Here is a 142,071-nt window from a genome sequence, read left to right on the forward strand (position 1 = left end):
CCATGTTGAGCAGATCAAAAGTTTTATTTACATTACCCAGCCAGTTCCCTGCCATGGAAAGATCTGGTCTGTACCTGTGCCTGCATCTAAAAAAGCCTGTGGCATTCACCCTGGAGAGCTCTCAGCTTCCTCTCCAGGAAGGGAACATCACAAACCATGCAGAGATGAGGAGGGAGGCATAGCCCAAACCAGGTATTTGGCACACACCTGAACAACCTCCCTTAGCGAGGTGGGTCCTCAAAACAACCATCACTGGCTTATCTCATTAAAGCAGCCTTTGAAGCAGGTGGAAAAGCTGACCCCTGAATCACTGGTGATTTGATGTCCAGGTTCCTCACCCAAGGGACAATTTGAAGATAAATGGTTTAACACTGTCCCTTGTATTTGACCCAGGCAGAGTGAGCTACTTCCCAGGTTTCACCTGCCTAGAAACACCCACAAGTTTGCTGTTTTCAGTAGCCAAGCTTTCCCACTGCTGCTTTTTACTTTGCAAATGGAGATCAGAAAAAAAAGGGCTTCACAGCCTGTGTATCTCAGAGCACAGCTCATGAATGTGTTATTCTGCTGTCTTCAGCCATCTACTGTAATCACACTGAAATATTTTAACAAGTACAGCTCGGTGTTGGTTATTTCCCCCTACACTTGTTTGAAAACCAACAAAATGGATGTCCAACCCTTCCACAAGGTGCTGGTCTATGAGCAAGACTTACCAGGGACACCAAGGGTGCCACCAACCTTCACTCCCCATATGCACAGGGACTCTGTTATTGCAAGGTGTGTAGCACGACCAGGAATCAGCAGAGGTTGGCTTTCTCCAAGCTTCTGTGTCCAAAGGTATCCCAGAAAGTGCTGCTGTGATCCCAGTAAGGGGATGGTGGCCATGAGCAGCATCAGCAATTCAAACCCTGCCTGAAACCCTCTGCTTCCCCCACATCCCAGCGTGGGATTCCCAGTTGGTCCCACCCACCAGGTTAAGCCACCCCAGCTGCTCAGCAGCACTTGCAGGCTGTTACTGCCAAATATATGGAAAGTCAGAGCAGCTCTGAGGAAGATGGGAAGTTTGCTTGGCAAGGTGGGATGTGAGAAAAGGATGTGGGTTTGAGAGGTGTGTGTGCAGGGGTACAGTCAGGATGATTGAGGGCTGGGATCGGGGTTTGAGAGAGGGTGATACTGGTGGAGACAAGAATGGGAATCATGGTCTCTCTTGACTTAGGCTTTTGAGAACAGTTGTACTCTTCCAGAAGGTTTATTTTGCTTTATTTCCAAATAAGCAGGAAATGAAGCTCTTAATTGTGCTTAGGGTTCAGCATTGCAAAAGGCCAGTCTTGGATATTACTGCAGTGGGGGTGTGAAGGAAAAACACATTTATGGGACTAGGGGGATGGGACATTAAATGGGCTCATTTCCAAAATCAACATGTTGGGCCCACGCACTCATCTTGTAAGTAATAACAATTCTGGTGGTCAATCTTTATCCTCCAGGATGCTTTGTATGGTCTGCACTCCCTTCCTCAGAGACACAGGGAACTCTAAGGCAGATAAAACTTGGAGTTCCTGTTGAATTTGAACTCCTGGCTGCAAACTGCACCTGCTAAAGCAAATATACTCCATTTGATCAAAACCAATATATGTTCTTTTAAGACATACAGTTCCTCATTGAGGAAAAATGTTCCCATCTAGCTGCAGGTGACATTTGAAACCCAACCTCGTATTTTAACATGTGGATATAAAGCTTAAATGAAAATAAGGGTATTTGAGACTTGTCACAAGAATTAACTAGCTCAGAGCCATACCAATGTTTCTACCAACTCCTTATGTGCATCTGGGTTTTACATTTAGATACAAACAGAACTGCAGCCTGGCCTTGGACAGGTGTCACTGTGGCCATGTGGAACTGAGACAAAGGTGAATTAATGAGTGAGTCTAAGGAAAGACTTCAAATTTAACAAGTTGGGATAAGTGTTTAAAAATCTAGTTCTTTGTATAAAAATATTTTCTTCATAAAACCTTTGGGATTGAAAAAGAGAAAACCAGCAATTTGGCTGAAGATATTTTGATGTTCACATTTTTATAAAAAAAAAAAATAAAATTCCACAGGTGTGTTCCACAAATGGGCAAATCAAGCATTTAACCAATTGTTTGTTTTGAAGCACTTTGAATAATGTACAACAGCTGTTTCTCTCCTCTGATGGTTCAATTTTTAAAAACCTTCACCTTTGAACCAGAGTAAATGCTTGTTTCAGCTCCCAGCCTCTGGATTTGCTACTGATTCTGCTTAAAGCAGGTTTTAGAGAACAGCTTTGGGTAAGAGAGCAGTTGGTGACAAGGAAACTGAAAAGCCCTTTGTGCTGTGCTGACGCCTCCATACTGTGCTGCTCATGGTTTGCACAGTGAGCAAGTGGAGGAAGAGACCTTTGTTCATGTACCTGATATTTGCTACACCACCAACAAAAATAAACAAACTGTGCGCAGAGATCTTCCTTTTATTCCAAGGAAGATCATCAAGATGTAAAAATACTAGATGAGACACTTACTCTTAGTTAGGTACTATTCCTTGGACTGCACCATGATGAAAGGGCAAAGTGTGTGCTGATGTCCAGAGAAGAGAGAAAGAGGGAAAATGCTCCTTTTTGCACAGTGTGTGTCCAGTTCCCAAATGTCAAGGTAATCCCAGTGGTGACAAGAAAGAGAACTTTTTACATTTAGTAACATTTATTTCTGCATTCGGTATCAAGTACATAAGTGCAAATATTCAGAGTCCATAATTAAGTCCATTAGGAACTACAGAGAATGTAATACAAATCGTAATAAATTGAACATGCTGGAACTTTCCAGTTACCATACATGTAAATCAGCCTGTCAATCCTTTACGACAAAAGTACTGGGTTTTGTTTTCTATTTTTCTTTTTTTTTTTTTTTTGAGTTATACAAAACTGATTACCATAAGTACTGCTTACTGTTTATTTCATTTGTGCTGGAAAACACTAAAACATCAGTCTACGATTCTATATAGTTAATAAAGATGAATCCAACCAGCAACCCAGTGACGTAGAAGCAATTTTAACTATTGCATCAAGTGCGCTAAGCAGGAAAGCCCCTAGCCACATGTAACATTAAAAGTTATAGAAGCAATGCCAATAGAAGAAGGAAAAACACTAAAAAAAAAAAATTAAATAAAGAGGTCAATATTATTTAGGCTCTCACCATCATGCACTTTATAAGCAACACAAAAAACCACATCTAGTACACTTTTCTCTTTACTATACTTTAGTGCTTGACACAAGTGATTGCAAATATTCTAAGTGCAGAAGCAGCAGGGGAAAAGCACTGCTTCTGAGTTGTATGTTTCTAAGATTATGGTGTTGAGAAAAAAAAAAAAGAATGATAAATTTGCAGTAAAGTGTAAGAACAGAGCTGTTTTCACTCCAGATTTCCCCATTATGCACTACTGTAGTCAATGAATTCTTGATGTCTGCTTTACTCTGCCTTTCTCTTAGCACCTGGGATTTTAGCTTGAATCCTAAAAAGTAAAGAAGAAAAAGAAAAAGGATTATATGACGAGGCAGTTATTCCATTCCAGTGGTTCCCTACTTGGACTCTTATGCAGGGATGATCTCTAGTCCACGCTCAGTGTGTTGTCTCAACAGGTGAATTAAAGTGCCATGAGAAACAGAAGTGATGCCCATCTAGGTGTTCTTACAGGCCTGGTTTTTGGTGGTTCATATAATCTAGGGATATGTTCAGTGATATTCTCCCCCCAGCATTATTTCTCCATGGTCTATTGTCTATAGAAAGCCAGGAATAGAGTCTAAAAATAGAATTTTGAGAATAAAATTTCAAAACTACACCCAGATCTTCTGGGGATTTGAAACTCTGAAGATCACGGTGCTTCCAGGTATTTGCTTTCTGTGACAGGGTGGTGTCCTAATTCCCACTTTGGACATTAATGCTATCAACTCATGCAAGAAAACAGCCTTGGAGTGGTCAGTGGGGAAGAGAATTAACTCATTCCTTCCTGTTTGTCCTGGCCAGGTGCCATTGTGGACACCAGTCCATGACTGGGCTGCTCTGTCCACAGTTCCCCCAAACAGCAGAGGAGGGGACAGAAGGACGGAGTGCCTTAGTCTGCACTCAGCTGGGAGGGTTTCTCCAAGGATCTGCCTGCCCTCAACCCCTCACATTCCAGGATCTGGGAGGACACCACTGATAGGACACAGTGTCCCCAGGACCACCCAGGTCCCAGCCAGCCCCAGGGGCACCACAACCTCACACAGCTGGCTGCTGAACTCACTTTGCCACGACCGTGTTTATGTGGGTCCGCACCAGCCCCAAGTATTGATCAATCTGTGCCTGCAAAGAGCAAGAGGAGACCAAGTCAACGAGGCAACAACCAGGCAGGGCCACCCAGCCACTCCAAATGCACTGTGCAGACAGACCTACCTGGTACTTGTCATATACAACGGGGAGAGTAAACATAGACACCACAGCTGAGGAGAAAAAGAGCACAGTGTTTTATGTTCCTGCAGATCAGATTCCCCCAGAGGAGAGACCTACTTCGGTGGCAAACATGTTATCGTGCCACTTGGTCAGCTGATCCACCAGGGAGCTTTGTATTAAAAATGCACTTTGCTCAAGCCTCCCAAATATGAAATTCCCCATTGCTGTGGGACTGGGAGCTGCACAAAACCATAAACTGCAAAGTAGCTCTAGCAGGAGGGACAGCATAACAGAACAATGAATATTTACTGGGAAGGGAAATAAATGTTGGTGGTTTAACTGAGGGGAAGGCATGCCCGGCATAGGGTGTTTTGTCTAAGTTGAAATCTGGAGGCAGTTCAAGTTAAAAATAGATTTTTACAAGAAATGTTGGTTTTTACCCATTATCAGAAGAGTCAGGCCATTGAAGAGGGCTCCCACGTAAGTCAGCAGCCACATTAGTACTGCAAACTGAATTAAAGATGGATCATTACATCACCTCCAGTGCCAGCATAAGAAGAAAGTGGTTTGCTTAACTAGCTAATATAACGGCACATTAGCCTTTTTTAATGTGGAAGAGAGTGGTTAAGGCACATTAGGAACTAGGTAGTTTTTCTAGGTGTATAAACCCCATTCTCTGTTCTGCTTCTCGCCCTCTTTGCTCAGCTTTCATGTCTATTTAGGGCTTAAATTGCATCCATGTAGAATTCTGCATTGAGAATGGCATAGGCAGATTTCTGCATCCAATTTTTATGATGGCAGGGGTCACCCCAAACAGGTTAAACAGAGCCCTGAAGTGGTAATCCCAGGGACTGATAACACTTGAGGCTGAAAGATGGGTACATATTCCTAAAATTCTTTACTAATTTAGGAGCCTAACCTATGTCTGCTCTCATAATGGTCTTCCTTTTGCTCTAAAGGACACCTGCTTGAGTATAAGGCTAAAAACCAATAGTTATTTCAGCAGAGAGTGACAGATCTTCTTCCACAGCAGGAAATGGCACCAGATGAAATCCAGATTAACAGAAGGGACCATTATTTTATAGCAAAGTAATAGAAAGCATAATGCTGGGATGCTTCTAGAACTGAGGTGGAGCTAAGCTGGCTCTGCAAAGTTTTACATCCTGTATTACCTATCAATACGTTCAAATGCCAAGCCTCTAAAGTGCTGGAAACAGTTTTTAAATCAAAAAGCAGAGCAACTTTCATGTTTGGAGCTACACAAAACTAGGTTTCATGACAACCCTGTCTACATGGGAGACAGCTGTTTGAAATGTAGATTGATCCTCTAGAGAGGGGTTAAAAATATTTAAAGCAATCCTACTTTTAAAGAATCCACGAGGTCCTGAACAAGAAAGAGTCTCCTCAGCTCTTTGACTGTGCTGTTGACGTATAGCTGGAGACAATCTGTGTATTTCTGGATCTGGTCCTGTGAAAGATTCATCTCCATCTCCAAGTAGGCTCTGCCAGAAACACAGGTCCCGTTACAAACCCGAGAAGTTTCCCCTGCTGTTCACGCTCATACCCATCCACCCCATCATTCCCTCCTTCCCAGACCTCATTTCTTTGTGCTGGAGCAACGAGCTCCACTCCCTGCAGGCCCAGGACCACGAGCACACCCTCTTCACCCTGCCTGACCCATCTCTCTGGGTGATGCTGAGCTGGGGCTGTTCATCTCCAGCCTCGCCCTCTTCCCACACAGAGCCTGGTCTTGATGGGATTTCTCTCTTTTTCTCACCCAAAGGGGGATACAAATCTGACCTGGGAGATTTCCCCACAAGTTTCTGTGCTGTTCTCTGAGCTACACCCCACCATCCTGAGTCGCTGCTCAGAACTGGCCCAAGTGAAGCAGGAGGAGCAGCACCCCAACAAGATTCTTTTTTAGTGTGTGTGTGTGTTTGTAAACCACACCAGTTCCATGACCTGGTTTACCAACTGGTTGGCACAGCAGAGGAGAAAGGATCGCTGTTCTTGTGGAGCAATCCACCCTGTGGAGAGCAGGGAGTGCATTGGCACTGCCACCATCACTTAGATATTGGGTTGTTGAAGAAAAGATATAGATAGTTGCCTTCTATGCCCAATAGATTGTGCCCAGAAACAATGCTCTTTTCTCTTGCAGGTAATGCTGTATTATCAATAGTTCAAAAGAAACTCCTTTTCTCTGTTTGCTTAAAATTTCCCGTATCTTTTTGAGATAAAAATCCCATGTCCCAGACGATTTTTGTGGTGTGCTGTTTTTCTTTCTCTCTCCAGGATCTAAGCTGACAGAACCTTACAATTTTTGACAAACTGTGAAAATATCATTGTTCCCCGCTTTATGAGCAAGAAGGGAATTCCTTCTGGCACAAAAGCAGCGCTTGGGCGTCACCACAAAGCCACTCACTTGAAGGGGTGGCCCTCGTCCGTCTTCTGCACGGCCTGTAGGACAGATTTGTAGATTCTGAAGCTGATGGTGGCCGAGAGGCCGGCCAGGGCCAGGTAGGCCACGACACTGACGACGCTGAACTGGGTCAGAGAGAAGAGCAGCAACAGGAGGCTGCCGAACACGATCCCCGTCTGCTTGATGTCACGCCAGTACAACAGGTCGATAGCTGGGGGGAGAAGAACAAATTGTTAAAGGCAGGAGCTGCAAAGGCATCGGCGGTGGCCACGAAGGGCCCTGTGTGACCCTCGGGGAGCAGCGACGTCTCTGCTCACGGCAGCACCAACAGGAGCTCCTCAGCAGGAGCAGCCAAGGGGCTTGAGCGACGGGCTGAGGAAATTACAACCGATGACCTACTCGAAATCCTTGTTTTGCTTGTGCCTGTGCCTGGGTTAGATAAGATGGACGAATATCTCCAACCGCAGCACGGTGGGTGGGTCTCTTGCAGCAGCAAGGCAAGTGCAAGCTGGGGTTTGTGTCGTTGCTAGGGCTGTATGGAAGATTTCAACCTACCTTGCATTTACTCAGTCTGAAAATTACAATTTTTTATTTGTTGGGTTTGGTTTTTTTTTTTCGCAAGTTCAAACACCAAATGCTTGATCAAAGCGCTTTCCAGTTTTGGTTGTTGATAAATGAATGAGAAAGTTTGGGGCTAGCCACAATAAACCACTTTCCCATTCAAAGTTTTGACAATTTAACTTTGTTTTTTCATAAGTTTTGAGAAAGGAAAAAACTCCTGGTTTCACCACTGCTTAATGGTTCCATGAGTAGAAAATAATTTTTCAGATAAGGCCTTCAAATACAGAATAATCTCTCTTGCTACTCAATCTAACCTCAGAATCAGAAATAAAAAAGAAAAAAAAAAAAAAAAACGCTTTCTGCTTGTTATATAACTTCCCCTGTCCATGGAAGGTGCTGGTTAGAACAAAACAAGTGCATAACACCATTCTCAACTAGTGCATTTTTACATTTTTAAAGCAGTTAACTTTTACAATGTTTTTCACCCACTTTGCATATTTTATTTCAACCTCTCCAGCAAAAAATTTTAGCATTAGAGACAGCCCCTAAAATAGCAAAATTTTATGAGAGGACTGTGGAATATCCAGTCCACAAAGGTGAATTTAATCTGTTTACACCCACAACCTGTTTCTGAGAGGACTCTTCGTCCAGCCAGAGAATGTGCTCATGACAACCTAAACAAAACAGCTTTAATTTCACACACTGCAGAAGTCCTCAAGAACAGCTTGAACACACCATCAGCCAAACAGATTTGAGAGATGCTACTTGTCAAATCACTCTGAACAAAGAGTAAATTCAGGAAAACTGCAATCTGTCAGAAAAAAAAATAAAAGTCACTGATACTGAAGGAAACAAAATTAATCCAGCCTCTTAGTCCCTATCATCAAATCTCTAAAAATTGTGAGTCATCACAGCATGTTTGCCTTGAGTCAATGAGTTATATTACTCATTACTATTACACATATTAGCCTTGCTTTACAGTGATGGGCTTGAATGCAAAAATTGCTGTTGTATTACTGAGCTCTCCTCTCTTCATGCACCATTCACATCCCATTATATTCTCCATCAATATACACTATATATGAACCTTTTGCTATTTTTAAGTGTTCAGCACCAGACCTGTGATCATGAGCACACATGACTGGATCCTGTGGGCTGTATGGAAGCCACAGGACAAGGGACCTTGGTGCCTGTTTTGGGGTCCTGGGTGCTGACTCCACAAAACAGGGACCAGTCTTTTACAGGTATGTGCCCATGCCTGCTTCCTGCAGAAAACCTGGGGCAGGGAGTATGGAATGCTCCAAAACGCAGTTCCAGCATTGCCAGAGCACCTGGATGAAGAGGTTTAGCAGCAGACACAGCTGTATTGCAGGACACAGCTGGAGCTCCACAGATTGCTCACAGTGATGATGTGATGGAGCATGCACCTCCATCCTTGCAAACCATCCTTACAAAATGGCATCCAGAGCACAAGACTGCATGTTTGGCCACTTTTCATATTCTTTTTCAGTAAAGGTACTTCAAAATCCTGCAGCACAACAACTGGGTGCGTCACCAGTGAGCATATGGACTGGAGGTGTTATATTTTCTGTGAGGGTGCTGAGGCCCTGCCACGGGGTGCCCACAGAAGCTGTGGCTGCCCCATCCCTGGAAGTGTTCAAGACCAGGCTGGATGGGGCTTGGAACAAGTGGAAGGTGTCCCTGCCCATGGCAGGAGGCGTGGGATGAGGTGATTTTTAAGGTTCCTTCCAACCCAACCCATTCTAAGATTGTGTGATTATTCACAACCTGGTATTTTTTGTGCTCAAAAATTACTCTGTCAGAGTACTGGAAATTTATGCAAATGTGACTTTGAGATATTTAAGTTGTCTATCACACAAAACCTCAACATTAAATTAAATAGGCACAGGTGTGCTGGTGTGTGTGGTACATCATCTGCTGATGGCAGAAAAAGGACATGTGTCAGGGGAAAACATTCCCTGGGACACAGGCAGTAGAGAGGCAAACAAATGAGAACTGAGCCAAAAAAATACAAAATGAACTCCAATAGAGTTCTCTGAGTCAACCCCAATTAATTTTAAGATCCAAAATGACCAACTAAGCCTTTTCCTTCCGATGATCTTCAAACTCATACTCCTCCAGACTGGCAGTGGGCTGCAGTCTCATGTAGAGAGATGCCAAACTGCATTTTCTCATTCTCCTCAAAAGGGAAGATGTTGAGTTACTCAAGACAGACCTGACCAGGTATGTGTATATCCGGAAAGTCATCTGTTCCTGCCATGGAATGACTGGGATATTTACTCAGCTGTATCAGGTAAGGAAAGGATCAGAGCGAGATGGACAGAGGCCAAGTGACACAGATCTGGGAGGGAGGAGATGAAAAAGCATCTGGCCTCTTTTCCCAGCCAAAGGAGACCTGGGAGAGATGGATCCTGTGTCTTTTAGACCTGAGGCAAATATTCCCATGTGCATGGGAAAAAAAAAAAAAAAGTGCCAACTGCTAGTTGGAAAATCTCAGCACAGAAAAGGGAGATACGAGTTCAATGAGTTCAATGATTTTTCATGGCTCTCCCAGTGCCCAGGTCCATCCTGGGAGCACATTCCCCTCACCCACAGCCTGCCAGGTCTGTCAGGATTCTCAAGGACAGCAACAACATCTGCCTTCTCCTCATCTCCCTCGAAGGGATGGAGCTGCAGCACTGCTGCCCTATCCAGCTGTTTGGGTGGGATTTGATGTTCCTGTAGCCATTCCTCCTCCTCTCCCTTATGGAGAAGGGGCTGAGCCAAACCTTTTTGCCAAAGGTGACACAGGAGGGAGGTGAACCTCAAAGATTCTTGGGCAGGGAAGGGGAAGAAGGAGAATCCAGAACTAGAAATCAGTGGAGACTTGGGACGACTTTGGCTGGACAGGCCCCAGGGATCTGAGCTGTGTCATTTCCCCTGGAATTTAGATGCTGCTAAAAACACCTGAGCTACACTTGTCAGAGCCATGTTTTCTCTTTCAGTTGCAGCTTCAGTCACTTCAAAGGCCTTTTAAAATATTGGAATGGAAAGAATAGAATAGAATAGAATAGAATAGAATAGAATAGAATAGAGCAGAACAGAACTGACTATTTCAGTTGGGAGGCACCTACAACCATCACCTACTCTAACAGCCTGACCAATTCAGCGCTGACCAAAAGCTAAAGCATGTTTTTGAGGGTATTTTCCAAATGCCTCTGAAACACTGACAGGTTTGGGGCACAGACCATCTCTCTAGAAGCCACTTCCAGATTTTGACCACCCTCTTGGTAAAGAAATGCTTCCTTGCTGAGACTAGATAAACACATTTTTCTCCTACATTTCCTTACTTAAACAAATCTCCCTTAAAAGCAGGGGGAGGTCCTCTGGGTGCAGAATACCCCAGCTGGGATCCTTTGCCTGGCTTCTTTAGAGTGCCATTTTCTCCTGTAATCATTTACACCAGAGCCAAAGTACCTGTCACATCGGTGTCTGGTGCTGTAAATAGAGACCAAGGGGCAAATGAATGAGAAATTTTCTCATTGACCATCAGGTGAACCCAGACTTGCATCAACCTTCCTCACATACTTTCTTTTTTATTCTAAACAGGAATAAAATTAAAGATGAGGTTGCCCACTGTTGGAATCTGAAATTCAGGGAACTCTCAGAACTTTGGGCCTGTTAAGCCAAAGCTTAGAATTAAACACAGGATTTGATGTGAGACCTTGGAAGAGGCTTCCAAACTTAGGTGCTAGAATAGACAATGTGGGTTTATAGTTTAAAGCAGAGACATGTTAAGCTAAGTAGAGGAAAATTTAGAGTTTTAAAGTACAGTACTCTAGGTTTGTGTGTCATAACATGATTGGTTAAGAAAGCTTACACTGTGCATGAGTCCATAATACAAAATATTTAAGGATCGGGTCAAAACCATAAATATCCTTGTTGGCTGTGTTTTATTGGTTAATAAATCCTTAAAACATCTTGTAACTAGGAGTCTTGTGACCTTCTGAACCATGCAGTGAAGATGTGAGCCAAGCTCACCTTTCCTGCCTATGTAGAAGATAAGAAAAATAAATTACATAATCAAAAGCAATTCAGAGTCCTGTCTCTAACCCATTCGAAATTCCTTCACAAATCCCTGCAGTCCACCACACTTATATGTCTGCTTTGAGTTTTATCTCACCCTATATTCATGTAAACCTGATTAAGATACCAAAAAACTCCTCCCAAACACTCTCTGACCCCATGGGTTTAGTGTCTTTCAACAGGTCACTAAGTATAACCAGTGCCTGAGCCTTTGCTGAAGGGCATCTGCCTGTTCCTGCCTGTACCCCTTCCTTGGCACACCGAAGAAACCAGCCAGGCTCACAGCAGCCTCCCCAGCACATGGGGACGCAGTGGGAACGAGGATGACAGGGCCAGGAGTGGAGCTGGAACTGCAGCTTTCGCACACACACACACACTCCTCTTCACAGCCACTCGCCAGCGCGTGCCAGCCCCATGCTCGGCCAGGCTGAGACAGCTTCCAGCCCAGCTCTAAGGCGGGTATAGCATCCCCCAGACAAATTAAAGGACAGAGGATACCTTACAGCACGAATTAACCACGTAATAATTGAGTGCTTTGGTCAATCAGAAGGGAAAGAATAAAAGGTCCTAGTGTGGTGCAGGGTTTTGCAAGCGCCGCGTGTTTTACCGGGAAGGGGTGCATGTGTGCACGATGCTGCCCAGACCCCACCACAATGGCACAATTCTGAGCAATGCACGCTGAATATTCATGAGGCTGGAGGCTGGTGCCACGTGGGGCTGTCGATGTGTGATGTGCATGCAATTGGACAGGGGCTCAGTCTGTTTGGCTAAGCAAGATCCACTCCCGAGAGCCAAAACGCCAACTTCAAACCAGCCAGTTTGCAGCGAGGATTTGCAGAAGGGGTTTGGACACTGAAATCAGCCTTGGCTTCACTTGAGGGTCAGGCTCCTTCTGTTTTGAAAATCACTGCTGTACAATCCTGCCCATGTCCATTAACATGCAGAAGCTGCTCTGCTGTAGCTTTCCATGATCTCCCTTTAGCCTTCTGGAAGGGGGGAAGCAATATCACTCACTTTGCACTCTTAACAGTACAACTCACCAGAAGTCTGAGTCATTTGTGAAGGTATAAAAGGACTCTGAGTTTTGCCAGAACTGCCTCAGACTCAAAACTATTTGCATTTATTAAGGAAGGCTTACCAGCCATCTTTAAGACAGCAGCGCTGCAGGTCACTGCCACTGCCTTTGAAGAATTTTTCTGGAGAAGCGTGTCTGATGAGCTCTTTTATCTGCAAGCATCGCCTGCTTGTGCTTTTTAACTCACAGCAGGACTTGCAAAATGTTACTCAAGTGGTCTTCCAGTTGCAAGATTTTTTCAAGGGTGCCAAAACACTGCTTTAAAGCCATACTTTCTGGCAGAACCTCATCTGGCTAAACTGATGTGATCCTGCACTGGGGGCCAAGTCACAGACTAGCAAAGGTGAACTCTGTGGTACAAGAAACCACCTGTTAATATGAACAGCTGCTAAATACCCATGTTTGTGGGGCAAGCTGCAATTAACCTCACAAATATAAGAAACAGCAGCAACAGGCAGTGCTTGTGCCTGCAAGGAATGGCTCCCTAGTGCCCAAAAGCTCTCACAGCTCTTACCATGGCTTGCAGCAGAAAATGTTTCTGCTCTTCTTGGTATCAAAAAAGGCAGAAGACGGATGTGGGGGATGGAAAGGGCACTGCCAAGGTAGACTGACTAAAACTGTTCCTGAATCCACTCTTGTTAGGATCTGGAAACATGAGGGCTGGGCTTTGGGGGTTTTTGTGGTCCCCAGAAGCCTCATGGTGTGGGGCAGCTGCAGACCCAGCCTCCTGAGCAGAGATCCCAGAGGGAGAACAGAGGATCCAAACCAACTTGTAGCTAAAATGTCCTCCTGCATGGTTACGTTTTCCAAAAATACTTTTGTAGGAAAAATGGGAATATTTGCATTCCATGTCTCAAAGAAAGCATTTTAGAATGAAAATTAGTGATCAACCAAGCAGAGACTGGACAATTCAAATCTTCTACAGCTTCTCCTCTGAAAATGTCTGTTCTGATTTGCAAGTTTTTCCTCTACTGCAACAACTGTGTGAAAAATGATCATGCAAAAAGCAGCATTTCCATGAAAGTTATCACAAAAAGTGCGAGCAAACCCCTGGTACCCAGCCTTCAAATGAAGCCCAAGGGCCTTGATGATTATATAAAAGGTTGTATGCTCTGTAGTACACTACGATCACCTTTGGAAGTGATCAAGCTGCCCTTTCCACCATGGAGGTTACCACCAGGCCTGCTTAGGAGGTAAAATCAATTGGTTGCACTGCTTCACACCCTATCTAATAATAGTTTTTAAGAGAAGTGAGAAAAACCTCTTTGCACACAGCATTTACTTCCGTACACAGTGTAATATTACAACTTCATAAATATAAATGACTTCATAAGGCATTTATCAGACCTTCTGGGAGTGAAAAAACCAAGGAACACAATTTAAGAAGAGCAACCTTGTTTATAGTGCTGTCAAAAAGTATATGACAACAAGTGAGACAATGCTGTAGGGTTTGAGTAGAAATAAATACTGCTTGCACTCAAAGCAAGCCCATTTTGCAGGTTTAACCACAAGCTGCAGGACCAGCCTTTCCCTCTCCTCTGCAATGAAGGATCCAGTGTGGACATTGCTCCCCTCCCCACAACAGATTTGATTCTAATGCAATACAGATGGATACACAGTCTAATGAGCAGTCTGCTGCCTTCAGGAGACTGCTGTGATGAACAGCAAAGCCAAGAGAGGGTATCTGTGCTCTTTCATGAGGCATATCTCCTGATCCTTCATCTCCAGCCTTGAGGAATCTCTCCATGCCTCTACCTCTTGTACACACTCTGACCATTAACTTCCTGTCCTCAATTCAGCTTTATAACTTTATCATCCACCTGTTTCAAGGTTTAACTTGAAAGTTCAGACCTTCTTAGTCCCCAGAGTCTGATGAGAGGAGACCTGGAACAAGAATAAGATCAGAGAAAAGGAAAACCTTAATGCCTTCCATGTTATTTCCTACAACATCTGCAAGATCCAGATGTGTGCAAAAAAGTATGGATGGATTGCCTTATGTGAGGCACCAGAGTAGGCTTGGGTAGACAGGAGAGGACTGGCAGTAAAAGGGGATTGTCAGTAAGAAATCAACCCTACAACCGCTCCACACACGAGTCCACTGTAGCATTTATTATCATTAATTATTAATTATTATGTGATTGTTGCTGCTACTAACACTTCTGCTGTGAGAAATGCTTTAAGAGCAGGATTGAGCACAGCAGCAGGAGAAACACACAACTCCTGCTCATCAAACTGTATCACTGCCTGCCTTGGGCAGTTTCTGTGGAGGATGTTATGGCTCTCACGTTATTTGGGCAGAAACCAAGGAGCCTCTGAATGCAGGCTCTGTGTGCACTAATGCTGTGGAAATGTGAAGATTTTCCTGAGATGCTCCTGGACCAAAGGAATAGACCTGGGCTCTCTCTTAGATTCTATTCAAACATTCGAAAATCTGCAGATTTTCAAAATAAGTGGTTCAGACCTATGTTATTTATAATTAAATATGATGTGGAGAAAGTACCCTTTCTGATATCATAAAAGCCTCACCAGAACTCACTTCCCAGGGACCTAATGAAAACAAAAGCAGCCCTTCAATATTGGCCTTCAGCTACTGCCCCCTCATTACTCCCTTGATGGAGTTTAAATTAATCCTCAGGGAACACCTCAATATACTCTTACTTTGGAGGAATTTTCACCTTGTTCTGGCAATGAAAGAATATTGTCCATCAGTGCTTAAAAGACATGGCTCTGAGCAATGTGGTCTGGTGGAAGATGTCCCTGGCCATGGAAGGGAGGTTGGAACTGGGTGGTCTTTAAGGTCCCTTCTATCCCAAACCATTCTGTGATTCTGTGCTGGCACAGCAGGTGTGCAGAGCACATTTTCTCACCGATTTCTTTTGCCATCAACAGGAACGTACTGGAAGAAGAACTGATACAATTTCTGCATCAGTGATCAAAAAAAAAAAAAGCGTAAATCTGAAAGTGGTAAACAGTCTTGACACATTTCCTTCCAACTTCACAGGAAATCATCTGTGAAATTAGGAAATAAACTCCCCACAAGTTGGTATAGTTTTATGAAACTGTGAGCTAAATGGGTTACAGCAGGTGTTGAGTTGGTACCAGGGTTTTAGCCCTACCAAGATCCAACATAAGAAACAAACACTGGGGCAGATCTTTATCAAGTGGGTCCCAGCTAGAGATCAGCCCACAGTATTTTCAGTAAAGCACTGAAGGTACCAACTGGCTGAAGTTTTATTCTCATTAGATAGCTGTAATTAGGCAGACTTCACAACTGTCAATAAGATTACAGATTAACTGCATGCAACTGTATTATTGTCATCGAAATTCTTTATCAGTCTTAAAGTGAGGAACATTGCCATGAGCAGTTGCTGCAGCTTCCCATCACCCTTTGGAAACCAGTGGATATATCAATCAAGTAAGGAAGCTGCCAGGAAATGTTGATCAATAACTGCAGTCCCAGCAGAGTTATGTCAACTAGATGGATTTGATGAAGTCTGCAGTCCTTTTCCACATTAAGTTATAATAATAATAATGTGGGTGATATTTAGGACCATTCCTATGAACACTTCACAGGCCCATGTCTCTGGATCTTTACATTTTTCTCTTTTAAAAAGTCTTGCAGAAGGTTGAAGCTGCAGGAGCAAGCCTGACACTTATGACCAGCCAAGAGCTGGCATGTAGAAGGAAGAGTGGAAAAGGGAATATTCACGAGGACCAGTGTACTGACACCAAACAACTCCTCCAAGCTGGGGCGCAAACTTGGGCACTGATCTCCTGAACTCTTCTCTGTAGTGCCCAGCGACAGGACCTGAGGGAATGGCTGGAGCTGTGTCAGGGGAGGTTTGTGTTGGATATCAAGAAAAGGTTCTTACCCCAGAGGGTTTTGGGCACTGAAAAGCTCCCTAGGACAGTGGTCACAGCACCAAACCTTACGGAGTTCAAGGAGTGTTTGGACAATGCCCTCAGGCACAGGGTGGGATTGCTGGGGAGTCCTGTGCAGGACCAGAAGATGGATTTTGACAAACCTTATGAGTCCCTCCCAACTCAGAATGTTCTATGGTTTTATGTCCTTCCCAATCCAGAGAACGTCTCTGGCAGGGTGTGAACCTGCAATTCCCCAAAGCCACCTGTGTCCTGCTGAGCTGAGCTGAGCTCCTGGGGAATGCAAGGGGACCTCCCTTCACCTGCAGCTGGAGGCTGCCCTCGCCCAGCAGCTCCCGGTGGGAAGCTGCACACTCTGTCACGCTCTTGTGTCACACACACGGCTGGCACCGGCTATAGGCTGTTCCTCCAAGGCCCACAGCCACCAGCACGCCCAGGCAGGGACATTTCTCCTCACACTCATGCATTATGCATGGCTCCATCCCAGCCTGCTTCAAATGCATCACCTTCCAGTGCGGAGATGACTTGGGCGTGGAAGTCACTGCAATTCCCCAGAGCCACCCATGTTAATATTTTGAATGAAGCAGATGCCCAGCAGGGGTGAATTCCTGTCCTGCTCACCCAAGGGCTGGATCATGATCTACCTTTGCTCTAATCCTGCTGTACCGGCAGCATAGGCAGGTAAAAACCAGTATTTCTAAATGTGTGCAGCAGCAGCAGTCGATTCACTGCAGGGGAAATAGCAATACCTCAACAGAGCGGGGCAAAGTCAAAGCCTCACCAAGAATCTTTGCAGCTTCTCACAATCCCCACCCGATTTTACACCAGTTTTAAGTACTATAGGATCAATTCAATGATACATCTAGTTGCAGGCTTGGTTGTTGAGTAATCAAAACTCGTGTTAACCTCATTGTTGAATCTCCATAATTTCCATAAAAATATGCTCTGTATTTACTGAGGTTTCTCTCTGCATCTGTTACACTCACAGACACATTCCAGACTTTTCAGGGAGGAACCATAATTCCATTGACAATCAAGCTGGCAAAATTATACAACTCCAGATTTGCACAAAACTGATATTCCAGGTTGAGACAGAGACAACATGAATAATAGATATTAAAGGAATCAATGAATCGTCTTTAGTCTTCATTCTCCTGAATTTTAAATTTCCTCTATTTTATCTGGAACTGATCAAAGAATTTTGATGACAGAAATAATATTCTATGGCTATTTCATGTTTTCTGCAGAATCATTTTAGAATCATAAAGCACCACCCAAGGAAAAGAAAAAAAAAATGCAAATGCTGTGGAAGTGAGGCAAGTGATTTATTTTAACTGCGTTGATTTTTCAGACCTGGGGTTTTTTTTCAAATCAGCATGGGACACATTGTGTCATTCCATTTTCATCAAATCTATCCCACTTTCAAAAAGGAAAGCACTGAAGAAGAGAAACCCCACTATTATTATTAATTATTAGTTAAACAAGAGCAGCATACCCTTCGTAATTCCCCTTTTTTAATTTATGATTTTTTTTTTTCTCATGAGAAGGAAAATATTCAGTTTGGTTCTAAAAACAGGTGGTTCAGCAATCTGACTCAGCAAGTCAATGTTTTTATAAGAATCAGTGAAATACTGAGCATTTTTGAAGAAAAACCTATACCCAAACCCCACCCTACGAGGAAGTTCATCTTCAAAGCTCAGATGAAAAGACCCTAAAGTTTGGTTGTGACTCTCTCATTTGAGCTTAATGAATCCCACAAACACAAGGAAAACCCTTGCCTTTCATTTCGGTGTGGAAAACCGGAGCTGCTGAGAGCCTGGCATTTAACAGGTGCATCTGTTTACTTTCCAGCTACTCATCTTCCTTAAAAAAACCCCAGTCCCTAAATACAATTAGATGCTGAATTGAGATTGCAAAAATATCAAGCTCCCTAGAGACAGGCATCTAAAAAGTCTCTCCATCCCCACCCCTCCCCAAAAGACACTTAAGGAAGGTTTTTCAGCTTCTGTTGCATCGAGCTGCGTTTATGAAACTATGCCTGCAAGCATCCTGGACCCTTTAATCAGATGATGCTATGGAGTAATCTCTCTCCCAGGCACCCTGCTGTGAGCAACAGCACCATGAACTGACTATTCAGCGTAAACATGAACCTTAAAATTACAAAAATACATCCAAACAAAGCCTGCCCGAAGCAGCCCCAGCCTGCCCGGCAGCATCAGCCGCTAGCTTTTCTCCCTCTAATCTGCCCACCGAGCAGCGTCACAGAGACTGTCTTTTATCAAAACAAAGGCTGGATGCTGGCTGGGAAGTGTGAAGCCGACTAAAAATGGCTGAAAAGCTGGCCAAGGCACCCGGGAAGGTGGCCAGCCCCACCCAGCGCAGTCACCGACCCGCTCAAAACACGCTGAAAACCAGCCGAAAGGGAGATGCCATTGTTCCCTTCGCCTACGCGGCAGCGACACAACATCACCGCAATGTTTCACCCCCCGAAACGAGCTCTCGGGAGCATAATGAAAGCATTAATGTGTTAAAAAAAAACAAAAACAAAAAAAAAAAAACCAAAAACAATCCTAGAGCGAAGTAGGAAGCGGGGGGCCGTCCCGCGGTGCCCAGGCTCTGTCGCCCTCCTTGCCGGAGCTGCGTTTTCTTTGTGTGACACAAGGCTAAGCCCGGCTCTGGGTGTGTCCGTGGGCAGGAGGCACCCAGGAGCCCAACGCCACCGCCTCCCACCCTCGCCAGCCCCAGCGGGCACCAGTGCACTGTCACCCGGCTTCCCTGAAGGCCGAAAGGTGGGAAATCATGCCAGCGATATCCCGACGGAGAGAGTCGAGGATGAGGAATGACGCCGCTAACGGCAAGGGCGGATGCTTTGGGAATGAGCTGCAAGGTGGGAAGAAGGGAGGACCTGTATCCTGGATGCTTTCAGGGCGAGACACCTGCGGATGGGAGAAATGCATTCCGAGAACAGAAACAGGGGCTTTTAATCTTCCTTCATTTCTTAAAATTACCCCCAAAGAAAAGCTTCGCGGGGAGGGAGAGGAAACAGCATGCAAAGGCCCACAGGTGAACAATGCAAAAATGGATGGATCCTGCCTTTGCCTCCTCTGCCATGCAGTCCTAGCATGCAACCCTAGAACAGATATAATACCCTGACATTTCCAGTTGCTCCAAAGACAGTCCATCTTGGTGGAATCGGCACTGGCTTGCATCTCGGAGAGCTGGGGGCTTGCCGGTCCTGTTGGTCGGAGGCACTGCGTTAGCAGTCAGGCATTCCCGAGCATGGGTGGGTTCCTGGGTACCGCTGCCGTCTCCCCGCTCGGCTCCGGACTGATGCTGTAAGCAGCACAGGCGGAGGGGGAGGGCATATTGTACGCGCTGCGGTCTCCACTGCAGCAAATCAGCAGTGTGATGTGGTTGCCCTAGGGAGCAGGCTCCTTTGAAAAGGGGATGCAGTCCCTTTTCAAATCAAAAGCTTGCGCTCGGGCGGCTTAGCCTCCTAAGCCATGGAAATGGTTAAAGGCAACCTGATGGCAAAGAAATAAAAACAAATTGGGTGTGGGTAAAGGGGGGGGAGAGAGGGCGCTGGGGGGTGAGCAGTGTTTCCTGTGTGGCGGTACGGTTGTGACTGTTCGTGTTCCAGAAATTTCTTGACAGTGATGGAATCTGGTATTTTCTTCAGTTTTTTTTTTCTTTTTTCTTTTTTTTTTCTTTTTCTTTCTTTTTTTTTTTTTTTTTTTTTTTTTTTTTTTGTGAAGGCCAAATTCCACACAACCCCCTCCAGATTCTCCTGCCTCCCTCTCCACTGCCCAGCTGGGTGGGGTCGGGGAGCAGGCAGGAAAATAAACAAGGTCAGGATCCAAGACCTGCAGAGCAACCCCTATTTTGCTATTTTTTTTTGAAAACCCTGCAGGCATGGGGTGACCCGTGTGCCCCCCCATGCCAAGCCCTGCCACACCAGGATGCTGAGGACTCCCAGATGCACCAGGTTTGGGTGTGCTGCCTCCTCTCCTTGCCCAAAATGCTGCATAAAGCAGGATTTGAGGTGTAAGAGTGCATGAATACAGGACAATTTGTGAAAAGCCCACTAATAGCTGAATTTTAACGTTCAGTTTAACAGTGGTGGGTTCCACCACTCCTTCCCTAGCAGGATACAGCCTCTGCCTCAGTTTCCCCACCAATAAACTGATGAATAGCCTTGCAGAGACATCATAACCATGCAATGGTCATACTTGGCAAGCACTGCGAAAGAAAATCCTTTCACTCAACCTGTTTGCATTTCCAGATTTTGGAGTGCCTAGGAATATTAAGAAACTCCCCAAAAAGTCACCCCATTTCACTGAAGAGTGACCACTGTATCAGACTCTGTCATTTTCGGCAGAATGACTCCAGCTGGGCACCTCTCAGCTCTAAGGCTGGATTTAAACCTTTAGATCATCACAGTTCATGAAATAATTTCACTTTAGCTGCATTTTACTGAATTTTGCTTTTTTTATGTGGAAACAGACACCAGCACAGACACAGTGGGTCACATACTCACCAGCGTGGGGAATAGAGTTTGAACCCCTCTGCTCTTTTGGCTCCAAAAATAAAAGGTCTTTAATACCTGAGTTAACAGATATCTCCTCCAACTGGCAGTAGCAGGTCACTTTTCCTTCCCTCAGGTAACTCGTCTTATAGAAGAAAGTAAAAATTTAAGGAAATTCACCACACCTAGGAAACTCTGCTGGGATTACAGAGACCAACAGCTATTGTTCATGTTTATAAACCATCCTTGAGATCCCCAAAAACACTTGCTTAGGCTTGAACACAGCATCTTCATTCCCCTAACAGGGAAATCCTTAACTAATTGGGGCAGAACTGGCTTCAGCTGTCATTGCATACAGTAAGATTCAACCATCTATTATGTTACAAATCTGGATTTTGTGTTCTTTATGGCTTTGTTAAAAAAAAAAAAAGGAAGAAAGAAGTTGGCAAGGGATGATTTCTAAGCATGGATTGATTGGTTTAGACCCTTTACAAGAGCTGAAAATTTTCCTATTGATACATTTTGCCCTGCAAACTCTTTGCAAAAAAGCTCTACAGTGAGGTTCCCAGTGCCAAGACATAATATGAAGTATTTACAAGCAGTGTGTATAAAACAGAGACATAATTCACATAAAACTTCTGCATCCTTGTCCCTGGAATAGCCGTAGACACCCCAAACATAGTGCATAGGTAAAATTTGTGGCTACTGGGGGTGTACCACCAGCAACACAGCAGAGAAAAGGCAAAAGATCTGTTTGGTCTCACAGTAACCCAAATTTCTCAGTCAAGTATGAAGGACAAATTCCCTTTGAACAGAAAAGTGGTCCACATACATTTAACATCCCACTAATAATTTCTCCTTGCCTTCATTGTTTGTAGAAATTTTTCTCACCTCAGACTTGATGTCTCCATTCCATCTTCCAGGCTGCCAAAACGAACCACACCATCAGGCTTCCTGTTTAAATTCTTACTCCCCTTTGGAAAAGTGTCTCTTCAGACCTGGCCCATGTGATTGGACTCTCCCACACTACTTCCAGAACTATTTTAATCCACAGGCACCAGAACCCATCGCTTTACCAGCAGGAACAAGAACACTGCATTTGTGTCAGAAACAGAACTGAACTGGAACATGAGATGAAGATACTGAGAAAATGCACACGGGCTAAGAAAGGCTTCCAGTGTGCACTCACTTGTCCCAGGACCTGAGGCAGGTGGGGGCCAGAAGCAACTCTGTGTGTGACTACAGAAGTTGCACGAAAACCCAATCAGCACTGGGTGGATCCAGCACTAAAATGGCATTGATAAAAAAATGCATTCCCACAATGAAATTTTGAATTATGCATTCAGTAAGTAGTGAGACAGAATTAGGACTAAGCACTTGGCCATCAGTCCTGAGGTTAAGAGCTGCTTCTTTGCCACAGAACTAAAGCAGGTGCAGGCTGCAAGGCCCAAATAAACATTGCACTGCCTGGATCTTAAAAGGGTGAGACATGCACAGAGATCTTGACATCAGCTGCAGGAAAGTAGAGTGTTGGAGAGAGCTTTCCTGTGATCATGAATAGCAGCAGGATGAAAAGTAGTAAGTGGAGTTCGCTTCCCTTCAGAGCACTGTCCATTGGGAGCCTCCTTCTGCTACGGATGTTACTGAAATTGTTACAGGTCTTTAGATGTGTTAGTGAGGTCACATGAAGCTCAGTGTTGATGGCACAGCCACAAGCCAAGAGGGCTCATCAACACTTGCCTGTTATGTGGCTCTGCTGGAGAGAATGATCTGTGTCTGCAGGATGTGTGGGGTAAGCACTCAGTAAAATAAAGTTACCCATGGGATCATTGCAGGAAGCCACTGGCCAAGTGAGCACGTGTGTAGGGTATTGCTGTCCGCCTCATTTCTTTCCATCCCTCCAACTCCAACAGAGATCACAGAATCATAGAATCATTGAATGATTTGGGCTGGAAGGAACCTTATAGCTCATCCAGTTCCAAACCCTTTGGTTTGGAATCCCATGGGCAGGGATGCCATACACTAGACAAGCTTTCTCAAAGCCCCATCCAATCTGGCCTTTAACAATTCCAGGCATGGGGCACCCAGGTCTGGATGGCCAAATGAGGTACAGACTGTAGCTCTGCAGGGGAGAGGGGCACCCTGCCATGGTGTGTGGCCACCAGGGTTGTGCTCCTTCCAGGGAGACAGGAAATCCTGCAGCAGGACTGGCACTTCAGCCCTACCTTGTTTCCCTCCAAAGGTCCTTCCACAGTGACCCAACCCACTTGTGCACCATTGATGAGCTCTGATGAGGTCAGAGTTAGCAACATTTAAGGCTTTTTTAGGTAAATATACTTGAATGGACCATAACAGTCCATAAGAGCTCAGAAGCACCCACTGTTCTACCACAGGAACTAAACTTAGGGGCTGTCCCTTAACAACCCCGCTGGAGGGCAGGGGTGGAAGTCAGCTGGTTTCACTTGGTTTCCAAGATGATTTAATGATTAAAAATCCACCGACAGAGATTAAACCACTTTTTGGAGTGCAGTGACTTTGAAGGCACTTTGGACTGACTGCGTTTTCCTGCATCACTCCACGTCAAGGCTCCGTGGGACACATTGAGGGCAGCGCCAGATCTGCAACGTGGTGCTGAAAGATCCTGACACTTAGCACTTTAGGAGAACAATAGCATTAAGGGAGATCATTGGGTTATTTTTCTAAGCTAATTTGTTCTTAGCATTAGCAACAAAAATAGAGAGGATGCTATTTTAAAAGTTGCATTAATATGTCTCGAGGCTCTAAAGAGCAACGGGGAATTTTTGCCTGAGCACTCCAAGTAAGGGCAGCCAGCAATTACATTTTCTTGAGGAGGCTGTCAATAGCAGAAGGATGAGCCAAATCCTGGCTCTGCTCTCATCCTTTTCACTGTCTTGTGCTCATTCTTGCACATTTGCTGGTCTGCAGAGCTGCTCAGAGGCAGCTCAAATGGCAAGGCCATGAGCTGGGAGATGCTGATGGCTATTTCAGGTCCATCACTTCTCACAGTACAGGAAGCACATAGACAGCTCTGTCCTTGCTGTATTTTGCCCCAGGTCTTTGCCACTCTCTTAGAAGATGTAATGCAGTGATGAATTACCTTTTTTCTCAGGTCTTCAGACCACAAAAGGAATCAATAAGCTGGTAAAAAAAGACAATATGGTCTTAAACTGGCAGAATTAAAGTCTGAAGCTGAACAATCACAACAAAAGAAGCCCCATGTCCTGGCATGTCACGTAATGTTCCAGCCTCCCTACAATTTCTTTTTAAGTCTTAAAATGTCTGGATTTATAGGTTTTTTTTTTTTTAAATCATCAGTCAAAATATTTGGATTGTTCACAAGGACAAGAAGTGTGATTTTGGGACGTGCTAAGCTTCTGCTCTGCTGCCTCTGTTTCACTTTCTGCTCAGCAAAACTGTTCTTCATACCCATCTTTGCTCAAAGGCTGAGATTATAGATGCATATATTTAGATATAGATATCTGTAGATGTATCTATTCGTAGAAGTGTAAATTGGAAGGGACCTTAAAGATGAGCCAGTTCACAACCCCTGCCATGGGCAGGAGCACCTTCTACTATCCCAGCTTGTTCAGAGCCCCATCCAACCTGGCCTTGAACACTTCAGGGATGGGGCAGCCACAGCTTTCCTGGGCAGCCCGTGCCAGGGCCTCACCACCCGCACAGGGAAGAAATTCTTCTTAATATCTGATCTAAACCTGCCTTCTGTCAGATGAAGCCACTCCCCTTTCTCCTATCACTCCATGCCCTTGTCCAAAATCCCTCTCCAGCTCTCTTGTCAGCCCCCTTTAGGCACTGGAAGGTGCTCTGAGGTCTCCCCTTCTCCAAGTTCAAGAGCCCCAGCTGTATAAGAGGATTATATAATAACTACATGTAACTATAAAATAACCATATATAACTGTATAATAAATGTATATAACTGTATTACAAGACCTTATTATCATAAGGTTTTCAGCAGCAAGCCCGTGGCATGAGCCAGATGAGTTGGTGAAAGACCCAGGTGAGACAAGCTTCATGCTTGCTCCCTTCCCTGGGAACAAGGTGGCCTTTCTTTGAATCCTGGTAAATGAGCCCTTTGCGGGGAACTCCTTAGATTTGACATTGTAAGAGACAATTTTGGGTTTTGAGCCACTGATGTGCCTCAGTGAACGTGGTACAGACCTTCTTCAGCAGCCATCCCAGAGATGGCCAGGACTCCCATGGCCATTTGAGCTCCCTGATTACTGCAGGCAGCAGCACAAGTAACACATAACAATCAGTTTTGATTTACTCCTGGTTCTTCAGAGGTGGATAATTTCTCTTGGTTCTTTAATGTTATTTTTGAACTGTGAGGTTCATAGAAATAAAGGCTCTATTCCTGCCATTGACCTAGAAAAGTCTTTTGATTCTTTCCAGTGGGACTACTTTTTTCATTGCTGGGAACCTTAAAATCATGAGTTTCTCTCCTCTTGGGGAGGTAGTTGCTACATCTTCATTCCTCCTTTAAGATTTGATCAGTAAAGCTGAAGAGACCCTAAAACTCTCTCTGACCTCCTGCACTCCCCCGTTACAAAGGAAGTGCTTGCAGCTTATTACCATTTTCAAGCCTTCTGTTTTTAAGCCTGTGCTGTGAATTTTTTCTCTCCTACAGCATTGCTGGTGCTGCAGCTGGCATTATTAATTCCATTTCATTAACAGATCTTCTTAATGTACTGGAAGACAAAAGAGAAGACAGAACTGAGACCACAGCGTGGCTGAGCCTCAGGAGATCTCTGTTCAGTCCCCATGTCTGCCACAGGCTTCCTACGTGACCTTGGGAATCATCTCTCTGAGGTCTCTGGGTCTGCTTGGTCTATTTAAATTTGGGGCATCGTCTGCTTTTTGAGCTTTGTTTCTGCAGCACCCAGCACAACATCTGCACTCCAACAAAGCAGCCCCACTCATTTTTGCAGCACAGCTTGCAGGGCTGGTGTTACTGCCTCCATTCTTGGACCAGGGGAGATGACGCGAGGTTGTAAAGATGAATTTGGATTGCACTGCTCCTGGAAATGGTGAAATCCTGCCCGGTGTTGTGTAAGGGGCACAGAGGACTCTTCTCTTTGGCCAGGCATGCCCTGAAGAGATGATGATGATGCATGTTCAGCAAATTCTTGAAGCAAGGTCTGGTGTCCAGTGCCCGAGCTGGGGAAGTGAGGCTGTGCCACAGGGCAGTGCCACAAGCCACCAGGGAGAGGTCCTGTCCTGCCCTTTGCTCCTCTGCACATCCAAGTCCTGAGCTCAGGCAGCTCTGGTGTGCCCCCAGGAATATTCCCACATAAATGCCAAAGCTTTGTTTCCAGCTTGCAGGGCCACCCTTTTCTCCGGCTCTGCTGGGATCAGACCCAAGTTCTGAAGCTCCAGGTGCTGATTCAGAGGCTGGGATGCTCTGCCCAAGTGCAAAATGCAGTTAACAATTTTGCAAATGAGACTGCAAACTAAACCAACAGCTTGCAGGCAGAGGCTCAGGAGACTGAGGCTACATTTGCAGCAGTGCCACAAGCCCTTAATTGAGTTTGGGATGCTCATAAGCAGCCAGGGGTGCTTGAGAATGAGCTGTGACTTGCAGCATTTCTGCTGGCTCCTCTGCTCCAGTACCTGGCATTTCTGCTGCCAGCCCAATTCAGGCCAGGGGAGAAGGTGCAGAACAACTTAATGTAGATCAAGCCCCTTTCCCCAGCTTCAGATGTGCCCAGAAAGTAATATTCCTTGGGGAAGGGTGCTCCCCAGAAGGGCCTGAGCTTCTCACCATGCTGGAGAGCTGCTTCAAGCATCTCACCAAGGGCATCTTTCCATCCCCCACCCCGCCCTGCAGGGAGGGCAAAGCTCGTTGGTGGTGGAGGAGTGTGGACACTGCAGCCATGCACCGGCTCGGCCGGCACACAATTGTCATGGCAACCCCAGCTTTCCCTGGAAAACAGAAGCAAATCACTGACACACTGCTGGATTCAACAGCCTGCTCCACAGATGGGAGACACCTGGGTACCAAGATGCTCTCTGCAAAGGGGCAGCTCCAATCACACCCAGCCTGGGAAGCTGGCTGTTAACATGGGAAAATCCTGGCTGAGGTGGCAGAGAAACTGGGGACAGGTTGGACAGGGGGAGGTGAAGAAGCAGCTGCTCCTGTCCTGAGCAAACAAAGCCTACAGTGCTGGCAAAAGCAATGGAGGAGGCAGTGTGGCTGCTTATCACAGCAATGCCAGCGGTGCTGCGTGGCACAAAGTGGGGGAAAAGAACCCAAAAGGAGCAATGAAGGACATAAAATAGTGATGTGTAAGGCAGAAGTGCCAGTGCAAGGCTGTGAGAAGGGGAGAACTGAGCAGAGTTCTGCTGAGAGTCTGTGTGGGCACTGGCTGGAGGAATGCTTTGGAGGACGAAGCAGCTCTCTGAGTTTTAAATGTTATTATGGGCCTCTAGGGCAATTGGAAGAATTAGATCAGGAAATGATGTGCCAGAAGCGTTGGCTGAAAAGTGGTCAGAGTTGTGTTTGTTGGGGAAACAAACAGGGAAAATGGTTTTGTGTGGCATTTTAGGACATCTGTTGGAAGTGAAACAACACAGGAAAGCAGAAATGGTTTGAGTAGTGGGGGGCTGGCCCTGCCCCAGCACATCCCCTCACATGGGGCAGAGAGAAGAGGACAGATCACATGTATATATCTTATGGAAGATACCATAAGCAAGGGCAAGCAAGCTTCCAGCAACCCGTTAGCAGAATATGCCATGAAAATCCACACCCTGAAGCCAGCTCATTAGAAACTTAGGATCAGTCATTCCTAAAACTAGTTATCTTATGCAAACAGACGCAAAAGGAGGAAAAAGAGAAGAAAAAAAAATGCAGAACCCTGTTGAACCCACTGAATTTGTGGAAATGGGTTTCTCTCCAAAGAACAGATCCTATCTCTGAGCACTTGGCTATCATATAACCTCGCTCCCTCTCTGCACACAATGAAAAAATCCTGATTTGGAAGCTGACACCAAGTATCTGAGAAAAGACAATTTAATTTCCCATTCTCAGGGCTAAAGGATTAAAGACAGATCTAGCAAAACTATTTCACATTTAGGAAACCAAATGAAAAAGCCTGAGGAATTCAGATTTCCCTGACAATATTGCTTAACACCACAAACCACATTTTCCTGATTGCTTCTGCAGGAGGACTGATAGCTCTCTATCCTGGGATGAGTGTGAACAAAATAGAAGGTCTAGGGTGGATTTGAATATCTACATGAAAAACAGAATTATTTTTCCATATTTATCAATTAATAAGTAGCTTGAAAGTCCACCGGACAAAACTAAACAAGGGAAGGTGTTTTCCTTATTGGAAGCACATTTAACCACAGCATGCGGATATGGTAGAAGCATCAGGAATTTCAGGATAGCTGCAGATTTGCAGAGATCCAGAAATAGCTGTATCCCAGAGCACTGCACACGAGCAGTCTGAGGTGGAAGGAAGCATAATACATATTCTGCATTAATAGTGAATTCCCTTGCAACAGGCTTGGCTTTTGCAGAAATGGGGGATTTCCAAAGAGAACAGTTAAATAGGTCTGGGCAAGATTCACCAAAGGTCTGCTGGGATTTCAGAACTGCTTTCCTTAAGTGTTTCTCTCCTTGCAAACATTTAAGTAAATGGGGCTTTGATGAAACTCCCTGACTGAGACAGGTACCACCAAATACCTCATTGTATTATATCAGTTAGTCCATTCTTAATAAATCCACCCAGGGATCTAAAGCACAATATCCCTTGTGAGGTTATTGAATTTCAAATGCCAGGTACTTAAAATTAATGTCTTGCAGATTAATCAGAGATAAACCACAATGGCATGACATTAATTTCAAATTATTATAAATTCAAGAAAACCACAATCTTATTTTGGTTTGCAAACAAACAAAAACAAAAAATAACAACAACAAAAAACAAACAAAACAAAACCAAAAAAAACCACCCCAAAAAACCCCAAATCCCAAGCTCAATTGTCGTATTTTGTTTTGGATGAACCTCCTCTTTCACAGTAGATGTGATCAGCTCCTGCTGAATTCTGGGCAGGACTCTGAGTCCAGCTGGTCCTCAGCACCTGTGGGGCTGGGCTTTGGAAAGCTCAGCCTCTGAGCACCCCCAGCCTGATGCTGAGACACACTAGCCCTCAAGATGAGGATGATTAATACTGGGGGCCAGAAGAGGAGGACTTTGTTTTGGAAGCAGCAGCAGCTCTTACCTTTTCCAAAACACCTTCTTTTTAGCTGTGCTTTCCCCCTCCACCTCATTCTTTTCCCAGTCTGCCTGACATTTAAAGTGATCAAAGTTCCCTGTGAACCACAGCTTCTAAATTTCAGATAAATATAACCACACTGCTCTGCATTTGTTTGTTTTTCTCAGGTTGCAAACCTGCAGTGGAGACCTACTTATTCTGGAGCAGGGGAGCTGCTGGTTTGTCACCACGTGTTCAGCAGCCAGGAGGGAGCAGAGCCCTCCGAGCAGGATGTGGCTCTGCCCTGCTCCCAGCAGAGGGTCCAATCCTGCTCCGGCAACTCGGAACAAACCCACCAGCAGCCCCCTTGCTGGCTGGAGGAGCCAGAGCAGCCCTGGAGTGGGCAGAAGGCACGTGGAGACATGATGCAGGGAGACAGGCTGCATGGAGGGGAGGATGGAGATGGCGTGGTGACATGTTCAGCTCACGCTGACACACAGGGGGACAGCCCTGAGCCCTTTGAGACATTGGGAAGCTCTGTGGGCCCTGGGGTATGGATGGAATCACATGCAAGGGCAGGAAGGTCCTGCCCCTGCCCGCACACACACAACCACTCAGCCTGGTACAATTTATTTTGGCCTCCCCATTAGCTGGGAAGTAAACGTGGCAATTACTTTGTACATCCCAAGTGTCAGAACCCTTTGGCACATTTCCCTGAAGCTAAATAATTAATGAAGGGCTCTGATTAGTGTGAATCTTGTGGAATCATCAGACAGCATAGAGTGACATTTACTTTTGCTTCTTGATGCCTGAGACAGGGCTTTGTGATGAGGCTTCCATCCTCTCCTGCAGCTGAAAGGGCGCGGCCTGGGGTTTGTTCTGTAAAAAAGGTTTCTGCCCTGCTTTGTGCTTAGGCTGCCAGAGACACGAGCAGCCTTCAAAATATGAATGCTTTGCAGGTGATGGAAGATAAAATACATTACTTTTCCGTGCAGGAAAGACATCCTGCAAATGTAGCACTCAGCAACTCGTTTCCCTCAGTGCCTCATCACAGTCACCACATCTAAAAGGGTTTTTTCCCCTCTTACTGACAAATAGGAGTCAACTAGAAGATACCAGGTGTGCATTTGCCAAGGGTGAGGCTCAGATCCTGCAAACTCAGCCACCACAGCAGGTTCTGCCCCACCAAAGTAGAATCTGGCTCCCGTGGCAGTGGGATTCCAGCTTGGCACTGGGTGGCAGAGCAAGCTGTGTCCCTGCAGGGTGAGAGCCCTTCTAACAGGAGACTGCTGCATGTGAGGAAAAGGAAGAGCTGGTGGCTGTCACTTGAGGTCCATTTTCTCCTACAATTTCTTTCTGAATGACCTCCCCACACAGAACATACCAGAGAGTTGTACTGAGCTATGACACACAGCTCTGTGTGAACTGCTGCCCTTTTCCCAGCCCTCCCTCATTTTATCATCAAACTGCAAATAATCTGGTTTTCACTCTGAGGGAGAGAGGTTTGTACTAGCGAGAAGACAGGATGCCCAGAGAACACATGGAGCTATTACATGTGCAAATTGGGTATCTTTGGGGTCTTGAAGTGCAGAAGAAGGTACAATCTTCACCTCCCCAGGGAGGAGATGAAAGCAAAGCAAAGAGTTAACATAAAAGCTGAACTCTTCTGATCCCAAATGTCACAGCCAGAGTGACACCAGCTCCAAAACTCACTGTCCCTGCTCTGTCTCATGCATTTCACCTCTGAGCAGCATGTTCACATGCTCAGGGATTATACTTTCAAACCTGTGCATCAACACCAGTCAGATGCCTCCAAAAGCTGACTCTCCCTAGAGAGATTTCCCCTTCACTCAGAGTTTTGTAAAAACAGGAGGTAAAGGACTCCTTGCAAGGAAAAGCAAATAGTTTGGAAATCATGTACTTTAAGTCTGTTCTGCCTGGTTCTGCCTGATCCAACATGTGTTTCCATGGAAGCAGAGGAGGTAACAGGCAGCCTGTGGCTGCAAATCACAGCAATCTCACTGCCTGCTCACGAGCCTGAAAAGACAAATGGATCATTAAAAATAAAAAACACCTGAATTTTTTAACATCCCTTTTGATAGTAGATAGCTGGTATTTAGTGCTGCAACATTCTCTTCAGGGACAGGGGTTCGAGAGCATCACAGCTGAACTAAGCCAAACTTGGGCTCATTCTCAGAGGAAACAGAGTATACACCAAATAAAATGATTTTTGCTCTTTTGTTGGTCACACTGGTGTAATGATTATGTGAGCACAGAGAATGGCAGTGCAGCACACAAAGGCAGTTATAAAAATGGAATAAAACATGTTTTCAGCATGGTTTGGAGGAGTGAGAGAAACCAAACCACGGATGGTTTAGGAAATACAGATCATTTAGGAAAAGGAAAGGTTTATCTGTTGATAAAACCTGACTCTGATCTCGGAAGCGAGCCTCCTGAAGTCAACCTGTCAGTCAGTCACTTGTCTTATCAACATGTCCTTTGAGCACAAAGCTGTTTCTGACCATAACCATGAAGTTGTCCTGGCCTTAAACGAGCATCTTGAGGCATCAGCGCATCCACAGGAAGCACACAGCTCCCAGCAGTTCTCCAGCCAGCTGCAAAGAGATCTTGCTGCTGAGCCAGCCACGTGTCACTGGGAGTAATTACCCTTTAACCCCAGGTAAGAGCTGCCTCTTGGCCAAAATGTGCCCCTGGGTGACTTTATTGTAGCTGCTCTTGTCTGATTAAGCTGGATCTACCTGGTGGCCTCGTGCCAGCTCCCAGCAAGGCACCAGGGCTGACCTGTGTGCAGCCATTACAGGATCAAATGCAAAATGTCTTTCCTGCACTTGCCCCCCTCAGAAAAGCATATATCTCTTTTACAGCAGCCTGCCTTATCCCAAAAGGCTGCAGAATCTCTCACCAGTAGGTCTGGGTTTCTTTTCTTTCTTGACTATTGGGCAAGAAAAATTAGGCACACTTACAAAAACTGCCAGTTAGAAAACAGAGTTGCAGAGTCCAGTGAGTTAAAAATCTTGAAGTTTTTAGTGTTTGGGAGATTTTGTCCCCCCAGCTCTGTGTGCAATGGATTTGGAGCTGTTCTCTGTAACTGCCTGAATGCTGAATTTCTGAATACTGTGGTCAATACTGTATTGAATAACAATACCTATGATCTAATGACAGCTCTCTGTGCATCTAGGACTTAAGTTTAGTAGATTGTTTTCAGACAGAGAACAGCAAAATTTGAAAGAATTGGCCAAATCCATTTGAGTTTCTTAGAAACTACATCCAAACAGGGAAATATGAGAGATGAAAAGAAATCTACTGGGAAAAATGAAGAGACTGAGCTTGTACCAGGACTGACTCTATTTCCAGAGCCTGCAAAGGTCCCAGAGAACTCAATACCAGCACATCCCAGTGAGCAGATGGGAGTACTACAGAAGTTATCCATTTTCCTTTAGAAGCCTACGAACACATGGCATAAAGGGAGGGTGCCCTGGATTGGTATTCATCTCTGGCTAGTGCTTAATATGCTTCATCTCACAGTGGAAATCATCTGGTAGTACTGGCTGGTGCCATGAACTGTGATAATCTGGGATTTTTCCTTTTTTTCAAAAATATGCATGTCAAATCATAATAATGGTTTGTGCATTATTATGCTTTGATTGAACTATAATAGTGATTTGTGGGTTGTTTCTACCTATGCTATTGATAAGTGAGTGTCCACTGGGCCCAAAGGCCTGAAGGTGAAAGGCTCCTGTATCGTATTCCCAACTCCAAGCCCACCAGGACACATCTGGGAGTGTTCAAGTCCAAGCTGAATGGGGTTTTGAGCAACCTGGTCTAGTGGAAGGTGTCCGTGGCCATGGCAGGGGGCTGGAACTGAGAGATCTTTAAGGTCCCTTCCAAACCTAATTATTCTGTGATTCTAGGATTCTATGAAAAGGCTCTGCAAGTTTTGAAAACATGTCAGGAAAGAAAGAACACTGCAAATAAATTCTTGGACCAAGTAGGAAGGAACTGAAAGGTGAGCAGAAAACTGGTGTGGATGAGCCTGCACTAGGAGGGTATCAGAAAAAGCATTTGCTTGTAGACAGCCAGAGATATTGATCTGCAGTCACACAGCAGCACAGGCTGGACAGGAAGCATCATCAGAAATTGGCTGAGGGAAAGGGAGAAACATGTCAATAAAATCCAGCCGTGTGTCAAAGGGAGGAGGAGGAAGGAGGAGGCCAGCAGGGCAGCCTGTGCTGGAGCCATGGGTGTTTACCTCATGCTGATGCTGTGTATCAGTGACCTTGAGGGTGAGGCCATTATCTAATGATGCCAAATTGCAGGAGGAACAGAACAAATTAATTACAAATGGGAGATTAGGCTTACGGTCTGATAAGCAGCACATGGAGTTCAACGGAGAGAAGTTTTAATGAGATTAAGTGACAAAGCCATCACTTAGAAGGAAGCATTAATCAGACTACAGGCAAGGAGAAAGAAGTGGGGGCGAAGGCAGAGAACTATTAAAACCATCTGTGTTATTAAAAGAGGAGTAAACAAGGCCTGTGCCTCTCAGGGAGGAATGGGGATGATAGTAAGGCGTGCTGGCACTGCTGGTGGGAGCTGCTCCCGTGAATGTATTGTATGAAGCATCTGAGTCAGACTCAGGGGAAAATTGATGGGAATCCCAGCACAAACTTGGGATTAACACCAGCAGCAAAGCACTGCCTGGCTTGGTATGAATAAGTGCAAGCAAGAGCCTGGAGAGGAGGTCCAGAAGGCATGGATGTGTGGGATATGGCAAAGGGTTGAATGGAGAAGAGCTCTGCTTTGGCCCAAGAGCAAAAAGAGCAGGGCACTGCATGGTAGCAATCAAGGAAAGAAACTGGCCAGCAGTTAATATGTCAGGCTCTTAAACAAAAATAGCTGCTGCTAACAATGAATAATTAAAGCAGAGCACTTGGTCCTCAGGCTCTTGCGTAGTTCTGTTCCTCTAATGCCCGGCAGAAGCATCATTTATAGTATGTGGCAGGAGGAATCTTGTCATCCCAGGGGCTGGCTCTGCTTCATCTCCCACCAAACCCACTGCATCCTTCTCTGTGAGCTGTACTTAAAGCTGAGTTCAAACAAAATGGGAATGGGAGCAGCTTCAAATCAGACTGATCAGAGACCTGGGGTGTGGGGATTGGCAATAATGTCCTGTGTTTATGTTACCTGCAGGCAATGGGCCACAACAGCTCCTGAAAAGGAGGAGAGACACACTTCTCTGTTCAACATCAGTGGGCACACTTCTGTATGGCTGTGTTAGGCACGTTTCCCCATCCTTCCTCTCTGTGATGGGGCAGATGCTCTTGGTGTACACGGGGCTGACTGGCATTGTCAGGCAGGTAGTGACTCACTGACACATGAGTGTACCAATTCTCACCTTTTAGATGCATCTAAGAGGGAAAAGGTTTGAGAAGAAAACAGAGCAGACCCCTCATTTTTCTCCCCTCTGCCTCACCTTTCCACCCACCACTTCACCCAAAGGGTAACACCGTTGTGAGGGGACTGAAAAAAGGAGCAGGCAGCAGGCAAAGCAGAGCTGACCCCCAGACAACACAAAAAGGTGGCAATTCTGGCATTTAATAATCCTCCTCACAGTGAAATTCACCCTGCATGCTCTCCAAGGAAAGGACCTTACTGCTTGCTCTTATCTTGCCTAACAAAAGAGCCTGATCTTGACTGGGTCTCCAGGCACTACATCTAAAATAAGATCTAAAAACAATAATCAGCCCAGAGCTTTTCTTTTTCCTGAGAAATCAGGGAGCAATTTGTGCATGTTAAGAAACACATCCAGCACTGCAGCCTTTCAAAGTCATCTGCTATTCCCTTGACTTCCCTTGCAATGCAGATTATCCAAATGCAGATCCCTGGGTGCTCTCTGACACACAGTTCCAGTAAATATTTACATCCCCTCTCTTCCTATTTTGGGTCGAAATATGCTAAAAGGATGCATAGGGTATGCCTCAGCATTTTACAGTATCTTCACTTTGGTCAGCAAAAGTGAGATCCTGTGGGGGTGACAGCTGAAAGTGTGCTGCAATCTCACCTTTCTAGAAAGATTCAACCTCCTACAGTTAACCCTGATTTTTAAAAATTGCAGGTAGGGGGTTATACATACAGGTATGATATGGGTCTATGCCTGACTCAAATCCACAAATAGGGTCTGCAGCTCTGAACTCCAGCCTTGCCCACAGGGCAAAAGCAAAGCTCTCATCTGAATAAATCCTGAAAATCTCATCGGCCAGCATCTCCAAACCAGTGCAACAGCAACAGGAGCTGAAGTCAAGTGGTCTATCTCTTGCAGAATACCCAGGGGAGCATAGCTATATGCAACAGAGATATTTACACAGTGTTTGAGGCAACATTTCTACTCTTAGCAGACACAGAGGTGCCAGGAAATGATTCGACTCCCCAGGCAGGATTCAAACCACAGCACAGGCAGGCCACGATTATCACATTGATCTTTTTAAACCCCCTCTACGTAGCACCAAGCATGAGCTAAGTGACCACTGCTCATCCAGACACTGCTCTCAGCTGCTGCTGTGGGTTGTAGTGAAAGGCACAACAACAAAAAAGGCTGCTCAGGCTGTCCCCATGAAGTGCCAGACCCCAGCCATGCTAAGGAACAGGCTCCAGTTCCCTCCCTTCCTTCACATGTAGGGGTGTAATGCAGACAGTTTGATGAGCCATTGTGGCTCTCTTTCTGTGGGATTTGAGGTGAAGAGGGGGAATAGCTGCAGACAGCTGCCCAGATTGGTCAGGGAAAGGGCTTCTCACCTGGAGAAGAATCACTGAGGGAAGGCACTGACACAGCTGAACAAGGGGTGCAGGAACAGAAGGAGGCAAGACTCCTTTCCAAGGGGTAAGAGGTGGCATGTTCCCCAGCCAGGTGTGCCTGACAAAGATTGATCTTTCAGCCTGCATGGCTCTACATGCTCCATGAGTTGCCCCATCAGCCCCTGTGACCCTATGCAGTGACCTGCTGGCCATTGCCAGCTCTTTGCAATGCCTCCCCTCAAAGGGAAGGTCTCACATCCCAAACTGAGCCGATCTGGGCCCACAGAGATCACTAAAGTCACTGCTGTGTGCACAGCCAAAACATCCACTCCCTCCTTTGCAAAAGGCTTGCACCTGACAGCCACTGGCACTTCAGGGTGGGGTCACTGCCCCATTCCCTGTGAGCTCTGTGACCCTGGGGACGTTTGGCTAACACATCCTTTAGCATTTTTCCTCCAGCACCCTCATTTATTTCCTTTTGCAATGTCGATTTGCCCAGCCAGCTCAATGAATAATTCAGCAACATTAAACATGTGCCAAAGCTGTTTCAGCTCTTAGGATCAGCTCTTTGGTCATTTTCTCCATTTAAACTTCATTCCAATATTATCTCCCCTTCATTGCTGCTGGGGGAGCAAGATCTACAAGTAAAAAGCACACTGCCATCGTTATATGGAAATATAACAATATATATGGAAATTCCCTCTTTGATAGGAATGGTGTGCTGCTAATCATTCTGCTGGATGCCTTGCTGCTTCTGCTCACTGCTTCTGTTAATGATGGAAAAAACAGCTTTTTTTTTTTTTTTTACAGACATCTATTGGATATAAAGTTCAATAACCACGCAATAAGGATGATCTCACAAACCAGAATTCAGAAAAAAAACAAGGTCATTTCCCGGTTTTGTTGTGTGTTCCTGGTGTTACAGCAGTGAAAGCAATTCTTCACACCCAACAAATCAATTACTCACACAATAAATTAGCCAGTATCGGTCCTTTTTCAGCAGCTTTTCTAGACAAAAGACATGTGCACGCGAAGTGGAGTCAGTGTGTGACAGCCAGCTGCAATAATTGTGCACATGAAGGGGAAGGTGAGTGCTCATTTCAGAAGGCACATTGCTACTATGGCTTTTATTAAATCCCACTCATTTTATCACTCCCTGGTTGGAGCAATAAGCCTTTCACTTTCAGCTAAGGGTGAAACATGGCCCTGTTTCTGCAGCAGCAAAGCTCCAGAGCAGGAATCCCAGACAAACAGGGAAGTCAGCCCATTCTCCCTCTTTGGGAAGTAACTTCCAATTCTTTGGAACAACCCTTACACTTAACCTAAGCAGGTAAGCACAGCTGTTTGTGTTCCAGTGTTTCAATGCTACATTGGCTGACCAAGTAACCTTCAGAAATCCTGGCTATTAACCTCTGCTGGCTTTTCTTCAGGCTCCCCTACCTTGTGGGTTGCTCAGATACAGACCTTGCCTTGCTGATGCTATCAGCATTTCATGAGGATGTATGCAAGGACCCCCTCACACACTCTTCTGTAAGGAACTGTCTGTATCCCTAAAAGAGATCAGAAAAACTTGTCTGTGCAATGCCTGCCTCTGCCAACAGCACACACTGAATGAGCACAGATCCTGGGCTGCTTTTATGGGAGTTGCTCAGAAAACAGTGTCTCTGGCATTGTCCAAGGCTGGATTTTGATCTTACACCACTGTGGATCCCAAGTAGCACCAAGCAAGGCAGATGCTTGTACCAGCCAGGCCATGGTGGTACCAAACCCTGGAAATCTGAATTTGTTTTATCTCTTGTATTTTGCAGTCTTGTTGCATCTTCTATTCAAAAGATAAGAAGCTATTAATAAAAATTAAACTTTGCTCATTTGTATGAAATGTGTTGCTCTCATCCCAGCTGGATGATGTAACAACATCAAAAGCTGTTTCCCTGGCAAATTATCCTTTAGGATCCAGTTTGAAAGAGGACAGTCTTTACTGAGATTCCTACATTACCTGGCAGTCTGGATAGTCTAATGACAAATCCCTAAGGCAAGGCAAATTTGCTGCCTTGGAAGCCTTATATCTCCCTTTCTAAGACATGGCTTTTTTGCCAAGGTAATACTGATTATCTGTGTCCTTTTTAGTGCCTCTCAAGTTACCCCTGCTCAGAGTTCTCCTGAGGTCACCTCTCACTGTAGCTTGCACTCTCATGAACTGAGCTGTTAATTATTTTGATATGAACTGGGAGAAATCTTGAACATCTTTTCCAGCGATGTTGGAAAGTTGCAGGAAAGTATTGGAGGACTTATTCCATATAAAATCTCCTGGCACCAGCTGGGAAAGGGTTTCTCTGAGCAAGTGATATCAAAGGGCTTTCAGTGCATAGACTCAAAGAGTGAGTCAAGCAGAAACTGCAAGGAACCAAAAAGAGAGGTTCTGGTACCAAACCCAACTGGCAGGGTTTTTCCCCCCAAAAATTCACTGCTGTGTAAGGTAGCTGCAAATCTATCACGTTTTGTGTCTTCTGAGCCATGAACATGCAAGGAAACAATCACTCAACCATCTTGAGTGGAAAAACACCAATTTCAGAAGCACAAGTAGCTTTGTATGCCAAATTTTCAGAAACAAGACTCAGCTGGACCCTCCCAGACCCAGAGCACTTGTGAAATTGATCATCACCGCTGAAAAGACAAAGCTTCACCTTCAATTCTACAGCTGATTTAAGCAACCCTGACATCCCCAGATATCCCCACCACAGGCAGGCTTGCATCTGGCAGACCTGTGGTGGGGGCAGGAGATTACTGGAAATAAAACCAACCTGTGTGCATTAGGGGTTTTTTCCACAGTTGTTGGTATTTCTCACACACAAATGAAACACAGCAGAACCAGAACACCAGAATGACCTCTCACCACAACAGTTCTCATGAAACCACTGAGCTGCTCTCAGAGCCAGAAGGGAAAGAGGGTATTTGTGATATCTCTCTGGAAAAAAAAAAATAGCAGACTAAATTGCCCAAGTTGTGTAAAGGTCAGGAGAGTTAGAAAAAAATATACTGCAGAGGAATAAAACAAAGGAACGTGGTAACCAAGGTAAGATGAAGAGCTAAAGTGACAAGGACATGAGACACTTCCTTCAGGGGGGCATTTGGATTGAATGTTGGATCATTGTATGTCCCTTAATTTCTATATTGTTCTGAACTGACATGAACTCATCAGCTCCCCAAGGAAAACAAAAAAATAAATCCCCTTTTCAGTCAATATAGTTATTATGTCCCAATCAGCAGTGTACCCTTGGAAGCTGAGGAAAACACCAGGAAAATCAATACCCACCTCCAGGTTTTATTCCCAGTGGAAATATATCACTGCCCACCCTTCACTACAGTCAAATACATTAATTTTAACTTCATGGTATCTACCAGACACAAATAGCAATACCCAAGGAAGTCCTTATTCTGCTGAACATCTGAGGAATTAGAGCAAACAGGTTCAGGAATTTGTATTCCACCTCTCATTGAGACCTAAAAATATATATTTTGTATCATGGGTGCTTAAATTTAAATCTGACCTGAAATTATTCCAAACCCTTAAATGAAACTGGTAAAAAACCCATAATTCCCAGCTCACAGAGCATTGCAGAGGTTAAGAAGCAGTGTTCCTAGATCAGAAAAAACCCATTCCAGGAGTTCCCTGCAAAACACTAAATTTATGAGAAAACTGCATTAATAAGAAAAAATATTCTGTGTTAAAGAAAAAGAAATATGTTTTGATTTTTCCTTCACTTAATCTGTATTCCACTGTATAAACTTCCTAAGCACCTTCTCAGCTAAAACCTTGAATTGGTATGGATGCCTCATCCCTGGAAATGTTCAAGGCCAGCTGCTCTAGTGGAAGGTGTCCCTGTCATGGCAGGGGTTTGGAACAAGAGGATCTTTAAGATCCCTTCCAACCCAAACCATTCAGTGATTCTAATCCAGATCTTTTAATATAATAATAAGGTACATATATAGAATATACTATAATATATATTATATAACTATAATATATAATAATATGTAATTTTAATCTATAATAATAGTAATATATAATATATACAAATACATATAAGTGTCTTCAAATATATAAAAATTAGTTAATTTTTAACACATTAATTATAATTATATATATTATATATTAATGTAGTTAATATATAATAATTTACAGAAGACCTTACAGGTTGTATAACTTTCACCCCTTCATTATTTATGAGTTAGTGTTTGGGTTTTTTCCTGTTTCTGTGTGCCTGGAGTAAACCTTATCTCTGACTATATATTGTGTCAGCCACAGAAAAGCTATCATTGCTATCTCATAGGTGCTAGATGTTTCTCTGTCCATGACATCTCTCAGATCTGCTGGAATATCCATCCCTACATCCAGGCATCTGCAAAATCTGTCCACCATCAGATTGTCAGTGTCACAGCCTTGTCTGAAAGCTGAGTCATTGATCCCTGACACAAAGAGACACTAAAAGGGAATCTGTGTCAAGATTTTGGCTTTTTTTTTTTAAACTATGAGTGATGCTGCACTTGAGGTGTGCCTGAATTAACAGAAAAATCACTCATGAAAAGAGCAGTTGTCTCCTTGCAGCCTTTCCCAGCAGCAGAACTGAGCCAACTTTGGGTGCTCAGCTTGGTGTGGCATGGACATAGACATGGATGGAGGAAGCTGTGGACTCACAGAGACAAGTCTTTGCACAAAACACATCTTTTCTCTCCATTCCTCTTGTTAGCAGGTTCTTGTTTGTCTACAGACACCTCCCAGCTCTCTGTGCTTGGCCTGGACTTTGCTGCTCATGGCCTTGACACTTAAACATTTGACACAACCATCAGCTCCCTGCATGGAGTTAAACAAGTGGCTTTCTGGTGTTTGTTTGTTTTTCTACTGGTCACTCTGTAATCTTGACCTGGCAGGAGGATTTTATAAACACCATCTTGTGTCATATCTGTCAGAAAGGTACTCTTCTGTCTGAGTGCTGCAACTGATGACAGCTCTTCAGAGGTTGTCCCTTGCTCTGGAAGGGAAGATATATAAAAGCGGAAGGATAAAGCCTATAATTTTTTATAGCTCAGTACTTAACACTCACAGGCAGTGGAGTAGACAGCAGTCCCAGGAGAAGACATGTGATCCTCCCACTTTAGAGCTATACCCAATTTTAATAGCCCCTCTGAGCATCCAGTCACTGTGTTTAAGATGCTTTGACACGCGTGCATTAAAAGTTTGACCTTACCCAGCAGATAGGGAGTAATTTTCACCAACAGAGACAAAGATCAGGGAAGGAAAGAGATGCTAGAAGTGAAGCAGGTCAAATACTCAGGCTATAGATAACACAGGTTGTGGCATGAAGGGGTGAGATTTACTGAGACATTTCTGAAGGTCATAAAAAGGTCATGCCCTGGTATGTACGTGGTGTTCACTGTGAGAGGGATTATTGCAGTAATCACCACTGATCCCAGCCACTGCCCAAGCAAACCGTTATCTAGGGAGAAAATCCCCCGTTCTTTGCTTTGTTCTGATCCTTTCCACCGTGCAGGCATCTCCTCTGAGTGACCCCTCCTCACTTAGCAGACCCTGCTATGCTCCCATCAAACCAGGACTCCAGGAAGAACTCCAAAGTCAGCACCTGACTATTTCTCAGCTCTCCGTGTCCCCTCTGCAGATGGGACAGGTGACACTGCAATCACTCCTGAGGCCAGAAGGGGCCGAACTCCCTCCTTGCTTCCTGAAAAAGGAGTGAAGGACAAACCCTGGACAACACAGACCCGCTGGCGTGCACGCTGCTCATTTCCACCACTATGGCCCGCACATCTTCAGCTCAGCTCTGGCTGAGTCATCACAGCTTGATGGGTGACAAGCTGTCAGGTGGCAGCTGAACTGCATGAAGTGGCCAGAAATGTGTGTCTGGGAAGTTCTCTCTCCTCCTCCAAAGGCAGAGGAAGAGTCAGTGCCGGTATGGGGAAACTCCTCCAGTCACAGTGGCTGCAGTTGATGTCTGGGGCCCAATGGTAGGAAAGAACAGAGGGGACAAGACAGTTCAGGAAGCTTAAAAACATAACCACAGAGGGAAAAAAAAAAAAAAAAACCACCAGGATTTCTTAGCCTAAAGTAAAGAAGGATGGAAGACTGTTAACAGTTTTTGAGAGACACCTGGAACTAGCGGAGGATCTGCCAACAGAAGCCTTTCAAATGAGTCACAAGCATCTGTCAAGAGTGTTCTACCAGGAATCGTGGCAGTGGGCCAGGAGATGGGCTCTTGGGACCTCGTGGAGCTCCTGCCAGCCCTCTGTGTCTGAGCTGCATTGAGTGGCACCTCTCCTTTGCCCTGCTCTGCCCGCAGGCAACGGTGTCGAGGTGTCAGCACAGAACTGACCCAGCCTTGCAGGCTCCAACTCCCAGCTCCCCCAAAGGCTCTGCCTCGGCTGAGAGGATGGACAGAGGTGCAGAGGAGGCCCTGAGCCACCTGACTAAACTGCTTGGAGAGCAAGGGTTGGACCAGCGGCCTCCACAGGCCCCTTCCCACCTGAATGGTTCCATGTGGGAGGAACCACAGAGGTTCACCAAGCTATTCCAAGATTTCATGGCAAGACCAGGACTAGGTTCCCATGTTTACTTCTCTGGACAGGTTTTTATCCCACTCCTCCTACAGCATCACAAGGTGTGGACACTCCACCCCCAGGCAGGACATCCCTCTCCCCTACACCTTTTCCAAGCAGGGGCTTTCCAAAGGATGCAAAGCTACCAAGAGCCCCATAAAAAGCAAACTGAAGCGCAGAAAACAGATGGGCCAGAGTGTGGAGGCACTTACAGCAGATGGCACTAAAATATTAAACTAACATTACCGTATGCTTAAGCCTTGGCCTGGCTTGCTGCTGATTGCAGAGCCAGGCTGGTTAGAGCATGCAGATGAGAAACAAGCCTCAGATTGCTAAAGCACCCAACCAAACATCCCCCTCCCATGGAAAAATGCCTCGCTAGCAGCTCCTCCAACAGCAGGGATGTGCTAACTCAATGCAGACAATGTTTAGCTGAACAAAAAAGCATTCCCAACAAATTCAGGTCTTTCCCAGATCTCTGCTGGAAAACCATTTCCTTGAGAAACTCTGTAAAATCAGTTTGTCTGTGACACCAAATGGAGGAAAAGCCCACACTGCTTAGTGTTTGTCCACTCTGGGATAGCCCTGGACACCATGGGACAGCACGAGAGGCACCAGGAAGGAGGGAAAACACCTTCTTCAACCCAGGGCATTTGCCACTGTCACTCCAAACCCGGAGGTGATCCTGACTGCAGCTTGTGACACTCCCTAAGAGTCACCAGGATACCCCACGGTGATGGGTGGCCCTGAACCTTGGAGTCCCTCATGGGTGCTTAGAGCCACAGCAGCCACCAAAGGTGTGTGGTAAGGACAAACATTTGTAGGGGAATGACTGGAGCAGTGCTGTGAAAGCCTTTCATAAGGCATCAAAATCAAGATGCTTCGTGTCAGGTTGGCACAGGACTGTGCTGCAGAATAATGCACTTGAAATGATTAATTTTATTTGACTGTGTGTCCAGCAGGATCCTGCCTGAAGCCTGGGTCCTGCCCATTGTGTCTTCTAACCTGTGAGTGACAGCCCACAGCCCCAGGCCTGGGCTTTCCCTTTCTTAAGTGAAATTCTGCCATAAAGGAAAAACAAAAAACCAAATTAAAATAACCATTACTTTGAATGTCCACATCCCTTAATTTTTTATATCTTTAGATCAGGCATCTGATCTGAGAGGTAACAAGCTGCTGCATATTTCATGAAATGGATCAGGAAGGAGGATCCTTCTAATACTCTCACAGAAGGAGCAGCTGGGGAGAGATGTGATCCTCCAGCATAAGGGAGATCTCCTCCCAGGACCTGGTCCTCAGGCTGTGGGACACCAGCACAAGGTAAGCCAGGCCATCCTGGCAGAGAGTGGCCAAAAGGCACCACAAAGGACTCAGGAAAGTGCTCATCCAAAGAAAGGACTCAGGAAAGGAGAGGACTCAGGAAAGGACTCAGCCGAAGAGCTCCTTCTTAGCTTGCCTTGATCCAGGCCTCTTTTGGGCTTCTTGCAAAATGCCCTGGGCCAAAGGATTGATGTTTCCAGGACAGCAGGTCTTTTCTGAAATTCCCTGTATGCCCAAGCCATGTGCAAGCCCAGCACATAATAATTTAAAAAAATAATAGAAAGGAAGAAGAAATTGAGCTGGCTGCCTCCCTTCCTGCAGTGCCACAGCCAGATATGCTCCAGGCCCTGTTGTGTAAGGGCTGTGCCCACCCCTGGGAGGAGATGCCAGGAGTGATGTGAGGGCTGCTTGGCTGCAGCTCTTCCTGCCTCTCTGTGCTCTGCAGGAGGAGTTGGCAGCACTAACACGGGTAACAACTGCACAACTCCAGCCGAAGCCAAGCCCGGGGTGCATCGAGCAAAGCCATCATTCTGACCATGTGGAAAAGCAGGAGAGGCTGCTTGGTGATCAACAGCGTGGGAATAGCTCCACTCCATCGAATCCCACCAGCTCCGGTAAAATGGAGCTGGGAAGTCACTGCCCGTGTTTGTTACTGCCACTGGATGGCAACAGACCTTAGGCAGAGATCACTGCGCAAACCTCACACGCACTTGCTGTGCTCCACTCTGTTATTCAGAGCCACGGCCAGCAGGCACACCACAGAGCTCCAGAGCCCACAGGCTGGCAGCAGCACAACCAGCAAGACTGCTCCTGGGGTCAGGTGGAAGGCTGGGCTTTTCCTTTGCGCAGCCTATGCCTTTCCTGCATTCAAGATCAACTTTTGTCTCCCCAGCTCAGAGCAAACTCTTCTGATGAGCAATGCAAAATACATTATTGCCATGGAGAGGGGGGAAAAATCACCTGGTGGGATTACAGTACCACACCGAAATAGTTAAGGCTTACATTGAAACTGGTTGGTGAGTGGTTTTAAATTCCATGTACCTGGTTATGAGCTGGCCAAGGGCCACGGAAAGATCTACAGCGGGGTTTCAAAAACACAACCAAGTGTGTTGAACAGCTTCATTTGATCTTGTGTAACAAGTAAGTAATAGGAAACGATCAAGGTTTTTCTGATTTCTGTATTTAATAAGGACATAGTTTCATCTTGTTAGGTTTCTCTTAATGATAGCTAACCATGACTAAGAGAATTCTCCAGTTAGTGAATGATGACTGTTCCTGCTTTGGGTGACATCACTCTGCTGCGTGTCACTGCCCCTTCTCCCCCTGTTCTCATCACTTTGGCTGAGTGTGGCCCATGCCAAAAGCCTGCCAGGTGCCTCTGAGTTGGCACAAGGTACAAATGTGATGCTGTGATGTCCAGCTCTGCCAAGACCACAGCTTGATGCCATGAAAGCAGTCCCTGTCCCAGTGGACGTGCTCTGCCGCATCATTTCCCTGCCAGCCAATGTGTCTTGGGAGGACCCGTGGGGATGCTCTGGGTCTGCCAAGCCAGTTAAGACATCCCTCAGCTCACCTGTGATAACTGATAAAGTGCTGGCTTTCATGTGGATTTCTTGTGGATTCTCCAGGTGAGGGACCAGGAGAGAAGGAGAGCCCCATACACCACATTTAACATAACAATTTAAATATTGCCCAAATACAGCAACTCACCCATGACTGGAAGGCATTGTAAACTGAATCCTACTGTCATCCAAACTTTCTCATCTTGAACCCACCTTCCCATATCTAGAAATCAGCTTTTAAAAAAGGTGCACAAGTTTCACCAACAATACCCTCAAGAGGCTCTGTGTTTTTGTTTTCCTTGCCTTAGGCACCAGGGTGTCTTGAGAGCAAAAAAAGCACATACTGAATTAGTCCTCTTTGCACCACCAAGCAGTAATTAGCTGTCTTGTGAGGAAAAGTTCCTGCCTCTACTGTCCTAGGGGAATAAAGATAGGAAACATGGATACAGGGACAAAGTCTGCTCATGCACACAGGGATTTTCTCTGAGCACCATATGAGAAAACCACATTAGCATCACTTTAGGCAATGACAGAAATAAAGAGTTGTGAAACTTAGGCCAAAAAAAGTCTTATTATGATTGAGGGGTACTAAAAATTGTAAGAGATCCTGAAATCTCAAAATTGAGGGACAGAACACTAGCTGTCCCTGTGATAGTCCCCAACTCCTTTCCCAAATCCAAGACCAAATTTTTAGTGTTCTGTCCAGAGCAACACACACACACTGGGATTGCAGAGACCCAAACGCTAGACTGAAGGAGTAGTGTTTAAATTTAATTTAATCAGCCCTACAACTTGTAGGATTTGGGCAGAAGCTTGTCTTGTCCTGTCCTGAAAAATAGGAATTTGTTAAGTGTGAAAGAAATGCTTTGAGCTCAGACTATTTGTGAGGGAGATGAGATGCACAGCATGACATTGGGAGCTCTGAGAGTCTGCCAGGAAAACACACCTACAAGCAACAATCGTGTTTCTTATTCAGACTATTAATGCCATTAGTGCATTACCACTCAGAATCAGTATTAACATATTCTGTTTGTGCTGCAGATCTTGCAGCCCTCAGCACATCCTGCAAGTTCAGGCTGTCTCCTGACCAGACTTGCACGCTTGTGTTCACAGCACACAGGAAATGGGTTTTAAAGTGTGCCACTCACACACGCCTGACACATCTCCAGACCATCATGTGGGACACGCCTGCACAAACGTTGGACAGAGGAAAAAGATCTCTTTAAGCAGGGTCTGGGGGTTTCTTCCTCTCCTCCAATCTCTATCCAGCTGTTTGCAAGGAAGCAGCAGCTCTTCGAGTTCCAAAAACAACACATCTGACAAGAGCAGTCACTGCCCTACAGCCCAGCCAGGGGGGTGGCAAAGCAGGGCAGATGTGGGACACTCCCAGTGTCCCTCCTTCCCACACCAGCCTACAAAGCCAGGGCACACAAAGTGCTACTTAAAGCTGGCATCTTGCAAAGAATGTTTTTTTTTTTCGTGTAGTTTGTGACCCAAGCCCCTTACAGGCTACAGGGACCCTGGCAGTGCCAGCATGCCGTGACCACCTGCTGCCCCTTGGTGCTCAGAGTTCAGCTCAGACTAAAACCTGGAGCTGTCTCTAAGGGTTTGGTGGGTCCTGTTAGACCACAGTGTCTGGACCTGGCTGGTTCTGCACTGGCTTTGACGGGATCCTTTGGGGAGGCAACTTAAGCTCACCTTGAAGTGTCCTGCCCTTCCCCCTCACACCACTGGATTCAGGAGGAGGACCTCAGAGGAACACTCAGGATGTCCCCTAAGTCCTGCAGAGCTGGGATGAGCCACCCACTTCCCTGCACTGGAAGCATCCTCATTGTTAAGGATGGAGGGTATCAGCCACCACGAGAAAGATTTGTTTAAACTGCACCAGCTTCGGTATCACAGATGCACTGGATGGTTTGGGTTGGAAGTGACCTTAAATATTATACAGTTCCAACCCCGCATCCACAGACAGGGACACCTTCCAGTGGACCAGGTTGCTCAAAGCCCCATCCAACCTGGCCTTGAACACTTCCAGAAACACCCAGACTCACCAAACCCAACTCCTCCCCTCCTCCAAGTCTTTCTCTTTTTTTTATAAATGCATCCTCAAAATCTTTATCCTTACATTTTTGAGAGGGGCAGGACCACATCCCTGATTGCAACCCTCCCCTGGGACAAAGCAAGTAGTATTTAAAAGGTAGGATGATCATTTGTTCCTCTTTGTCCTCCTGCTACCTGATGTTCAAATCAGCCTTATGGTTCTGGAGTTGCACCATCCTGTATCTATGATTAAACCTAAAAATTATCGCTGCTGGCATTTGTTTGTTCCCTAAGAGGATGGGCAGGTCAGTGATGCAGTGTGGATTGTCACAGGCATGCCCAGCTTCCACCTGAGGGTATCCTGTGCCAGCAGCTCCCCCTGCTCCACACTTCAAACCTCTCCCCTGCAAGGAACAGGCGCTTCTCCCTCCCCCTCCTCTCAGCAGCACTGCAAAAACCAACATAACATCTGCATTTACCTTTCTGCTTATTTAAAAACGGCAGTAGCAACGAAGCCAACGGACTTTTTTTGCCAAAGTCCTTGGAAGACACTTTACTTTGGTTAACAACAGTTTCTTCAATGGGTTTCTTCAGTTTTACTCTTTCCTTCAGCTCCTCGGTGCTGACGGCAGAGGTCGCGGGCTCAGCGCCTATTTTTGGTGCAACAAAGGAGCTTTTCAGGTAGGACGAGGACTCTGCCAGGTTTTCCCTGTTCATCCTGCTCTCTGTCATCTTGCTGGCCTCGTAGTCTGAGGCGTCAGTGCGCGAGTTGTTCTCTTCCTTGATAATGTCCATGACCTTGGGCTTCATCAGGGGGGAGTCCTGCTCCCTCTTGGGGCTCTCCTCGGAGGCCGACGAGGCATCGCAGGACTCGATGATGAGCTCGCTGTCGAGCTCCGCCTCCCGCTCCTCCCGCAGGATGCTGTACTGGATGGAGGGGGAGGCGGGCGACGGAGGGGGCCCCCCGATGTGGCTGAAGGTCATGTAGTTGGAGTGCAGCACCTCCTCGGCGGCCAGGGGGTCCTCCGAGACCAGCTCGATCTCCGAGTCGCCGGACTCGGCGCTGCTGGCTTCGTGGTCGGCGTGCGGGGAGGCGGGAGGGCGGCCGGGCTTGGCCCGCTGCTCCCTCTTCGCCGCGGGAGGGGCGGGCGAGCGCTGCGCCCCCGCGGGCTCGAAGGAAAAGCTCTTGGCTTCCTTGATGGCACTGATGAGCTCGTCCTCCGACAGGCTGCCTTTGCCCTGCGACTCTGAGCCGGACGGTTCTGCCATACAGGAGGGGAAAAAAAAAAAAAACAAAAAAAACAAAAACAAAAAAACCCCAAAAAAACCCAAAAAAAAAAAAAAAAAACCAAAAAACAAACCAAAAACAAACCAAAAACAAACCAAAAAAAAAAAGGAAAAAAAATTTAATAATCTTATTTTCTAGCGGCTTAGATTTTTTAATCCAATTATATACTATAATTATGCAATACTATGCAATAATGTAATACTATACAATAATGTAATACTATAATTAATACTATAATTAATATTAAATACAAATAAATACTACAATAATACAATAATAAATACTACAATAATAAATACTACAATAATAAATACTACAATAATAAATACCACAATATTAATTTTTAATCTAACTATACAATACTACCCAACTCTTTTTTTTTAAAAAAACCAAACCTCTACCCTAAAAGCTCCATCTTACTTTATATATGTTACTATATTCTAAACTCTTAAACTCCGTATTCTACTATATAATATTACACACTTCTATTCAAACTACACACCTACAATCTTAATTCTATCGTTCAATTTTAAAATCTTTCTCCATAACCTCAAATCAAATGCATTATTCTCTTAAAAGTCAATACCTATCGACATAAAAAAAATCTAAAAGTCTCAATAACCAAAATTCCAACAGATTTCACAGCAGCATGTATCCCTCCAGCAGGGCTGGGAGCACAGGCACAAAGTCTGCCTGTCTGGGATGACTAACAGTAATAACAGCTTGACCTTATACAGCACCTCTCATGCAGGTACTCATTATAAAAGAAGCATCACTTACTGAAGAAAAGGCTGAGGTACAAGCCAATGCTGACCAGTGGCTCAACAACGTGATTTTCACCAGGAAAATCATCAGTCGAGAGGAGCATGGGCTCAGGACACACAGGACAGCATCAGACTGTCACCAACAGTCTGTTCTGGGGACAAATACACACATGGGGCTGGTGGGTTCTGCTCATCCTAACAACCCACGTGTAGTTACCTGTACTTTTGCCAAACTTTAGCTTTCAGGTGTGGAAAATTTAAGATCAGAAACTTTTTTTTTTTTTTTGGTTTGTTGACTAGTTAGGTTTTTTTTATTAATTTGGGGTTTGTTTCTTTTTTCTCAGGGTGTGGGTGGTGAATTCTCTCTGTTTGCTTTTAGCTCAGTTGGGTCCAAGGATGAAACTTACTTTTTTACTGTAATTCTTTATATCATTATGAAGTATATTAACAAAAATAATGACTATCTCATCACCCAAAATTTGAAACAAAACAAAAATATTAATAACCTAGTCTGCGTTTTCTGACTGCAATTCCCCAGTCACATCGACACAGCCATCAAGCACACATGGAAATTTGTCCTCTGGAATCCTGAGTGTTCATTCCCTAATTTAAAGTCATTTTTAATGTGATGGGGTCACTAAGTGGCACTGCAGGTTGTGAGGAGTCAAGAAAGCCACCAGGAAAATAAATCCCCAAGTTTCCTCCAGCAGATGCTGGTGAAGAGGTCCATGGCAGGACAGTGCCTGCAGGTATCCACAGGGCTGGGTCCCACAGTGGAGTGGAGGAAGGTTTGCAGATGACACAAAAATGTCCTTCTGCACCCCAGACTGTGGCCACAGACAGGATTACAGGAGTGTGCTGCTGTTACACCACACTCCTGTCTGGATGCTGGGAATTTTCTGGTGCATTGGGAGCTGCTGCATCCTCCTCTGGCTGCAGGAAGCTGCGCTGCTCTCCTGCATCACCACATGTGAGCGTTTTCTCCCAGAGCCAGCCTGAACCCGGCACGAGTCCAAGCAGGCATGTGACTTCCAGCCCTGGTAGCGCAGCAACGCGCTGTCCCTGGGCTTCACCCCGCTCCTCCCTGCGCTGGCAGGGTGCAGCTCCCAGCCCTGGCATTCACCTTGTGAATAAAACAGTCCTTTGTGGCCAGCAGCGGGGTGTCACATTCACTGCTGGCACTGGGAAGTGGATAAATACCCATGGCCTTTCAGCGCCAGTGCAGCGCAGAGACAGACCATGCCTTCCTTCCCCAGAAAGATGAGGGCCAGAGATTAAAAGCAAAACGTTTCAAAAGTCTTGATCCAAGCAGGGAGTGACTGGCAGCTTTGCCAGAATGCTTGAGGGGTACCTAGGAGCCACGACTTTGCTGGGTCACTGAGTGGGAATAGCAAGGGCAGGTTTTAAATTTCTTCATCACTTATGAATGTGGGATCTGGGCATGGAACATTCCCAGCTGCAGGAAAGGGGGGAAAATCCAGAGGAAACACCCCTTGGGAGCCAGCCTCTAGAAGAAGACGCCTTCTTCTTTCCTTAACATGACGAATAAGCAGTTTTGATGGGATACAGATAGCCAACATCCCCAAGGCAGCCTTGAACATCACCAGGACTGAATAAGTAACAGTGCCTGAAATCCTTAATTATCGTGTAGCAAAAAGTGTAAATCGATGAACAGTAGCACGTCTCAGGAGCAGTATGTGATTTCATTCAGTCAAATAAAAGAAGAAAAATGAAGCTCTAAAGTCTATTCATTAAAGTTTCTGGCTGATGCAGGCAGAATAAATTCACGGCTGTGGTGGACTCTATCTCCTTTCCCTATGTGGAAGTGCACAAATGCTCCCTCACTTTTCTGTAGGAACGAAATATTTCTCCAAGGGGAGGTATTAGTGAGGATGCCAGACTGCCATTTTAAGGAAATTCTAGTTGGTTTTTTTTTAATGCTTCTAAATAAAATTGAATCAATAGAAGTTTCAGCTAGGGGATGTTCTTTGTCAAATGTTCATTGTTAAAGGTTTTTTTCCGGGACACTGAAATTTAATTTTCAGTCTAAAAATTCGGTTTTCTCTCACTGAACTTTAGTCCTTTCTAAAGGACTATGCTACTTTTATATTTTAGAAGTGTATAATAGGGAAAATGAGGAATTATGCACTACTGCAGTAATCACACAGAAGGAAAAACGTGGGGTTTTGGTAACCCCCCAACAGCAATCCTGAGTCTTTTAAAGAGACTGGCCCTTTGTCCCTCCAGTCCCCTTTGTAAATGAGGTGACAGCATTTCCCTCCTCAGCACTTTATAAAATCAGCACTTTGACATGAAAACAGCACTGATTTTTAACAATTTAACCTTATTTTCTGCAGGGGCAAAGAGATGCTAATCCAGCCATTAAAATTTTCATAATATCAACCCAGTCAGTTTTATTGCCCTAATCCCACACACCTCATTTCCCTTGGGGAATCAGGGCAGCCAGGGTGACCAAGAGACCCACAAACCACCAGGATCCAGCTCAAACAATGGCCTAGATGAAGATGCCCACAGGGACACTGCTTCCCCTCGAGGAGAGATCCCCGAGGACTGGGCTCAGCAGACCTGGATCCCTTTCCATACAGCAAGGGCAGCCCATCCTGAGCAGTGTGTCGTGATGGGGAGCACAGTTTGCCTCCCCCTTCCCTTTGGCTACACAAACTGGTGTCAGAGGAGAGCACAAACACCTCCGGCCATGGAGACTTGTCAGTGCCCTCCCACACCCCGTTAAACTCACCCCAAAAATCCATGGTAATTCTCCAGTGTGCAGGGTACAACTGCAACCACTTCTTGAGTAGCAAAACCCTCAGTGCCCTGCACCAACACCAGCATTACCTGTGCCAGAGGAGGGTGGTGTGACAGATCCCGGGCTGTCATCCTCCGGCTCTGACACCGTCACCGTTGGCACCACCTCATGGCTCGGCTTCAGGCCGGTGTCCGGCTGAGTCGGGCTCGGCTCTTTGCTGGCAGCTTCCTTGGTGCTTTCTGTCTCAGTGAGCGTGATCTTGACAGGGGTTGTAGCCACAGAGGGACTGTGCTGACCCCCAGACTTTCTGTCTTCCAGCAGGTCATGTTCCTTGGCTGCCTTTGTGCTCTCCGAAGGCGTCCGTGGAGGTTCAGCGGCGTAGCTGGACCCCGCGGGTGTTCCCCGGTACTTATCACTAAAGCTTGGGCTCTCATCTTCTGAGTCAGAGTCGTGTTTTTCTTGGTACTTTATTTCTTCTGATCTACTCATGTCCATGTATTTGTAAGCTTCTACTTTCATGGGATCTGCTAAGGTTTTGTCGACTTCAGTAGACTCTGCAGGAGTCATCTCTATTCCCGAGTCTGAGCTAAACAAGCCACGGGACTCAAACCCAGTCACATCTTGAACAGGATGGCCCAGAGCATTAAACCCCTCCGTGCTGCCCGAGCAGGGAATGGGGGTGTTTTCCTGCTGATAGATGCCCGTGAAATAGGTGGAGTCCCTCGGGGTGGTGTAGTGGACATCGGAGATCAGGGAGGTGTAGAAGGAGTTGTCCCCTCCGTTGGCAGTGGAGCCGTAGTCGAAGAGATGTGACGAGCCTGTGACACCTGAAGCAAACACACAAAACCACAGAGGCACAGTAAGACACAAGTGCCTGCATGATTTCTGTATCAAGCTTTCTGCAAAGCCTCACTCACCCTGTGCTGATTTTAGATTTGGTTTGTGAACTAGACTTGACTTTGCTTGCAAGCTCTTGGGGACTGTCTCTTTCTGTACCTTTGGGCAATATAATGGCACATCTGTCACACAAGGCTTCCAGCTGCTGTTCCATTTTAAAATAGCTATAAAGATCCTGATAGTAACTAAGCATTCCTGGCCAGTGTTTGCCCAGCCTGTAAATAAAAACTTCCTGTGATTGCAACCTCACAACATCCCTCACAATCCAACCCAGGGGCTCAGCACCCAATATCCTTAAGTAAATCTAATGTCCAATACTAAATCAGTATTTCTTTTTAAATACATAGAACTGGAGGAATTTCATCCTAAGGAAACTTTTCATTATGGAAAAAAAAAAAAAAAAAGTTCTGCTAGACAGAAATTGAGAGGGGAAACTGGCAAGCAGATTTGGATTACATTTTCTCTTAAGAGTAGCCGCCCTAAATTTGTGAAACACCGCGGCAAAGACTCAACATCCTCATTTAGTGATTTCCACGTGTTCGGAAAGCTGTAGCTCATGTGCATCATCTAGAAATCATGCTGGCATGAAGGTGGTTAAACCCATGCATCATTTTCATGCACTGCCTCTAATCCCCTCTGCCAGGCTCTCGGTTCCTGGGGATGCTGCTAATTAAATTAGAAACAGCGGCCACTCTCCCTCTGCAGCATCCATACAAAGCACAGCTCGAGGTCAGGAACAGCGAGATCCACCACGAGGGAGGCGGGAGAGAGGATTCCTAGGGGGGCTGAGGGAATGGGAAGAGGAGGAACAAAGCCAATGTCTGTAGGAGCTGGTGCCTGTGGGAGGGAGCAGCCTGTTAACCCCTCGTGTGCTGAAGCATCACAGGGGCTTGGCTGGTTTTCTCCGACCTCTGCTCATCACCTGCAAGGGATGTGAGCTTCCCGACCTGCTCCACACGTGCCTGGGCTACCACACACAGTGCAGACTTCATCACAATACTAAAGGGACATTGCTGCAGCAAAGCCAGAAGCTGGAAAATGTCCATGCAAAAGCTCCCGAGCTACTTGCATTTGAGTATTTCCTTCCTCCTTGCACGCACAGAGGCTGATACCATCTCTAAATACCGCCACAACTGCTTTTCCCCACAGCCCTCCATGCATCAGGCATGTGCAGCTCATTTAGCGAGCCCTGAAGCAGTATTTTCCACACTGTAACACTACAGAGTTGTAGCTGAAGGCTTTATTTTACTGCACAACCTCACTGGATTTGACACGCACACCCCCCAAGCCCTGCACAAAGGCAGAGTGATCGTTTCCCTCATCTTATTTCTGCATTGTTCAGAGTTATGATGTCTTACAAGCAATTTCTTTTCCCTGGATCGCCTCTAGGCTGGGAACAGCATGCCCCTCCCTTTACAAGGAGAAACCTGGTAGCATAGGGAAAAAAGCAACCCAAAAGTGCCACTCCTCGTTTTTCATCCTGCCTGTGCTACCTGCTCCTGTGTCCCCATCCTCCCTGGCTTTGGGTGCTGCTGTTCCCCACCAGTCCTCCCTGCTAACCTGCTCCTGCACACACGGCGACGCAGGCAGCAGCTCCATCCCCACAGCCAGGGATTTGTAGCAGCCTTTGCCACAGGAGAGCACAGAGCAAGGGGTGCTGCAGCCAGCAGGTGGAAAATCACCCATTCCCAGTCATTCCCAGCCTTCAGCTGGGTGTTCTCCCTGCTGTGTAGCACTGCATAGAACTTTTCATGGAAACATTTTAGCATCAAGGCAAGCTCTTGTCTCAGAGTGGTGAGGGTCACTGTGAGCTTGGGGCTTATTTCCCCCTCTCTATCTATGCACCTTTACATCTACCTACTCCAAATTTCCTCTTCTATTTTTCTGCCAGCTCACTCAGGGCTGCAAGATGCTTTTATAACTTGCTGCAGGCAGCTCACATCCTCACTGCTCCCAATAACTCAGTCCCAACAGCAAAGCTATGTGAGAATGAAGCCGAAGTGGAAAACCAAAGCAGAATAAGGGATAAACTGGGCTGCCCAACACCCAGGTTCTACCTGAGGTCATCCAATGCCTTGCAATGACAGCTCATACCCAGAACACATTCCTAAATGAGCAGTAAGCAAAAAGGGAAAGGTTCTATTCCTTGCCAGTGCTCTTCTTGCTGAACTTGCCTTTCTGAAAATTATCCATGAACAGGCTTGGATTTTCACAAATGTGCTGGTTAGCTGGAATTATCTGATGCATTGTTTACGCCAACATATTCCAGACGGTGAATTGCTGACTACAGACTGTTCATGCCTGTTGCTGCCAGTATCTGCTGTTTGTAATTTACTGTTTGTGCAGGGTGAGTGGCTGTCTAAATCACAGGATTTCAGGGCTGCTCTTTCACTAGATGCTTCCTCAGTGCCTCCTGGAGCTGATCCAAAGCCCACTGAAACCACTAGAAAAGTCCCACTGACCCGGAGTGGCTGTGGAGCAGCTCAAGATGGCTGTGGAATACTTACATGAGGAACACACTGTCACAACACCATCAGAGGGCAAAAATCCATTCCTACAAACATCCCACTATTGCTAGGAGAGAGGGAGCACAAACAGAGTCGAAGGAGATTGAAGCCACTGCCAAAGCAATATTCACAGATGCTGTTCACAGCTTTCATTTGTGCTTTGTCCACAGTACATGGGAGCCAGAAGCACAAGCATTTGCAGCTCTTAGCTATGCTGATCAATAGAGCAGTGAAAAGGGTTTCTAATGCATTCGTGTCAGGTGCTTCATAGCAGGAGTTATAGCCAGAGCAGCTCACAGGAGTGATAAAGTGAGCTCACAGTGATAGAGGGAGGTTGAGAAAATACCATCCTATTCTTTAGGTTATTCCTCAGCAGAAAGAAAAATAACCCTGAAATAGTCATCGACACAAACATCACATTTTCAGGTAGTACAAACCCAGTACTGTAGTAGATGTTAACACAGGAGCTGATTAAGAATGGAATCACTGTCAATCATAAACCCTTTTGGTTTTTTTTTTTTCCTGCAGCAGCTCTGCAAATAAAAATGAAACCAGAAAATGCATTTCCTACTGGGGATGAGGAGGAGAGAGAGTTACAGGGTATGTGAGCAAAGGGAGGGTTCACATTAGCAGGACATATGGGGATCCCAACTCTCAAGGCGACAGCAGAGTCAAAAGCACTGAAGACAGCTGAGATTGCCTAATTAATAGGATTTAATGTAACTCCCTATTTCCACTGGGATTGACTTAAAGCCGTTGCCAAAACTGCCTCCTATTTGGGAAGTTTGAATCTCTCAGCTATTAGACTGGCTACTAGAGACATGGAAACTGATAATAGCTGAGCAGATTTTTGCAAAGAATAGTGTTCTCAGAACCTGGTGATTAAGCAATGCCCTCTCTGACTTTAAGTTTATTTGGTTCAATATCCGTGGGAAGGAAAAGCCTTGAATAGCACCGGTAACAGATGACAGTATCAGGTCTGAATTTACCCTTGTTACAAAGGTTGGAGGTTTTTTTAAATCTGGATTTCACTCAAACCTGCCCAAAATCTTGCCTGCCAATTCAGGTGAAGGAAAGCTATTCAATTCCTGAGAGCAGCAGTTGTGCTTTCTCGTAACACGAGCCCTCGGGAAATAATTTCACTTCCTGCAACCAGCTAAGAAGTAATGGGTCTGATTCAATCACTCCAGCCCAGCTGAGATGCTCAGCAAGCTACATGTGTTTTCATCAACTGCAAATGAAATAAAAAAAAGTTGGAAAATGACTGTTTTGTTTGCTCAGAATAAGTGAATGCTCCAGAAATCCTCTCCTGTGGAACTGGATTTAGAGCTATTTAGCAATTGACACAGGAAATAATTTAGAAATCATCAGTTCCATGCAGAGTAGCTCTTAATTTAAGAAAGGCAGCTGAAGACCAATTTGGATCAAGGCAAGCTGCTCTGCTGCAGCACACTGGAACAGGGAACAAAAAGTTAGCTGAGAATCACAGTCAAAAAAAAGAGCAGATTTAAATAAAAGTGATTCCTTTTTTTTCCCAACTAGAGTATTCTTGGTCTTATTAAAATTGATCACTTCAGAATACTGTGCTCAACTTTCAAGAAAATAACCTTATTTCATATTAACCTGTCAAGCTTCACATGCAGCTCAGGTGATCTTCACTGTCAGACTGACATTTGAGGGAGCTGGTCTAGTGGAAGGTGTCCCTGACCACGGCAGGAGGGTTGGAGCAAGATGAGCTTTAAGGTCCCTTTCAATGCAAACCATTCCATGATTCTGTGATGTGAAATTTCAGTTCCCCAAAACAGCTGGCAACCCCTCAGTGCAAGGTTCTGTATTTATTGCGTGTCACCTATTTGCTCAAAATTAATGATTTTTCAGAAGAAGAGAGGGGAGAACTAATCTTTAATTAGGTGATGCAGCTTTTACAGCCTGGAGCTGTGCAGAGAAGACAAAATCTTTTTGGTTGCAAAGGGAGGAATCAAGGTTTCAGTGACCTTTTCAGACAAAAGCAGAATAGTGGGAACAAGCAGCTTCCAGCAAAGTCCTGTAAGCCTTTTAAATAGTTGGCTCTGACTTTTTACTTTGGCTATTGAGCTTCAGGAGTCATTACTGGCTGCTCCAGTGTTGCAGAGATGAGAGTTCCCAGAAGCAGGGTCCTCCCAGCTCTCTCCCCTGTCCACCCAGGTCCACTCTGTCCCATTTCAACAATCCCTGACCTGTAGTAATTAATCAATTAGAGATATCATTTCATTTTTATCATTCAGCTATGATTATTAGGAAAATGTATCTTCCTGCTTTCTTCCAAATGCACAGCAAAAGTAGGTATTAAACAGTCCTGCCTTTCTTTTCTGTACCAGATTTACAATTTTGTCATCAGCTACTAGTAAAAAGCCTTAGTTTGACCTTGGCTTCTTTTTATTCCTCACACTTGAAAATGAGGGGAAAAAAGGGAAATAATTTTTGCTGGTTTTTACCCTGATACACGATATCTCATTGTGTCCTTTTAGTTCCCCAACTCAGTTACTTTCCTTTTTAAAACTCACAATGTCTTACTGCATTCTCATCTGTACCCATGCACATCGTTATGCAGATGTTCGGTCTTGCATCACTTTTCCACTCCTCTTTACCATACCCAGACAGAGCAGCAGCCCCAAGTCTGTCACCAAATTCAAAGTACACCATTTTCTTGGATCCAGACCAAGCTGTTCTTCCCTCTCTGCTCGATTTCAAATTCAACCCAAACCTCAGGAAACTCCAGATTTCCCAATGTCCTTGGCTGGTACCTTCCTGGCAGTGGCAAGGGCAGCTTGCATGAGTAGCAGAGGCATCTCTCAACCCCAGACCAAATCATACACTACTTCAAAAGAATCTGGCCACCCTCAGGGATATTTGAGTGTACCACTTGGGAGTCATGCCCTGCGTTCTGCAAGACCCTTCTGCGTGAATTTTCTAACCCCAAACATTTCGATATCCAAACAAAACTCAAAAGTACTTTAGCAATTGTGTGCCAACTCGAGTAGAGCTTGACACCCAAGTGGCTGAGAGCTCTCATGCCAAGCAAAGGCATCACTGTGCTGTGGATCAGCTCCCAATGTCCCCTGGATTTGCTTTTCTCAGTGGCTGGAGCTGTCAGCCCTGAGCTATCCCACCTCCAGATGCTCTGGGCTAGACAGAGGGAGCAGCAAGCTGCCTGCAGGAGAACTGCAACGGGGCGTGCATCCCTGGAAGCAGTGCCAGCTATTCCCAGCTGCCAGGAGATGGTGCTCTTTGTTTTAGCTCGGGATTCCCAAACCCACTTTACGGGTTGGCAACTTCCTTTCCTCCAGAACTCTCAGCATCCTGTCTGCCACAAAGATATTTCCCCACAAATGGCATTGGCAGACACGAACGGCCACACCCCGAGAGTCCTTTGGGGATTCATTTGCACAAGAGATGCTGCAGGAAAACCGGATGGATGGGGAAGGTACATGATCCTATCCTGTTATTGCTGCCCGTGGTTCTCTGCACGGTCCCGAATGTGCTGGGGACACACAGAGCAGCGGGAAAGCTGCTCCCCGCTGCCTCCAGCAGCTGACAGCCCGTGCCTCAGCTCCTGGGGACAGCAGTGGTTCAGGGCCACAGCTGCGCAGGTTATTCATCCTTCCCCTGCAGATCCCGCAGCGACCAGAGGAAACATTGCCATGGCAGGTGCTGTCTCCTGCACAGGTAGGAGGGCAAGAGGACAGTGTGGAAAAACCAGACTTAATCCTATTGACACTCTGATTACTCAGGTGATTTCATTGGAGTGGCTTCTGATTCATCCCCTCCTGAGATGGAAGCGAGTCCTAAATTCAAACAAGTTAATGATAAGATTTGGTGCATGTAAAACCTCTCCTCCAGGTTGTTGCATTGCTCTGGGGAATGGTTTTCCCCCCGCCAGAGACCCTGTAGCTGTAACCATGTTAGTTTAACCCTTCCTTCCTTTCTGGACCCAATTGCCTGGGAGCCAATTGTCCTTTCCTGAACAGGAGGGTAGAAAAGGCTATGCTCTTCCATTGTTCGCCCTCTTTCCCTCTTCCTCCTATGGAATAAACATCTTGGACCACATCAAGGGGTTAGAGCCTCTTTTGGAATCTTTTGCCTTAACCCTGTAATATTTTCCCCCAAAGCTCTCTCAGATCTGGGCTAGCCTTGTAACTCCAGAGGGCTGCAGGGGATGTATTAACACCAGGTCATTTTGCAGAGGATATGAGTTACTACAGCCTTCCACAGCTGGAGTTGCATCACTTTCCCACAGCTTTAGCTGTCTATTGTAAACAGACATTACAGCTTCCAGATCCAGGGATACCCAGTCTCAGTCCTCCACATGATAAATATATGGGGGAAAGGGGGTCAGCTGGGATCTCAGCCCCCAAAAACCTTGGCTGCTGAGGATCAGCAACCTTTATCAATTCCAGACCCTCTTGTAAGCACAGAAACTGGAGCAGGGGACAAATCCATTTCAGGATCCAACCCTTAGAAGCCCTAACACTTTTGGGAGCATCAGCTTGTCTGGTGGAGAAACTCCCCTCAGCAGCTGGTGGCAGGTCACCACCATGTTATGGTTCTCCCCAAGGACCTGCCTGGGGGCTTTTCCTGTTGCCCAGCCAGCTTCTGGTTTCTTCCAACAGCTGGGCAGGCATGGATTAGGTCCTGGCTCCCTTACCAGGGTCCACTTTTTGCTGCTGCTGAGGGTGTCATGGTGCACCCCAGACCAAGCCAACAGGGGAGCAGAGCTTCCAGGTCTGGTGATGTTGAAGATCCTCAGCTCCCGTGGGCATCCACGGGACTCCAGGGCTCACAGCACCTGGCAGGGGATGCTGAGCAGGTGCCCCAAAGCCAACCATCAGTGTGCAGAGTGAACCCATCGTAAATGATTCAGCACTTCCCACCCCCACGTGCCCTCGGGGCTTTCTGCTTCAATAAATTGTCTCAGAGAGCTCCAATTTGACCTGGCAGTAAAACCCTGGCATAAGGTCTGTGACAGCCCTCCACAGCACTCTGGACAGCATGAAAAATACTGAGTATTTTAAAAGGAGGCCTGAGAAAGCACAAGAATGGTTTTAAACGCGCACAAATTTGCAAATGCTGCTAGATGTCCAGCATTATGTTAAAATACATATATAAATATCATTTATCTGGTTCTTGCAAAAAGGTTTTCACTCCAGTGATAGTAAGATGGCTGGTTGATAGGTTTCAATGACACCATGATACTACCTAAAATACCTTCAAATGCAATTTCCTGAGGATAATTAAAGCCCACTTATATGATTAATTCTTTCTTATTTCACTGTAGTCACATTTTCCCTGGAATGATAAAACTTCACTGAGCTCCACGACAAAAATACTCCAAGCACTAAGTGAATTAGCACCTAAATCATAATTTTCCATTACCTGAAATGGGACCCAAGTCCCTTTAGAGCAATAGATTCCAAAGTATCTATCTGGATGTGTTTGACTAAGTCTCATTCTTCTTTTAAGTTTTAAAATACTGAAATCTCATTTCCAGCATGATTCAGGAAATTCAGCTGCTCACTGCTTTTACCCCTAGAGCAGACCAGGGTGTCCTCCAATCTCCCTTGCAGAATGACCTTCTCTCCTGGCCAGATTCCATCCCTGGAATTCCCTTCTCAGGCATCTTCAGCCCATCCAGCCCCACCTTTGCTGGGTCCCAGTTCCTTTTAAATTCAGCTTTTCATGGTTGCTCCAGGTCAATCCCCAGCCACAGAGCTACAGATTCCAACTCAGCCTGGAAAAGGGAGAAATTCCAAAGCCAGCTGCTTTTGATGCTGAGATAAACCTGGGACAGAAATCCCTGCCCTGCAGCTTCAGGCTCTTCTACAGTGAGGGAAAACCCAGTGTTGGAGAAAAGCTTTGCTGAAATGAAAGTTTTTTATTAAGAATCTGATACACACCTGGAGGGACTGCTGAGCTCTCTCTATGCCACTCATACCTGACCACAAAAAACTGTGGAAATCTCAGGGAAGGCCATGTATAAAAATGAGAGAAAAGCCAAAAAGGGCTGTCTTGCACTTGGACTTGGCTCCCCATCCCCCAAGGCTGAATCTACTCCTGCTGCATGAATCTTCCAGGGAGACAGAGCAACAATTGCAAAGAGGTTCAGCTGAAATCACTGAGGGCTCTCGAGAGGAAAATTATTTTGTGACAATGCCTAACACCTACAGTGATGTGTCAGGCACAGTAATTCAGGGAGAAAACCAGCTGTCAGGCACTGCAGGCTGGGGTAAATCAGGAGTGACTCCACCAAAGGTACAAGAGTTGCACCTGCATAAAACTGTCACCAGGGAAGGAAGTACGAGGCCCTGGGGCCAACAAATAGTGTCTGAAGACAAGGCATTACTGGCCATAAATCAGGATCAAATCTAGTGCCCAGGGGACAGCAGGGAAATCTAGGTCAGAGAGGACACGGCAGTGCCAGGCTGATGCAGGCAGACACAGAAAAATACCAAAAATCATCATCAAGCTCTCTTTGCACCCAAGGTTTTCCCACCTCAACATGACCTGCTCCAGAAAGGCCAGAGTGTGCTGACTCCTGGTGTCTACCTTTACAGGCAGCAACAGAAACATTAGGACAAAAAAACTCCGTAGAGCATTGAGCAGGATACAGAATATATAATATCAGAAAATATTTAAGGAAAAAAAGAGGAATGGGGAGGTTCTGCAGAGGCAGGTGAGGCAGCAGAGACTGATCCAAGTGCTAATAGGGTTTCCTTGCACATTGATTTCTCTCTGTTTCTAGAAGGTGGTGCCACCAAGGACACATCTGAAAGTCAATCAAAAAGTTTGCAAAATTATATTAAAAGTTAAACCTCTCAAACTAGTGCAGAATTTGGGGCAGAGCCACTGCAGTCATAAATCAGCATCAACCTGCTGGCTCCAGCTTCTGCTTGAGGAGGATTGGACCATGTGTGCTATAACTAATGCTAGAAATGTCCTTGCCTTCAAGGTCTCTCCTTTCTTTACCTGCACCGTGTCTCCTCTCCTGTGACAGATGAGTTCACTCCAAGCAGAGACAGGAAAATCCTCCCCATGTATCTCACTCCCCTGGAGGATGTTTTTTAGACCTATCCCACCCTTTACATTACAGAAGAACCAGCACAGGTCCTTCCCACCCTTTACTATGGGTAGATGACACCAAAACTGCCCACCCTCCCAGGAGAGCAGCCAGAAAGTTTGAACTCTGCTCAGACTGAAGGTGTAATTAAGATTCCAAGGAACACAGGTCAGTCTGTCACCCTCCCTGAGAGCCCAGGAGATGCTCCTGCTCCTTCCTTGCAGGGACCCAGCTGCCCACAGCCGAGCTTGGTGGCTAAATCCCAGCCTTCTGCAGAGTGAATGACAGCAGAGCCTGCGCTCCTGCAAGCTTTGGAGGCTGTGGCAGAGCAAGCTCGATCCAAACCACCCATTTGCTGGGATTGCCGTGTGTGATTAAAGCAGGAGGGGGGCAGCAGCTCCGCAGCAGCGCCAGGACCAACCTCCCTGCCAGGAGCTTCTCCTGCAGCTCAGCTGGGCTTTGGCTCCACGAGGGAAAGGCTGGGGATAGTGACACAGCTCCTGATAACCTCGTGCAGCTCTACCAGAGCTGGGCCAGGCCCCAGCTGCCTGTGGAAGCTGCAGGGAAAGGCAGGAGCAGAGCTCTCCTATTGCCCTGCCTGTCATCCCATCCATGTGCTGCTGCCTCTGCAGGGTTTCTAGGGAAAGCTGCAACGAAAACTTGGGATTTTCAGGCACAGGCAGGTCTGTTTTCCTCCAAAGAATGTCTCTTCCCCCAGTGGAACACTCAAGACTCCCAACCTGATGCCACCCTGGCCCTAGAGGAGGCAGAAGGCACTGAAACAGTTTCCTATGCAGGCCAGGAAGGTCCAAGATCCTGAGCAACTGGAAGGTTTTCAGAGTAATTACAGAAGGAACTCTCAGATGCAATCAGTGGAGGTGCTCCTGCCTGAAGAGACAGGGTAAATACATGACCTCCAGGGCAGTTCTCCTGCTTCAGGCTCTAGCACAAGCTGCTTTTGGAAAACAGTTACAAAACAGTCAGAATTGCATCTGTGATGACCAGCAAGATCCTTCCCTTCCCAGCAGATGCACCAGGTGCAGCACTTCAGCTGAGGAGAGAGCAGCTTCTAGAACAAGTTCTGGACAGGACATGTCTGCAGATATTGCTGATTCACCCACAGGTTTGCACCACAATGATAAAAATGTCCAAAGAGAATATGAAAGTACGGCAAGCAGTTTTTTCCACACTGTTTTCAAAGAGATAGGAGATCCAGAAAACTTCAGGGCAAGTGAAGCAGTTTTTCCTCTGGGAAAAGCCCATTTTTAGAGTCTACCACTGTCAGTGAGCCAGAGGCCATTTGGAAGAGCATCATTACTAGATAAGCTTAAGCATTAGAATCATAGAATGGGTTGGAAGAGACCTTATAGATCATCCAGTTCCACCCCTCTGCCATGGGCAGGGACACCTTCCACTATCCCAAGTTGCTCCAAGCCCCATCCAACCTGGCCTTGAACATTTCCAGGGATGGGGCAGCCACAGCTTCTCTGGGCAACCTGTGCCAGGGCCTCACCACCCTCACAGGGAAGAATTCCTTCCTGATCTCCAATCTAACTTCACCCTCTGACAGTTAGAAGCCATTTCCCCCAGGTCTTGTCAGTCCATGCCCCTGTAAACAGCCCCTGTCCAGTTCTCTTGTAGCCCTTTTAGGTACTGGAGAACTTCAATTTGGTCACCCCAGAACATTCTCTTTCCCAGACTGAACATCCTCAGCCCTCTCAGCCTGTCTCCAGAGCAGAGCAGCTCCAGCCCTTGGAGCACCTTGGTGGCCTCCTCTGGACTCACTCCAACAGTTCAATGTCCTTCCTGTGCTGAGGATTGCACAGCTGGATGCAGCTTTCCAGGTGGGGTGTCACCAGAGCAGAACTGAGGGGCAGAATCCTCTCCCTCAACCCAGTGCCCACAGTGGTTTTGTTGCAGCCCAGGACACAGCTGACTTTTTGTGTTGCCAGCACATATTGCTCAGTCATGTCCAGCCTCTGGCTTGTTCTTCAAAATAAAAGTGTTAAAAAATTTAATCTAATAGTCTTCTTGGCTATAACTGGCTCTAGGCAGCACAGGAAAAATACTGAGTGTGGGAAACTTCATTTTCTCTTGTAATTTTGACATTCGGTTCCCTCTGGCAATCAACTCATAACATACATACAGGATATCAGTCAGATGGATAAAGTGATAACAGGGGAATCAAGACACTAAGATATCCCGGAGTGAGGTGTTTACATGCAGTATCAGATACTGGTAATCATTCATTGCATTACAAACCTCAGCCAGGGTGCTGTAAATGCATCAGTGGGTGGCTCTGTGCCCAGGGATGCAGTGCATTCCCCTCAGGAGTGAGAGTGGGTGTGCAGAGCTGCAGCCTGAGCACGACTGAACACCCAGCAGGACACTAAGGGAGGCCAGGGCCAGCCCATGAACACAAACAATATAAATCTAAATATAAATAATATACATAATAAATATAAATAACATTATAAATATAAATATATAATAATTAAACATTTACATTATATAATATATATGATATATTTATATATAAATATAAATAATATAGTGCATGTGCTCTTGCACTAACCCTGCAATGCAAAATAGAAAGTCCCTGACAGGGATGGACAGGGCAGGGAGAAGAGACCCTCGTTATTTGTTTGTACCTTGTCCTTTAGCACAGAAAACCCAAGAGCTGGGCATTTCTGTGCTTTGTTTTCCCTGTTTAGGAGGACAAAAATAAAGATGCAGAGAAGCTACAGAAGATGTAGATGGCAGAAGCACTGGAGGGCAGGGCACCAGGGACCAGTTTGGAGGAGGAAATAAGAGATAAATTTATATTGCACAGTAGAGGGAAGGGAGGGCAAGAGCAGGATCACAGGCTATAAATATTCTCAAGGTAAAAGTGAAGGGAGGGAATTAGTCACAGTCTTAGAGGATGGGAGAAAAAGTGGCTTGAAGTTAATATATAAAATTAGGCTACATGTCAAGGTATATTTCTTGATGGAAAAGGGCAGAAGGGTGGAACAGGGAGCACAGGGGTGCCCGTGAACCATCTCCCCATTACAGCGCATCTGGATGAGAGAATGAATTCCAGTTCTGCCCTCTGACAGCATTCCAGATGTCTTTTCCTGGCACCACCATAAACAGCCCAATTTTGCCTCTTGTAACTTAGCACTGCAGATGAAAACTGGGCAAATAAGAGACTCTTCATTTTGGCAAGAGAGAAAATTAAAGGGAGTAATTCTGCTTGGAACTGAGCTGTAACAGATTTTTTTAACGATTTTTTAACGTGAAACAAAAACAAACCAATAAAAATCATTCTAGGTCAAATCAATTTAATTTGACCTGAAGCTAAATGTCAGATCTGGTTTACAGCAAACTTCTAATACCAAAGGGGAACTGCTGTGCATCAGGGTCCCTCATGGTTGCACATGCAAATTGCTGCAAAGGGAAGATTCTGGAGTGTCCTTGATTTTCACTCTCCCACCCCAGCTGCACCTAACAGCATCCAGCTCCCTTCAGACCCACAGAAGCATCTTTTATCTTCTACCTTAACCTCTTCCCAAGTCCAGCACAGCAACCACATGACCAAAGTCCTAAATCATGCTCAGACCCATCTCAGCTCCCAACATTTTGGATTTCAGCCCATGAAATTATTCACCACATCATATAGTTGCTATAGCAACATCCTATTGAGTATTAATATAAATTGCTGTTCCAAAATCCCATCTATTGGAAGGAGTTGTGCAGCAGGGGTAAGAGACATCTTTGCCTGAATGGCTTTCCACTTCCCATTGCTCCCAACAGCAGATGACCCAGGCACTGGACTAACCATGTCCTGTCTTCCTCAGTGCTATCAGCTGTGGTACAGAACTGTGGAGGGCAAAAAGCAAAAGAAACCCCACTTTGAAGGGCCCAGCTTGTCCAAAGCTGCCTCTTCACAGCAAAGTTTCCAGAAGTGAACAAAATATGCTCTAATTTAAATACAGGCAATGAGGATTTTTGGTAGCCCAAGCAAACTTGTTAAAACTCAGACCTTTTCCCCTCCTTTTTTGACAAGAATTTAGAGTATGATGCTGCAGAGGTTTCATTTTTCAGTAGAACTTTCTGAACACTTCCTTTTCGCTAAGAAGGACAATAAACACTTTTTCCCTTGATGGCGAATGGTAGAACAGTGCACATTCCTCAGCACACATGAAATTAAGTTAGCACAGAGCTGGGGATGGACAGAGAGCACTGGATGGAGGAAGAACAAGGCTGCCCATGTTCTAACACAGAAGTAACTACATCCTTCCATTCAATTCCTCTTCCAAGAGGAAAAGTGGCTTTGTGTAGTTAAACACAACTAATTTGTTAGGCAATGGCTTTCCACAATAGGTTAGAAATTCCAAGAAGTTTAAAGTAGCATTTGATGCTTTCTTATCCAAATGCTGCATGGCTCGGCTCAGGCTCTTTCCTTACAGCCCATGAGCCCCACAGATGCTCATATCAGCCATGGGATTTTAACACAAAAAGAGCTGCTGAGGGCCCACACAGCTCCCAGACTGACCTGAAATATCCCAAAAATGAACATTTTTCTCCTTTAAAATCAGGAAATGGGAGAGATGAGGGAAGTTGATGATAGCAGACAGCATGAAGAGCATTTCCAGCAGGCTATTTATACCCTCTCTGGCTTGAATCCACCTACCCTGAAGCCATTTAACACTGTATAATAGTGTGAAAGGGTCTTCATGTGGATAAACATTCAGGTCTGTCACTGTAAGACACTCACAACATATGGGCAGACTCTTCATTTCTAACATTTTCATCCATTTAACTACATCAGATGCAGGCTTAAGGATCTTGTGTCTGATTTCTGACCAAGATGACAAGTGTAAACAGCCATTTCAGTGAGGTATTTCTGTCTGCACATCCAGGATGCAATAAAACACCTCCCTTTGGCTGCCATCTCTGCTCCTGAGCCAAAGGCTGTGCTGGCAACCCAGGTCAGGGCTGTCTTTGGGGATCAAGAGTCCCCAGAGTGAAAAGGAAGAGGAGGCAAGAGGGAGAACAGGGAGCACTGGCTAAGAGCAGGGAGAAGTATTGGGAAAGAAGAAAAAGATGAGGTGTGGAAGGGCAGGATGGAAAGCAGAGGCAGGGAAGGACACTGATGGGAAGGGAGAGAAATACGTGGAGCAGGGTAAGAGTTAAATGCAAAAAAAAAGAAAAAAAAAAAGAATTATAAAAGCCATGGGAAAAAAGGACAAAGAAAGGTAGAGAAGAAAGCAGAGACAGGAGTATGAAATGGGAGAGAAAAGAAATTTTAGAAGCTCTAGGATAGACACACACACCTGTCCATTTGTAGACTCTGAAGATTACTACATTTGTTCTTCCCTCATTCATATTTATCCAACATACAGTTCTGGGGCGCTATTTTTAACCATGCACAGAAAACACACAAGGAGCTTTTCGCACTTCCATTTTGGAGGAAGGGCCAGGCACTTCCACAAGGCAGATCTCTTTTTAGAATAAATTCAGAAAGACTATCAGAGCAAACCCAACGCCTGTGAATAAATAACACTGTTCCTGCAGAAGAGGCTGTGGCAAGGAGCTATTCTCAGAACAGCACACAGCCCTGAAGAGGAGGATGTTTGGGAGTGTATGGTGAGGTGGTGGCCTCCCTGTATGGAATTTTACCTGCCTCCTCAGGCATTTTACCTGTCTTCCTGCAGGGAATGAGCTTTTCCAGTCTGGAGCAGCAAAGAGCATGAGGAACAACACATGCACAAAGGCAGAGGAGCATGGTGAACACGTGAGCTGCTGGGCAGGTCCTGCTGCCTGCACCAAGGCAGCAGCTTCTTGCACCATGGCCATGAAGGATAGCCTGAAACAGGTCCAGGAGCACCAGCCTGGTGCTATTTTGGTTCCATATCAGGTGTGGGGACCTTGTGTGGAGCAGACGTGCTGCTGGAGGGCTGCTCTGTGCATCCTCATCAGCAGGGTTGGATATTGCTGCAGTGGGAAATGCTGGGCAGGGAGGGGATTAGCTTAAGGCAGAAATGTGCTGATTTAAGGCTGAACTTTCCCCCAGGGTCATCTGTGTGCTTGAATCAGTCAGATAAGCTGCTGTGTCCTGCTCCCTGCACATTACAGCTGCTCTGCCCCTCACTATAAGCATCAGCTGGGGATGATTTAACCAGTTACAGCAGGAAGAACCTGTAAAAACCACCCATCCCTTCTTGGGTAGGAGACCAAGGAAGGTAGGGATTGAGTCTGAGGAAGCATCACCTCCTGTTTCTTCCCCTTAGGGCTGCTGGAGGCTGCCTTAGCCCTGCCTCAAGGCTGCTCTAACTCCAGTTGGAGCCACTCTTGTTACTCCACATGAAGTGGGAGCACATGGAGGTGCACAAAGCCATTTCCACCCACCTCTCCCCCCCAGCCTCATGACATTTGACTATAAAGTGCACTTAGCCTGCTTTGAAAAGCATATGTCCCTCTCCCTGGGAGATGGCTGGGGATACCCATGAGCAGAGATGAAGGAACTAAACACTGTTTGACGGGACTCAAGCAACAATCTTCCAGCTATCCTTTTTTTTTTTTTTTTTTAATGTTCCTTCTCTTTGGCTGCAAGATTTTACTGACTACCTAAATTGTGCAGCCTTATTTGTCTGGAAGTTTATGAAGTAGGAATTGGTGAATTTTATAAGATGGCACTGGAGGCATCACTTTTATAAGAGGTAGAAACAGAAGACTTTGGTCCATCTGCAATTCGATTTTACTCAGTTGCCTCTTAGAGCCACTGGGCTGACAGAGATGCATCCTCCTGAGAGTCCAGGCACTAAGAATATCAGTAAAATGCACCAGAGTCTGAGTGCCTGCACAATTTATCCTCATTAAATTGATGTGCAATTTGAAGATACATATCCCTTGCTCAAAAATTCGTATGTTTCCCAGTTCTGGTCCATTCCCAAAGTCTCTGGGATTGGAGCTCCAGCAGGCCTGGCTGCAGCAGAGATGGCTTTAATGAATTTAGCTGGTTGGGCTGTGTCCTGTGGCCAGAGGAATAAGCCAGAGATGCAGAGAGATGGTAGGAAGGTAAAGCTGGGTGGAAATGAAGCAGCAGTGCTGAACTCCTGGCAGGGCTGTGGCTCAGCAGCAGAGGCTGTGAAGATGCAGAAGCACACTGATGGCTGCTTGATGGCTGGAAGCACATTTTCCTGGTGAATTCAACTGCTAATGCACATGCAGAAGGTGGAGAATGCACAAATGTCCAGATGGGAGTCAGTCTCTCCTGTGATGCTCCTCTGTCATCCCATGCAAAGCTCTGCAGGAACAGGCAGTGCTGGAACAAAACCCTCAGAAGGTTTGGGATATGGGAGAAGTTGCAGAGATTCAAGGACAGCCTGCCTTGATGCCACTCTTAAAGGAGATGGAGATCTCAGATCTGAGGCTTGCTGCCAGCCTTGGAAGTGGCTGTAAGTCCTTTCTGCCTATCAGCACTGCAGCCCTCAAAAATAAATCTATTTCCTATCCGTCCTGGGCAGGAGATGCTGCTGGGAGGGAATGGCAGCCTCTTCAAGGGGGCAATGGAAGCAGGGAAACACCTTCCAGATGTGCAAGGCAAGGGCTGGCACACAACAGGGTGATACACTTGGAGTTCCTGCCCTTTCCATCCCCACAATGTCTGTCATCTCCATGACTTTCTCCTCAACTCCACTTTTTGGGCTCCTCAGATGAGACAAGGCCATCCTATCAACCTCCAGCTACCACACCTTTAAACCAAGGAGTCAGATTTCTGAAACCAAGCTGCTCCCTCACACAGGCCCCTCCTGCTTTCCAACACATTTTAAGGACATTCCATGGACAAAGGAACTGTTTTCCACAAAATTCAAAGCTAAAACTGGGGAACATTTGGATCACTAGGCAAAGCCATCCCCTTGCCAAATGTCAAACACTGTCACAGGGCCCTTTTCAGGACATCAACCTCTGTCTTAAAAAGCAATTTGGTGTTTGATTCCTTATAATCACTAGAAAGTTGTTACACAACCTGTCTGATAGTTAGGAATCTCCTAAATTTCCAGCCTGGATTTATTCGTCACCAACCCATGTCCATTAGTTATTCTGTCAGCATCAGAAAATATTTATAGGAAGCAATCACTCCCTTGGAGCTCTCATTTTGCAAGACTGAACAAATTACTGTCACCAGTCTCCTAAGGAAAGCTCTCCACCTTTGGACACTAAATTTCCTGGAGATTCTAGGATGCTTGCTCCTACACCCTAGAAAGTTTCTTTTATTTTTTGTCCTAAATTCTACTTTAATGCTGTGTACTTTATGCCACTCTTTAATGATGCTTCTACACACAGAAATGGGTTTTAGTGCAGTGCAGGCAGCTCACACCATTATTTCAGTTGGCTGGAACAGCACAAAAATCCACTGACAGCAGTAGGATGGTTTCTGAAGCAATATTCTTCCTGGTTCAATCATCATAATTTCTGCTCTGGTATCACAAAAGGAAGAGAAACACTGATAAGGAGCAGAAATGGGGCTGAAAGTGGAAGCATACAGTATTATCAGAGTTAAGAAAGCAGTTATCAGAGTTTCTCTGGCCACACAATAAATGCCACATCCAAGAATCAGTCCAAAACACATCCATAGGAAGGCACATCCATGTGTGCACACACACCCACATGCACATCCCCTTCTCTCCCAAGCACAGGGATTAACTCTCAGCCTCTGAAATTGCTGGAATCACATTTCAGGATGACCACTACACTCAGTGCCTTTTTCAGTCCCTGCATCACTGTGCTTGAAAAGGGAAGCTCTGTGCAAGCCAGCAGGCTCCCACTGAATGTTAGCCAGAGTATCCTGGCCCATCTGTTGGAGATTAAGACCACAATGGAGCAGAGCATTAATAAATGATCTGCAATTCCTGCCCTCCTCCACGTTAAGACATAGGGGGGAAAAATATTCCCACCATCCAAAGGCACTTTTCAGCAACAAATAATGATTTGGCTGAGCATTAAGCACAAAAGAAAAAAGTTTAATGCAGAACCTGAGCACCATTCTGTCTCACAGGGCTTTTGTTTCAGCATGAAGAATTATGTATGGCTGAATGTTTTTATTAGATTAATTCAATTCTTCCTTGCTCCTGTATATCCTTTCTAAATTAAGTTTGGTTTTCTCTACCTGCAGCTATGGTTATCCTGCATATTTTCCTGTGTATTCCACTGTGAAAATCGTGATTAAGTTCATTTGTCATAAAACAAACATGATGCCATGAATGATAAATAAGCAGAGCGTGCTGCAGAGACTGGCAGTGCAGCCTGGGAGCAGGGAGGGTTTCTGTGCCACTCATGTCTGAGATTAGAAAGCTCCCTAATGAAGAAATCTGCCCAACAAATGATGTCATTTCTGGCAAAGCCACGAGCTAATTTGCAGGGAAGGGCCCGGCGACCCCAGCATCACCTCCCCAGGCACGTGGAGAAGTTTTCTTTCCTGGCTCTCAAGGAAGCAGGACGTGGAAGGAAGGCGGCAGTGGGGGCTGCCTGCCTTGCCCTGCCCCTCACACCCACATGCACGAGCTTCATAGCCCCTCACACCTCCTCAGGATTTGGGGGGACATTCACCCCAAGGGGACACAGCCTCCTCTCGCCATCACTGCATCCCTGGAGAACTCAGGAGCCCATCCAATGCTGCACACTCCCACAGCCCTGCTCCCTTTAATCCCACTTCCAGAGGACAGAGGGGACCAGTGCAACATTCACAGCCACATTTTGTTAAACACAACTCAGGATAAACCATCATGTCAGGCAGTATTTCACCCCCAACAAGTCATTCACCCCAGCTCTGAGCCAGCAGCAGGGAGCTGGGGAGCACAGAACCATGACCAGGGAGCTGTGGGCTGCGTTTCTCACCATCCCAAACTTCAGGAAGTTCCAAAGCAGCCTGGCCCACATTCAGGAGAGTCACTTCACCACCTTGGGGAAGTCCAGGGCACAGGAGATCAGGAATCAGGCCCTCAGCTCTGCCAGGCACCACAAGCTCCCTGACCCACTACCCTCATCCTCTGGGCACTATTTTATCACCAGCATTTCATGGAACAGAAGCCCATTTTCCCCATCACGATTATTTAACTCAAGACAGGTTAAATGTTAAGCTCAGATCCCAGAAAGTTTTCAGTGTTTTGTGGCACCTCTGGCTGGAAGAGGAGGTGGATGTGGGCTGCAGTTCTCAGCCTGTGCTGCTCTGCTCTTGCTTCCAGTCCTTCTGCTGGAGCTTCTCCCTCTGTTGACTTGATTTGCACCAACTTGCTTCCTTCTGCAGAGCCCACAGGTTCTTACTCAGACCTCTTAATTATATGTTTAACATAAAACACAGGAATAGACAGAATACAAGCCCATGCTTGGCTAAGTCATAGCAAATACAAAAAGCTGCAACTCACGACTTTTAAAGACATCTTCACTGTCTATAATTCAGTCCAACTCAGGCTCTTCCTTCTCCAGCTCCCAGCCCACCCAAAGAATTTTCTTGCTCTTAAGTTCTCTCTTCCTCTGCTATTTCTTCACCTAGCAAGCCTCAACAAAAACTTTTTTTTTTTTTGCCATTTTCACTGCCTTCTTGCTCCAGAGGTCCCCAGGCTCACTGACATGTTTCCCACTAACCTCATGCTCTAAGGTCCATAGGTCTTTGTGTTGGAAACCCCCTCTGGAGCTGGAGTCCTAAACAAGGCCCTAAACAAAAGGCTTGCAAAGGCAGCCAGCCAAATACTGACCTGCCCAATGCAGTAGCTGCACACTAGCCAAACACAGTCCCTGGCATGTGGACCCAGGAGAGTTGCCTCCAGAAGAGAGGCAGCTTTTCTTTCTTCACAGGATAATGGGCAAGACAGAGATAGGAATCACCTGCAAAAATTCAGGGCAAATTTGTGACCTCTCCCCGTGGATTTTCAGAGCATTCACTCCATTCAGCTGTAGGCTAATCCTTTTCCATTTACCTTATTTACAAGTACCACAATTGTGTTTTCTTAATTCCCCTGTCCTTTCTGTCTTCTGCTTTCCGGAGTGGATTCAATTTCAGCTTTTTCCATTCCCAAAAATCTCTTTGGCCAATTCTCCTCATAACTTGCTTTAAAAAGCTTCAGATAGCATCAGTTCAACACCTTCCCATTAATGCAGTATTTTGTCTTTCATGCATAATGAAGGCAAGATGCAAACACATCCTGCTCCCCTCTCCAAGAGCCTCATCTCCTCCATCAGACCTGTACTTCCTCACCTTTCTGACACGATTTTCAACAAGGTTGTCCCCTCTTCTCTTAATTGCTCTCATTACATGCTGTCTGCTGTGCAGGGAGCAGCTGTAAATAAAAAGCTACTCACAGCATCACCTGAATTCATACTGTGCTCCAAAGCAGCCCATGAGTCCCTGTGGCCTCTGCTCTCAGTGCACACAGGCTGGGGATGTATTTTGTGCAGAACTACCTGACCAGCAGGTCTCTAACATGGAAAAGCAAATGCCCCAGGCTTGGGTGTGTGTGCAGGGGCTCAGCACAATATTTAGCTGATAACAGACAATTCTACATGTACTCAAACTGCTCTCCGCATCCAGCTGCATGATCACAGCAAACTGAGACCAGGTCTGCTACAAAGCATATTTTTACCTGTAGAGTCTTTTAGGAATGTATATCCCAGTTTTGCAGCTATTCACATATTTGAGACCTAGCTGAAAACTCAATAAAGCCAGTCTGAATTGTTTCTACTTACATAAAGCTTTCAGTCAGCTCACCTCCATCCCCTATAGGAACAAACCAGGAGAGGAATTAATAAGTTTCTACAGAACTTAGCCCAGAAGTAAAAAGACATATTCTATCTACAAGACCCTTTGGGATGATCTGAAGAGCACACAGGCAGACAGGAGGACTGTGCCAAGTGCTGGGAATTTTCCTATAGACATTATTAAACAAGGAGAGGAACTTCTCCTTGAGAGCAGAGGCTCACTTGTAAATTCACTCTCAGGAGGACCTGCACTGAATCTCTAAGTGCAGAGTAGGAGCTCCCCAAGCAGCCAATAATGGGGTTTGTCAGAACAATTACATTGGAAAATGCATTTTTAGGTGTCACCAAGTGACTGGCAATGCTAGCAAGAAAGACAGTTAAAAAATATAAACCCAACAACCTGCTGCTCAGTGAGGGAGCTACAGACAGCAAAGCTCTCCACCAGGCTGCTCACAAACAGATCAGGCACTGCACAGAACAGAGAGTGGAATTTCACAGCTCTGCAAGGCAGTGCTGCAGGTTTGTATCCCATTTTCCCAAGCCATGGAGCACTGCAGGCATGGCAGAGCAGGGACAGGCTCCAGCCTGCTTCCTGCCAGTGCTGCAGTCACTGGGCAGAGCATCCCTGCTGGAGAGAGCAACCCTGCCCAGGCCAGTCCAGGAGAGGAGCGACCCTTCCCATCCCACAGGTGAGAAACTGTGGGACTGAACATTTAAATAACGTGCCCAAAGCCACAATGGGGGGGTCAAGGAAGTGAATGGCCACCTCAGGTCACTGCTCACCCCACAAAGTGGGTGTCTGCCACATGTCCCCTCGGCAGGCGAGCCCTTACAGCCACAGCAAGCACCACTGGGGACTCACACTGCCCTGTTGCAGCACCATGGTTAGAACAGACCCAAAGTTTTCAAAAAAAAGCACGTTTTCAAATTTAAAAACCTCTCTTAGGGCATTACTCTTGCATCCAGACAAAGCAGCAGCTACGGAGAGGCATTTATTGAGCTTGGTCAAAGACCGATCATAATGGATTTTGGTCCCAAAAGGAAAGCTTCATCGTCAGAGCATAAAAGTGGAGGTAAATGGGTTCATTCAGCAAGCTCCTCACTGTAGCACAGACTTTGTAACCCACTAACCTGACATGTGATGGCAGAATAATATCAAGCTCTTAGAGAGTTCTTTTCATCAACAGATCTAAGCAAACTTTCTAAATGCTGGTTGTGCAGGCGTTTGTGAGCGCCTGGAGAACAGGGAAAGCACAGAGAGATGTTTCTGAAGAGCTTTGCAGCTCCAGATTTGATCAGTGCCACTCCACAATGGGAAAAGGGACTCAAAGGCTCCCAAGATTCGGTGGAGCCATTACTGAGACTTCAAAGGGCTTTGAAGCAGAGCATCAGGGATTACCATAACTTTTACTACAATTGCTTTTACAACAATAAAACCACACAATGAATATACCTTCTGCCTCATACATCCTCAAATATCCAAGAGCTTAAAATGATCTCTCTTTTTCTGTTCCTAAAGGCACATCCAAAATGCTTCCATGGGTCGTGTTCAGCTGTAAGTGATGCTAAGAGGGCAAAAGAGACTCTAAAATGCCAATGTACAAAGTGCTTTTTTCTAAGGTTCAGGGCTTTTCAGTGCTTTGCACAGCATATTCAAGCTTTAAAACAATGCCATCTGTCATGATGTATTTCTTGAACTAACACCAAGAAGGATGGGATAGTTGAAAGCACCCTCAGTCCAACTCAGATGTCACACTTCAATATCTGTGCAAGAGACCTCCGCAAACAACTTCAGTGGATCATGATGCCCACAAAGTGCTTTGAGCGGTTCTTGTTTGTTTAATTTTTGAGGTGGCCTTGCTACAAAATCACTCATTTTTGTGTAAAAGAGATTACTGCCAGAGAAGAACGAGTGCACTCATCAGATGCAGCAGGGTCTCTTCCCACATTTTTCCTTTAACTGCATTAGCAGAACAATGATAAAGAACTTCATCTTGAGGATGCCATTCAAGCAAACAGGTTGCAAGCAGCAAAATAATTTTAGAGCAGAGGAATAAATATTAGGACAAAAATTCTGACTGTGAGGGTGATGGGGAACAGGCTGCCCACAGAAGCTGTGGATGCCCCACCCCTGGAAGTGCTCCAGGCCAGGCTGGACAGGGCTCTGAAAAACCTGCTCTAGTGGAAGGTGTCCCTGTCCATGGCAGGGAGGTGGAACAAGATGGTTTTAATGTCCCTTCTAACCCAAACCATTCTATCAATGTATATCTAATGCTGAAATTGCTGCTCTTTTCCAAACAAGAGCTCAACCAAAAGTATTTTTAAATTAGTGAGTGCCACTTGGCCACAAATCTGGCAGAGAAGATGGAGCCGTGTCCAGTCAGCAGGACTACAACTACCAGTAATTCTGGTGGGAGGTGTCACACGAAACACCCTGCACAGAAGGGCTGCTGGTTTACCATGATGGGCCCATACCCTGCTAAAGTTCTAATTTTATGCCAGTTGAGAAACAGCAGTGTCCAATATGGGAGAATCTAACACCAAAAAGAGGACACGGCAAAGCAAGCAGGAGTCTGTAACCAGTCAATCAGACCATGCACTCGGAAGCAGAGAGGCACAGGCTCCACTGCCTGCTCCAAAAATCACTTCATACATCTTTAACGGCTTATAAATAAACCAGCACAAGAACAGGGACTGAAAGGAGGCAAAGGACTGCCTCCTTTGCCTTGAAGTACCTGTAGCAGTGGTATTTTCCATCTCCAGTTGGCTGCACAGAGGCTCCTGCACTTATCCTGCTGGGGTGCAGCTTGTGCCCAGCCCTCCTGACAAGAAGAATAAGGCACCAATGTCCTAGGGAAGGGCAGATTCTCTCCCCATCCCTTTTCCTCACCCCAAATCAGCTGCTTTATCAACTATTTGGGCTTCCCAACCTCTGAACTAATGGCCTGGGTGCCAAAAATCAGATCTGCAGATGGTGAGTTCAGCACCTCCAGACTCACCTGTTGTGCAGCCCCAGCTGGAGATGCAAGTGACCCCCGCAAAGAGAGGTGTGTGAGGAAAGCAGGGCTGGGACCAACAGCTCTTTTCTGAAATGGCTTTGCTGCCCATCACATTTATTACTACCTCACTTGTCCAACTTTAAAGACAGTGCAATGATTTAAGTGCTTTTACTAGCCCAGTGCCAAGATTAATTTAATGATGTATATTAATAATATACAGCATTCTTAATGAAGCTGAGGCCATTTTTTGATGCATAAAACAGTAAGCTAAAAATGACTAATTTTAAAATGAATACAAAATTCACTCCCCAGTGCTACTGCATAAACTGTAACTTTTATGCTGTGTCTTAAATATTAGATGGAAGGGGCTGAAAAACTCAGAGAAAGTTCTGCTCTTTTTCAGTCTCAGATGTGACCTGCAGGTTTGCAAGTGGTTTTGGACCTCCCTGGAAAACTAAAACTGGAGAGCCACTGAATGCAATGAGAAACTCTTCAGAAAACAGATTATTAACTGGTAATTCATGAACAGCACATAGACCCACCACCTACCCAGCTCTGTGAAGCAAAGAGCTGTTTAACCAAAACAGAAGCACTTCAGAGAATGCAACTCTAAACCATGGAACAGTTTATGCCAGGTTTACCAAGTAGCTCCTCACCTTTGAGTTAAAAGATCACATTTATGTACCTTTGTCCCTATTTTCACCCAGCCCAAAACACTAAAAAAAATAAAAGTAATCCAGAGAGACCACAAAAACACTTGCCCTGGGATTCCTCTTGGCCATCTCTGGACACAGAGGTTTTTTTGGGGGTTATTGGAAGGTTTTTCTGTTTTGGTTGGTCGGTTTGGGGTTTGTTTTGGTTTTTGTGTATCTGTGAACACAAGCACCATGGCACGCAGCACAGTGGTGTTTGTGCAGCACACCCAGAGCTGTGGCAGGAGAGCACCCAGGGGTTTCTGAGGGCACAACACCTTCCAGGATGGGGCCAAGGCACACAGAGGATGGAGTCAGAGCCCTGGACTCCCATATGGAGCTGGTTCTGAGCCACATTACCACCTAAATTGGGATTTAGCTAAAGCCATGCTATTCAACTCATCGAATAAAACACATGTAGGACACAACAAAGCAGTTAGGATGAAAATGATCCAGTGTTTGAGCTGGAGAATTGTGGACTAGGAAACATTCACAGGCATAGACAACAGATGTGAAACATTAAGAAAGGCACCTGCTTCCAAATCCTTGCATTTCAGCTGTGTGGAAACATTCTCATGCTTTTCTAACAAACAGAGGTTCTGTCTGTCTGTTCTAATTTTGGGAGAAATTGCTGTAGCCTACAGATACTTTAATCTGGACAGACCACAAAAATTAAAAGGTTTCCATAACAAAATCTCTACTGGCTTCCATAAACCCAAACACGCCAGAGCAGGACAAACACAAAGGAAAATAATATTCTTCTTAATTAAATACAAATATTAGAAACAAAATAGTTTGCTTTCTGGGCATGTCTTATTCTCCATCATCTGCAAATAGATCTTATTCCATCAAGATAAGCCAGGAAGCCAGCTTTTAAAATACTAAAGCCAGGTGAGATGAGTACTATCCCTAAGAGCATAATATCCTGGGCTAGAAACATATTTCATAGTTATGGGCTCCTAGAAATATCCAGTATTTCCTCTTATAACATGAAACCACTACTCCTTCCTGCCTGGTGGCAGGCAATAGAGCAGAGTCTTAAAATAGACACAGATGTAGGACACACTCTATTTCCCAAGGCAAACTACAGGCAAAATACCACGACCATTATTAAAAAAAAAATATATATATAAAAAAAAAAAAAGAAGGAAAAACCCACACACTAAACTCACAGGCAAGAAACAGGAATCTAGCGCAGGCACACCCAGCTCCCGCAGTGAGCAGCAGGGTGACACCAGCGCAGGGACATGCTCGCACACCTTCCCAGGGCACAGAGCTGAGGACACACCGCGCAAACCCCAGGGAAAATCCCTCCCCGGCAGAAATCCTCAGCTCTGGGCTCGCCGCAAGCACAGAAGGGAGGCGCTGCCATTTGGGTGCTAATTAGATAAAGCGCAGCTAATTAGCAAACGCTGGTGTTCCAGTCAAAGTGGAGAGCAGAGGGCTGGAGGAGGTGAAATTCTGGCACGTGTGTGGCTGGAGGAGGTGAAATTTTGGCATGTGTGTGGCTGGAGGAGGTGAAATTTTGGCATGTGTGTGGCTGGAGGAGGTGAAATTCTGGCACGTGTGTGGCTGGAGCAGCTCTGCTGGCCAGCTCTGTCCTCTCTGGGTGTGCTCACAGCACTCGCATGAGCCCACTGGAGCGGCTGCTGCTGATGCAAGCCCGGAGGTGGAAGAGGGCAGGACACGGGATCGAGGAATTCCCTGTGGCTGTGGCTCCAGCAGCAGCTCCAGCTCACTCAGCTGCACACACCAACACCAGTCCTGCAGCCAGCAGAGCCCTGGCTCTCTCCACGCAGCTCTGTAAAGCCAGTCCAGAAGCCAAGCTGGGGTGTCCTGATGCTGCAGAGGGGGGAACAAGGAGCTGTGCCCAGGAAAAGGCACCTCTGCTTGCAGCACACGCCCCCCAGCTTTGAATCTTGCCGTTTATAAAACAGAACGGGAAGACCTTCATGCTAAAGCCTCCCTGCATTAAAACAAGGCACCTAAAGCTTTTTGTGTTCAAAGCAGCTTTGGCTGAGCCTCCTTCATGAAGTTATTCTGTACAAGAGGTACAAACAATGCGTTTTCCAGGGTGGCCTCACTGTCACACGCGCTGTGCTGTGCACAGAGAGCCATCAAGCAGAGAGCCCTGCCACCTGCACCGTGGACACAGCACTGTCACACCACACAGTACAGTGAAAAGTTGGATGGGCAGAAAGAGAATCAAGCACAGCACGTTTAATTCCAGCAAAACAATCGTATGTATGATGCACCATGTCCTGTGAGGTAGGAGAAAACCACCAAGAAATCGTATGTGCGAGTTACTGAAATCCAAGGGTGTTTTCTGCCCCCAGCAGAAATGCCCTGCAAACCCCACAGGCGGGACAAGCATTTCACAAGCCCTTCTGCACATCTTACCCTGAGATGGTTTTATTCAAGCTTCACACTGCCAGTCTGCATTAATGCCAGAATGTTAATATCTAGGGAAGCCAATCTGACTAAATACCATGCTGCTCTAATGAGCAATTTTTCTGTATTCACCAGCAGCAAGGCTCTGTTGTCGAGTGTGGCTCTCCATAATTAGCACCCACTCGTCGCACTGCTCTGAGCTGGTGTCTGAAGGCAGAAATGAGAAGGGAAGCCCGTAAAGTTGGAAACAGTCCTTCAGTGGGATTTTTATTAGGGACAAAGATATTCCACAGCCCTTTTTAGCACAGAGAAAGGAGAGGGATTGGAGGAAAAAGCAGTGGTATCTTCCAAAGGATAAGGAGCATCTCAACAAAGCACATACAGGGCTGAAAGAAACCACAGCTATGCTCTGAAAGCTCTGTCTGTGGATACCTGTAACAGGGCACATCCTCCATTTTCAGCTCACAGGAAAGATTCCCCCCTGAGCCAAGGGAGCTCAGTGACTTTTCCTCCCCTTACCCTAAGGGTTTTGGTGGGAGACAGCAGTAAATAAACGAGCCCCTACATGGCACAGTTCACCCACAGACCTCGAAGCAGTCAAAGGTTTTACAAAGCTTGTTAGGAATGTGAAAAATGCATATTTTATGATTGGCTTTTTGCAAATATTAAATTGAATGCTATATGTATTATGTTATATTGATTAGAAGTGCTGTATTAACATTTTAATAGTATGGTAAATGTAGTTTTGTAGTTAAAATAGAACCTATGTATGTGGGGTTTTTTTTTACTAACTCAAGCAAGAGATGAGATAATGAAGAAACTCTTCACACAGAGATGACAATGATGGGGGCCCATAAAGAATTACTGCCTCCTTATCAGAAAAGCCAAACTTTCTTCCACCTTCTCTCCGTCTTTATGGAACCACCAGGATTAAGGGGAAGAAGTTGACAAAAACCAGAAAAGTTCTTAATTTGCAAGGAATTTATGCATCATGTATGAGATGTATGAATATGCAACAGGCTACTGCTTTTAAAGATTATTCCTTTGTTCACAAGGCATGCTTATTGGGCTTAAGTGCCCGAGAGCATCCAGACATCCGTAATTCTTTGCTTTTTATTGTCTTGTAATTGTCCTAACTCTAAATTTTCATTACTCTAATTGTATTACTATTTTTATAACCATTTTATTATTATTAAACTTTTAAAATTTTAAAAACCAAGTGATTGGTGTTTATAACAGGAACCAGCAGCTTGGAAAGGCTCTGGCTGACTCAGCAGGTTGTTACATGGCTCAGAGGATGGTGTTAACAACCTGGATGGCTTTGATCTTGGGCACTGAATGAAGCAGTTCTCACACTCCTCGGCCCTGAGCAATTTTAGAGCCACGCTGGGGGTTACAGAAGTGTTTTGTCTGAGAGGCACGGCGAGGAAACAGCATTTTGAGAAAGAGAAGTACCTGAATCGCCTTTGGCTGGGTGGAAGAGGCTCTGCATAACCTGTTGGCACTAGTAGTGATGTTCTCCCTGCTGTGTGTTAGCTTTCCATACCTTCCCTACCCATGGTCACTCAATAAAGATACATAAAATGAAAGCAAAAATACTTTGTCATAGATTTTTCCAATTTTTAGAAAAGTTTCTTTTTTAGGCTTTTGGAACAGCAGCTACAACAAAATAGGGCAAATTTCTGGACCAGTAAGCAAATATTAAACCATTTTAGACATATTTTCCCTCAAATCCCTGACTAATTAATTGCTAAAAAGATCAGGCTGAGGGGAGGTATTATATAACCACATGTGGTAATCCTCAATACCACTTAAGAAAGGGGAGGAGAGGGGGTAAATGGTCTAAGATGCTTTTTTATTTTCCAGATTTCAGCTTTGAAACACCTGTGCTCTGTAACTGTTAGGGGGAAAGAGTGCGATTTGAAGTCAGCCATTTCAGGCATTAAAGAAGCTGCTTCTCCTGGTAAGTACAGAAAGCAGAGTGGCTTTGGCGGGCTTGGACCAGCCCAGAGCCCAGTCCTTGCTGCTGGGCATGGAATCCACCCTCCAAATGCAGCACAAGTGGGAATCCTAATGCAAATCTCAAATTTACTGGCTGAAACTTCCATGTTTTACGACATAAAGATGTTCATCTATACTAAAAATATCACTAAGATGCATTGTGCAGTAACAGGGGGGATGTAGGGCAGAGCTACTCAACGCAGGTGAATCCCTCTGCTTTGGCTCAGCCAGCAATGAAATGGATTATTTTATCTGCTGAAGTCTTTGGCTGTCAGCAGCTCCATTCACAAGTAATGCACTGAAAACCTCATCTCCCCATTTTTTTGATGGTTTCAGCATTTGTCCTGTAATAAATCTTCACCCAAACCCACGCTGCCTCAGCAGCATCCCCCATCTGCAAATCAGCAATCCAGTGACAGATGAGATGTGAATTCCCTGCTCAGTTGCAGGCACATGTTTTGATAAGTTGTGAGCTTATGGGAGGCATGTGTACCAGCTGAAACAGCAGGTCATGTTAAATCAAATCCCTTTTGAGCCCCTGATCTTCCACATGCACGAGACCAGCTGAGTCACTGCCTGTGCAGGGAGGAAAACACTGGCCTCTGGTAGTGACACGGAGTATTTTCCAAATAAAATCTCCCTGCATTGCAGGTCAAACTATCTCCCCTTGGTACAGTCCTGGTACTAGACATCATAGTCATCCTGGTTTCCTCCTACAGAAACTCCTCTCCTGCAGATTGAGGTTATAAAGTAGACAAAGAGGTGAAAGAGCATCAAAAATCAAATTACTTCCATTTTCCCACCTCCACTCACCGCTGGAAAAAAGACAGCAAAATGCCAAGCTCCAGTAAATGATTTCCCTCCTACAAGAAGTTATGGAGAGAGGGGGAGAGGAGACAGAGGGTCCAAGTGACACAGGGGACGTGCTGGTGGCATGGTCAACCCCATGGCTCCCGCTGAGCTGTGTGGGGGCCAAGAGCAGCAGCACAGGAGGGGTCAGAGGTGCCCCACTGGCACTGCTGGAATCTGGGAGCACACAGGGCAGAGCAGGGTGTGCCATGGAGTGTTTCCATCCACCGGCTAGGCTGTTAAAAAGCCTTTTCCCATTCCATGACTGGATCACCCTGGTGGCTCCACGGAGCTTTCCCTGGAGGTTGCCTGTGGTTGCATGCAGTCAAAAATCTCTAATAGGGACACGTTTTTTATTCTCTCTCTCCTTTTCTCCAGATGTCTACTGTATGAAAACCATGTCCTTGAGTGCAACCATCTCTTGGCTTGATCTTTTCCTTACTTGTGTCTCTCATTCAGCAGACATTAATGCTGGTCCATTCCTAAACATGTATTTATAACCTTCTTCAAGTATCTATCAGTCTACACACAATGCCACCACTCAGCTGCCTTCTTTTTATAATGCTGTTGTTTTTACTGTTTTGCTAGACCTTCCACTCTTCTAGGATAACTTCAGTCCCCCAGGATGACACACCAGTGGGGTTAGGGAAAATACAGATCCTGCACGTCTCACCTAGAAGGATTAATGAAAAGCCTATAGATTGTTAAAACCCATCTCCTTTCCTTTATTGTAGCAAAACAGGGGGAAAGAGTCAGCTTGTGATGGCTCCCAATAGCCATCTGAACCTGATTAGTGTCCTGATTTGGGAAATCATGTGGAAAAAAGAAAGAAAAGGTTCCTACCCAGGGATGCAAAAAGAATTATAGAATTGCTCACTTATAACAATCACCCTCTGCCTGTGCTGAGCTCGAGGAGCTGGTCCTTTATCCTGGTCAGCAGGAACTTTGTGCCCTGGAGATGCAAATCCTCATTCTGAGTGTCCACAATGCTGGAGACAGACAGCCCCTGGCAAACAGGAGGAGACATGAGGGAGCACTTGTGCCTGGAAGCTGTCTGTTTTCCCTGCCAGTATTAGCTGGTCCATTAGAAGTTGTTATCTCTCCCTAGCAGTTGTGCCTCATGTGTCCCCAGGCCATCACAGCTGCAGTGCTGCTCTGACTCCAAAAAACAGCTCTGAGGGCCAAGTCTGAGGTGTTATAACACCACAAAGATTGGGCTGAAGGGGGAGGGAGAGTAAACACATGAACCCTTCTCCAGATCTCACTGAACTTGCAGCAGCACTTCACAGGATGATATCCTGATCTTTGCACTCGCTGGGAACTCCACCAGGCTTCAGGGTGATGGGGATTTACTCCTCATCTCTTCACCAACAAGAGGGGCTTGACCCCTTTGTTCATTCAGATTGCTCCTTCCTTTGCTAAAAAAAATGACCTGAATGTCTTCTCTCCTGAAAAAATAAAATCCCTCTCTTACTCATCTCCCAAACGCCAGCAAATACCTGCACATACCACGTGCAATCAAAGAGCACACAGCTGATGGAGACAGAGTTGGCTGTATGGGAAAAGCACTCCTAGCACAGACCTATCCATGGGCACATGATGGAATGAGGAAAATGAAATTGAAACTTGGTTTTTGGAAGATAAATACCTTTCCCTCCCAATCAACGTCCTCACCACAAAACGCAATTTCTGCGATGAGGATCGGGGTTTCTGTGCAGAAGCAAAGAACATCCAGTGCATGCAGCAACAGGCTGAGAAACCTAAAGAGAAGTGCAGAGTCCTGAGAGGAAGACATCTGGATTCTCTGAGGAGAGAGCTGCGAGCAGTGTTTACTGCAAAGCAATAGTGGCGCTTGCAAATGCAAATGTGTGTGTGAATCCCAAAAAGCAACAGACTGCAGGAGCAACACGAGCGCGTGGGATGCGACACGGCATCAGCTATATCTGCCTGGCTTCTGTTTTTTTCAAGGGTAGGGAAAGAAAGAGTTTGTAATGCCAAGGGAATTTAGCACACTAAACCTTGTCACTATAAGGATTGGTTTCTGGCTTGGGTGTTTAAAAGAAAGAAAGAAAGAAATCTATCACCCAACTAATTCATTTATCTTTCTGCTTGAAGTCAGTGGCTGTCATTGCCATCAAGTGTGGCAAATGTCCTTTGATCACTGTGTCGAGGGGTCAATGAAACCTCTAATAATCTAGATTTAACAGACAATTACAATGAAATACCCTTTCAAAAAGCCAGCCTGGAAAGCCTTGCCTGTCTCTTAAGAAGCAACATGGGAGTTTCAAGAGCTCTTCAAAGGCTCTGTTGTGCTCGCTAAAAGCAGAGGTGGAGCAGTAGCAGCTGCTGGTGCTGCTCTGTATGAGGAGACACAAATGCTCCCCACTCATCCTCAGTCACTCTGCATTGCAGGTGGGTTTATTGTCTCCTACAGTGTCTCCACACAGCACTGTTCTTAGAATACATAAGTGCAGGGTGCCCAAAATAGGTTCAAAACAGGTTCAAGCCTGACTTTCAAGCCATACTTTCCAAATATAAATGCTCTTAAAAATGTCACCTGCCTCTCTGGTGCACATCTGAGGCACTGGTACCTTAGGGCTATAAAAACCTGTGCTCTTGCACACAAGAACATAATCCATTACTGTTGTGCACATACTATTATTATCAATTATTTCAATTTCAATAAATTGTAATAAGAGCCCCAGTAGTGGTTTATACTCCTATATGCTGAAAGCTGAGAAAAGAAGATAGTGTTGCCCCAAATGGCTACAGCCTGAAAAGCTGGAGGCAGAAAGTGAAGGAGAAATGGGGAACACAAAGAAGTCATGTCAGTGGAACTGGGACCATTTACTATTTTGGTTCTGCGCACCTCTGAGGAAGGATCTCTCTTATTACTTATCCGTAGAGTACCAACCTCAATAGTGCCTTGACCTTGATTGATATTATAAGATGGATGTGATAATAAGACAGACATTTTCTGAGTGTGCTCACCTGAGATCCATGGTTTCTTGAGGGCTGGAAATAAGAATCAAGCATTGCCTTGCTGAAAACAGGTTGGCAAGAAGTTTTCTTAGGAGGGAAGTGTATCACCAGTGCCAGACAAAAAGGCTGGATTGCTTTTAACCAAACACTGAGCAGCCACATCTTTCACAGATGTCCTCCCACTGCTTTCAATAAGATCTGTAAAAGGCTTGAACTTTTAAAAATATAGGAATTACATCTGAGTTCCCAAATTGCATATCTAGGTTTTTAATCTGGATCTCCTTTACTATCACATTGTTAGTTTCAAATAAATGATGCATAAACCTGGGCCCTTTTATTGTCCCTCAGTTCTGCTTTCTACAAACACATTCATTATTTGCATGTTGTCACTGAACGCTTAATACTCCCTCCCATGGAGCTATGGAAAATTGTTATACTGGAATATACACACTGCTCATTAGACGCTGCAGAACTAAACAATTAACTCACATTATGTTGTCTCCTTCAGCTGATGATGAGAGTAACCAGCAGCAGATTATGAATAACAAATATCCACATTATCAAGGAACAAATATCCACATTATCAAGGAACAGCTCCGTAGAAATGGAGCTTTGCTGGATGAGCCACCTAGCACTTGATCAGAACTCCAGCAAACACTTAGGAGTGCTGCTTTACCCACTGTCATAACCCCTTTATTTTTAAACAAAAAAGCTGTCAAAGTCGATTAAAAGAAGTGCTGTGAAATAATTTCCAGCTTTGAGCCACAGAGCAAAAGAGGACTTGATAAAAAAGATCTCCGTGTGTTTTCACACTCATGGATGGTACAGAAGAGAGAGATGGGGTCAGGCAGCCTGCACACAGCACAGGGCTGCAAACTCTCAGTCTGGGGAGAGGTGTGTGCCTTTGGGCACTCCATTTAATTTCCCCATCTGTTTACTCACTTGGCCTTGATATTTCCACACCCACTATGAGAAGAGGCAGCACATGTGCATTAGAATCCATTAAAAGAGTTCAAGAACCACACAACGTAAGGGAATTCATTTATTTCAAATATTCCAAAAGCTAGGAAGAAATGAAAAGGCTTCTTCTATTTCCCATCCCTTCCAAATGTGGACATGCACAGAAACACACTCTGACTTCCAAGGTAATTACTGACAGAGTGAGTTTGACCTTGCCATAGCACCATAAGATAAAATCTTTAAGCATGAGTTCTGCAGGATGTCAGATTAAGTGATGAAATTTTAAATTTTGATTTAAATCCAAGGAGGACCGTTTCCTTCCACCAGTAACCCTCCATCCATGAAATGCAACTGATCTTTAGCTTTGCTTTCTTTTTTTTTTTCTCTTTTCACATTAAACTGCTCCAGTGAACGGAGAAGGACACATGCTCCTCCTCCTGCACTTCCATCTCAACTCTGCTGAATCCCAGGTGCCCACACTCATGCACCACAATTCCCTGTGTATTTTCAGCCCTTATGGATACTTGAACTCTCCAGGATGGTTACTACAATTTCAAGTTGTGCAACCTCCCAAGGTTACCAAGGAGGCAAGGAGCAATGCATTATGGAGCCCCTGTAAGAGACCCAGTACAGCATACTGCTTATTGCCTTTTCAATAATAGAAGGATTCAAATTCATGTTTTTTAAGAAGGAACACTCTTTACTTTGATATATTACTTTATCATAACATCAGCAACCATTAAGACTGCAAACTTCAGCGTGTCATGGTCCCTCTCTAACCCAGCACAGGGCCTGATCTTCAGCAGATTTTTCCCACTCACAGTGTCTGTCCCAGCCCAAGAGCCCCAAATAAACTGCGGTGTGTCCCTGTGGGCATCACCTTTGCATCTTGCTGCTCTGTGGGCCCTGGCTGACAGCAGATGTGGCAGAAGTGTCCCAAGGAGGACGCCTAAAAGTGCTCTGGGAAACAGCATGGTGCTGATGGCTTCTGTGACTCACACAGCTCCTGTCAGCAGAACCACAAGCTAAAGATGCATCAAAAGTCTCGGGCATCAAATGGCTATTTCTGATCTTCACCTTGAACTTTTAGAGACGTCAGAGATGTTTATGGTTTATAGAATTTGCCTCTGTTCCTTTGACCCTGCAGGAGGGACAAGTCACTGCTGCACTTCATGCTGAGGGCAGAATCCTGATGCCACATTGCAGGAGGATGGACTGAAGGCACAAGACTAATTCCAATATACATGTGCACAGAAGAAGCAAAGAAGATAGCAGCTCTGGGCAGGGAAGTCAGGCATGTTTTGATGATAAAAGAAAGGAAAATTCCAGCCAGGTATCCTATGGGAGCTCTCTTTGCAGGTTTAATCTGCTTGCATATCCCACTGCAGATTTACTGACAGTCCCAGAGCTGTCTCCTCATTCTGAAACTTTCTCAAGAAAGAAAGAAAGAAAGAAAGAAAGAAAGAAGCTGGTCTAACTTAATGGGGAAGTAAATCCTGACCCAGCTCTTGAAAACTGTGCTGGGGTACATCCATGTGAAAGACAATGCACAAAACAGCCCTTACCTAATTAAGCACAGGCAGTGCAGTGGTATTTTGCACATGAGAAGAACAGTCTTGGGCTGTTTCCATAGCAGGACACTACATTTTGGTCTGTTTGGGAGCTCTCTATTGCTTGAATAGAATATGTTATTCATGTCATGTGTGCACTAAGCACCAGCCACACTCTATTGTCCCTCAGGCCGCTAACACTGCACCCCATGAGCAATGCCACAAGAGAAACTATGTCTTTTTTGTTTTCTTGCTTACTTTGGTGTTCCAGCCCATGCCAGTGGAGGCTCTGGATGCCCAGTGCACTGACAGGAGGTGTTTATCTGAATATGCACTGCAGACACATCTGGTATTTCTGGATACCCAGGGGCAGAGCTGCTGCTGTAACCTGCTGGGATGCCAGACCTGTGCAAGTGTGTCAAATCCCCTAATTCTCTTTGGACAACATTTCCAGGTGGTAAAGGAGGCTCAGCTCAATATATAGAAGAGCTCTGCCCTGTGTGCAAGCCCTGCTCCAGCAGCCTCCATCCCCTGGGATCTTGCCCTAATTACTGAAAGCTGAGTGGTGCCTGGGGTCAGGCAGAGAAAAAAGGCTGGGGGGAACCAGCTGGGTTGCTCTGCCCTACATGGCAAAGGGCTCCTGGGAATGAGGAACTCTGGTTTCTATTCCTGGCTCTAGAAAGCAGTGTAGCCTCTGGGTGATGAACAGCCTGGTGGGGATGGGCAGATGTCCCTTGCTCACTTCACAGGCCAGCTCCCATGACATTTTATTCACTGGTTTTTAAACAAGGTACTTTGCTGGAAGAACATCTTAAGCCAGGATTTTATCCTTCTTCCTCAGGCACAAATCTTACACTTACATTAATGAGTTAATCTTTAAAAGAGCTACAGTAGGAGGCTTTAAAATGACTCAATGCTGTATTTTGAAAAGAACTCGTGGATCGCCTGTGTCTCAGAGCTATTTATACGCTACCTGCCAGGGAAATTCACAGATGAACGAACTAGCAAGAAACATGCTATTCAAGAGAGACATTCTTAAGATCTGGAGTCAAAAAAACACACATAATTGCATAAGGGTTCTGGTTCAGAGGGCTCTACATCATTTCTCCATGTGCTGCTAAAAAGGGGCTCTCCCCTCTGCCAGTTTAGTCACTACCAAGCAGGTTTGGAGTCCAACATATTCCAGCAAATTGTTATTGCAGCAACATTATCTGTGCTGTAGCTGTCATGTGAAACCAGGCTGCAAATAATGGGAGAATGCCTATGCACAAAACTGGTTCATGGCCTGTAGTTCCATGGGTGAATAGTAATAAATACAAGTGAATATCCAGCAAGCTTCCTTGCCTTCCCCTTAGGTGCACTGTTAAATGTGATGTTTGGAGGGCCACAGTCTCTGTGTGTCACTTTGCTCACCACTAAATAACCCCAAGAATTTCTCCAGGGGCGAAAGCTGGATTTGAAGGTGCTTGGTGCAGCCTGCAAGGTGCTAGAGAGGGAAATCTGTGAAGAGGGGGAGAGGCAACGCTGAGACACCCAGCTCCAGGATTAGGATACAGACAGAAATCTTGTGTTAGGCTCAGGTACTTACTGGTTTTAATAACACCAGAAAAACTGCAGGGCATGTCCCCAAGCCCCTCACTGGGGTGGTCCTGACAGCCTCAGCCTGGGCTCCTAATGAGCAGTTCAGTCCCTGCCCAGTGAGGGCAGGCAGGGGCTCTCCCACATCCACATTTGGCAGGGGCAAAGATGAATTTCCTGCTGCTGCTGATGCAGGGAGCAGCCTGGGACTGAGCACTGGTGTGTAACCGGGCTGTCAGCGTGGCACAGGAAAGGGGAAGTGCCAGAGGCACCTTGGCAATCTGGGGACATCCCCCTGGAGAAGGGCCTCCCCACACCTTCCACTACATTGCAAGGAAGTCCTTGGAGATTTTTTCCTCCTTCTTCTCCTCCTCCTCCTCCCTGCAGCAGCCTGGGCTTTCAGGGGACCCCTGCAGCAGCCTGGGCTTTCAGGGGACATCCCAGTCCTGCACAGATCATGGCTTGGAGGAAAGGCTTTGTCCTGCTTGCTGTACTTTCCTCCTTCCTCAGGTATTTTCCAGGCTTCAGGGAAGGGTTGCCACTTTTCACCACAGATCCCCCCTTCCTTGGTGCTTAAGCAGACTCACTTCACAGTTTCAGCAAACACTTATGTCTTTGCCCCCACATGTTTCATGAGGCCTCAACACTGCTAACCTGTGTGTCCCAAAACTGCATTTATACATGTGTGAGCTCTCTGCAACCTAATTCATCCGCACAAGGCTGTGGAAGTGATGTTTCACAACCTCTCTTTAGGCAGCCACAGAGCTCTCTGAGGGCCCATGGTGGCTGGCACAGCTGAGGGGTCACTCACCCACCTAACAAAGAGTAAAACCCATGCCATTTCCCAGATCAGCTGCATAAATATTGCACGAGCTGCAGATGCAGAGGCCATCCCTGGCTCTCACAGAGGCAGGCAAGCCTGGTGGGCTGATCTCTCCTGATGGAGATAAAGGAGGCTTCACCTCCCTGCACCCTGCCCATGGAGGATGCTCTCCCAACAGCAGAAAGGCCCCCATGTGGCACAGCCCAAAAAACCCTTTGTGTTCATGCCTGCCACAGCCAACTCTCCAGCTCTGAACAGTTCCCTGTCCCCTCAGACCTGGGCTAGCGTGGTGGTGGGTCAGATTTGACCCCCTGAGCCTTCTCTACGAGGGTGTTTGCCAATAGGAAGGTGGTTAAAGTGCCTGGCTTGCTCAGCTGCTGAGAAGAAGCTGCTAGTTAGGATTGTCAGACATCTCTGGGAACCCGCAGCCCACACAGGCAGCAGCCAGGGCCTGCCTGCTGCACAGACACAGCGTGTGGGGAGGATGCAGGAGGGAAGCAGCGCAGGGAACATAAAGCCCAGCCCTGCTGGGCAGTCCCTGAGCTGCAGTGGAACTCCCACCTCAACAAGAGTGGTTGTCCAAAGGCACCACGAGGGCAAAACCACAACAAAAGTACAGGATGTATTTCCACTGTTCTCTTTTTTATTACGTCTGTTCAGCTCCTTGCAGGTTGCAGGGGATCTGGCAGAACTGCTGCTGGAAAAGGCACCTTTCCTATGGAAAAGTGCGGAAAAATACTCCTCCCTGTGTTTCATGATCCTCTGTTCTGATTTTGTGATTGATGGAGTCTTTTTGTCACGTAACTCCCCCCATTCCTGGCAAACCCCACCACAGGCACCTTTTAAAGTCAGCAGGATTATAACCCACAGAGACAAATCCCCTCCTATTTACCCCTCTTTCCACTGAGGTGGAAACCAGCTCAAAAGACAAATGAAATACAGTTGATCTAAAATTCACTCCACTTAAAAAGGTATTCAAAATTTGACTTTAGAGATTCCCACTAACCTTAACAGGGGCAGTGCACAGGTAATAAATATCAGCGGCAAACACTGCAGGTTCATCTCCACAGGCAGATACCAATGCCCATCCTGTCTGTGCTCAGAGAGATCCAGTCTCCCAGAGAGGTGCAGCCCTGGACTGTGTTAGTCCTTCTTGCAAGATTTTCATTGTCAACACCACCCAAGGCTTCCGAGTGTAACCAGGGCTCAGCCTGATCTCAGACTCATCAGCATTTTTGTCCTTTCAAAGGGGAAGTGCAAAGCAAATGCTTAAGATCCAGAGGACTGGGAAAACAGCAGCATCCCAGCAGGGTTTCCCTGCCTGCCTTAAGATGCCTGGCTACTTATAAAGAGACATAAGCAGAAGGCTGAGGGGTTTCCATAGGCTGCTAGAACTACAGAAAAATGCAGCAAACCCCGGTTCAGGGAAGAAATGATGATGTCTGGCTCCAGATCAGAAGGCTGAAAGATGGCTTTATTACAACTATACTATATTACATTAATATACTATTTAAAGAGATACTATCCTATTCTACATACTTACTTCTTACTTACCTAACTCACAAACTCGTGACTCTGCTGAGAGCCCGAGCCACAGCTGGATCCCATTGGTCACTGACCCCAAACAGCCTTCACCAGAATCCAACCCAGCAATCACTGCAGGTAAACAATCTCCACACCACATTCCACATGGGGAAAACAAAGGAGCAGAGATAAAGATTGTTTTCTCTTCTTCTCTCTGTGCTTCTCCTGAGAGACAGAATTACATCTCTCTGTCCAGAGAATGTGAATGTCGCAAGAACCATTTGATTCCAGAGCAGGATGGGGCAATAAGAGCTGAACCCCAGAAGACCTGTGAGGTCTGATTACTGCATTTTGCTTCTTGTGCATCCCAGTGATGGAGAAGCAGTTGGACATGGAATGGGCAGGCAGACATGCAGAGGCTGATCTCAGTTGCTCACAGCCTAACAGGAACTGAATCACAGAATCACAGAATTGTTAAGGCTGGACAAGACCTCTAAGATCATCGAGTCACACACTTAACCCAACACCACCATGAGCACCACTAAAGCAGGTCCTGAAGTGCCATATCCACATCTTTTTTGAACACTTAGAGGAATGGCATTTACACCAGTTCCCTGGGCAACCTATTCCAATGCCTGACCACCCCTAGGCATTGGGTGGTCATTTTTTCCTATTATCCAATCCAAACTCTCCCTGGTATAACTTGAGGCCATTTCTTCTCATCTTGTTGTTTGTTCCTTGGGAGCAAAGCCTGAGCCCCACTTGGCTCCATCGTCCTATCAGGGAGTTGTGGAGACTGAGAAAATCTCCCCTGAGCCTCCTTTTCCCCAATCTCAGCCCCTCCAGCTCCCTCAGCTGCTTCTTATCAGACCTGTGCTCCAGACTCTTCCCCTGCTCCATTGCCCTTCTCTAGATACATGAATGGAGACAAGAATCTCTTAACATAGAAAATAAAATAAACTATTCCAAGCTGGACTTCAAGTTTTTCTTGGGTCAAAGCCTTTTGTTTTTCATTCCAAGCATGAAAATGTTGCTATCTGATGACATGGAAATTGTTCCAGGAAGACTGACCCCCTTCCTGACCCTCCTCCTTCTCCCTGTCCTGCACTGTGTCTCTGTTGCTTTGAACAGCCCTAGATCAAAGAATTTCAATTTTTTAGTGGCAACAACTACCTGGAAATTTTGGCTTCTGGTTGCAAACAACTTGAGAAATGTTCTGGAAAATGTCAAAACAAAGTTATAGCAAATATACCACATTCTTCAAACACCTCCAGGAGCCTTCCCCATTATGGGACAGGGAAAACATTCCCTTGCTGTATTTACTGGGATGTTTTATGATGCCCTCAAAGACTGTCAGGTCAGTGAGCCCATGCACATTACAAGGTACTGCCATGTACCATCCTGGCACTCTCCCTGGTTTCACTAAGAGCAGGGACAGGGGAGAAGGTCAGGAAAAATGATCCTTTCCCAGAACTTTGGGTCTACCTGTGGGAAGTTTGCCCTGTTGGGGTTTTGCCATCAATTTCAGCATCCCAGTGTGAGCCCACCTTTCACAGCTCAGTATCTTCTGAAGAATGCTCCTTTTCACAGTTTATTTCCAAACACAGAAACAGCAGCTAATTCCTCTTTGGAACACATCAAAGGAAGAATCAGAAATATTTCTGAAACTTGCTCATAGCCCTCCAGACCCATTTATTTTTCCTAGTTTATCCTGAAGATGCATTTAACTGTTTCTTGAGTCCCAGGTGTCTGCCTGGATGGGCCAGAAAGGCCACACAAACCATGTTCACAGCTGCAGAGCAAATCCTCACATCCCACCCAGCAGCACATGCATTCAGCTGGAGCCACTCCCATAAGGAAGACACCATTGTACTGGACGATCTGGCAGGTTTTTTATCATTCAGTAGAGACAGCAGTAAATATTACGCTTACAACAATGTCCCTGCACCCCTGCATGGGAGTTTTACCATATGATAACAGCCAAAAGTCAAGCCTGTGCATGGTGGTTACCTTTCCATGCCTGGCACAAGTGTTCTCCTCAGCACCTGCACAAAGCACTGGCTGGTCCAGATTTATTTAGCACATCTCCCTGTCCACTCTCAACTGGCCCCATCTGCTTTCCAGGAGGAGCTCTCCTCTGAATAGCCCTGTCTGTCAGAGCAGATAAGGCTGCTCCTTGTGCTTTTCCCCATGAGACAGATGGGAAGGAGGGAAGCAGGAGGCATGTCAGACGCTCTGTTGCGGTGTCAGCAGGGGCTGGCTGTGATGGGCTGGTGGAGAAGGGGCCTGTCTGACACCAGGGCTGTGCCAGCCAGCAGGAACCACAGGGACCAACAGGGACCACAGGGACCAGTGGAGACCAACAGGGACCACAGGGACCAGTGGAGACCAACAGGGACCAACAGGGACCAGCAGGGACCACAGGGACCACAGGGACCAGTGGAGACCAACAGGGACCACAGGGACCAACAGGGACCACAGGGACCAGTGGAGACCAACAGGGACCAGCAGGGACCAACAGGAACCACAGGGACCAACAGGGACCAGCAGGAACCAGCAGGAACCACAGGGACCAGCAGGAACCAACAGGAACTACAGGGACCAACAGGAACCACAGGGACCAGCAGGGACCCTATGACACAGCTCCTATGTGGGGAGTCACAGGAGCAAATAAAGGGACATCCAGCTGATGCTCAGGAGAGAAAGCGAGGCAAAACCAAGCAGGGTGAGGTTACATTCCCCAGCAGGAGCAGAACTGCTTGGTTGCTTGCAAAAAGGGCAAGCTTGGATACTCGGGATGACCTGCAAACATCACATCTCCTTGGAAATGGCCTGGATGCCAGACCACATATTAACTCCTACTGTAACAGAGCAAAGTGCCAAGGGCTCCATTTTCAGAACATAAACAAAGGACATCCTGGCTTAAGTGTAGCATTTAAAAGAGGTGGTGTACACTCCCCAACAATGAACCCACCCACCTGGTTTTATAGTAGGGGGATATGTATGCCTGCTCCCAGCTAGAGAGAACCTCAACTAGAGCAGTTGATGGCCTTCAGATTTTATCCATCCCAGTTTCATAACTAAGGGATACAGCTGACTAATTTCTCAATTTGCAGATTAGAGGAAGTTCAACCCCAGCTTAATTGGCTGCTGCGAGGGGTCAGGAGACAGAGTAGCTCGTAAACAGTGTGAAATTAATGAAAGTATTTAGCATATTGTGCATGCAGTTTTCCATGCCTGCAATCCAAAGAAAACAGAAAGGGGAGTCCAAAAGCCCTCCAAGCAATTGCCAAATATGTTCTTGGAAAAATCAAGATAGGAATGCAGCAGGGAAAATTCAACAAAGTGCAGACACTGAGGGATTAGACTCAGCCTTCCCAAGGATAGTCCTGGGACAGAGAAGGGTTTTGGAACAGGCCTTTGCCAATCCATGGCCCATCTGAACTCAAAGAACGAGAGAAGAGACCTCAGTGGAGCTCTGCTGGCTTGCAGTGGCCAAGGGTCCAGGTCTGCCACCCCACATGTCACCATTGGCACTCACAGCAGGGCACAGCCCATGCAGGGCTGGCAGAGATGTTGTGCATGTCATTGGTCTTACTGGAGAACTCCAGCAGAGATTTTTCAAAGCAACAACAGAGAGGCTGAATTCTGCAAAAAAGAGGTAGTAAATATCTGTGGTAAATATTTCTTCTTTGTTTAGACCTCCTTTCAAAACACATTTAGGGCTTAACAATAGGATTCATATTTTTTCAGGATTCAAATAAATGTTTTCATCCACTCCACCCAGTTAAGAGTTGCTGGAGTTTCTGCTGTGAGAAAAGACTCTATTTTGTGAGGATAAATGGCACAGCAGATTGTATTTGGGGCAGACTGTATTACAGTACTTAGGAGTGAAGGCTCAGCAGCACAGTTTGACTTCTGGAAAACTACACTTAGGAAATAAATGTTATTCAGCAGGGCTGCACACCTCACAGCTTCTATAAACCAACAGCAAAGCACAGCAGAGTTTTCTGCCAATACCTTCACCCCTCTATCCTACAAACCTCTGTGTGCCATTCCCATCCTCCACTTGACTACAATCTCCATGTAATCCTCTATAACTGGATCTCCTGATAAGTGTCCACTGGTTTCCCAAGCCCTCTGTAGACCAGTCACCATCACAAGCTGGAGACTGACTGTTTTCAAACCCATTCACCTTTTACAGCCTGGATGGTGGCAAATGTCCACCTTTGTCCTTGGGCACAGCTGCTCAGTCCTGCTGAGAGGCCCATTTTGTGCAGACAGGCGGAGCACAGCAGCTCACAAGGCCAGGATGGCACCTTCACAGAGCATGGCACTGCCCAGGATGGTTGGAGAGGTGGCTCATCCATAATGAACTGCTGGCTACGGCCTGCTTTCAACTGCCCACAGCCTCTTTCCTAGCAATTTCCTGTCCTCTCTCTATTTGAGCATCCTGCTTTGCCTCCACATCATCTGGAGCTCTTTCGTCCCCACTGTGGTTGTGGTCAGGTGGGGTTGGTCTCTTTCTCCAGGCAGCAGCTGACCAAACCAGAGGACAGTCTGATGCTGTGCCATATAGGCTGGATATTAGGAAGAAGTTTTTTTACAGAAAGGGTGACAAAGTTCTGGAATGGCTGCCTGGGGAGGTGGTGGAGCCACCATCCCTGGGTGTGTTTAACAAAGCCTGGTTGTGGCACTGGGTGCCAGGGTTTAGTTGAGGTGTTGGGGCTGGGTTGGACTTGATGATCTTGAAGGTTTCTTCCAACCCAGTGATTCTGTGATTTTGGTGGGAATACCCACCCCACATCACACTCCGTCCTCATACCACAGCATTCAGCAGAGAATGACCTGAGAAAGTCAAGGCCTGAGCCTTGTGAGCATCACTTTGCAAACTGAGCATCACTTTGAGCAATCAACATGCCCTCAATGCCAGCAGCTAATGACTGAAATAGATAATGGTGCTTCGTTTGTCCTTTCCTGCCTTGCTCAAGAGTTGTAACAACCTCAGAGTGAGCAGAACAGCAGGAGAAGTGCACAGTGCCCATGGAAATTAGGCCAGAAAATAAACAAGCCAATCCACAGCAGGAGAGATGTGGCCAGACATTCTTACTCTCCTCCCTCTGCCTTGGTGCAAACCAGCTGATGCGAGCTGGGTCCCACCACTGTGCAACTGGGAGCAGCAGAGGCATGGCCAAACCCTTTTTCCTCTGGAGAAATCAAGACTTCAAGTGTTAATCAGGTTTTCCACCCATGAGCTGATAGCCCAGCACACGAGCAAACATCAGCACTTTTGTCACCACCTTGCCCTTATTCTGTTATCATCCCCCTCCGCACAAAACGCTGCCGGCAAAGAGTGCCAACTCCAAGAGAAAACCATTCCTCATCTCTGAGGATGGGGAAAAGAGGGACAAAGACAGGAAAAGAAATGTGCACAGAAGAGGTGGCTGTCCCCATTCCAGTTGCCCGGTCAAATCACCTCACAGAAAACTCATCCCTGAACACTCACATTTCTCCTTAGTTTCAGCCCAGCTTTTCACTCCTATAAGACAAGAAAAAACCACTCAATTGCCAGATTATTTCTCCTTGAAACCAGCAGCAGCTTCACCAATGCAAATCTCTGCTTTACACTGTTAAAAATTGGCCTTTATAGCACAAATAAGGGATACAGGAATTCCCTGCTGCACTGCCAGAATTGAAGAAGGCTGAGATTTGGGGTCTTGAGAGGTGATTGAGTGAAAAGCTCACACTTGATCAACCCCAACGTTTGGAAGTTTCTGCCAAATTCAGCCAATTATTTTAGCTAAGAAAGATTTTGTTTCTCAGTGGTTGTGGCAGACTGTACTGCAATTTATGCGCAGTGTCTTTTCCCAAGCTGACTTTTCATAAAAGTAATAAGTAGTTTCCAAAGTGAAGTGAAAGGAAATGGCAGGGAGAAAATTGAACACCTGGGATATAATAAAAACAAATTTTTATTTGGTTTGTTTGTTTGTTTTCCTGAGGAAAGTGGAAATTCCTAGTCTCCGAAAGAAATACATGTATTTTATTTCATTAATTCAGTCTGTGAACCAGAAAGAGTGAAGGGACTTATACAGCAGAGCAACAGGGAAGGCAGCTGGGTTTGAAAAGTAACCCAAGCCCTTTGTTGGTGCAGAAATGTCTCGAGGGCCAGCAGCCAACTTTTAAAATAGCCCTAATTACCTTTATAGCTATAATGGGAAAACAGGTGGAACAGGTCAGGAACAGTAGGTAGAAGAAGAGTAGAGAGAATGGTGATAAAACTGAGTCTTAAAAGTCAGAATTACAGGAAAAATCTGGCTGGAGGGGACCTCTGGGGGGCTTCAGCCCAATCTCTGCTCAAAGCAGAGGCATTTCAAAGCTAGCTCAACTTCTCTTCTATCCAGCCTTGGCTGAATAGAAGGAATAACCTCTTCTCAGCTCCCTGGCTGAGCCCACACTGCTCATTCCAGCCCATCTTACTGACCACCAGAACCCCTGCACGTCACTCAGGCAAAACAACTGCACCATGTGTTTGCAACATACCCAAGTATTTTTGAGTGAATAAACGTGTTATTCAGATTATGCTAGCAAAGTTCTGGTGAATTTTAGATTACTGAAATCCAATTAAATCCTAAGAAAGACCCTAAAAAATTCTAATGCCATTCACTGCCTGAGTAGGAAGTGATTTGCTTTCAGTGCCCTGTAATGCAGAGGTTTGACTTTCTTTCAGTGACCCACATGGCACCAGGGACATGGAGCAGGTGGGTGACAGGAGTGTGACTCAGGGCTGGAACAGGACAGCAGAGCCTGGAGCCCTCCCAGGTGTGTTCACAACACCCACAGCTGTGCCATGTCCTCTCCTCAGATCCCCAAAATATGAGGCTCTCAGCAGGTGGTGTTGCACCTTTGGGTTCCTAAAATGTGGGAGCATCTTGTATTGCAAAGGTGACGTCCTCCTGGATGGGAGCATCCTCAAGGTAGCCCCAAGAAACCCCCACGTGGAAAATGGCAAAAGAACTTCTCTGAATTCCTCAGAAATCATATTTTTGCCCCATGAGATAAGGATGCTAACTATAGCCCCACTCAAATCCCAGCATTTGAATGTCAGGCTGTATGGAACTTTATCTCAGCATTCCACACAATTAAATGAAAAAATACCCACAGCCCAACATCACTTTAATATCGGGTTTTATAAGTTTAAGACCATTGGTCTGTGAAAGAAAACACAAATATTTTGGAGAAAGCATAACAATTTGCTGTTATAGCTACACAAGGTTACATAAAATGCATATTTTCCCTTCTAAGTGGGGAAAACAATGATACCTCAAAGCCATAAAACAGAAGTCTAGGGATCTGTTTAAAAAATTTATTTTGTCCTTGGCTTTTCATGGTGTTTGATGTGGGAAAGTGTATTCCTGAAGTTGAAAACATCTTTTAGGTTACTAAATCTCTCAAGCAAGAACTGCACCACCAGCCACAAGCAGAAATAAAGGAAAATTATTCTAGTCAATGCCACCCTGCTACCAGCTCAACAAGATTTTACTGTGGTGAGAACAAAAGCTAAAGTCTTCTAATCATGAAGTGGCCAGAGTATGCCTCTCTAAATAAAATCCCTTCTGTAATAGGGATGTAGCATTCCCAGACCAGCAACTGGGAAAAGATTTGGGCATTCCCAGAACTTCAAAATCTTAGACCATTTAGGCTGAGTCAGCAAAGCAGAGAATATCAAGATTATTTTAAGCATGCACAGAGTTCTATTTGAAACCTTATTTTCCTTCATACATACAAAGATCTGTAAATATTGAAAAACATGAAAATTGGGTCTTCATATTTTATGAAAAAAATACTGGTCCAATCAAAAAGGAAACAACCATCTGGCACCACACATTCCAGCTGTTTTCCTAACTATTCTCCATTTTTTCTTCCCGAACGTGAGATTTCTGCGTACTCGAAGAACTGCCATGATGCCCTCTTGTTTATCCATGCCCGGCTTCAGATTTCCAAGCCTGTCATTTCTTTTTCTTTTTTCTTCCTTAATCTGTCCTACCTTTGGTCAGTGAACCTATTCAAAAAACAATGTTGTGTTTTGGAAAGAATTTGATTTTGATTATGTTTGTTGTTCAAGGGGTTGTGGCTGGCTTGGCAGTGTGTTTGAAAAGACAGTTTGTTAATAATTTAAACCAACACATCGACCAAGGAATTTTGGAAATAACCATGCCACCACAATGAATTTACAACATTCACTTGAGCTGGGAAACAATCATTAGTGTTTGGAATGGTGGAATCATAGCTGGAACAGAAAATGACTGTGTTGTACATGTTGAGTCACTTTCCAAAGAGATAATCTCATTTTTGTACACTATTAAAAAATCTGTGACTTCAGCAATCAAGTAGGTCAAGTATCCTGGATTGGTACAACTGTACTGACCTTTGCAGTGAAAAAAATGAAGATTATTTTTCAATCCAGGCAGGTCATTGACTCTGTCTTACATCAGCATCAGCCTTTGCTGCTAGGCAGAGGGAAGATCACATATGTCATGTTTTATATTCATGAAACACAGCTTTAAATCCAATGAAATGGTACTTCAGAGAAGGCTCTCCTGAAGTCTGGTGTGGCTGTGTGCTTTAATAGAGTCTTCAGGAAACACACAAAGGTTTTTTTCCCCAAACTTAATGAACAAACTTCCATGAGGAAATTGTTACACAAGCAGTGTACCACAAATGGTAAAAGCTACCCATCTCCTCTAGCTGGAACCAGATGACCTTTTAAGTCCCTTCCAACCCAAGCCTTTCCATGATTTTTGAAGATCTTTTGATCTCCATTAATGCAGGTTGCAGGATGAGATCCAGAGACGGGCAGAGGATGTGGCACTGGAGCAGCTATATTGGAGCTGCAACACCCACTCTTGTTCTGAGGTGAGAATTACAGCCACCCTCATGCCCGGGAGAAACCTAAACATACCAGAAACACAAAAATCCCCAAGATCCCAACTTCCAGCAGAGCTGAGATAGCAAATGGATCAGCCTTTCCTGAAGGGGATTCTGACTTCACCTAATAAAATTCCCACATGCTGCTGCCACCCAAGTGTATCTCACAAATGAATCTTAATGGTTTTTTTCTTAATTTTGTTACAGGGGAGATGATACAGAAGTGGTGAAGGGGAGGATTTAAAAGAAGTGTGGATGTGGCACTTGGGGACATGGTCAATGGTGGCCTTGGCAGTGCTGGGGGAATGGTTGGGCTCAATAATCTTAAAAGTCTTTTCCAACCTCAATGATTCTGTGATTCTATGACTCTATTGTTCTATTACACACTTTATATTAGCTAAACCCATGTATCATTTTTTTGTTGATACTTGAGAAATGACTTTTTCCTGGCAAAGAAATGTTTGCCAAGGCCAATGACAAATGTGTTATGTATCAGCACTGAGAGAAAATGAGCCCTGAAATTGGCACTATCAAGTGTGTATAAGAGATGTGTTTGCTCATGCCTCCAATCAAGGATCCTCATTAAATAATCATGTGACTCATACAAGAAGCTACAATTAAGCAGCACAGCTCACACTTCTAATATTCATGAGCAGTCCATAGAGCCCAAGTATAAAGGGAGTAATTTCCAAATTTGACTCACAAGCTGGTCTGATGAAATGCTGTTTTCTCACCAATATTAGCACAGTTGGGAAGAGGTGCTATATTTCTCCAAAAAATGCTCATTGATTATTCCCTTGCCCTTTCAGAGCATGGAAAATTTTTACTTGAAAGAATTGACTGGAAAAATTAATTTCTATAAAACTGATTTTTTTTTTAATTGAATTAAAACTGCTTCAAAGCAAATCAAAAACATTGGAACCAAGTGTTAGGTATTTAATATTTCAACTCTTTTTCTCTGATGTCCCTCTCATTGCTTTCACTGCTTCATCCCAGGTACATAAGGGACACCTTTCACTATGCCAGGTTGCTCCAGGCCCAATCCATCCTGTCCTTGGACACTTTCAGGGATGAGGCAGCCACAGCTTCTCTGGACAACCTGTGCCAGGGTCTCATCACTTTCACAGTGAAGATTTCTTCTTTGCATCTAGTCTGAATTTTCCCTCTTTTAGTTTAAACCCATTCTCCCTTGTCCTATCACCTATCTGTAAAAAGTCACTGTCCCTCTTTTATATAAGCTCCCCTTAAGAACTGGCAGGTCACTGTGAGCTCACCCAGAGTCTTCTCTTCTCCAGACTGGAGAACCCCAAATCTCTCAACAGAGGTGTTCCAAGCAGTGCTGGGCTTTAAACTTCACTGTAAACCTGCCAGAAAGCAATCAATCTCCTACTGAAGTAAACTATCAAGTTTGTCTTCACAGTCCACATTTATAAATGCACTTTTCCCATCTTCCCTTTATGTTTGCAACCTTACTAATTAAATCAGTTTAATAAGACTGTAGTTGCTGTATCTTTTTCCATTTCCTCCTCCCTTGGATGCAGGCACTGTGCTCTTAGTATCCAACTATCACTGCACACTTTATCTTCTATAATTTCTCTCTGCCAAGCCTGCATTTATAAAAAACCCTTGTAATTATTTTGTGCTGAAGTTTGCTGTTTGTCCAGTTTACTGAATGCTAAGTTGAGATTTGTCTGCAGGAGTCAATTCACCCACTCCCCCTAAGGAAAGCTGGGATTTCCCTGCAAAACACACATGAAGTTATTTTTCTTTAAGAAAATAAATAATTACCATAAAAAGAACTGAACCACAAAAATATCAGCCATTCCTACTTTTCTGTGACTTGTGGTTGATGCACATTTTCAAAGAGGAAGAGAAGCTGCTGGTTTGTACCAGGCGGGAACTAAAGTAAGATGGGAAAATAAAAAAATTAGTATTTCCCGCAGTATTTCCTGCTGCCATCCCTCACCTCAGCTTATGGATTCACCAAAAACAGGGCCAGAAAGACCTGAAAGACCTGATTCCATCGCTGGCCCCAGGCAGCAGCATCATTTCCTTTGCCATCTAGGTGATGTTCCTCTGCACTGCCCACTCCAGCACCTGGGCTAGAGCCGCCACCCATTTGGCAACCTGTGTTTCTCTGTCCCACAGGTCCACATTCTCCCAAGAATTTTTCCAAATGTTTAATCTGAATGTTGCAGCTGAAGCCATACTCATTTCTGGAGATTAGGTTGAGTCAGGCTCTTTGCTTGGGCTTTCATGAACTCAAAGCACTTAGAGACTGCTCTTGTTCAGCACCCCAGTGATTCTCACTTTTAGCTTAAACAGAATTCAGAGAATCACAGAATGGCCAGGTTGAAAGAGACCTTAAAGATCATAAAATCCAACTCATGCCCTAACACCTCAACCAAACCATGGCACCAGGTGCCACATCCAGGCTTTTTTTTAAACCCACCCAGGGATTGTGACTCCAGCACCTCCCCAGGCTGACAATTCCAGTACTTCCAGAACCAGAACAAGCCTGGTTCTTTCAATCTCCCCTCCTAGTTCGTATTTCCCTGACATCTGGTCACTCTGGTCCCTCTCCTCTGGGTTTTGCTCCTGATGTGTTGTGCTCCAGACTGGACACCACGCTCATCCCCAGGCCATTTATTGCATCTTGCACATAAAAAACACATCACTACATCTCAGCCTGGCATCTTCTGTTTAGCAACAGCAAAACAGCAGAAGATTTGCAGCCTATGGTGATTTGGGTTTGGCTTGTGACCCTCAACACCCCAGTCCTTCCCTGATGGATTCATCTGGGGTTTTCCATCCCATGTTTAGGAAGCTGGCTCTCCCTGCTGAGATTCCCTGTCCCTGCATGACTTCCTCCTGCTTATTCTGAATATTTATACAGGTGGCCAAGAGCATTCTGCTTTTTCATGGTCTTCCTTGTGGTTTCCCTGTGCTAGATGTAGGAGCTGGGAGAGCTCAGCCAGCCTCCAAGGGTCTGGAGAGTGAACCCAGCACATGAGGCAGGTCCTGCTGTAGCCCAGCACTCCTCCAGGTACTACTCACGTGGTGAAAGGCTCAACACATCTGTCTCTGCTTTGAAGAATGGGGATTTCAAGCCCTTTCAATTGACTGAAAGAAATTACCGAGAAACAAAAATGCATTCAAAAACTTTTTTAAAATGCAATCATGTTAATTGCTCCAATTGAACAAAGGGTGGAGGGAGATGGTTTTGCAGGCAAACTTCGCCTCCAGATCTTGTGAGCACAGGAGACGTGGACCGAAAGGCATCTGCTGAATTTATAAACTTAACCCCCACCACTACATCCCTTCATAAACTGGTGAGAAATCCATTGCTTGAGAAATCCAAACTCTTGAGAGTAGTTGGGATTTCTTTTCTTGCTATCCATTTTCCCCTCCCTGCTGACCTCCTCTCCTCCCTGGACTGACACTCCTGTGTAATTTACACAATTTTACCCTTCTGCCTACACTGATTTTTAGTGTAGCTCATTTCTCCTGTCAGTTCCACCAAGCACCACAAGCAAACACCCCTTTCCCTCTCAACTTTATGTTGCACAAGGTTAGAAATCAGCTTCTTTATTTGATCTTCTGAGGAACTGGCTTGTGCCTGGCACAGCAGAGCAGTTGTAACCAAAAATCTGAGTGAGCAGTTCTGCAGATTCTTTGCTCAACATGGTGTTTTGCTCGCATCTGGCTCTTTGTTTCTAAAAGTTTGGGACACCTGGTGTTGGAAGCAGGCAGGAGCAGAAGACTCCTGGTAAGATTTGGATTTTACCTGCCCTAGCAATTGCTGCCATGCAGCTGAATGGGACTGAAATTGGTTGAAAACTTCTGGAACAGACTATTTATTTTTTCTGAAAAGCTGACTAAAACAAGCAGCACAGAAAATCTGAGGGAGCAGTTGTTGCAGCTCCAAGTTCAGGGTCAGTAAAGGGAACCTGATGGCTCCTAAAGGCTTCACTTCTCACTCATGGGGAGCTGCACTGCTTTCCTGCTCACGCAGCCTGAGAAGGGGAGGGCTTTTCCAAAAGGAAACTCTTGTATAGAGACTAAGAAGAAAGAGTTTCATTTGCTGTCTTCCTTACTTTAATTCCCTTGCTGGGCATCAAGAGGCAAGTCACATTTTCAAGTGAGTAAAGAAGGAGCACTATATAATGATATTGACCTGTTGGAATGAGTCCAGCAGAGAGCTCCCACAGGTCTGGAATACATCTACAAACACAGGCTGAGACAGTTGGGGCTGCTCAGACTGGAGAAAAGAAGGCTCAAGGGAGATCTTAGAGCCCCTTCCAGTGCCTAAAGGGACTCCAAAAGAGCTGGAGAGGGACTTTGGACAAGGGTATGCAGTGACAGGACAAGGGAGAATGGCCTTCAGCTGAAGGAGGGTAGGTTTAGGTCAGATATTATGAAGAAATTCTTTGCTGTAAGGGTGTGAGGCCCTGGCACAGGTTGCCCAGAGAAGCTGTGGCTGTCCCTGGATCCCTGGAAGTGTTCCAGGCCAGGCTGAACAGGGCTTGGAGCAACCTGGGACAGTGGAAGATGTCCCTGCCCATGGCAGGGGGTGGAACTGGGTGGTCTTTAAGACGCATTCCAACCCAACCTATTCTGTGATTTGTGATTCTATGATAATTATTTAAATCCGAGGACCCTGGGCAGCTGCTAACTTGGGGCACACTTCATGCCTTCCTCACCACAGTGCTGGCAAAGTCATCTGCCAAAAGGAGAAAATAACCTGCTTGGTGTTACAGCAAAGAGATGGGCTGGACCAGGAGACAATTTCATTTCCAGTGACAGAAGACCAAGGTCACAACCCTGCCGACTGCATTAAATAGATGCTCACAAACCCTACTTGCTGTTGCAGTAGCTCTCAGTTTTAATGGGTATTTCCAAGCTCAGAATAAAGTGTGTTTATGTCATTATTCTTCAGACAGAAATGTCAAGGAATAAGTCATAGATGCAGAGTTGAAATTAAGCACACTGATCACAGTGGTTTGTGTTGTTCCTGACATTACCTAGAAGCTGAGCTATTGCAAAAGAAATTCTGTCCTGTGGGAAAAATTCATATTATTTTCAATTTTCTTTTCATCTCAAATCAAGGGGAAACAGAAAACCATTCTATGGAAGAGAAAGCGCCACAGGAAAAACGTCTGGAAATGTTGAAACACGTTGCTTCAGCAAATCTACCAAAGTCAGTAGAGCTGGTAAATAACACATGGTGTTCCCTCTATTTGGTTGAGCTGGAAGGGTGAATGCCTTTGTAAAGCATAACTAAGGATCCTCAATATTAATTTAAAAGTGATAACATGCAGGAAAAAAAAAACTATCTTCAGGAGCTAAGTAAAAATAACTGCCCTACATTTTTTCAGGGGAGAGGAATGACTTTTAGGAGTCTCAGCCTGAGAGGCCCTGTAAACTGAGTCACTGATGATGAAGCCAAAACCTGTTTGGAGAAGCCTGGGCACTGCCTGGGCCTCATCAGACCCAGACTGAGTTCAAATGCAGCTCCTGGGGGTTGTTTGTAAAGGTTTTCCACCATCCTGTGGATCAGATGTTTTCCATCAGGAAAATAGTAATAAAGGTATCTTACGCCTCCCCAGAAGGCAACCTGAGGAACAACAGCTTTGTCTTGCCTTCTGTGCTTTTCACCATCTCTTGGAAAGCAGAGGGAGATGTTGGCAGAGAGCTGGCCAAGGGAAAGCAAATAGAAACACAGACATTATACAGCAAAACTCCAAGCACAAGTCATGCCAAACTCCTAGTTCCAGTCAATGCCGAGTGGATTATGGGCAGGGAAGGGGAAAACTTACTCAGAAAGTGCTGGAAGATGTGGCATTTCCATTTCCAAGATGTTGCTGATATGCTGAAAACTCCTCTTTCTGTTCATTTAGCGCAGCTGGAACATTGCAAAAAATCAAACCCTCCCTGTGATTTTTTTTTTTCTTTTACAAATCAGCACATTCTGCGGCACAGTTTTCTTCCCTTGGCAGGGAGGGAGGTGTCAGGAGTTACCATCCAGCTGTGGTGACACCTTGTAGGAACAGTCAGAAGAAATTCCTGAAACCTTTATTGCTGAAGCTCAAGCTTTGGCCAGTGTCTCAGAGGGACTGTGCCCACTCTCTAACAGCTGCAGGCAGCTGTCTGCAGGCTGAGGTGGGAAACCATGCACCAGGTTTTATGCAGATGTCAGACAAAGGGAACAAGTAGTAGAAAATGAAGCAACTGGAGCTGCACTTCTGGGATCAATTCACAGAACCATGTAGAAAATTGGTAACCAGTGCAGATCACATCGGAAATTATCTTGATGACAAAGAAAAAAAAAAAAAAGCTATTCTGTACATCTTCCTACTCTTTAGGGTGCAATCAGGGCACATCTTCAGCATTGCTATTAGCATTCCTCCACCAAAGAAATCCCAGCAAAGCACTGAGCTCTCATTTTCAAAGATGATGCTGGAAAGCTTCCCAGATCATATATTTTCCTCTTTAATTTATACCTCTGAGGATAATGCTAATCAAGGATGCAGTGAAAGTGGTGAGACATCCCCGGACCCAGGCTGATTTATTAACAGTGCTTGCATTATTCTCACTTGGAGAACAACGTTAGCATCCCAAGATTCCATAAAAAAAGATCCTGCTTGCTGGTAGGTCATCAAATACAAGCTGACAGTGTACTTGCACAGCAGATATGCATAAGTGCATTGCACAGTATGATTCAGCTGCAAAACATCCAGCATGCTAGAAGCTCAATTTAAAGCAGGTTAGAAGAACGATTCATTAAAAAGCAACAGCAGAGAGAAGGGAGGAAAAAAAAAAGCCCAAACTCTAAAATCCCCTCCTGGGAATGGTTTACTTCTCAGTCTTTGTTCAGCCCCCTCTCCTCACTTTTGAATAGAGTTTGGATGGCACAGGGAGGGACAAGATGTAAAAATACATGTAGCTAGACAAATATTAGAAATGCCATCTTCAAGGCCTTGGCAGATCCACCAAATATTCCAGGGATTATACATGGTCTGCTTAGCACGTTCAAAGTGGAGGAAGGGAGATTGCATTTGTTCCACACAGCATTAATCCCCAGGCCTGGCTCCTCAGCTCTGACCTGAACTTCTACTACACAGCACCAAATTATAAAGGCTAATGTCAAAAGGACTTTGAGGGAAAAAAGAAAATATATTCCCAAAATGGCAACTGGCTTTTACTACAATAACTGCTCAGATAATCCTCTATAATCTCCAGTGGTATTTTTAGGGTAGTGGGAGAAAAAGCAAAAAACACAACAGAAAAAACGTACATGACATGGCAATTCTAAAATAGAATAAAGAACTTTGCAAGCTGGAATTAGTGCTTTTGAAATGGAATTTATGTATATTTGGAATAAATGTCTTCCTATAAAAGCCAGGGTACTTTTTGAAACAAAGCTGCCAGCCAAATGAGGTGAAACATGAATTGATCTGAGAATAATTTGAAAATATATGCACTTATTTCTAATATTTCACTATTTTCATTAATACTATTTTAATCTGTGTATCTCTTGTGGAAAGGGTTTTTTTGTCTGATAAGAAACTTCTAAAACAATTTAAATTTCAGGAAATTCAGTCCTTTCTCCTGGCAGCAGAGGTAGGTATGCATTTTCATAGGCAGAGATCCTATTTCATCCATGTAAAAGTAATCCAGGTTTTACTTAATGTCTCCACATCTGTCCATGCAATCAATTAATTGCTTGTTTGACTTTTCAGTCCTGTGTGCGACATATCCTCATTAAACGCTCACAGAACTTTTTATGCGGAAAAATAGATACCACCTAAAACACTAAGAATCTACAAAAATCCTTTCTTGCAAGCAACAAAGGTGCTATTTACCAGCCAATTTGCTATGAGGATTTCTTAGTTAAAGTGATAAACAGGACTACTGCCCAGAGTTTCTAAACCCATTTTATTTTATTTTATTTTATTTTATTTTATTTTATTTTATTTTTTATTTTCTTTCTTTTTTATTTTTTAAATTTAATTTAATTTTATATTTTATTTTATTTTTTCCCATAAACAATGTGTTCAGAGCAGGTGACTCCTCTGGGATTTTAACTCTCACATATGATCTTGGAGTATCACCTTTGGGCCCAACACCTTTTCTACAAGCCAGTTAAGCTCTGAGAATCACAAATTATAAACAGAGACTTTCAAGATAACCAGGAAATTCTGAGGAATCAATTCTACATTCCACTCCAGTGATCATTTGCTAGAGCAGTAGGGAAATCAGCAAGTACATAAATGCTGCATTATGTGTTTTTTTTAAAGAACCGCAAAAGCTGCAAAAGAGAGGAATCAGCCTCAGCTTTAGGTTAGCCCTACATCAAAGGCAACTGTCTCAATTCAAATTTAGTGCACAGCAATATTGCACTTTAGAGCATTTGCTCAATGATGTTTACCAAATCTATAAACCTTTGTAATAAAAGGAAAAAAATACCAAAAAACGCCCAACCCAGCAAACTGACAAACATGCTACATCCCTAGAGATGAGCACTAAAGAGAGGATGAAAAAACGGCAGAACACATTCTTGCAACTTTCATAAGGAGACGGCGTTTCCCATTTTACTAAAATCACTCTGCAAATAACAAATGACTGCTGCTGCTATCACACAACTGCACCTGCATGGAGCAGCTCAGCTTCCAGCTCAGCTGAGGTGCACGTTTCATTTCCAGCGTGCTGCATCGTGCTTCAGTGCTGGAGTCAACAGGAATGAAAATACACGAAATGCAAAACGTCTCCTCTGCACGTCAGCAGCAAGTGCATCTCTTTTTGCCCCTGCATTAAGGACATCAAGGGAAAGAGCCAATTAAGACTGATTGGGATTCAGACCCCTCCGTGCTCCGGCAGCCAGGGGAGAGCTGGGAACTGTGAAAGCTCATTCCTCCTCCCACAGAGCCCACGGAATGCTGCTCCACAGATCGGGGCAGAGATGAGACACTGATCCCCAGCTCTGCTGGCTGCAGGTTTCACCTCCCAGCCCTGCCCTGGCCTCGGTGCCTCTGACCAGCCAGCTGACCTGGATGCAGGTGAACACTTGAACGGTGCCGGCAGATTTAGTGCAACATTTAAGCTGTGCTCAGGATCCAGCTCTTTGCCTGCCCGGGAGCTTGGCAATAAACCAATTTCCAAGCAGAGCTGCTCTGCTGGTTACATGTGCACCAAAACCTGTATGGGGTGAGGGAGTCCCCACCTTCCTGAGATGCAAAATGATGTTTGTGGGGGGCAAGCCCCTACTTAGGGGAGGGATTAGGCCTGTGAATGGCAGAACTCTCTTACTGATCATGATGCCTCAGGTTTTAGCTTTTATATTTTTCAGATTCTGTACTGCTTTAGTGTGGAGTTCTGAGCTATATGAAGCGGGGGGATAGTAAGCACTCTTCACAGAGTAGGGAGACAAAACAATTCCTTCTCTAGCTGGGGACCAAGGACAAATGATCCAAATCTCAGGCCCAAGAGCATAAAGAGTGGTGGATTGAAGAGAGAAAAACAAGAAGGTTGGGATAAGCGGCATAAGCTAAAGCTGTAATTGGACAATGAACTCCAATATGCAAATGGACCAGAACTTATAAAAGTGTGAGACCCCATGAGCAGACGTCCATTTTGTGACCATTTTGGTTCATCTGGGTGTAGCCCTGGCTGGGCTCTTGTGCTGCCCAATGTGGATCCATTGAGGCCTTTAATAAATCCCTGCTTTATTCTTTAACTCTGTCTAGACTCTGTTCTAGGTCAGCCTTCACAAGACATCAATCAGAGCCCTTAAATGCAGTCTGTCCCTCCAGCAGTTCTTCCTCAGGTGCCCCTGAGTGTTTTGGGAGCTGTGTGGAGGAGCCCAGGCTCAGCAGGAGAACATCAGCAGAAACTCAGATGGCTCAGGCTGCCTGCAGCCCTTCTCTGCACAGCTGTGCTGCAGAGCCTGCCCAGGGTGAGGATTTTTGTTTGGTCATGCAGAGAGTGACTAATGCAGTGCAGGAAAAGCTGGGGATGTCATTTGGATGTGTAACTTCTGCGTTTGTGGCTTAGAAATGTCCATGAGGGCTCTGATGGGGTGAGGGATGGCACCCAGGGCTGTGTTTGGGCTACAAAGGCCTGGCCAGACTTTGTGTTTCTTCCTTCTCAGCCACAGGGCTCACCCAGGGGCACCCACACGTGCACCCAAGACACGGACTGACAATCTGGACAGGAAAAAAAATCATCAGAGATGAGAAGCACAAGATCCTGAGGGACTGGGAGCAGGAAAGTTTCCAGCCTGACAAGGCTGCCCCATGCATTTGCTTTTTACTGGCCACAGTTAATAAGTCCCTTCAATGTCTTTAAAGCTACTGGCAATAAATCAGCTGCAGTTAATAAATTCAGCACTGCTGAAAAATAAGATATAACTCATGTCCTGAGCAGCAGAGAAAAGCCTCGAGCTGACATGACTGCAGGTCTGCAGTCACCCCAGTGCAGAAAGCATCTTCCCTGCCCCATCATCTCCTGCACCCCACTGCAGCCCCGCATCCAGGATGGGAGCCACTGCTGAGTGAGGGAGATGTTGGGAATGCTGCAGCTCTTAATGGGAATTGTGTCCAAATCACCTCTGAAGAAGCAGCCACCTTTCCTCATACCAGAGCTCACGATAGCAGGAGGCTGCATCAAGGGCAGGCGACTCACAACAGCAGTGAAAGAAATATGCAAGGAACTCTTTTATCAGCTGTTATTTAAATAAAGGTGGGGAAGCCCACTCTTAAGGAATATTAAAGCACAAAGCCAATGTTTATGAGGTAACACCTCAGTATTTGAAAGTGACAGGCTTATGAAGGATGTAGTCATTTCTAACCATTTTTATTCTCACCTAGAAGCACACGATAGATCAAAATAAACAACAGCAACATGATTATGATTTTCATTCTAAGTTTTTGATCTCTTTAAAGGTTAATTTTCACAGTGCTGTAATGAGATGGGTAAGTGCTGATGCTTCCATTTTACATGCAAGTGTCTTGAAGCAGTCTGGTCTAATGGGTAATAAAGCCAATTTATACATTATATATCTTCTACCTCATTTATCCCTAAATTAAATAAAACATACTCACCTTTATGCATGTGCTTAAGACCATCCTAATTTTAATAACTGTTAAGAATGTGCTTATGTTCCATAAAATTAGAATCCTAAATACGTCACTGAAACAAGGAGGACTGATTTAGGTGATTAGGGTCCTCTCCATTTCAAGGCTTGCCTTGCAGGTGAGTGCCAGGAATTGATTCTCACTGTTGAAGGTACGAGGTTTCTTGGAGGAATAGATTGACCATAAATCAGAAATGTCTTAAAAAACAAGTACACTAAATGGGAGGTGTGCTCCTGAGTGCTGAATCATGCCAACTCTACAGCTTCTCCTAAATTAGAAAACTAATTACTAATAATGCTTCATTATTTGAAACATGGTTTGCTATGTGGAGGCCACCTTCTCTTTTGAAAAAAAAAAAAAAAAACCCAAACAAACAACAAACAACCTAAGAAAAACAAGAACCCCCAGAATTTTGCAAGCAGTCCTGATTTATAAGTAAGAGAATAGCACATGAAGAACAGACAAAAATGCTACATTAAAAATGAAAAATCTTACTGCGTACTTGGCCCATTTTACAGGTACCAACTACTAAGGAGGGAGAGTGAGGGAAATTCCAAAAAAAGCCACCCATTTTAAAAACTTCATTCCCTGTTGATGATGTGGACCTGCAGCACTACTCCTTGGCTGTTTCAGGAACTTTGAGCTAAAACTCTTGTGCAGGAAATAATTAGGTCTCGGGGTCAACTCGGGCCTCAGGACTGAAAGCAGAGCCTAACTCTAGTCCTGAGCATCCTGGGCCAATCCAGGCCACGCAGCCGGGCCAGGATCCCTCGTGGCAGGGTGTGTGAATGATCAACAGACCTGTGGGATCTGCCCAGACTTTTCTGGGAGGATTGAAACAGAGACAACCTGCAGGCGTTTTCTGGGGTTACTGTCCCCAGACAGACTGATACCAGCACAATACAGGTTTTATGGTAAAAATAAGGCGTAGATATGTCATGGAGTGGCATTTCCAGAGCTGAAGGAAAAAGGAGACAGATGTGCCTCCTGGGACCATTGTAGCAGTGAGAGATAATGAAGCACCCAGCCCAGGGGAGATTCACAGCCCAGAAAATACTGCAACTCACAAAACCCAATGCCTGCAGTAACTGGGACATCCAAAGCCTCTCCCCTCCACACCATTCTCCTCCTCCCCAAACTCTCCCCCTCAGTTCCTCATCTATAAATAAAACATTTCATTACTGAGTGATGAAGATTAAAATAAGGCAGGTGAGTCACCCTCCCTGGTACTACTTTGCTCTTTCATCTGCCTCATCCTCTTCCTCAACCCGGTTGCAGCCCTGAAGGCTGAAGAAAATTCATCAGTGCGGCAGTAAAAGCAGACAGAATGACCTGCAGCCCTGTAAGGAGCAGGGAAAAACCAGCTGCATTTTGATCTCTATGGAGTTGGGAACTACACTGCTGCACAGATTTTATACCAGGAGTTTTAGGCACCTCTGAGAGCACCCCAAATGCAGAGCATTTCTGGAGAAGCCCAAAAGGAGCCATTGCTCCAACTTTACTCAAGTGAGAATGAAGGATGGTACTTCAACAGGATTTTATTTTTTTTTTTTTGATGGCTACATGTGGGCTTAGGCTACTTTTTCAAGCTTCATAAGGATTACAAGAACAGAAAGATTCAAGAAGAAATCCACTTTGTTTCTGTCCTTCTGCAAAGTCTGCTTGAACTAACAGAACACCAGGGAATGGGGAGAACCTCCACCAAATGATCTCTGTCCCCTTCACTCACAGCAGTAGATCAGAAGTTGTGAGTGGCTAATCCAGACAGCAGAGAAAGACTAAATTCACTTCTCTAAATCAGAAAGGACTAAATTGTTGATAGTAGAACTGGTATGAATATATATTCTTCCAAAGTGAGGCTAAATCTGGCCCCAGGTGGTTCAATCTGAGCAGGATTGCCTGGCAGTTCAGGACATATTTCCAAACACCTGCTGAGGCTCCCCTGTGTCATGCTTAGGTCAGTGAATCCACCATATCAATACCTTTCTACGGCAACCTGAAAAATTAGGATTTGGGTCTTGGCCTTTCCAGTGTGGTGGTTTAGAGCAGCACATTGCTATGGATGTTTGCGGAGAGGGAGGTCTTCCTAGAGCAACACCTGGGAAGGGGTGGGAAGACCACAAAGAGCCAGTTGTCTTGGGGAATCTGCTGCATTTGTCTATGATCTGACACCCCAAGAAGTGTCAGTGCCAAACCCAAGCAGTGCAGGCATTCATGTCCATGCCTACTTCTCTCCACCCAGGTGAACCACGGGGCTCTCAACCTGCCTGAAAACCATCAGAAATCTCTTTCATGCTGAGGTGCAAAGCTGCCAGCATGCAGAGAGAAACCATAAAGTGAGATTCACTGGTGCAGCTTTATCAGTGCAAACTGAGGCTTATGGCAGGAGCACCTCACTGCAGTCCCTTGCAGGCAGAGGTTTAGGTTGGTGGGTTAGCTCATGGTGAGAACATCTTGGGTACACAGCACATACCTTCAAACCCAGCCTCTACAAATCATGTGAATTAGAAAGGGGTTTTGAAAAGGTCTTTACTTAAAGCACTGACATTACAGATTGTCCTCATCATGGAGCAGTGGGAGCCAACACCCCTCATGGTCTTCTGTCTTCTATCTGCACCTATCAGAGCATGAAACACTCCTGGGATTTGGTCTTCCACTGCTCCTCAGCAGGCAGAGGCTGTTCCTCAACCAAGCAGCTCTGAGTCCCTCACTGGCACACACCAAATGGGTGCTGTTATTCCCAGGAGCACAGGGCTTCCAAGCCACTGAGGCACCCCAGGGGATCCCAGCCAACCCCTGGATGCTGTTCCAGAAGGGTTCCCACAGGCCATATTCACCATCCCATCATGTCCCTGTAGCCATGTCCCAGTCACTCATGCCATCCCCTGTGGCACTGGCCTCCTCTCCTTTGGGCAGCTGGACCCCACATGTCACCTGACTTTGGAGGCAGCTGGAAATGGGCCAGGATTTCCTGGGATGTCCTGACTGCTGTGGCCTGTCTGAAGGCCTGGAGTGAGCATGAGCTGGCAGCTCTGTAATCTCAGCTGCATCGACATGGGGGCGTAACACCACTGATATATCACCCTGCAGATACCCAACCATGCACCAGGCTGCATGAAATTTCCCAGATCCCTACACAGGAATCACCATTTGTATGAGTTCCTGGCTTTTCCCTGCTATTTTTCCCTGAAGAACATGTCCAGCATGGAGGTACAGTCCATTCTACCATTTTGCCATTTCTCTGGAGGAAACCATATGTATTTATCCTGGGGAACGCCTGTTAGCCTGTGTAATATTTTTAGAAATAATTCCTCTCAAGGGATTTTAATCACTGTTGGTGCATAAAAATAAAATAACAGAATCTGTGACCAGATGGTGTGTTGGGTGACATGGGGCTCTCTTCACCAACATGTAATTCCTCACCAGCCCTTCAGGACCGCTTCCCTCACCAGTCCTTGCAAGAGCTGCCTGCAAGGTCCTCTCACCCTGAACCAAATACATTTTTGGGAAGGAGGAAAACTTTGAGGCATTTGAGAAAGAAAGACATTTTCAGCAAAATTCAGGGGCCAAGGAAAAAAGCAAGAGAAACAGCCTTATCCCTGATCAGAAGCTACTGGAACTGATCTTCATTGGAGCCCTGCAGGAGGAGAGGCTGATGTGGGGATCTGCAGCTCCCTGTTGCCCTGACTTTGCTTGAGAAATCTCTGAGCTTTCCACTCCTCGTGGGAATTTTTTTCTGCAGTCTCAATCACTGCTGATTTTGGTTGATCCAAAGAATGGGAAGTGAAATCCATTGCTTTTCATCATTCAGAAACCACTCACCAGGTTTTGACACAAAGCCAGCTTGGCTCAAAGCTGGGCCCACGGCCAGCTTGAAAATATTCCTGAACCTTTCAACAATCCCTGGCTGGTTTTCAAGCTTAAAACAAAAGCCAAGATCAGGGAAAGTTTGCAAATTTTTAGGTTGTATAAGAAAATATCTGCACAACCTGTGATAAATTCCCCCCATTTGTTTTCATTTATTTTTATGCTGAGAGAATCTCCCAGACTCCAGACCCTGCTCTTGCCTCAGAAAGCATAACCATGGTTTTCACCAAAAAAAAAGACCGGTCTGACAGGTGTGGAGGAAGATACAGGATGTGCTGGGAAGCTAGGTGAAAATTATTCTGTCCAATTCACTCTTGTTTGGATGGATTGCTCCTTGTCTAAAGTGTCCCCAGATAGCCCATTGTGTCAGGAGTGTTTGAGTTTATGGCAAACTATGGCGGTGTTGTAAAAAAGCTGGAGCTGTGTATCTCCTGCTGGGTTCATTCCTATGGCTTAGGAACAGGCAGGAATCTTTCTCTGAGCAGAAGAAATAAAGAGTTCTCAGAAAAGCTTGACAGTTTCAGATATTCAACAATATGACAGTCTTCTTATTCAGAAACTTATGAATACTTAGTCACACAGAGAGAACAAGGAAATTATTTACTTCCCCCGGTGAAGGGGGTGGGAGTCATGGCTCTCTAGGTAGTGTGGAACAGAAATACAGCTGCTGCAGCTACAAACAGAGGGAGACTGCAGGGCTGCACTGCCTGGGATGCTGCTCTGCCTGCCATGGTCGGCCAGACACGCACACAGCCACACAACTACTCTTTATTGAACAGGGAAAACAAAATGGGAAATGTTTAAAGCACGTTACTACTCTTACGGTACTGCTTATTTGACAGTCTGAGAGTCCACAGCCAGCAAACACCAAAAAAATATCTGTATCACTCACTTTGCCTCCACCTTGCCACAGTTTGACACAAGCAAACACGTCTAAAACCCTTTTGCAGAGGATTCCAAAAGCTAAAAATCTTTCATCTCTTTTTCTTTCTTCTTTCTTCCCTTTTTCCCTCTTTTCTTCTTCTTTTTCTTTTCTTTCTGTCTCTCTATTCTGCATTCCCTAAGTGTAAATCTACAGCCATGTCAAGCCTGAAGAAGCCTTCATTAATTATAAGCAGTTTCACAGTGTTTCCATTAAATGGTGATTTACACAGTTTAAGAGACCACCCCTCTTTGTTCTGTACGCTGAGATTCAGCATGGCCATATTTTTATCCATCAGTGAACAACAAAAAAACAAAGCTCACAAGATTCCTTTCCCCTCTTCTTTGTGTCACTATATGGTTGAGGCAGCCCTACCTGGTGACCACAATCCTGCCCCTCTTCACACACACTCACAGAGCCTGACATTCCCAGCCCTATGCCTCTGCCTCCAGTAGAAAATCACGTTTCACACCCCAGCACTCAGCTCAGCGAATGAGCAGCACATCAGCAGATGAGCTGCCTGCCCAGAGCTACAAAACAGCAAAACATTTCCCACATCAGCCGAGGGCTGTTAGGTCCTGTTGCACCCCTGAGCTCGGTCACATCCAGCAGACAGACGGGCAGCGGGGGAACATCCACGTCGGGAGCGCCCACGGGCACCGACGCACGCTCAGACCCCGCGAAACCACGCGTGTGGGTATGAGCAGGACAGCACACGCAGCCACACAGCCTGTGCTGCTCCTGGCCAGCTACTCTGTGCTGATTGACTGGAGGGGATTAGAAGGGACTCAGCCCAAAAATGCAGTTCCTAATGCTCCTGCAGCTATTGCATAACAGAGATCGATTCCTGTCCCGAGCCCTGACCCTCAACTTACTCAAGACAAGTTTAATGCTTCGGGCTCTGTAATGGAAACATCTACTTCCCAGTGAGATGGGATGTATCAGCTCCCCCAGGGCTGGAGTTTCTGGCTGTTTGGATTCTCTGACAGACAGCAGTGGGGAAGAAAGTAGGGAATTGTCCCCAAGAATGAAAGAGAATAATTTTCCCCAATACATTGCTACCAGAAGCTATGGGGAGCTGAAGACTCCTGGCTTCAGATATACACCTGCTATTAATACACCTACTAAAGAAAGCAACGCTAAACCAAGGCAAATTGAACACATCCCAAAAATAAACTGAAAATGAATCAACCTGCAGACCCTAAACTGAATGCACCTGAAGTTGAACACACCTCAGCGCTCAAAAGGTGGAAAACACAGCAAGCAAGAAGTCCACAAATAAATGAACAAGTCCCAAAAGCATGCACAAAATGTACAAACACTTCAGAATAGGCACTACATTAAAAGCTGCGTGTTGAAATAATACAAGTGGCCATGCAGGAATTCCAGGTGCACGGGGAATAGCTGAAGTAAGTCCATTGAGATCTGTCACTCCAGATGTGAACAGGTGCACGACAAATGATGACAGATCCACATCAAGTCGGGTGAAATCAAATGCCTTTCAACGTTTGCCTGAAATCTGGTTGTCTTGTGCCTAACAAACTGCAAAGAGCTTTAGGGAACTTGGCTGTCTCCTGCATCCCCCCTCCCCCACATCAGCAAAAAATAACTACTTGCAAAGGCCGCAATTCCTCGTTATTTTCTGTTTCCCTACATGCGCTCACTAACTCGTTAGCAATGTTTCCAAGCAGCCAGGCTGGGAGGAAAACAGAGGAAGCGTCAGGAACGAGACAACCGGGAGACGCTGCTGCCAGGGCCCCTTTGTTGAGCATCCCTGGGTACCCCTCGCCTTTTACCTGGGGATGCAGTCGCCATGGTAACGGGCGGGTGTTCCCTGGCGGAGCCGAAACCCAGCTGGTCCCGCTGCTGAGCCCCGTCTCCATCCCGCAGCGGAGCCCCAGTCGCGTACTGGTCCGCCCCGTCCGCAGCCCAGTGCAGCCCAGGGCCCGCCAGCAGCAGGTCCTGGGGGTCCGGCGGGGCTGACATGCTGCCTGCAAGGCGGCCGCTGATCTCCGGCTCTCGGGATGCAGCGGGGGCCACCGGGAGGGCTGCGGTGGCCGCCGGGCTGGCTGGTGCTGCGGCCGCGCTGGGGTCTGGCCGGCTGCGGGGACCGGGAGCCGCCGCCGCTGCTGTATCTCCACTAGCGCTTATTACGCAGGTGAAAATGGCTTGTTAGTTGGAGCCTTCCAGCCCTTGCGTCACCCTGTGGCTGGCATATCACAGGGCAGGAATCTGCCAGCCGGGCTGCTGCTCTCCCCCGTTTAACTGCTTCAGCAGGGTAGGCATCGGCGTGTGCGGGTAAGGGAAGAAATGCCCCCTCGCAGGCAGGCACACGCCTCCCTGTCCTCTCCCGCAGCCCCCCTCCTCCGCATCCCTGCGCTCCAGAGCATCCCGCAGGCGCCGCAGCCGGGCACGGCACCGCGCCCGCCGGGAGAGCCGCCGGCTCCTCCCGCAGCGCCGGGCTCGGCCGACAGGGCAGAGAGCTCTCAGCAAGCCCACCCTGAAATCGGCCTCTCTCCCTCCCCGCCAGCCCCTAACCCAGCGAGAGCAGCCGAGCTCTGCGCCTGGGTTTGTTTACCCACGGTTGGTTCCTCTCTGTTTGCAGCCGCGCTGGAGACATGATCGCAGCTTATTGGCACTTGTCAAAATAAACTCACAGCAGGTGTCTGAGTGCCTTTTTTTTTTTCTTCTCCTTTTTTTTTTTTTTATTTTTTTGTGCCATTATATTTGCTTGCTTACTGCCTCACAAAAGTCATGTGTGTGTACCGGGGCGATGAGAAATGTCAGAGATTTTCGCTGTCAGTGAGAGCAGCAGCATGAGATACAGCAAAGGTGAAAGCACAGGGCAAGGTCTGTGCTCTCACAGAATCTGTGCTACTTCTGAGGTGAACTAGGAACAAGTTTCCTTGCTGTCCTCTTACAGATGAGGAAATGGATTCAGGTAAAGGGCATGAGATCATTCCTCCACTACACAGAGTTCTGGCACTTACCAGTCAAGGAAATAAATTCCCTGCCTTGCAGAAGGGCCTCTCTCTTGTCATGGACAGGTCAAGCTGCAAAGTGGAGTGTAATTGCCCCAGCCAGAAGATTTCATTCCCACCTGGCTGTCTGCCTGTTGCAGCAGTGGATCTCCAGCTGTGATCTGTATGTCGCAGCAGCCCTAGGCAGCCTACAGCAAACTTATGCTTGGGTTTGAAAACTGAACATCTTTCCACTTTTTCCAGACAAGGGGGGAGGAAATCCAGGCTAAGACCACAATAAAAGATGAAAAGCCTCAAAAGTAGCCTTGAGGATTTCCATTTGTATTATCTTCCCAGAGAATTGCCACCCTTATCCTCATTCCATCCTGCTGCTGCCTGAGAATCCTAGAATGGTTTGGGATTAAAGGAACCTAAGAGACCAAAGACCATCCAGTTCCACTCCCTGCCATGGGCAGGGACACCTTCCACTATCCCAGGTTGCTCCAAGGCCTATCCAAGCTGGCCTGGAACACTGCCAGGGATGGGGCAGCCACAGTTTCCATGGGCAGCAGGGCCAGGGCATCACCTGCCTCACAGCCAAGAACATGCCCAGGCTAATATGATTTTCTTTATTTCTTTATTTCAAGACAGGACATGTCTGCTGCAGATCAGCAGACATGATTTTAGTCATCATGGCTGTAATGCCAAATCCCATCCCATACTATCAGGGTTTACCTCATGAGCAGAGGAGATTACATTTCTGAATTCATGGTTCCCCCTTTGACATATACAATGCCTGATTATGATTTCAGCAAGATTCTGATTATGTCAACACTGATATTAATGAAATTAATAATATCTTGAGTGCTGTGTCCAGTTCTGGCCCCTCAGTTTGGGAAGGACGTTGAGATGCTTGAGCACGTCCAGAGGAGGAGGGCAGCAAGGCTGGAGAGGGGCTGGGAACACAAACCCTGTGAGGAACGGCTGAGGGAGCTGGGGGTGCTCAGCCTGGAGAAGAGGATGCTTAGAGGTGACCTTATTGCTCTCTACAACTTCCTGAAGGGAGGCTGTAGACAAGTGAGGGTCAGTCTCTTCCACCGGGCAGCACTGACAGGACAAGAGGACATGGTCTTGAGCTATGTCAGGGAAGGTACAGGTTGGATATTAGGAAAAATTTTTCACTGAAAGAATAATAAAGTGCTGGAATTGTCTTCCCAGGGAGGTGGTAGAATCACCATCTCTGGATGTGTTTAAAAAAAGACTGGACATGGCACTTGGTGCTATAGTCTAGTTGAGGTGTTAGGGCATAGGCTAGACTTGATGATCTCAGAGGTCTCTTCCAACCTCATTATTCTGTGATTCTGTTATATACAGTATGTTTTGTTTTGAAAAACATGTCTTCCCGTAGTTCTTAATGCACATCCTTGTTCAGGTTTCCCAGTTTTCTTTTGCATTCACTGCTCTCTGGGATGCCCCATGGGTCTCTTTGTGTGAGTGTGCAATGGACTGGAGCTCTCAGGAGAAGGCCTGTAAGAGCACTGAGCCCCTGGCAGCTCTGCTGTGTGAGCAATGGGCCATCAGAAAGGCCTTGTGATAACGCAGCACCATCAGAATGGGCACACACAGCCACTGGGAATGATTCATTTCCACACACCAAAGGGTTATCGAGCTCTCAGGCTGCTGCCATGAACACAGGCAGTGTTACTGCAGTAAAAGACCGAGAAGAAAGAGTGTGGACTGTGCGCTCTGCTTACTGAGTAGAAATGGGGACAAGCAGGAGTCAGCAGAGTGCCCAGGTGGTCGAGAAGGTCAATGGCATCCTGGTCTGTATAAAAAAAAGTGGCAGCAGGACCAGGGAAGTGATTGTCCCTCTGTGCTGGGCACTGGGGGGGCTGTATCTCAAATCCGGTGATGAGTTTTGAGCCCCTCATGGCAAGAAAGACCTTGAGGGGCTGCAGAGGAGGGAAGGGACCTGGGGAAGAGCCTGGAGCACAAGTCTGATGAGGAGCAGCTGAGGGAGCTGGAGGGGCTCAGCCTGGAGAAAAGGAGGCTCAGGGGGGACCTTGTGGCTCTGCACAACTCCTGACAGGAGGTTGGAGCCAGGTGGGGGTCGGGCTGTGCTCCCAGGGAACAAGGGACGGGACAAGAAGAAATGGCCACAAGTTGTACCAGGAGAGGTTCAGGTTGGACATCAGGAACAATTTCTTCAAGGAAAGGGTTGTCAAGCCCTGGAAGGGGCTGGAGGGCAGTCACCATGCCTGGAGATGTCTGAAGGTGGCACTTCATGGTTTAGTTGACAGGGCATTGATTGGTCAAAGGTTGGGCTTGAAGATCTTGGAGGTCTTTTCCAACCATAATGAGTCTACAATTGTACGTAAATAAATAAAGAAAAAAAAAGTTGTTTTTTTGTTTTTTGTTTTTTGTTTTTTTGTGTTTTGTTTTTTTTTTTGCTTCAGGAATCCCAATTATTGGGCAACCCAGGACTTTATTTCACCATTTCACAGTCAATACAATCAGCTCTGCTCATCACCATGTAATATTGCAAGGGAAAACCAAAAGTCTGATTTCAGACCTTGGATACAAACCCAGAGCTCCTACTGACCGTCACAGATGTGATACATACATTTCTGATAGCAAAGATTTGGTTTGCCAGGATGAGTGAAAAAAACCCCAAAACAACAGGAGCAAGAAGACAATACTCAAAAATCTTTATTAGTCCATTTTCCATGCCGTAGAGAAAACTTTGAACTTGGCACAACCTGGGCTGTCCTGCATGAAGTTAATTTACAGGGTTTTTTTAAGTTCCCCACAGGAAAATCAGGCTGGATGAAGATTTAATCTAATACCTGTTTAAGAGAGGTGTGAGTTTTAAAAGAATTCTTTCTATATTCAATGAATTTACAAAAGCTCCTGGTAGTTTGTATTGTATTGTGTAGCAAACTGACCTGCACAGGGCTCATCTATCCCTGCTTATTGGTATTTAATTATCTTGATCTACCCTTTGGACATTATAAACCTCTGAATGTATGAAGTCTGAGAACACAGACACACAAATTGCTTCTCTTTCCATTATAGCCCTTTGTGTTCTGGGGATGCTGCACGATGCTGGGACAAAGTGACTTTGAACCTTGAGGGGATTTGTGGTCTCAGATGTAGCATTACCAGCAAAGAGCCCAGGACCTGGCAGGGTATATCAAGGGATTCAGCAATGGAAAAAAAAAATCATCTCCTCTTCCTTGAGTATTTATTATCAAGGTTTTAGAATAAATGAATTGCAACAGGAAAAAGGAAAGGGGGAAAAAAAAGCATATTATTTTGACATAAATGGGAAAATGAAGATAAGTAAAACAACCTTCCCTACCCCACAGAAAAGATTTCAACACTGAAGCAGCTACAGTCTCTTTTTCAGTTCGCCACATCTGCACTGCAGCCCACCTTGCTTTCCATGTGTCTCACATCCTCACCCTCACACAGGCAAACCTCTGGCAGTGTGTGACAGCACTGGGCTGGCCTGAAGACAGGAATTCCCTTCCACAGCCTGCAATCAGATCCCACTTGGACACAGACGGGTAGGAAACCCAGGAGCCCCAGTGCTGTGGGGTTAAACTGGCACACACCCACCTTACAAGGCATAGAGAGGTATCGGAAGACCCACAGAAAGTCTGGAAACCTGGTGAGAATAACAGCTCCTCCTGGGCAAGCCAAACCACACAAAACTGTCACTACAGAGAGGCAAAAGGCCTGAGAGGAAAGGTGACCTGTGGGTGCTGGTGGCTCTCCCCACAGCAGAGGCCATTCATCATCTTTCAGTCCACAGAGATCCTTCCCAGGAGCCCTTTGGGTCTTTGGTCTTCCACCTTCTCCCTCTCCATCTCCACAAGCTCTGGCAATGAAGCAGGGCCAAGCAGCTTCTCCAAGGTCCTTTTCATCTTTTCCTCCCTCTGCCACAATTGTGGCAATGTTTCAGCTCTCCTGAGCTTCAAGGCATCATCCAACTCCCCACCTTCCCCACAGCCCCACCACAAGGCTCCTGTTCCAGACTGCTTTGGAATTCGGAGTGTCTGCACCAGCCAGTGGGTCTTAGACCCAGCTCTGCTCTGAAGGCACAAGCATCTCAGTGCCAGGAAAATGGGCCAAGGCCAGGAAAGGCAGAAGGTGCAGGTGTGATGACACCTTTCCAGCTTTCCCAGACAAACAGCTGTGTAGGGAGTGCTTTCCCTTTGCAAAGAACAGCTTCAGAGATGAGACAGGTACTGAGTCCAAAACTGCAGCTCTCTGAAATGATCTCCTGGATAGTCCCACTCTTACCGCATGCTGTAAAATGGGGGGACTGGTTCACCTTGGATGTTTGGTAAGTGCAATTTCAAAAATACCAGAGTGTAAATAACAGCATTTTTACTGCATGCTGTGTAATTTAACCTCCTTTCACTGCTTTGAGGTTTGCTGGGTGCACAGAGCGCAGCAGAGCACAGAGACCCTGCCTGGCCCTTTAATTCCCACATCATGCAAGGGCTTTCAGCTTCTCCAGCCCTCCAGTTGTAATGCAATGTGATTAAAGGTGGTGCTCTCCCTGGGTAAGCCTGACTGACTGCTCCATCCTTCATCCCCTGCACATCAACAGCCGCTCTAGGAGCGCTGAGGATTACCTCTGTTTCTCTGGAGAGATGGTTCTGCATGGAAATCCAGTGACAGGAGCTCAAACAGCAAAACCATCAGACCTGTGACCTGGCACAGCCGTGGGGTGGGTGCTGGTCAGGGGTCAGAGATGAACCTCTGACCAGGCCTCTGATGAACATGGCCAGTTCTCCCTTCTTCCCAGCTTCAAGCTCTTTGCAGAGACGGAGCTGAGCAGAGTAGACAGGTGAGTAGGTGGGATATACAAGATACATGCAGCACTGGCCTAGTTTCAGCAGGGCTTGGCAGCTGGATTTCTCACCCAAGTGCCTGAAAGGCTCTGCACTCCCCTCTAGAGCACACATCCTCTGAAATGGCTCCTTGTCCTGGAGGGGGCTGGCCCAGCAGTCTGAATCTGAATCCATGGTCTTATCTGAGGATATTTGCATCCTCCACGTGGCAGCAGGATCTCTGCATGCCACTGCAAGTGCTGCTCAGGAGCATCTTCAGAACAATAATCTTTTTCTCCTTTTACAGTGCTCATCCTGGGAGCCCAGCCCAGGGATACTAAAAGAAGAAACATTAGAATTTGTCCTCTAGAGATTCCCAGCTGCATGGAACAGGACTTCCTTCTCTGAGTCCTGGCAGAGCAGTTTCAGAGGCCAGTCATCACTGAGGAAAATGTCCAGACTGACACCACTAGGTCTGGTGCTATTTAATTGCACTGTTAATGATCCAGCTGAAAGGAAAACATGAGACAAGACAGTCCATGTGAGCCCTGAGCAGATCATCCCAGAAGTTTATAAGGGCAATGGTTTGATACTGGTTAAACAGTGAAAGCAAACAAAAATATAATTACAATAAAAATATCCACAGATTTGCTTAGGGAGAAGATGAAAAAAGGGAGACAAAGGTCTGGCCAGAATTGTGTCAATCATAGGACAGTTAGGCTGGTACTTGAAAGGTACAGCCAGAGATGCAGAAACAGATTTTTAAATGCATTCTCATTCCCCTGCATTACATCAGAAAGTATTTGTGCACAGAGTGCTCTGTACATTACACAGCTCCTCAGCAAGTCCATTAGGGGTTGGCTTCTGAGTCCTGATTTATGCTGATCCATGCCTTTATCAGGCTCTGAGCGCTGATTATGCACCATTTGCACATCTCCAGAAACCCATGGATACTAAAGATTACAGCTTGTGAGCTGGAGGAGACTCAAATGGTTTTCATTTATAATTTGTCATGGCACAGAGGGTACCGGAGACTCAGCCTCTGGAGATAAAACCTACAATCCCTTCCAAAACCCACAAGAGATTGCTCCTTTTAGTGTAACTGAGAGGCACAACCTCCGTTCCTAGGATCCAAAACTGCTGCAATATGAAAATATTGACAAAACTGCTGTGAAAGGGAACACATGCTTGGTAAAAACAATGTTTTGTGCCCAGAGATACCTCTAAGCAATTGTCACCTGAGGGTAATCAGCAGTGCTTCCAAGAGCTGCTATGAGGATATTGATGTGCAGGACATTGGTTCATCTAAAGATACCATGCTATTGGTAACCAGAGGGATCAAATTTAACCTAAGTGGTCTGAGGAGAGGGAAAAACTGAACATTGCAATTGCTGCCTCAGTGTAACCTTGATAGCTGAGAATCATATTCCCCCGATGAGCTACATATTTGTCTTTTCTTCCATTTTTATAGCACAGGCTTCATTTTCTTGCTTTGTGTACAAATGAGAACCAAGAACAGCTTTACAGCGTCCATAAATTAAAATAATCCATAAATTAAAATCCAGCTCAGAACTCCCCACCTCTCATCTTTAAATTAAACTTTGCTCATGGGAAGGAGCTATCTGAGGAAAAGGCTGATGCCTGTCACCCAGTCAAGCCTGAGCACAGCACCTCTATCTCAAAACAGGAAATTTTGGATGTGGCCAGCTGCCCTTTGGAGCTGAAGGTTGGGTGTGATAGCAGAGGATTTGGGAATACTGAACACAACCCTTTGCCAGTCGGTGCCCACACACTTCACCTCCGAGATGGGAACTGTGGAGCTCTGCAGTGCAATGCCAGAGCCTGTCCTGCAGGATTTGGACACCAGAGACCCACAGATGGCTGAGCCAGGCAGGAATTGCACTTTGTCAGTGTGAAGCCGAGCTGGAGTTGTTCCGAGATCTATTTTTTATTAAATTCATGGAATTAAACTCCAGTTAACTGAAGTGCTGTACAACCAGGCTTTATTTTACACTTGCAATTAGTCCCATTGACTTCAAAGAAGCTGTTTTTGTACAATATTTGCAGGGTTGGGATTTGTTTTCCTTTTAATTGATATATAATTTGGCACTTGATATCAGCCCTTCAAAGGGAACATTAATGTTTTACATTTCAAAATCACTTTGTAATGCATTCTGTATATCACATTATTCAAACTGGGGAGAGCAACCTGCAAATTCTCACCAGCTCTACTCATCTGTGGCTTAATTTTGTGAATTAAATGCCTGCAATGAACACAAGCCTACATTCCCCAAATTCTAGCTGATGTCAGTGCTGAAAAAGCAAAACCAGGCAGGATTAATCCCTGATATAAATAACCTCTAAAATCATCATTTTTTATTCTCTGTGTTTTGCAGTGGAGTTGGTAGTTAAGTAATTAAGTCTGATTACTTGCTTTTACAACCTGTGCCATGTTCTTTTCTTAATGTAACTTAACTTTTACCAAAAAAACCAAAACCTGAACTGAATGCAAGGCTCTGATCCAGGGCCCTCTGCTGGATTGTGAGGAAATCCTTATCTTCCTCAAAATGATGAAATTATTCGCTGCCCTGGAAAGTCCAGAGTTTGCATCAACATAAAACCTTTGGCCTTTAACATTGCCTTTATGAAACCAGAACTGCAGATTACAGCTCGCCTCTGTGATAACTCACAAGCAGCACTACAGGGAAGGTTTTCCAGAGTGAGGCATTGAGAATCTGTCATTTTTGTGTCCAAGAAGAAAAAATAACAACACCCCATTCATTGTAGTTTCCTTATCCACTCATTGCAGCCAAACATGGTAGTGAAATAGATAAGAAAACAGAGACAGATCAGAACCAGTGAAGATGATGTAAAAAGAAATGAGCTTTTGACCTTCACACAGCTTGGGGAATTGTTGAGAAAAATTCAAGCAAGTGGAAGGAGTTGAACATTTTCCACACTTTATACTTGGAAGTCTTATCAGCCCTCCCCCAAGATTTCCCCTGTCTTCAAGGGATGGAAAGGCCACATCTCCTCATAATCCTGTCATCTACCCCAGGCAGCAGGAGCTTTGTGCAGTCCAGGACCTCAGTCAACACAGAAAAATGGAGATGGGCTCTGGGGGGAAAAAACAGTGAGATAACTGGCCTTGCAGGACAGAAAGGCTAAATCCAGATAGAAGGAGGGTTGTGATGCTAAAAGGAAACATTTCAGGTCAGCAGTGTCTCTGTTCAGCTGCTGGCAGGACACGTTTCACAATCTCTTTCTGGACAAAATTAGCCTGGATGCCACAACTGAGTCCTTCCTCCATGTCACGCCACAGAATTCCTGTGACGTTCCCAAAAAGGCTTCTGAAAAAAGGCAGAATCTTGGCAAGTCTGACTCTCCAGCTAGGGATGATGAATCAAAGTGAGATGAACACATCATAAGTGACAACATGATTCAATATAGAGTTTAAAACTTAAAAGCTGCATGATGCTGCTTGAGGCTTGACTTGTGGAAACAGGGAGGAATTATTTGCCATTCCATTTTTTCTCTGACTTTTCAGAGCTTTCTTAGCATTCCCTACTTGCAGCTGTATCAAACTATCACATTGGTTACCTTTGTGCTCATTAATGGTGGATGCATGGGGGGGCTTTTCCTGCATCTTTAAATGTTCACTGCTTTATAGATAATAAGTTTGGAGATAATTTTGGTTAATATGATCACTTCTGTGAAAGCTGAATGACACTATCTCCAAGAAGAGGCTTGGATTCTGGATTTGCATTTCCATCTCCCGGCTGAAGCAGTTTAGCAGAATCAGTAGGAAATAATTAATGATTCTGAAACTATATTTTTGGTGGTGAAGGTATTGCTGTCAGAGTTTTGTCCAGCTCTGGTATTCTCAGTATTGAAAGTTACATCAAGTGAGATCATGAAAAAGAAATGTGAGAACTTGAAGTCTTTTTTTACTTTAATTATTCATCTGTCAGTGTTGGACAGAGCCCAGAATTTCAATGTTTTTATCAGTTTGATTGTGTATTAGGAATATAGTGTAACTGCCTGGCATCTGATGCGTGAGTGGGCATGGTCAGGTAATAAATGCTCCCAGAGCATATTTGTTTAATCAAGGAATGCAAGTCTCAAGGGGGTAGATTAAACGATATCTCTGAGAACAATGAAATGACCTTGTACTGATATGCATGGAAATGAGTCTTACAATGCAAAGAATCAAAACTGCAGTTTTAATTAAAATCAGAAAACTCATTGGGAGAGCTTAATTTCCCAAGCATGACTACTTTAACTTTGGCTTATTTTCTATTAAAACAGCCAATCAATGAAGCTAGATTCTGTATTTTCATCTTGTTAAAGATCTGTTCAAGTTTACTAAAAACACCACTGTGAAGTCATTACCTTATGACTATTTACCTAAAGCATGCCTTGTCCTAGTGCCACAGTGGTAAGTTACAAAGGATCCAGGTTATCTCAAAAATGCACTAAATCTAAGCACCAGTGACTCTTCTTGTAAGAGAAAAACATTCTGACCTGCTCTTCCATCCAACTTTCCACATATTCCAGTCTCCACAACATCATTTTCACCACTGGCCTGGAAAGCCCAGTTCCAGCAGCTCTGAACAGAGACCTTCTGCTGTGGTTGTCATTCAGATGACAGACCACTCTCCTGTGTGCCTGAGAAAGAGGAGAGGGGATCACTGAACATTTCCAGCATCTTATTTTCCCAAAGTGAAACACAAAGTTAAATGGCAGCTTAATATTAAAAAAAAAAAAAAAACAAAACATCAACAACAACAACAACAACAACATCAAAACACAAGTGATCTCTAGAGAGTAGGAAGCAGTTTAAATATAAAACAAAAATTAGTTTTAAAACTAAAAATTAGTAAAACTAAAGTTAGTACTAATTTTGCAGTCTGCACTGGCCGATCCTTATACCTGAGGTCTGATCTTTCAGGTACTGACTTTCATGGCTATTATTGCCCTAGTTTTGTGAACTTTTCAGAAGCCACATGGCCTCAGAATCTGAGGTTCTTCTATGATATTTTGAACTATGTAGCTGGAACCGGTGGTCCTGAACCTCCTTTTGAAATCACAGATTCAGATAATAGTTAGGACTGGAAAGGACCTTGCAGATCTAGTTCCAATCCTCTCCTGCCATGGGCAGAGACACCTTCCTCTAGCCCAGGTTCTCAGGGTCCATGAGCATCCACATGAAATGTTTCCTCCTGCATGATCCTCTCTAGGAAGCAGATCTTGTTCGTGCCAATAAAAAGGAAACCTAACACCACTTGGAGTGAGCAATTAAGAATCTCCAGCCCAACATTCATAAGTTTTGGCCACCATCTCTTCCTTTTCAGCAGCTTTCAGAGAATCCACCTCCCTGTGTTTTGTACTTTTGCCATTGAGCTCCAGGATTTGAGTCACCGAGGCCTCATGACATGACTCCTGATGAAGAGTGACAATTAAGACTGACTTGTTCATCGTGCTGGCACATCTTGAAATTACCTGGATTGCTGCTTTATTCAGCCTTATTTTAGACAACCCAAATGATGAGTCATCCATGAGTCCCTTTGAGAAAATATTGTATAATCACTCTCAGAAGTTTCTCAAGGAAGTAATTCTCTCCCTGCCCTTCAAATGTTTATGATCTCAAATCTACTTTCATCTTATAATACAGAATTGCTTAAAATATAAAGATATAAGGGACTTCCTGGCTTGCCAGACACAGTCCTTTTCTATTTCAGGCAGCAATATCATATAAGCTGTTCACTGTCATTTGAAAATAGAGTGATCTGTCTCTCTTGTTTCTACTAAAAAGCAGTTCCAAAAACTTACTCCTCTTAGGGCTAGACAAATTCTTCTAATCTCCATCCTAATTTTATTCATGGACAGTTTACAGCTATTTGTTCTTGTGCCAACAGTGTACTTCAGCTTAAAGAACTTTTCCCCCTCCTCGGTGTTTTCTTTGTTGATGTATTCAGGGCTTTGTTAAAGTCATTCTTTATTTTCATTTTGCTGTGGGTTTTAAACATGGTGCAATTTGTTCTGGTTTTGTTATTAACAGTTTTCTGAATCTAGATGCAGTGCCACAGGTGTGTTTTTACCATGGTTAAATCAAGAGGCTTCATGACATAATGCCCTGTGCATGCAGATCAAATCGACCACCCCCATTTCCATCTCAATATATCACTGTCATTCACTTCCCTGCTGCTGTGCACTTAACCTCTGCTTTCCTATGTACCTACTTACATTCCTGCCTCCCCTTGAGAACAAGAATATGGGGAAGAGGAAAGGCTGAGCGATTCCCAGATGTATCAGCTTCCAAAAGAGATAATTTTTAAAAACTAATTTCCAGATTCCATTTCCTAGTTGCTCTATTTTTTTTCCCCCAGCTGGCGTTTGCATCCTGTTCCAGACCTGGATCATTTACACATTTTTTTCAGTTGTACTTTTAAGTGCTCTTTTAGATAATGGAAATTCATTAGATTTTTTTAAGCCCAGCTCAGCTCACAGTCATCCCCAGCAGTTAGAGCTGTGCCTTCAGTCCATGGTGTGCCTCAGACATCTGCCCAGTCTTGCCTAGCAGAGTCTTCAAAAACACCTCCAGAGTGCATCAAGGGAAATTAATTCTATGGCTCATGTACCCAGGAGTTAATTGAAAATTCTCCCTGCTTTTTCCAGGTGCTGAGAATTCAGACAAGGCTCAGGTAAAACTGTCCAACAACCCCAGAAGTCAAAAGTGGTTGTGGAGTCCGGTCAGACAGCAGCTGTGCTGCTGAGAGACTTCGGTCATCCAATGGCTTGGTCATAAAAACTGAGGGCAGATAAAGGGAAAGGAGAAATGAAATAAAGTAAGAATTATAAAGAGTCATAATGAGTCAAGCTAAAGGATTGTTCAGGATCCTGTGTCTGAGACAATCCAGTTTCAGCTGTCTAGAGAATGTGCACAGGGGAAAATCGGGAGCCAAATGATCCCTTTCACAAGGACTGAAAATCCTCTGCCCTCCTTCCTCAACATATCCTTGCAAATTTCCTGCAATCTTTGCTGAAAGATTTCCCGAGTCAGACACTGAAACCACATCCTTCTGTTTAACAGCCTTTGATGGAGGCAAATCCATAAATTTGTCTAATCTCATTTTTAATTCATTTATGCTTTCAGCTTCCATGGCATCCTGTAGCAATGAGTTCCACAATTTAATTATAGACTGCTTGAAGAAATACTTCCTTCTGTTTGTTCAGGACCTGCTGACGATTTCATGATGTGCTTGTACAGTAAGAAATAATGGCTGTAGTTCCTCACGTACATCTTCCATGCCAGTGTGGGACATAATTTATATGTTTTATATACCTCTGTGATTTAGTCCTCTAAATTTCTCCCCCGCTTTCTACGGGGAGCACTTCTATTTAGCCTCTCCTCAAATGGAAAATATTCCATGCAGCTGATCATTTTCAGTACTCTTCCTTGAGATTTTTCTAGCTATATTAAAAAAAATAGTCAGTGAGGAAGTGGGAAGAGGTCATTGCTTGTACAGTGTAAGATGTGGGTACACTGGGGATTTGCTGCTGCAGTGTGCTGGATTTTTGTCTCACCCTTCAGTGGTTATTAAATTTGTGTCTGTTTCTTTGGGTTTTTCTTCATTGTTCCCAAGTATTTCCCTATTATTTTCATTGAATTATCCACTATGACTCAGATAATTTTTCTTGAGATGTGATAGATAATTTGGAGCTCATTGGTGCATACCTACTCATGCCTGTTCCTCTTCCAGCTATCAATGTGGAGTTCTGTATCTATAGTTTCATTATCCAGTTACTCATATTTTATGAGGTCCCTTTTGCAACTCTTTGCAGACAGCTTTAGTTCTTACTAACCTAATTCAACATAATTTGTAGTCCTTGTCACATCACTGTTTTTCACTTCTTTAACTTCTTTTCTGCCTCTGTCAAGGTCAGGATTGAAGTGCTTGAGAAGATATTTCATATTCAGACTCAGATGTTTATTATTTCTTATCTATATCACAGTCTCACAAGTCATGAGTTCTACAGCATTCTACTAACAAGCTACAAAATGGCTAACCATCTTTCTCTACAAGGTCTTTTAAGGCTAAACTATCCAATTAAGAAATGACACCTAATTTTTTTTTTACTTTTAACCCAATGACAACCACCCATGCCCCGCAGTGTGCACTTTTTTATCCAATTACACAAAATCACCCAAACTCATGAAGGAGAAGGTGAAGAAGGACCAGCCTCTGCCCTAAAGACTCCATCTTGCTTTATATATATTACTATATCCTAAAACCTTAAACTCTAAGTTTTCCACCATGTGATATTACACACTTCTAATCAAACTCCACAGCCACAATCCCAGTGCCATCATTCAATTTTGGAAGCCTTCTCCATGGCCTCAGGTCAAGTGTCCTCTTGAGGGTGTGTGCCTTTCAGCACAGAAAGCCCAAAACTCTCAGTATCCAGGGTTCCAACAATTGTTTTCCACATCATTTATGAGTATGATGAGCAGGACAAAGCCTGCACTTGTCCCCCCTGATCATTACTGTGAGGTTCCATCCTTTGAACACTGTTTTGCCCTCTTTGCCTCCTCTCTCCAGCCATCACTTCCCACTCTTTTGCCATCTCTGCCTCCTCTCTCCAGCCATCATTTCCCACTCTTTTGCCATCTCTGCTTCCTCTTTCCATCCATCATTTCCCACTCTTTTGCCTCCAGCTCACTGAGCCTCCCGCCACTTCCCTCCCTCATGCCCAGCTTCCTGATTCTTCTCGCAACTCTGAATCTCCAGCTCCAGCTCTGCTGGGACAGAGATCCTTTCAGCCACTCGTGTGCTCTGGTTTTGGAGACCCTGCTCTTCAGGGAGCCTGAAAGCTGCCTGCGTTTGTTACAATTGTCTTAACAGGACCTTCATCCATCTCCTCCAATCCTGGTGAAACACCAGACAAAACAAACAAACAAACAAACAAAACAGGAGCAGTAGGATCTAACCCACATAACCATCTTCTGAATCCAACTGCAACCCCAAAACTCTAGAGATTAAAATGGTGTGTAAACTAATGCTAAAAGAAGTTGTTGCTTTCTGCCTGGCTTCTACCCAACTTGGACTTCTGGTATCTCCTGTGGTGATTGAGACTCTGGAGGCATTAAAATCCCACAGAAAAACCAAATTTGTTTTCCAAGAGTATTGTCAATACCAAACCTCACTGCAGTCAGTGAGAAGGGGATGTTTTGACCATCGAAACAGAATTTAGAAGCATGTTGCACAATTTGCTTCTTCCCATCCACACGTCACCAATTTCTGATTTGTCTCTCACACCATAATCTCATGAATAGTCCTCAGGGACACATGTGGTGCAGGCAGATTAATTTGGCCATAACTTTGAGTGGAAGAGATCAGGACAGTGTGGGCTGTGTTTGATGGATCGGGGTGGGGAAATCAGAGCGGCCATTCCTTCCCCTGCAGCAGGAGCAGCATCCAGTGCCCTCTGTCCTTGATTTGATTGAGGCAGCACCACGTTGTGTTTTCACTAACTTCTGTAAAGACATCTGAGATATCATTGTTTTATTGAAAGGTGAAGACTTCATCTGATCATGGCTGGTTTCATTCCAGGGTCTCACACAGGTATTACCAGTCCTCCCTCTAAATCCCCTTGAATTAAGTTTTGAGATGTTTCAAATACATATTTCATCAAAATACAAGGGAAATTTTGGATTCCCTCTATCCATTCAATTTTATAATTCTATTAAAAAAGCAATCAAATTTCCCTGGCAAGAGAGAATCAGTCTAACTTGATCCTAGTTCAATATGCAGAGTTTCATTATCATTGCCAAATTTAACATCTTTCTCATTCTTTCTCCTCTATTTTTTTTTCAGTATGTCCCTAGAAATGTGAGCTAGTTTTGGAAGGGAAAAGAACACTCCTGAGTCTGTCTTTATTAGCTCTGTGGCAGCACAGTCCTAGATCTGTCACACTGCTAGAAGCTGCTGGGACGTTGGGTGGCTTTTTCAAAGTATCCTTTGGGGTTGACCTGTACCAACACCAAGTAGCAAATTAATTCACTTCAGTCCTCTACTTGTGTAGTCTCGAGGCTCAGAGCTTGTCTCCCAAACATGCTAAGACAGTTAAAAAGGCTTTATTCACTGCGTGCCACCACCATTGCAGTACAGTATGTGCACTTCCTCTGTGAATTTATTCATGGATCTCATAAATCAGAGAATATTTTAGCATCCGTTATTTTTAAATACCTGAGTGTTTCTGAAATCAGACTTAATGCCAAATTTAGTTCAAGTTTGACCCTGGACTAGCATGTCAGACTCTTTCATGGTTTCTTTAATTGCTTTCAAACATTGATTAAAAATTGTAGCCTGGAAGTTCAGAAGAAATTACTCACCAGTATGGCTCTGAATTTTTAAAATTACATATTTCATGGTAGTAAATCCAGTGGGCTGGGCTGCAAACAGCAGCGTGTTATGACTCTATTTCTTCCAGCACAACTATTTATCATACTTATCTTTTTCCCCCAAACCTACAGAACTTTTGTCAGGAGATTATCTTATCCTTATGGACAATTGAACCTAAACAGCCAAGTTGTTTTTTTGTATTTTTCTCTAGATTTCACATTTGCTTCTATCCTTGCTTTCCATTAACATTTTCTGGTTTCTTCCTTCAACATTATAAACTGTAAGAAAAGCAAAGAGATTTTGGGAAATCCTTTTGGCTTTTCTCCTCTTACTGTGGTTCCCCCCAGATTCCTCCAGTTCAGTTCTCCCTCAGTTTGTTGTCTCACAGCCACAACTGCTCTCCATCACTGGTAAAATGCTGTTATCCACAATTTGCAATCCTTTGTGTTCCCTCTGCCTTCTCTGTCTTGGAGGAATCTATTGTGCTGTTTAATTCCTCAGTGCTGTAATGAGAGAGGGCCCTCATCATCTATTTAAGTTTATATAAAATTAATAAATATATAAGTAAGGACTATACAAGTGAATATCCATCATTCTGAAGCATTTCTCTTCAAACACTGGAAAAACAGGAACATAATCCTTACATTGGGAAAACAAGCTTCAGCCTAAGCCTTATCTAGAAAGCTAATTAGATTCTGAAGTAGAGAACTGGTTCATAAAAAAAAGCTGCTAATTAGCATGTCTTTCCATCTTTTACTCATCTGTTGGAATTAATTTGGTCTGTGGGAAGCACAACCAAGAAAAAAGTCTCATCAGCTGAATTCATTAAGTCTGCTGTCCCTCCTAACCCCAGAAGGCAATTTCTCTTCTCACATTTGAGTGTTGCTGTCGATAGCAAACCAGCCTTTGCCACTGTTGCTCCACTGGGTTTTTTGAAGAGTTTTGTTTAGTGAAATAAACAACTTGAAGCACAGCTGACCCAAGATGTGCTCAGGAATATGATGCTGTACTACACCCAGCATTCTGGGGAGCCACATTTCCCTTCCTCTGCAGGGAGCCAAGCACCTGATGCTGTCTGTGTTTGTGTTTCTGCCAACAGGGAAATTCTCCTCTTCGTTGTACTGACTGGAAATTCCCTCCTGAAACACACACCCACAACTTCCCCCACTCTGGGAATGAATAGTGACTGCCTTTAGGCCATGTGGACCTCATGTGCGTTTTGCTTTTTCTGCAAGTTTGTTTTGCTTGGGGTGATGATGTTTGGTTTCTGCTCTTTTTCCAGTTGCATCCAAAAGAGCACAAGAGATCCAGGTTCAGGTCTGATTCTTGACAGTACAAGGGGAAACGGTCTCGAGCTGCACCAAGAGAGGTTCAGGTTGGATATTAGGAACAATTTCCTCACTTGAAGAATGGTTAAGCATTGGAACAGGCTGTCCTGGAAATGGAGGAGCCCCCATTGCTGGAAGTGTTCACAAAGTGAGTGTATGTGGTCACAGTATGGTTTAATTTAAGCTTGATTATCTTGAAGGTTCTTACCAATGATTTTTAAATTATTTTATTTTATCACTCTATTGTATTCTATCTTTTTAATGACTTTATTCTATCATTCTATTCTATTTTCTTATAAATAATGAGAGAAGTGGTAAGATGAAGGTCTGGAAAAGGTGTGTACATGAACTTTTCAACATCAGATGTTACACAAACAACAGAAGCATCAGAGAAAAGCATTTTCTTCACTCCAAAAATGAAACACTGGAGTGTCCTGAGCCCTACTATCTGGTTCCTATATTATGCCCAGAAAGACTGGTGTATTATATTGCTAAAATAATTTCCCAGAAATGTGAGTGCAGCCTTTCAGCCACACTTTTGAAATCATAATCCCTCTCCCAGAGCAACTGAAAAGAGATGTCAGGACTCTTGATACTCAGGGCTGCACTGGCTGACACCTCTCCTGATGGAATCACTCCACATTTCAGATGGACTCAGTCACCTGGGCTTCTCAAAATTCTCCTTTGCCTTGGCAAAATCAGCACATCAAGCTGTCAGAGCACGGTCACTTCATAACAGAAACTCATACATAATCCTTTTGTTCTGGAACATTTTTACCTATGGCTATACAAGAGGGATCAAAGGCACGTTTTTTGGTGCTCCTTTTTCAAAAGAATACATCAGTTGTAGTCCTCAGAACTGGGCTGGAATTGTTCACTTTTTTTTTCTTTTTTTTTTTTTTTAATTAACTATAACACAAAGAGAGAGCCTTAATTTCTTATTTTAAAATAGAGTTGTTTTATGGTAATACAAGCTGATCATCTCTCAGTCTCCCTTTGCCTAAAGTATAACATTGTTTAGCAGCTTTCAGGATGTTTCATTAACTTATTCATTCACAATATTAACTTTGATTATTAATTCTATATTTCTAGCAATTTTGAGTTCTTTAGACTGTGTTCTAACTATTTTACAGTGGGGACCTGGTGACAGCTAAGTAGGATTTCCTGTTAGATTATTTTAAAAATGGCCTTATGTTTTGGATGTTTTCAATATTTATATTTTGAGGGGGTTTTGATATTTTAAGCTGTTCAAAACTCTAAATTGGGGGGGTTCTCCTCTCTCACAATTATAAGACAAAAAGTAAATTAATTCCATTTCCTGCTATCAATCTTCAGCTCATGAATTTGAACAAGAAATGTATTCCTTGGGCAACATAAAGGAAAACAAATTTGCACAATTAATTCAGCGAGCTGACATAGTCAGATGAGACTTTGAAACTTCCAGGTTCTTGCTCTCCTACAGAAAATCTAGAAGTTAATGTAATATCAAGGGGTCATTAAGAATACCACTATTTGCATTCACTATGTTTCTCTGCTCATTTGGATTAAAATTTGTCATTCATCTGTGGTTTTGGAATTTCCACTACCAGAGGCTTTTAAAAGCAGATTACAGAAACAGGACAGGGGGATGGTTTGGAAAAGGTCCATTCTGCCTTGGAGTGAAGGGGTGCCTTCCAAAGTGGCTTGCTAGCCTTGTTTCTCTGATGGAGGCCAAAAATATTAAGGAAAAAAAAAAAAAAGAAATACAAGAGAAATAAAAATATTCTTTTAAAGACTTCCTTAAGCTGGTTATGTAGGAGTCCATTACATGCTCAAAACAATGATTTAAAACATTTTTGTTCTGCAAATCACATCAGCAGTTCTCTTCATTAAAAGATACAAATAGCTCAAGGAAGATTTGCTGAAATCAGATTTCGGGTGCTCTCCTCATCATTTCTGCCAGAATGAGATTATAGGGCTTGGGCAGTTGTTTTGTGTTTTTTTTTTTTTTTTTTTTTTTTTCCATACAGACAGAACTATTAAGGTATTATTTCATCCTGGAAAGCTGAGGGCACTTGTTCCAGTCCTGCAGGTTTTCAATTTCCATTGTGCCTCAGAGAGACAGAGATGTGCTGTTCACCATGGAAGAGCTTAGGAAACTAATTCCTCAGGTGAGAATTCCTCATCTTTGTTGTTGAGAATTCCTGCATTTCTTTGTTGCTCTCAAGTGCCATTCTTTTGCCATAAATGTTAGACAAAATATTCAGTGCTACTTTTTTCGAGGTTCCCATTTCCTGGAGACCTCTGGTAGCTGTCGTTGCAGTGTGGCTGCAGCATTTGCTCAAGAACTCTCCTGACTCCTTTTGTTTGCTCCTCCCTGCCACCCTGGAGCAGGAGGTCTTGATCCTGAAGTAACCAGGCACTGGGAAAGGATTATTCATAAGGATGCCTCATAAGACTGAAATGATTCTTCCACACCTGCTCTGACAGTTGGGTTTCATGTCCTGTGTGTAGATAAAGCCAAAACCAGGGAAGAATACAACCAGAATCCAGCCTTCAGTGGGGACAAAACTGGCATCATTCCATGGGATTCAGTGGAGCTGCAGGAGTGCACAGCGACTGCAAATGAGGGCCAAATTTAAAGCTTTTTGTGGATGCCCCCTCCCTGGAAGTGTCCAAGGCTGGGTGGGATGGGACTTGGAGCAATTTGGTCTAGTGGAAGGTGTCCCTGCCATGGCAGGGGTTGGAATGGAATGGTCTTCAAGGACCCATCCAACCCAAACTACTCCATGATTTTATGATTCACAAGCCTGTAATGATACCATGTCCCATGGAAGATTTATTTTTGTTCCAGTGAAGCTTGTTCAGGCCTTGGATGAAAAGAAAGATAAAAAGGATGGAGACAAAGACAGTGATGTTTGTCAAAGTATTGGTGCAAGCACAGTTTCTTCCTTTATAAAAATCGGAAATATTCTTCACCACTAAGATGAAAGCACACTCAAATTCTGTATATGCAGATCCTCTTTAGAAAGCTTGGAGAATTTTGTTTCCCCCCTATAGTAAAAAATGCGGTGACCCTGGTTCAGGGAAGAAATGATGATGTCTGGCTCCAGATCAGAAGGCTGAAAGATGGCTTTAATACAACTATACTATATTACATTAATATACTATTTAAAGAGATACTATCCTATTCTACATACTTTCTTCTTACTTACCTGTCTAACTCAAACTCGTGACTCTCTGCTGAGAGCCCGAGCCACAGCTGGATCCCATTGGTCACTGACCCCAAACAACCTTCACCAGAATCCAACCCAGCAATCACTGCAGGTGAACAATCTCCACACCACATTCCACATGGGGAAAACAAAGGAGCAGAGATAAAGATTGTTTTCTCTTCTTCTCTCTGTGCTTCTCCTGAGAGACAGAATTACATCTCTCTGTCCAGAGAATGTGAATGTCACACCCCCCTCTTGGAGAAATTATTTACTTTATCATTCACAGGGTTTGGAAAATAAAAATTGTAATCTTTAAAGGGTTTAGTGCATTGGATATCATTGATAATTTACAAGGAAGGATAAAGCTGAAATCAGGTTTGGTTTCCACTTCATAGCTGAGACTCTGGCCTCCTTTTCTGGGTCTCAAACAAAATAAATGAACACACCATTACAGGGGCTGTTTTGTGAGTACTGTATACCAAAGAAAAATCCCTTCTTTGGGCCTTTTCTCTGTTTTCATCTACTTGATAAACCCGTGGATCACGTTGGTTAATTTAAGCAGAGCACTACAGCAGGAGCTCAGGCTGAAACAGTTTGCAGTGGATGGTCCTTTATCCCTTTTCTGAGCCAGAGCATTCCAAGCTGGGAACACCCATTGTGCAGCTGCAGCCCATACACACCTGGTATGTCAGAGCTTTTAGCTCTATTGAAGTGCATATTGCTGGGCCATCAGCTTTTAGTTAGGTAATTCAAATAATTTTGTGGGCATAACTTCATTACTTACTACTCAACAAGTCTGTGCCATTTGCAGATTTAATTGGCAGGGACCTGTGCTCCCATTTGGATGGTCAATAAGATGATTAGATAGCTTTATTAAATTGATCAATAATCATTAAAAATTTTTCCCCATTTCAAGATATGCTTTTAAGTCAATTTCTTATACAATTAACTTGTGCCCTGCAAATTCTATTTTATTCTATACTGCTTATTTTCATACATTTGGGTTCATAATTTGTGTGTGTATGTGTTCTTTTCCCCTTGCAGTCTGTTTATAACAACATTCCTCTGTAGCTACGTAGCTGATGGTTTCTGAACAATTCCCTGCTTCCATCAACATTTTCCATTTTCAAGCTACTCTCCCTATCAAAATTTATGTCAAAAATTGCTATGAGCTCTGGGACAGTGACCCTAACAAAAAAATGGCATGCATCCATTACTGCATAGTGATAATTTTTTGTTTGCATAAAGTGATCATGCCAAGACCATGAGTCACTAGGCAACTGCTAATTTATAGATCAGTTCTGATCTCATTTCTGTCTGTGAGCACGACACCCAGACCAGAGCTGGCTGAAGAAGTTGCTGCAATAATAAAACATTCTACAAGTGATGTTTTACCTATTGTTTTTAGAAGGACTAGTGAAGCTTTATTGGTTGGGGTATAATCTCCTTACAGACTCCCAACAGCTAAACCCAAAATAATCTGAGATAACTCAGCCTTCCTATGTGCTTCTGCAGATAGA

At 45.2% G+C, this 142,071-nt stretch overlaps 1 protein-coding gene across 2 annotated transcripts; it reads right to left on the minus strand.

The window, feature by feature from the left end:
- Window positions 1–2,692: 2,692 nt before the first annotated feature.
- Window positions 2,693–120,160, minus strand: RTN1 (reticulon 1). Of its 2 annotated transcripts, XM_068192120.1 has the most exons (9): window positions 119,616–120,160; window positions 52,475–53,212; window positions 48,046–48,828; window positions 6,859–7,066; window positions 5,800–5,938; window positions 4,877–4,946; window positions 4,440–4,486; window positions 4,291–4,349; window positions 2,693–3,519 (listed from the first exon to the last, which is right to left on the minus strand). In XM_068192120.1, the coding sequence occupies exons 1-9, from the start codon at window positions 119,803–119,805 to the stop codon at window positions 3,477–3,479; spliced, it is 2,277 nt and encodes a 758-aa protein (XP_068048221.1). In that variant the 5' UTR covers window positions 119,806–120,160; the 3' UTR covers window positions 2,693–3,476. The 2 variants fall into 2 exon arrangements, with proteins under 2 accessions (XP_068048221.1, XP_068048222.1); XM_068192121.1 differs by lacking the exons at window positions 48,046–48,828; window positions 52,475–53,212; window positions 119,616–120,160 and adding an exon at window positions 19,608–20,015.
- Between the last annotated feature and the right edge of the window lie 21,911 nt (window positions 120,161–142,071).

Source organism: Anomalospiza imberbis, chromosome 6, assembly GCF_031753505.1.
Source record: "Anomalospiza imberbis isolate Cuckoo-Finch-1a 21T00152 chromosome 6, ASM3175350v1, whole genome shotgun sequence".
NCBI lineage: Eukaryota > Metazoa > Chordata > Aves > Passeriformes > Viduidae > Anomalospiza > Anomalospiza imberbis.

What these genes read in the sequence shown, in the direction of transcription:
- RTN1 (XM_068192120.1), bottom strand. Translation starts at nt 119,805, where the DNA reads ATGTCAGCCCCGCCGGACCCCCAGGACCTGCTGCTGGCGGGCCCTGGG. An exon ending in GTTTTTAAATAAGCAGAAAG is followed by an intron (nt 7,067 to 48,045) that starts GTAAATGCAGAT and finishes TTCTCCCCCCAG; the next exon opens with CTATCGACCTGTTGTACTGG. An exon ending in CCTGACTCTTCTGATAATGG is followed by an intron (nt 4,487 to 4,876) that starts GTAAAAACCAAC and finishes TTTTCTCCTCAG; the next exon opens with CTGTGGTGTCTATGTTTACT.